At 37.1% G+C, this 144,179-nt stretch overlaps 2 protein-coding genes across 3 annotated transcripts in view; both read left to right on the forward strand.

Annotated features, from left to right (window-relative positions):
* The first annotated feature begins 25,907 nt into the window (after window positions 1–25,907).
* Window positions 25,908–83,978, forward strand: Abca6 (ATP binding cassette subfamily A member 6). The gene is made up of 39 exons (XM_047546032.1): window positions 25,908–26,081; window positions 27,111–27,211; window positions 28,551–28,755; window positions 29,750–29,908; window positions 31,223–31,326; window positions 32,238–32,464; window positions 36,313–36,454; window positions 37,006–37,191; window positions 37,741–37,888; window positions 39,046–39,214; window positions 42,709–42,767; window positions 44,839–44,949; window positions 45,548–45,723; window positions 45,898–46,017; window positions 46,263–46,401; window positions 46,917–47,007; window positions 47,846–47,985; window positions 51,437–51,553; window positions 58,700–58,883; window positions 59,277–59,443; window positions 61,801–61,934; window positions 63,390–63,527; window positions 65,943–66,050; window positions 67,056–67,229; window positions 67,456–67,569; window positions 70,359–70,478; window positions 71,741–71,818; window positions 72,996–73,087; window positions 74,015–74,135; window positions 74,723–74,840; window positions 75,884–75,975; window positions 76,405–76,589; window positions 77,066–77,141; window positions 77,218–77,312; window positions 79,047–79,166; window positions 79,323–79,463; window positions 80,608–80,687; window positions 82,818–82,873; window positions 83,000–83,978. The coding sequence occupies exons 2-39, from the start codon at window positions 27,116–27,118 to the stop codon at window positions 83,099–83,101; spliced, it is 4,884 nt and encodes a 1,627-aa protein (XP_047401988.1). The 5' UTR covers window positions 25,908–26,081; window positions 27,111–27,115; the 3' UTR covers window positions 83,102–83,978.
* Window positions 83,979–99,699: 15,721 nt separating this feature from the next.
* The window catches only part of Abca9 (ATP binding cassette subfamily A member 9), a 59,981-nt gene continuing 15,501 nt past the window's right edge, over window positions 99,700–144,179 (forward strand). Inside the window, exons 1-25 of one of the 2 annotated variants that reach the window (XM_047546818.1) lie at window positions 99,700–99,934; window positions 101,967–102,068; window positions 104,061–104,274; window positions 108,258–108,422; window positions 108,989–109,092; window positions 109,827–110,053; window positions 112,410–112,551; window positions 113,412–113,597; window positions 114,437–114,584; window positions 117,808–117,976; window positions 120,521–120,579; window positions 121,306–121,416; window positions 121,817–121,992; window positions 122,581–122,700; window positions 122,907–123,045; window positions 123,540–123,630; window positions 125,873–126,012; window positions 128,001–128,120; window positions 129,770–129,959; window positions 132,720–132,886; window positions 133,619–133,752; window positions 134,957–135,094; window positions 136,327–136,434; window positions 139,948–140,121; window positions 140,300–140,413. In XM_047546818.1, the coding sequence (XP_047402774.1) occupies window positions 101,973–102,068; window positions 104,061–104,274; window positions 108,258–108,422; window positions 108,989–109,092; window positions 109,827–110,053; window positions 112,410–112,551; window positions 113,412–113,597; window positions 114,437–114,584; window positions 117,808–117,976; window positions 120,521–120,579; window positions 121,306–121,416; window positions 121,817–121,992; window positions 122,581–122,700; window positions 122,907–123,045; window positions 123,540–123,630; window positions 125,873–126,012; window positions 128,001–128,120; window positions 129,770–129,959; window positions 132,720–132,886; window positions 133,619–133,752; window positions 134,957–135,094; window positions 136,327–136,434; window positions 139,948–140,121; window positions 140,300–140,413 (3,432 nt within the window). In that variant the 5' untranslated portion in view covers window positions 99,700–99,934; window positions 101,967–101,972. The remainder of the gene's footprint in view (window positions 99,935–101,966; window positions 102,069–104,060; window positions 104,275–108,257; window positions 108,423–108,988; window positions 109,093–109,826; window positions 110,054–112,409; window positions 112,552–113,411; window positions 113,598–114,436; window positions 114,585–117,807; window positions 117,977–120,520; window positions 120,580–121,305; window positions 121,417–121,816; window positions 121,993–122,580; window positions 122,701–122,906; window positions 123,046–123,539; window positions 123,631–125,872; window positions 126,013–128,000; window positions 128,121–129,769; window positions 129,960–132,719; window positions 132,887–133,618; window positions 133,753–134,956; window positions 135,095–136,326; window positions 136,435–139,947; window positions 140,122–140,299; window positions 140,414–144,179) is intronic. The other variant, XM_047546820.1, reaches the window with a different exon arrangement.

Consider the following 144,179-nt stretch of genomic DNA (forward strand, 5'->3'; position numbering starts at 1 on the left):
TTTCCTCCCCCTTAGGAAAAAAAAATAGTTGGACACGGTGGCACACACCATTAATCCCAGCTGCTCAGGAGGTTGCAGCAGGAGGATCACCAAGTTCTAGACCAGCATCTGTAACCTAGCAAGACCCTGTGTCAAAATACAAAATCAAAAGGTCTGGGAACGTAGGCCAGTGGTAGAGAACCCCTGGGTCCAGTCCCCAGTACTGCAAAGACAATACAATAAAAACAGAACTATCATATTGTCCAGCTATACCACCCCTGTGTTTAACCCAAGAGAATTAAAATTAATACCCACGCTTATTGCAGCACTATTCACAAAAGTCAAGTTCAGCCTAGATGTCCATTAATTGGATGAATGGATAAGTGGTACATATACGCAGTGGAATATTATTCATTCATAAAGAAGAATGTGATTTGCAGGAAAGTGGAGGGAACTGGAGGTCATCATGTTAAGGGAGATAAGCCAGACTCAGACAAGTATCACATGTTTTCACTCATGGGGAATCTAGAAAATAAAGAACATGAATGTAAAAGGGAGACTACTAAGGAAGCGGAAAGAGGCATAAGGGCAATAAGGAGGGTGAATACCATCAAAGTGTGATATGAGCATTATGAAAATGCTGCAAAGGAATATTTCTTTGTACAGTTAACATGTGCTAATAAATATTATAAAAGTCCTTTTTTCGAGCTTTTACAAGTGTAAAATGCATTATTGTTATCTGTGGTCACCCTAATATGCAATAGCACACCAGCGCTTCTTGCTCCTATTTAACTGAACTCAGTACTTGTTGGTCCACCTGTCCCCACCTCTCCCTTCCCTCTCCTCTTCCCAGCCTATGGTAAGCGTCATTCCACCTTCAGCATCTATAAGATCAACATATTTAGATTCCACACATGAGTGAGATAATGTGAAACTTGTCTTTCTGTGCCTGGCTTGTTGGCTTGTTTCTATCTACTGTTTTAAAATAGTTTCTTAATGAGGTTCCCAATTTGGGAATACTCACTTTTGGTGGGAGTGATCACTGTTTACAAGTCTACATTATGAACAGTACAAGTAGGTGCCCAAGATGAACACGAACTGTTCATAAACTGTGTGGCGGATCTGTGTGCATACAACTTCCTTACACTTTGAAGTTCACAGAAAGAACCTGTTAAAAATCCTACTTGTACTATTTGAGTTATAGCTATTAGAATAACACATATTGTTATTGGAAGATGCAAATCCAGAATCTTAGCCCTCATGGACATTCCTATGCTGCTGAGGATACAAAGCATCCTGGCAGACCACTGAGAGAAAAGTTGAGAACCGAATTGTGTAGAAAACCACTGGAAGTATTTTGGTCTTCTTATCTATTTATGACTCAAAAGAATTTACAACAAAATTTACAATTTAAAATCAGAGTGGTGCTGGGGGGGGAATTAATCTCACATTGGAAAAGTGGTAATGACAAGGCTATTTATTTCAAAATATTTTATTTCTAACTTACACTTAAAGTCTACTCCCCCCACCCCCATACCCCCACTAAGGTCTCAGAAGCCTGGAGACAAGTTTCTAATCCTATCTGGTGAAGCAGCTAAGCTTCAGGTGCCTACTGTGCCCTAGGAGAGCCAGGGCAGACAAGCGTGTGAAACGCTTTGGCCACCAGATGGCAGCAGAGGGCGGTGTAAAAGGGGCGCCTTGCTAGTCCCGACCTGATGAAGGGTAAGGGTGGGGATTCGGCTGCCTGAGCAATGGGCAAAGCCAGTGAGGCAGTCCGGGAAAGTAGAGCTTGAACTCCTCCCAGCTAAAGGGCCACCCAAGTGCTAGTTCACTTGGGAAATAGGAAGTGACGGGGTTCAGGAGCATTCTCAATGTTCCAGGAACAAGAAATGTAGGGTGGGGCAAAAAACAGCCCCAGGCATTCATCAATGGGCAAGAGCCAGGCCCGCTTCTAAACCATCTTGTCTTGAATCCCTCCTTTGGTCCCTTTAAGGAGAAACGGAATTTGAAACTTCTCAACACTCTGAATGGCAGGCAGGCAGAGAATCCTGTTAGCTGTTATGGGCTCTTCTCCCCAAAACAAATGTTATTGATAATTGAAATAACTGGGCAGGGATGGGCAGAGATGGTGAAAGGACCCCCTCACCCCTACCTGGCACCAAAAGGTGATGCTGCATAGCATCTTTATTAACTAAGGTATAGCCACATTCTCCAACCTTTCTTTTTTCCTCACTTCTTTTGCTTCAAATAATGAAACTAGTAGAACTGACAGAGATAATTCAGTCCTTTCTGCATATAAATCATAATTTAAGGATTTCATTGCTAATTCCCCCTGGAAGTGTCAAGATAAAACAAAAGTGTCATTTTATTGGAATATTTGAAAACTAAAACAATTCCTTGCACTTCTAGAAGAGACTTAATGTGCAACATTCATCGTGCAAGGCAGTGTTCCATCACTCCATGCAATTTTTGTATACTAGCAGTTCACCAACCAGAAGCAACAAAATGAACTGAGCATTTGTTAAAAGTGCAAATTCTCAGCTCTCCCCAGATCTACCAGATCAGAAACTCCAAGGGCTGGATGTGGTCCAGCCCTCTGCATTTTAACAAATCTTCCTGGTGATTCTTGTGTATGTTGAAATTTGAGAACCACTGGTATTGACAATTGCATTTAATCCTTATAACAACCCTAAAAAAATAAGAATTTTTCTTTTTCCACCTTTTACTTTAGAGCTGGAGAATCAGAGACCTGCAAGGTTAAATGACTACCTGGAAACACCAAGTTCCTAAGTGACAGAGCTAGGATATGAACCCAGGTAATATTATGTAATTTATAGCCTATATTGCTGACCATTTCATCTCACAGAGTACCACTTAGCTTTTTGTGGCATTTGACTTCTGTCCTATGGTACTTGTTAAATATTGAATACATTAGTTAAGTGCAGCATGTATGGTGGGGTAGCTTTCTGAGGATGCATGTGCCTCCCATATACATAGGAGAGGTACATTGCCAAAGGTGCCTGGAGGTAGCTATCTGTTATTTGTCTTGTCAAGTGATCAGCTGGGAAGCGAATGGAAAAATGAGAATCAGCATTAGTGAGAGAGGTGATTTTTCAAATGCAACCAGCCAACAGAATTGCCTGGTCTAAGAAGACATTGCAGAGAAGGCTGAGCCCTCCCAGCAGAAGCTGTGTGTGGCCCAAGGATTGGAATGTTTCCTCAGGAACAGGCTTTGGAGTACTCAGCGTCATTTCCAGAAGGTTTCCTGAAAATGAAATTCAGTTTAGAAAGGACATTTGGTAAGACCCCATAATTAGAAGCCAATTTTATTGTGTTAAGGAAATTTTAAATTCTGAAATAGGGTGTACGGGAGTGCTGTGGAAGTGAGCTCAGTGGACAGCACTGCACCCACACTGGGCTGGGCTTCCTCACATACTCAGTAAGTCAGACTTTCGTGGTTAAGTCAACATTTTCTTTCTTTGTCTCTTTCTTTCTCTCTCTTTGTTTTTTAAATTCCTACATTGTGTTAAACACTAGGTTAGGAGCCAAGGAGTCAAAGGTAAACAATATCGAGTCTTGATTTTAAATGGCTTATCGTATATTGGAGGACACCAAAAAAAAAAAAAAAAAAGGTGTATTATTTATCTATTGTTGCAAACCAATCATCCCCAAACTTTTGCATCTTAAAATAGATTAATTGCCTCACATTTTGTGTGGATCAGAAATCTGAGCATAGCTTAGCTGTGTGCTTTTAAAAGTAATGACAAGCCAGGTGTTAAATCCCATGCCTGTAGTCCCAGCTACTTAGGAGGCTGAGGCAGGAGAATCTCTTGAGCCCAGGAGTTTGGGGTCAACCTGGGCTACATAGTGAGACAGTATCTCTTAAAAAGAATAAGAAGAAAAGACAAAAAATAAAATAGAAATTTTGGAAACACTAATAATAAAGCTATCATTATTTATAAATGAATTTATTTTAAAAAGTTCAAATAGAATTAATGAGAGTTTAGTAAAATTCAAATTGATGTAAAATTATACTGCTCCTATATACAAGCAAAAATTCATTAGGAAATATGTTAAAAAGAGATCCTATTTAGTTAGTAATAGAAACTCAAAGGTATCTAGAAATAAATCTTGCAAAAGTCATGGGAGACTTTCAGGGTAAAATATAAACATTTTATTGAAGGATATAAAAATGGCTCAAATAAATGAAGTTTTATCCTATTAATGGAGAGAAAATTCAATATATAAAGATGTGAACTCTCAAATTATAAATGTAAAACAATTCACATTTCATAATACAATTTTCAAAATTTTAACAATTCTTATAATGGAAAGTATTTGCAAGATCTTAGGGAAATGGGACCTCTCTTATGTTGTTGCTTAAAGCTACACGAAAACAGTTTTGGACAGCAGGTTGACAACAATAACAAAACTAAAGAAGCACACGTCCAAACCCTCACACGTGTGTGCCGTTCCTTGTACGAAATATCTTTTCATTCCACGCACTAAGTATTAGTCAATCAGCATTTTTGGTGAAAAAGAAATGTAGAGACGTTCTCATCTTTCCTTCTGCCCCTTAATGAATGCTCTAGGCATCCTTTCTGCACCCTGATGGCCACCAAGGTAGAGGAGATCGCACACACGTGTGTAAGGAAACGGGTGGGGATGGTGCGACAGCTGGTGTGTCAGAGTGGAAAACTGTCTGCAGCCTCAGTGGCCCATTAAACGCCCTGTGACTCCCACACGGATATTAGTCATGGAGCTGTGACCCCAGAGATGCCCAGGATGGCCAGCAACCACCGGGAGCCTGGAGAGAGAGGGGATGGTTCTATATGCAGTTCAGTTTTGGACCCGTGACCTCTGGGACTGTGAGAGTAAATTTCTGTTGTTTGAAGGTGTCCAGTTTGCGGCTCTTTGTTATAAAGCCCTAGGAAACGAATGCAGTGGTGTCTTGTGCAGTGAATGTGAAAGGAGCTAGTCATAAGGTAGTTTAGGAAGGGTGGTGGTGACAAATACGTCCCCACGGGTAATTACTAGGCATGTCTGGAAAAGGCAGGAGGAGAGGAGAGATTATGTTAGAAGTTAATAAAATTAAGTGGGATAACAGGGAGAGGCAGATTTTAGCTTGGGTGATGGGATCTGATGGAAGGGTTGAGCTCTGGGGTTTAGGTTAGAAAACAATGGCCCCGTTTTTTCTGGGAAATGAGGATGAGGCAGGGATATGGTGAGGAAAGACCCACCAAGTGGTCTCAGAGTTTTCATTAATGTAGTACTTTTATCTGCTGAAAGCAGAAGTGCTGAAGTGGGGTCAAGGACTCACAGAGAATAATTAGAATTTAAGGGGCTGGGTTAACATAATCTGGCTTGGATGTGTGTAATTCCAACTCTGGAGAATTTCAGCACTCTGATCCTGTAATAGAACAGCACAATTATCAAGGTACAGAGGCTTCGATTTGATAAGGTCCACACTATTAGCAACGAGGCACAGAGATACAGCCAATGAGTGACAGGTCTGCAATGTGGGTCTCAGACTTCTAAGGGTATCATACTGGAGACTGAAATCCTTAAAATTGTAGAAATAGAATATGATTATTTAAATTTAGTTCTAAAAAGAGTGTATGTCTGTGTTATATGATTTTACTTGTTTTTTCCATCCATTAACTAATACCTGGGATTAAGCCAGATTAAATCTTTAGGATTTTCCAGTACATGGATTTTTTTTAAAACTATGATTTTAGCACAACGGAACAATGAATGTCAACAACAACAAAAGAAAGAATACAATCAAAATGCCAAATTAGAATAAATAAAAATAATTTAAAAATAGTTAAAGGACCAGACTTCTTTACCAAAACTCCTAAAGTGCAAGAAATGAAAGCAAGGATCAATAAATGGAATGGATTCAAACTAAAAAGCTTATTCTCAGCAAAGGAAACAATCAACAATGTGAAGAGAGAGTCTATAGAGTGGGAGAAAATCTTTACCCACATGCACTTCAGATAGAGCGCTAATCTCCAAAATTTATAAAGAACTTAAAAAACTTTATACCAAAAATACAAAGAACCCAATCAATAAATGGACTGTGAAAATGAGCAGACACTTCATAGAAGAAGCTATACAGGCAATTAACAAATATATGAAAAAGTGTTCAACATCTCTAGTAATCAGAGAAATGCAAATTAAAACCACCCTAAGATTTCATCTCACCCCAATTAGAATGGCTATTATCAAAAACACATGCAATAATAGGTGTTGGCATGGATGTGGGGAAAAAGGCACACTTGTACATTGCTGGTGGAGTTGCAAATTAGTGCAACCACTCTGGAAAGCAGTATGGAGATTCCTCAGAAAACTTGGAATGGACCCACCTTTTGACTCAGTTATCCCACTCCTTGGTTTATACCCAAAGGACTTAAAATCAGTGTACTATAGTAAAGTATCCACATCAATGTTTATAGCAGCTCAATTCACAATAGCTAGATTGTGGAACCAACCTAGATGCCCTTCAATAGATGAATGGATAAAGGAACTGTGGTATATATACACAATGGAATATTATTCAGTCATGAAGAAGAATAAAATTATGGCATCTGTAGGTAAATGGATGGAATTGGAGAATATCATGCTAAGTGAAATAAGCCGATCCCAAAAAACTAAAGGCTGAATGTTTTCTCTGATAAGTGGATGATGATATATAACGGTGGCGGGGAAGTGGGGGAGGAAAGAAAAATGGAGGAAATTTATGTAGAGGGAAATGAGAGGGAGGAGAGGGCAGGGGTATGAAAGATGGTGGAATGAGACAGACATCATTACCCTATGTACATGTACGATTACACAAATGGTACGAATATACATCGTGCACAACCATATCAATGAAAAGTTGGACCCCATTTGTGTACAAATGAATCAAAATGCAGTCTGTAAAAATAATTTTAAAAATAGTCAAAGGAAATGTTTACTCCATATGCTTGAAGAAAATGGTAATTATTTGAATAGTCTGAGTCCTTTACCCATCCTTGGTCCTTCACTTTCATGAATGGATATCAACTTCTATATGTATTCCCAGAAATGTGTTGATTATAGTTAAAATAATATGAGTTTTTAAGTGTTGATAAAAGGTAGTTGTTTATAATTTTGAGAACATCCAATGTAGTTGGAGCTGAAAAAAGTGACACAATCATTAAAGCTGTGCCCATCTACTGTAAACTATTAAACGTTTAAAATGGTTATTAGACATGATGGTTTTGATGGGCATGGTTTTTGCAGTGGTAGGATTGAGAGGGCTTGGAGTCCAGACCCTGTTCTGCCCTGACGATGACTTTGCCTATAAGTCTCATCTTTCAAATCTGTAAAATGCCGTAAATACAGTACCAGTTACACTGGTTTACTTTGAGCATCAAAAAGGAAAGTTTATATTTAACCCTCTGGATACTTTTTAACACACAGGAATCAATCAGTACAAGGAGCCATTTAACTGCAGAGCAGGTAGCTGAAACTTTCTCCTATGAATCATTCTGACCTCTGAGATGTATGAACCTCATTTTTTCCTCCCTTTGTTCATTCAACTTTCTTTTTAATCTACTCTTTGACTGGGCTGTCAAATTTTTTATTATTGAAAGCTGATGTGTAACTCTCCAGGTCTGTGGGTTTTTCTTTTTTTAATTTGATTGTTTTGTTGCCTTTGTTGTTGTTGTTTATGTCAGAAAGAAAGAACAGCAAACAAACACCACATGACATGATCAACCAATCACCTATTCCACTCTCTGAAGAGCTAATCGAACAAGAAGAAGGACATGGGGAAAACCCAAACTGAGCAACTTACCAAGTGAAGAATGTGAGGTAGGCTTTCCATGCACAGACTGTTATGGGGCGCAACTTAAGAACAGACCAATCACCACTGAGAAGTCCAAATTCCAGAGTCTTCATTAAGCCGGCCGACCGACTGTCTCACACAATACCCCAAAAAATGTCTATTGGGAGAGCAGCTCCGACCATAGGGTTGTAGGGGTTCTTATACCCAAAATCACATCAATCATAAGTGTCTGTTGCTATGATTCGAAATTACACATTAACATCATGAGATCATCAACAGAGGGGGAAGTGGGTCAGAATGACCCTTACCTAGGTACAAACTAAAGAATGGTTACTAACATCCACACAACCACTGTTCTCATGGTATATTGTTTAGGAGCAATAAGAATCAAAAAAGAGCAATTTTTCTTTACATAGGAATTGTCATTCTGTATTGTTAAATGTGTCACACTAAGTAACTGATGATGGGTACAGAGGCGGGATGTCCCCATGGGAGAAGCTTATTTCTTACATAACATGGAGTCTCAGAGAAAAATGGAGTCTGTTTAGTCTTATAACATTCTCATGGAGCCAGATCTGTCAGCCCATCACACAGACCACAGCTTCTTCAGAACCAAACTGAGTAAACACAGGTTTAAAGAAAGTAAACATTTGTAGCAGAATCCTTGAAGAATTCTTAGTTACACTCTTGGAGAAAAAGACCAGTGAATCAAAGGTCCTTCTCAGCACATCTTATTTTCTTATAGTAGATCACAAGTTGATTCAGATTTTCTAGATTATTCTATGTTTTAAGTTGTAGTCCTAATAAGTGATTTAATTTTTGAAACTCAGTTGTATCATATTTGAGTGTGTCAATAAAATTAAAGATGAGTAGACTCAGAAATGTGCTGTTAATATTATTAATTTATTTGTCAAACTGGCACTTTTTTGCATATCCTTTTGAGAATTTGCAAGGTTTTACTTCTTGTGAATGAATAAGCATGAGGAAACAAGTTGCTTTTCCCTGTGGTTTTTTTCTTTTAAAATGTCTGTGGTTTGCTTACAGAACTCTTCCAATAGACCTCTGTGTCCATTCAGTGAAGATAGGTGCTGCTTCTTTTCTACTTTCTCAAAATAGAAGTCAGATACTGTTTTTAAATTTGCTGGCTTTTGAAACTGCCTTTTTAGTTTATTAAAAAAAAGGAAATATAGCCAAGTTCTCTAAACATTGTAATTTGTACAAAATATCACCACTTATTCAAATGAATTTATCCATAGTTGTGATTCTAATTGATTATCTCAGGATTTCAAAGAAGGATCCCGTTTACAAACCAATTACTCTACAGCTAACAGATATTTTTGGTTTTCATCTTTATGTATCTTCCCTACTTACTTCATAAATGGGAACCTATGAATGTTAAAAAAAAAAAAGTTAGCTTTCAGGCAGTCTAAGAAAGACTATAATGTACAACTTTGCTTTTCTTAGTGGTTACCTGGATAGTAAGTGTGCCAAAGTGTGCCATTTAGTTGGGGGATTCAGAAACAGCCTTCTCATCCTTGAGATCTGTACTCTGGTGACTCATTACTATCATGAAAGTGAGGCTTAATCCACTTCAGAAAGTATGATCAAGGTAGGGAAAACAAGACTGGGTCCTGATGAAAGTTAATTTTCCTTGTCCCAAAGTTAACTTTTAAAAAATACTCTTCGGGTTAGCATTCTTTTTTTTTTTTTTTAAATACACAAATGGGGTACATCTTTTCATTTCTATGGTTGTGCACGATGTAGATTCATACCATTTGTGTAATCATACATGTATGTAGGGTAACGATGTCTGTCTCATTCCACCATTTTTCATACGCCCCCTCATTTCCCTCTACATAATCTAAAGTTCCTCCATTCTTCTCTCACCTCACAACCCTCACCCCCATTATACAGGTTAGCATTCTATAATTAAGGAGTTTTATCATTTTTAAGGGTTGAATCGTCTTCAATTTAGGTAATAGTTGGGGACTGTAGACAAATGGTGTTTAAATTCAAAGTCAAGCTCAGTAATGACATTGAAAAACCATCGCCATCGAGCATTTAAAAAATTATTAAAATGTATAACTCAGAATATGTAAGATGCACATGCCATCAAACCAGAAGTTGGTTACTGAACGTTGACAAATTCAGGGCCCTTGATTGTAAAGTAGTAAGTTTTTTTCTTTTTTAACTTCCGAAACTCTCTCTGTATTAGCTTAACATAGGTATCTTATTTAAAAAAATAGAAATACCTGAGTCACAGCTTCTGTGTGAACCCTCAGGCTACATTCTTAATGTCCATGGGGTGCTCTTCCTGGTTGTCGGTCCTAGGCTGTGGCTGCTCTGGACAGGTCAGATAGCAGGGCAGTATCCCTTACCTCAGTTCTCTCAGCTCACAAATTGTCCTTGTTGTTGGACCTCGTTCTCTCAAAGTCTGAATGTTGGTCATTTCATCCTTTTGTACATTTTAGTCTCTTAGAATCTCAGTCCTGATCTCTATATTCTCCTGTCTTTGTGAATCGTTCCTTTAGTTTCTTGGTGTCTGAATTTCTATTTCCAGGATTGCTCCGAGTTCTGAATTCTAATTACTGTGTGCCTACAAGGGCTAGTACTCTGTGCCCAACCTCACCAAGCTTTAGGATGGGCAGTTTAATTCCTGGCCTCATAGTCTGTGTTAGTCAGCTTTTTCACCTCTGTGATCCAAAGACTTGACAAGAACAATTTTAGATGAAGAAAAGTTTATTTGGGACTCATGGTTTCAGAGGTCTTGGTCCACAGACAGTTGGCTCCTTTGCTCTGGGCCCAAGGTGAGGTGCAACATCACGGTAGAAGAGGAAAGCAGCTCAGGACATGGCCATCAGAAAGCAGAGAAAGCTCCTCTCAACAAGGACACAATACACACTCTGAAGGCAGGCTGCCCCCAGTGACCCACCTCATTCAGCTACACCCTACCTGCCTGTAGTTACCACCTAGTTAATCCCATTCAAGTGGATTATACTCTGATTAGGTTAAGGTTCTCATAACTTGATCATTTCACCTCTGAAGGTTCTTGTATTGTCTCACATATGAGCTTTTGGGGGCCACCTCATGTCTAAACCATAACACATTCTCAGAGAAAACAGAAGCATGCCGGTCATAATGGTGCACGCCTATAATCCCTGCAGCTCGGAAAGCTGAGGCAGGAGGATATCGAATTCAAAGCCGGCCTCAGCAACAGTGAGGCACCAAGCAACTCAGTGAGACCCTGTTCCTCAATTTAAAAATAAAAACAAAAATGGGTTGGCGATGTGGCTCAGTGGTTGAGTGCCCCTGAGTTCAACCCCAGTACCCCCTGCAAAAAAAAAAAAGAAAAAGAAAAAGAAAAAAGGAATAAAAGAAAGCAGAAGCTATCCGAAGGTCATGTCCTCCAACTTCACACTGCAAACCCTGTGACACCGCAGACCTGCCCATCACAACCCCGATCCTTTTCCTTCTCTGGCCTTATTGCCAATGTCCTTCCTCAACTCACAGGCTGGATCCCATCCCTCCCAGTCCCATCAGAATGTTGCATTGTGGGCTTTTCCTCTTTCTCCTGTTTCTTCAACCCCTCCCTTTCTTCTAGATTCTTCAAGATTTAAAATCTTCACTCAGTATCAAGACCTTCCCTCATCTCCACTACCTTCTCAGCCACCCACTCATATCTCCCTTCCCTTAACTGCTAGGCTTCTAGATATTGTCTTCATTTAGCTCAGCTCAACTAATGCAATTTCTGTCTCTATCATACTGACAAAATGTTTCTTCCTAAGGATAGTAACAATAGCCATGTCAAGTAGCCACTGACCTTTTTATTTTATTTCATTCCATGTTTTACTTGATCTTTCCATCAAATCCATAACCTAGGATTCACTTGATTTCCTTATACTTTTCCAGTCATTCCTTCTTAGTCTTCTTGCCAGCTTACCTAACTATACCTTCCCGCTTTTTTTTTTTTTTTTTTAATCTGTAGTTCAGCAAGTTTCTATTCTGGCTGACTCTTTCAATCTCATACACTTTCCCCAAACATTCACATTCATTTTCATAATTTTAGTTATAATTTATGTGCTGATGACTCTAATAACCCTACTTCAAGTAGTAAACCAGCAACTTTTTTTTTTTTTTTTTATTGTGAACAAATGGGATACATGTTCTTTCTCTTTTTGTACATAGAGTAAAGGCATACCATTTGTGTAATCATACGTTTACATAGGGTGATGTTGGTTGATTCATTCTGTTATTTTTTTCCCCTTCCCCCACCCCTCCCATCCCTCTTTTCCCTCTATACAGTCCTTCCTTCCCCCATTCTTGCCCCCCTCCCTAACCCTCACTCTAACCCTAAAACTAACCCCTCCCACGCCCCATTATGTATCATCATCCACTTATCAGCGAGATCATTCTTCCTTTGGATTTTTGAGATTGGCTTATCTCACTTAGCATGATATTGTCCAATTTCGTCCATTTGCTTGCAAATGCCATAATTTTATCATTCTTTATGGCTGAGTAATATTCCATTGTATATATATGCCACAGTTTCTTTATCCATTCATCAACTGAAGGGCATCTAGGTTGGTTCCACAATCTGGCTATGGTGAATTGAGCAGCAATGAACATTGATGTGGCTGTATCTCTGTAGTATGCTGATCTTAAGTCCTTTGGGTATAGGCCAAGGAGTGGGATAGCTGGGTCAAATGGTAGTTCCATTCCAAGTTTTTTAAGGAATCTCCATACTGCCTTCCAGAGTGGTTGCACTAATTTGCAACCCCACCAGCAATGTATGAGTGTACCTTTTTCCCCACATCCTCGCTAACACCTGTTGTTGCTTGTGTTCTTGATAATCGCCATTCTGATTGGGGTGAGATGGAATCTTAGGGTGGTTTTGATTTGCATTTCTTTTATTACTAGAGATGTTGAACATTTTTCCATATGTTTGTTGATTGTTTGTAGGTCTTCTTCTGTGAAGTGTCTGTTCATTTCCTTAGACCATTTGTCGATTGGATTATTTGTAGTCTTGGTGTTGAGTTTTTTGAGTTCTTTATAGATTCTGGAGATTAGTGCTCTATCTGAAGTATGATTGGCAAAGATTTTCTCCCACTCTGTAGGCGCTTTCTTCACATTGCTGATAGTTTCCTTTGCTGAGAGAAAGCTTTTTAGTTTGAATCTATCCCAGTTGTTGATTCTTGCTTTTATTTCTTGTGCTATGGGAGTCCTGTTGAGAAAGTCTGGTCCTAAGCCGACATGTTGAAGATCTGGACCTACTTTTTCTTCTATAAGATGCAGGGTCTCTGGTCTGATTCCGAGGTCCTTAATCCATTCTGAGTTTAGTTTTGTGCACGGTGAGAGATATGGGTTTATTTTCATTTTGTTGCATATGGATTTCCAGTTTTCCCAGCACCATTTATTGAAGAGGCTATCTTTTCTCCATTGCATATTTTTGGCCCCTTTGTCTAGTATGAGGAAATTATATTTGTTTGGGTTTGTGTCCGTGTCCTCTATTCTGTACCATTGATCTACCTGTCTATATTGGTACCAATACCATGCCGTTTTTGTTACTATTGCTTTGTAGTACAGTTGAAGTTCAGGTATTGCAATACCCCCTGCTTCATTTTTCCTGCGAAGGATTGCTTTAGCAATTCTGGGTTTCTTATTCTTCCAGATGAATTTCATGATTGCTTGTTCTACTTCTGTAAGGTACATCGTTGGGATTTTAATTGGAATTGCATTGAATCTGTATAGCACTTTAGGTAGTATGGCCATTTTGACAATATTAATTCTGCCTATCCAGGAACATGGGAGATCTTTCCATCTTCTAAGGTGTTCTTTAATTTCTTTCTTTAGTGTTCTGTAGTTCTCATTGTAGAGGTCTTTCACCTCTTTTGTGAGATTGATTCCCAAGTATTTTATTTTTTTCGAGGCTATTGTGAATGGGGTAGTTTTCCTAATTTCTCTTTCTGAAGATTCATCACTTATGTATAAAAATGCATTGGATTTATGAGCATTCATCTTGTATCCTGCTACTTTACTGAATTCACTTATGAGTTCTAAGAGTTTTCTGGTGGAATTTCCTGGTTCCTCTAAGTATATAATCATATCATCAGCAAATAGGGATAGTTTGAGTTCTTCTTTTCCAATTTGTATCCCTTTAATTTCTTTGGTCTGTCTAATTGCTCTGGCTAGAGTTTCAAGGACGATATTGAATAGGAGTGGTGAGAGAGGGTATCCATGCCTTGTTCCAGATTTTAGGGGGAATGCTTTCAGTTTTTCACCATTAAGAATAATATTAGCCATGGGCTTAGCATAGATGGCCTTTACAATGTTAAGGAACGTTCCCACTATCCCTATTTTTTCTAGTGTTTTGAGCATGAAGGGGTGCTGTATTTTATCAAATGCTTTTTCTGCATCTATTGAAATAATCATGTGATTCTTGACTTTAAGTCTGTTGATATGGTGAATTACATTTATTGATTTCCTGATGTTGAACCAACCTTGCATCCCTGGGATGAAACCCACTTGATCATGATGCACTATCTTTTTAATACATTTTTGTATGTGATTTGCTAAAATTTTGTTGAGAATTTTTGCGTCGATGTTCATTAAGGAAATTGGCCTGAAATTTTCTTTCCTCTATGTGTCTCTGTCTGGTTTAGGTATCAGGGTGATATTGGCTTCGTAGAATGAGTTTGGGAGGGTTCCCTCCTCTTCTATTTCATGGAATACTTTGAAAAGTATTGGAATGAGCTCTTCTTTAAAGGTTTTGTAGAACTTGGCTGAGAAACCATCAGGTCCTGGACTTTTCTTTGTTGGTAGGCTTTTGATGACTTCTTCTATTTCATTACTTGAAATTGGTCTATTTAAATTGTGTATGTCCTTCTCGTTTAGTTTAGGCAATTCATAGGTCTCTAGAAACTTGTTGATATCTTTGAAATTTTCTATTTTTTTGGAATATAGATTTTCAAAATAGCTTCTAATTATGTTTTGTATTTCACTCGTGTCTGTTGTGATATTTCCTTGTTCCTTCCGAATTTTGGTGATTTGGGTTTTCTCTCATCTTCTCTTTGTTAGTGTGGCTAAAGGTTTATCAATTTTGTTTATTTTTTCGAAGAACCAACTATTTATTTTGTCAATTTTTTGTATTGTTTCTTTCGTTTCAATTTCGTTGATTTCAGCTCTGAGTTTAACTATTTCCTGTCTTCTACTACTTTTGGTGTTGGTCTGTTCTTCTTTTTCTAGGGCTTTGAGCTGTAGTGTTAGGTCATTTATTTTTTGAGTTTTACTTCTTTTATTAAATGCGCTCCATGAAATAAATCTTCCTCTAAGTACCGCTTTCATAGTGTCCCAGAGATTTTGATATGATGTTTCTTTGTTCTCGTTTACCTCTAAGAATTTTTTAATTTCCTTCCTAATATCTTCTGTTATCCATTCCTCATATAATAGCATATTGTTTAATCTCCAGGTGTTGGAGTAATTTCTGTTTTTTGCTCTTTCATTTATTTCTAGTTTCAATCCATTATGGTCTGATAAAATACAAGGAAGTGTCTCTATCTTCTTGTATTTGCTAACATTAGCTTTGTGGCATAATATATGGTCTATTTTAGAGAAGGATCCATGTGCTGCTGAGAAGAAAGTGTATTCACTCTTCGTTGGATGATTCTATAAATGTCTGTTAAGTCTAAATTATTGATTGTGTTATTGAGATCTAAGGTTTCTTTGTTCAATTTTTGTTTGGAAGATCTGTCCAGTGGTGAGAGAGGCGTGTTAAAATCACCTAATATTATTGTATTGTGGTCTATTTGGTTTCTGAGATTGAGAAGGATTTGTTTGACATACATGGGTGAGCCACTGTTTGGGGCATAGATATTTATGATTGTTATATCTTGCTGATTTATGGTTCCCTTAAGCATTATGAAATGTCCTTCTTTATCCCTTCTGATTAACTTTGGCTTGAAGTCCACTTTATCTGAAATGAGGATGGATACCCCAGCTTTTTTGCTGGGTCCATGTGCATGGTAAGTTTTTTCCCATCCTTTCACCTTTAGTCTATGGGTATCTCTTTCTAAGAGATGAGTCTCTTGCAGGCAAAATATTGTTGGATCTTTCTTTTTTATCCAATCTGCCAGTCTATGTCTTTTGATTGATGAATTCAGGCCGTTAATATTCAGGGTTATTATTGAGATATGATTTGTATTCCCGGTCATTTGACTCATTTTATTCATTTATTTGTTTTTGACACGACTTGGTTCCTCTTTATTTGAGAGTTCCTTTAGGATATCTCCTCCCTTTGCTGATTTGCTTCTTTGTTTTTCATCTCTTCTTCATGGAATATTTTGCTGAGAATGTTCTGTAATGCTGGCTTTCTTTTTGTATATTCTTTTAGCTTTTGTTTATCATGGAAGGATTTTATTTCGTCGTCAAATCTGAAGGTAAGTTTTGCTGGGTATAAGATTCTTGGTTGGCATCCATTTTCTTTTAGGGCTTGAAAAATGTTATTCCAGGCCCTTCTAGCTTTTAGGGTCTGGATTGAAAAATCTGCTGATATCCGTATTGGCTTCCCCCTGAATGTAATTTGGTTCTTTTCTCTCACAGCCTTTAAGATTCTGTCTTTATTTTGTATGTTAGGTATTTTCATTATAATGTGCCTTGGTGCGGGTCTGTTGTAATTTTGTGTATTTGGAGTCCTAATAAGCCTCTTGGACTTGATTTTCCCTTTCATTCTTCAGATTTGGGAAATTTTCTGAAATTATCTCATTGAATAGGTTGTTCATTCCTTTGGTTTGTTTCTCTAAGCCTTCCTCAATCCCAATAATTCTCAAATTTGGCCTTTTCATGATATCCCATAGTTCTTGGAGATTCTGTTCATGATTTCTTACCATCTTCTCTGTTTGTTCGACTTTGTTTTCGAGGTTAAATATTTTGTCTTCAATATCTGAGGTTCTGTCTTCCAGGTATTCTATCCTATTGGTTGTGCTTTCTATGGAGTTCTTAATTTGGTTTATTGTTTCCTTCATTTCAAGGATTTCTGTTTGGTTTTTTTTCAATATCTCTAACTCTTTATTGAAATGGTCTTTTGCTTCCTGTATTTGCTCTTTTAAGTGTCTATTGGTGCGTTCATTCAATGCCTGCATTTGCTCTTTCATTTCATCGTTTGCTTCCCTTATCATGTTGATTATGTACATTCTGAACTCCCTTTCTGACATTTCTTCTGCCATGCTGTCATTGGATTTTATTGATATAACATCCAGATTTGTTTGAGGCATTTTCTTCCCTTGTTTTCTCATATTGTTCAGGTATCAGTGGACTGCAGAGATGTTGCAGATTTCCTCTATTGACTTATAATGTCCCTGAAGATTGCTAGTGTATCCCCTCTTATCCTTCAGTAGCCTGAAGTCTTAGAGGAAGTTGATACTTCGGTGTTCCCCTAGGTAGCTGCCTCTCTAGGGGTGGTGGTCTTCAGGTGGGGTATATTCCTTGCTAGAGGGCAGAGGTGCCTCTACTTGTTGACCAATGGTCATCCAAAGGGGAACTAGACTGCGGGCTGAGGCAATGCCTGTTTGGGCCTGTGTCTCTGGTTTTACCATCTTTGTGGGAAAACCTCACTCGGCGGGGAAGACCCACCCGGTGGGGAGGTCTCGCTAGTCCGTTCCCCTCCTAGAGGTTCCCCTCAGTCCACAACTACTGCCTGGGCAGGTCAGCCTTCCCAAGCAATGTTTCCAGGGGCCTGGACCTACCTCCTGGGCTTGGGAGCCCTGCCCTTCGCAGACGAGTCTCCTTAGGTGGCCCCTCCTCAGAGAAGCTGCCCGCAGTCCTGGAACCTTCGCTCCACCCCTCAGCTGGTCTCTGTGTAGCTCCTTCAAGAAAAGGTGCTTAGATCCCCGGCTCGGACCGTGCTTTGCACCTAATCGCCTAGCTATGCGACCCCTCCTCTGAAGAGTCACTTGGAGCCTCGTACATATGCTCCAAGCCCCAGTGACCCATCACTTGTCTCTTCCTCCAGGCAGCCACCCAGTGTTCTGTGTGGGCGCTTGGAGACCAAGCCACTCACTGCGCACCTCCACCTCCTCAGGACAGCCCCCTCCCCATTGTTCAGGCGGTTGCTGAATCCAAATAGTTCGCCACCCAACTCTTTCTCTGGCAGCCCCTGGAGCCCTGGCAGATTGCTCCAAAAAACCAAAAAACCAAGCGGTGTGCTGCTTGGCCTGCTCTGCAAGGTTCCCCACTTTCCGAGCTCACTGTTCCAACGGGGGTAGGTGTGTCTTGCTGCCTGGGCAGGGCAGCCTTCCCAAGGGCCCAGACCTACCTCCTGGGCCTGGGAGCCTCACCCTTCGTAGACGAGTCTCCTTAGGTTGTCCCTTCTTAGAGAAGCTGCCCACAGTCCTGGAACCTTCACTCCGCCCCTCAGCTTGTCTCTGTGTAGTTCATTCAAGAAAAGGTGCCTAGGTCCCTGGACCGGAGCTTGCTATGCACCTAATCGCCTGGCTATGCGACCTGCCCTCTGAGCAGTCACTTGGAGCCTCGTACATATGCTCCAAGCCCCAGTGACCCGTCGCTCGTCTCTTCCTCCAGGCAGCCACCTGGTGCTCTGTGTGGGCGCTTGGAGACCAAGCCACTCACTGCGTACCTCCACCTCCTCAGGACAGCCCCCTCCCCGTTGCTCAGGCGGTTGCTGGATCCAAACAACTCGCCGCTCCACTCTTTCTCTGGCAGCCGCTGGAGCCCTGGCAGATCGCTTCAAAACCAAGCGGTGTGTCGCACAACCTCCTTTGCAAAGTTCCCCGCTTTCTGAGTTCGCTGCTCCAGCGGGGGAGGTGTTTCTTGCCGCCAGGGCAGGGCAGCCTTCGCAGGCAACGTTCCCAGGGGCCCGGACCTCCCTCCTGGGCTTGGGAGCCTCACCCTTCGCAGACGAGTCTCCTTAGGTTAGAGAATCTGCCCGCGGTCCTGGAAACTTCACTCCGCCATTTTTCGCTCCGCTTCGCTGTCGGTGTTTACCGCTCCAGCGGGGGAGGGGTGACCCGCTGAGTCACTCTACTTCACAAAGTTCCCTGCGTTCAGGGGCTACTGCCCCATCCTGGACGCCTCCCCTATGGGAGAAACTCACCCGGCGGCTTTGAGTTGGTCCCAAGTCACTATCTCCTCTTTTGAATCTTGAGTCCTGGAGCAACACGAAATGCAGCCGCCCTCTAGTCTGCCATCTTGAACCTCTCCCAGCAACTTTTTTCTATAAAGGACCAACAGTAAAGATTTTATGCTCAATCCTCACATTTACTCTATCATCTAGCCTCTTAATTGTAAGTTCAAATCTGTATACTTCTCTTTAGCTCGGTCAACAAATCTAGTCCACGCCGTCATCATCTCTTGCCTGAACTGTGGAAGGGGTCTAGTTCTCCAGCCCCAGCTGCACTCTATTTATTTGCCTCTTCTTCAAGGAACTCTTTCCTCTTCTCCAATGTACTATGCTCTTTCTTTGCATATGCTGTTACCTCTGCTCACAATTTTCTTCATCTTCAACCTTCCCCATGCAATTTTTATTTAGGAAAGATCACAGCCTTCAGCTCTCAGGATAAATGTCACTTTTTCAGAGAACCCTCTCCTGATTTTTCTCTGCTCTTCCTTTAGCACAGTTTCCCAATTGTAATTAAAGTATTGATTATGCAATGATTTGTTTAATGTCTCTCCTGTGTCCTGCTTCTCTACAAAATATAAAGGTCCATGAGAGTGAGGAGTTTTTCAGGCTGGATGACTGCTATTTTGCCATCAGTTAACATGATAGACAGTCATTAGTTTCTCAAGTGACTCTTATAATAATGTCAGTTAATACCACAAGTCATCAAAATTGTTTTGGTGATCTCAATAGCTCACCATATTTCAAAATGATGCAAATATGTACATATTGAAAATGAAAGGAAACACAGGGTTTATGGTTCTCGAATGCATTTTTCTCTACAGTTAACATAATAAATTTGTTAAAATCCCAATTTAGCTCACAAAAATTATTCCATGGTGGAGAAACTAACATCACTTATTGGAATAAACATGAGGATACCGACATTTCATTTCTAAGGGAGAAATTATAAAGCAATAGTCTGTTTTTATTTGTCTAGCTTGTTTATCTTATTTTTTAAACTTTGTATCATTAAATGTTACAGGGAAAGAGAAAATTTTAAGAGACCGATGACAGTGATGGGTATTTGAGAGTCAACATTCTGGTAAGTTAAGTGACTGATGTACCACATCATACATTAATCAATAGAGAAACTCACTAGATTATAAAAGAAAGTGGATGTATTTATGTGTTTTTCTTTCATGTACTCAAATTGCCTGTAACAGGTTTTAAGATAATGTCAATAGAAAGAAGTAAAGATGGTACTTATGGTTTCCTGGGTGTAATTAAAAAAATAATGCTTATATCAGTGAATTATTGCCAGAAAAGTGCTGTATTAAAAAAAAAACAACACTCCAAAATCCAGTGATCTCAAGTAATTATCATTTATTCTAATTTGTCAATGGCATGGCCAGAGTTCAACAGATCTGTCTGGGGCTTGGCTGGGCTTAGATTCAACCTGCAAGTTGGATCCAGACCTGCTTGCTATGACTGTCATCCTTGGTTCAGTAGGCTGGCTGAACTTGTTCTTTTTCAATCTCAAGTGCACAAAAGGGCAAGCCCTCCACACCAGCACATTTCAATTCCTGATCATGTCTGGTAAATGCCTTTCTTTTCATCCTGTCTTTTTTACATGCTTCTAGACTTTGAGATGTGCTCTTTGCTTAGTTCCTTGTTATCTGCCCTTGTTGTTTCTTGCCTTATGTTGCTTCCTGGATTATCTTAAATTCTAATACTTCTAGTTCCTTACTTGCAGGTAAGAAATAACTACTGAGCTATTGAGTATCTCCAGTGTGACAAACACCATACTATTATCTTATCTTACATTATTTTATTTAATTCTCACTAATGCTTTTTGACATTGATATCACATCCAGGTTGCAAATAAAAATATCAAGGTACATACCAGGACATTCCCAAATTAATAAGTCCCACTAGTCAAATCCTCATCAGTGGGATTCCAACACCTATATTCAAACTCAGCAATGATTTCAATGGTTAGTTCTGACCTTCTGTGTATCTAGACCCCTTGATTTTTCCTACCATGTTTTCAGATTCCAGTGCCATTCAAGGATCCGAAGTCAACAAAAGGGTCTAGACAAGAATTCAGTAAGAAAAATAAACAAAAAAGGAAAAATCCAGATGGCAAAGAATAGTGGTTTTTTAAAATATTTTTTTCATTGTCAGTGGACCTTTATTTATTTTTATGTGGTGCTGAGGATCGAACCCAGGTCTCACGCGTGCTAGGCAAACACTCTGCCACTGAGCCACAACCCCAGCCCCCAAGAATAGTGATTTTTAATAACAGATTAAAAAAAAAAAAAGAGAGAGAGAAATGTATTTAAGAAGACTCTTTGTTGTAGCTTAAGGAATTGAAAAAAAAATCACAATGCTACTGCGAGGAGCACAAGGTTGATAAAAGAAGCTTTGGTATTAGTTTTGGATTCAGTACTAAGTGAAGGAGGGGTTACACTCAAATAAGTGCTTTCTTTAGAATATTTAAAAAGTAAGAAAAGAGCTCAGAGAAGTAGAGGGAGATGATGCAAACTTCGAGAGTCATCAGGATGGAGCTGAGACCCGGGAGGAGACAGAGGGGAGAGCAAAGGAGAGCAGAGGTTTAGAAGAGCAAGTTAAGAAGTGAAGGCACAGGAGGAGGGAAAAATTATCTACTTAAATAGAACCAGTGAAGAAAGAGAGAGAATAACTGATGTGCATCAGCAGTTATCACATTTGTATCAGGTCACAGAATAAACCAGAGAAGTAACACCCCTTCCCAAGGGTTGAGGCTAGAAAACAGAAAACAGGCATGGAGACTCAAGTATTACCCTTTCGGTACACTGATGACTGATTCATTCAGCCCCTGGCAATCTGGTTTTCCTATATCTTAACTGATACTTTTAGAACATATTTTCTACTGCTTTATTTCTGCCCTCCTGCTTCTACCCAAATTCTTCCCCCTTCCACACACACACCTGATCTCTTCTGCAATCCTTTTCTCCAGTCTGTTATGTTAGAAGTAAATTATCCTGTCTGGAAAACAACTTAGATTTGTAATAAGACCTCTCAGTGCCTTAATGGAGTTTCTGTAAGCAAAGGAAACAATCAATCAAGCAGAGATAATCTGCATCTGAGAATGGGAGAAAATATGTGAAAATTATTATTTATCTAACAGAGGATTAATATTCAGGATATATAAGGAACTCATAAAACTTAACAAAAAATCAGACAATCAATTTAAAAAGTGGGTAAGTTATCTGAATAGACATTTCTGTAATGAAGAAATTAAAAAGTCCAACAAATATATGAAAAAATGCTCAGTATCATTAGTCATCAGGGAAATGCACAACGAAACCAGGAGATAGCTCATTCCAGGAAGAATGGCTATTGTCAAAAAAACAAATAAAAAATGCTGGCTAAGGATATGGAGAAAAGGGAACTTTTATGCACCATCTGTGGGGATGTAAATAATATAGCCATTATGGAAAACAGTCTAGAACTTTCTCAAAAAGCTATAAATAGTTCTACCATATGAATCACCTATTTCACTTGTAGATATATATCTGAAGGTAATGAAATCCACATCCCAAAGAGATACCTGCAACCCCATGTTTACTGCAGTGCTATTCCAAGCAGCCAAGATAAGGAATAAGCCTAGGTGCCCATCAGCAGATAATAGATAAAGAAAATGTGGCATATATGTATCACTTTTTCATGATATTATTTAGCCAATTTGGAATACTATTAAAACAGAGTATTATTTAACTGTAAAGAAGAATGAGCCGGGTATGGTGGTGCTTGCCTGTAATCCAGCATCTTGGGAGGCTGGCAGGAGGATCACAAGTTTAAAGCCAGTCTCAGCAACTTAGTGAGGTCCTAAGCAACTTATAAAGACTCTGTCTCGAATTTTAAAAAATAAAGAAGGACTGGAGATGTTGCTCAGTGGTTAAGTGCCTCTGAGTTTAATCCCCAGTACTAAATTAAAAGAGAAAGAATGAAATTCTGTCATTTGTAACAAAATGGATGTAACTGAAGGCCATAATGTTGAGTTAAATAAGCCAGACACAGTAAAGCAAATACCACATGTTCTCTCTCATATGTGGAACTTAAAAAAAATAAAAAAAGTTGATCTGAAGGTAGAATAGTAGTTACTAGAGACTGGGAAGGGTGAGGGGGTTGGGAGACAGAGGAAGAATGAATTGCGTGTATCAAAACATAAAGAATAAGTTCTAAGTGTTCAACAGCACAGTTTGGGACTGTAGTTCATAGTAATCTATTATATAGTTTATGAAGGACTAGAGGAGTTCTCTTCCACTCTGTCTAATCTGCTGTAAAATTTATCCATTGATTTTAATCTTAACTATTATTACTCTTTAAGTATTTGTGTATTCTGTATTCTAGCCAGGCATGGTGACACATGCCTGTAATCCCAGTGGTTTGGGGAGGCTGAGGCAGGCAGATCTCAAGTTGAAAGCCAGTCTCAGTAACTCAGCAAGACTCTGAGCAACTTAGCAACTGTCTCAAAAAAAAATTATACACACACACACACACACACACACACACACATATATGCATATATATACTTATATTCTAATAGCTGATTTTCCTGTTTTAGCTAATTTCACTATTTCTTTAATACTTGAGATATATATGTTATAGGCTCTCATAGTACCTATTGTCTTTAGTTCTTGAGTTTTCTAATAGTTCCATTCGTTTGGTCCACTGGGGGATGTGTGTGTGTGTGTGTGTGTTTCAGTGACTAGTGAATCATGAGATTCACTTCTGGAAGGAATACTTTATAAAGTTGTGTTACTTTGGGCCCTGGATTCTGGACATACAATTTTTTGTCTTCCAGGTGGGGCTCTGGAGTAGCCGCAGTGGTGGTAGTAGGAGGAGGAGTATTAACAATTTTAAATCACATTGTTTTGAGCTTTTAGAATTTCCCATAAATTGTTGTATGTTCTATACTTACATTAATGAATTAATCCCCATAGAGGTCTTCTGTATAATAAACACTCCATTTCCCAATTTTTGTGGGTGAAAAAACCGAGAGGGAAAGAAAAGATTGCATAAGGACTTTCAGCCAGGGCATGGTAGAGCCAGGACTAGAACCCCAGTCTGGCTTCAGCGTGCATATGCTGACTGCGGTGATACCCTTCCTGTTGTGAAGCAGAGAGACCCCACTCCTGCTTCCTTTACCTGGCATGCATACTCGGGGTCTCACATTCCATCTTCCACAGAGACTTGGCAACAAATATGTCCTTACTCTCCCTGGAGTAGTAGCAAAATTTTCTGGTGTATTTTTAGTACTGAACAGTCTTGCAAAGCTGCTGGATTCAAGCAGGGATGTGGATTCCCACTTCCCAACCTGCCAAGAATCCAGTCTGGGTCCCTGTGGACAGTATACACTGAGACCTGGATCTTAGTCCAATATATCCTTGGCCCGTTCAAGTGCCCATAAAGCACTCATGGTTCAAGGGAATTTCAATTTCTCTTTTCATTTTTAGCATCTGGGTATATGCATTCTTCTCTTTCTTTGTTTCTTAGTCTTCATTACTCCCTCCTCTTCTTCCTTGGTTGAAGTTTGGCTGTGGATCTGAACTTTTGTTTGGGTGTTTATTCTAGTCCCCATTTCACTGTTTCACCATCCTTCTAGTCGGAAACTGGAGCTTTGTGTTATATGAGGTCAATGTTTGTGGGGAAATCTTCACATTTAAATGAACACATTCATCTTCCAAAAATGAGAATAAGCCGGAATAAAAAGGTCAAGAAAGAGAGAGCACCTACAAAACAGTAAGAAAACTAGAAAATATATTTAACCTAAGCAATTATTGCTATTATAGATGTAATAATATTACTCATATGATTGTAAGGAAGACAGAGTAAAAATGATTCCTAAATTGGAGTACAAAGCACTTAGAGTAACTATAACAATAAAAAAAAAATTAGAAAACTGAATTGTGTTCCAATTGACTTAAACTGAATTTTTGTTCTATTTTTGATTCAAAATTCTATGTGCGTGATCTTCCCCAGAGTCCAGGAGACCTTTAAAACACCTCTATCACCTTTGCTTTTGCCAGTTTTCAATGTAAAAGACTTACTCTTTCACTGTTGACTACTTTTGAACTAATTTCCAAGGAGAGGAATATAAGCAGAATATTATGGCTTTAATTATCATTCTCTTTTTTTTTTAAATTATCTCCCTTTACCCCAGAACATCTCTCAGCTTTATGATTATTAACATCTGTGGATTGGGAGCCATGTCAAATATTTGAGATTTCCCAATTCATGGACTTTGGTTTCCTGTTTTGCCATTTACTGTGGCAGGTCAAGAAAAGTTTGCAATTCTTTTCAGAGAGATAGACTTTGAAATGAGAATTGAATATGTTTCTGTTTTTTCTAGTATTCTTGCTCAGAAATTCTCCTGAATCTTATAAGATTTTTAGTCCTTGGCAATGCATTCACTGTTAGTTTGTTCACAGGTCTTACCATTCCTTCATCTATTATAAACAGAATGGAAGAAAGAAATGTGTTCCTAATTCTTCATTTGTCCATCTTAAGAGTTCCTCCAGGCAGAATAGTCATTTCTTGTACCGCTTTATTAGAAAAATAAATAAAGGAAAGAAAACAATCAAAAAAATTTCAGATTCATTATGTTTTGCACACTTAGTCTGAATTGGTCAAGTTTATAATTGACAGTTATGTTTAACCATCAGTAATGGAGGGAAAAAAAAGATAAAGATTTCTCAAATTTAACTTTGCTTGGTTAGTATTTTTTTTACTCTTCTCTTACTCTTTCCTTCATCTTGGTCTCATGATGTCTGATGATGAACTAGTACCATTTTCCTTATTTACCATTTCTCTCCTATCTCTGGAGTTGAAAGACTAGATGAACAAACATAGAGTCTGTTTTATTCTCAGCCAATCACAGAACAGTCATTTCCCTGCAGAATAATTGGTTTAGGGGTAAAAAGGACAGAGAACAAAACAAGTTCATCATGTGCCGCTTGACTTGCCTACACCCCTTTGCAGAAGCCAGTCTGAGTAAGAACTGCTGGGAATAGCTACCTACTTAAGGAATAAATGAAGAAGCAGCAATCCATTTAAAATTTTTAATTGTTACACTAGGTACAAGGAGAAGTGTGCTTTGCTGTTTCCAGGGCACTTTTTCTAGTTTTCCTGACAGTAAGTAAAGCTTTTTTTTTTTTTTTTTTTTTTTTCCTGTAGTGTGCCAAATATGTGGGTAGACAGTGCTAAAATCTAATTTTCAGATGTTTTCAAATGCTTATATGTTTTTATGTTGAAGATTTAATGACTAAATTTTTCTACCTTTTTCCCAACCAACTTTTATCCTGTAAATATAACAGTAAAATATAGGAAAATAGTAAAATTTACTTCTGTTCTCACCAACAGAGGACTACATAAATATTTTGATATGCAAATTTGAAAGAATAATAATTAAATTTGGAGATTATAAAAACTGAAAAACAAGACTTCTGTTTGTTTGAGAACATTTGGGTAAAATTACTTTTCCATTTAATTTGTTCTTCTTCTTTTTAAAACTTATTTCATAGTTTGTTTCCTGAGTTATTCTGGGGCTAAATTCAGAAAATTAGAAAAAATTGTTTTATTCTTCCTGTGTCTCAGAATCCAATTTCATGTACTTTGAGTCTGGATAGTGATCTCACAGCCTAATTCTTTTGTTAAAAATTGTTCACTGCATTGTGAAGGTAAATACTACAAGAAAATATTTCATTGGGGTCATATTGAATGAACGTTACTTACCATTCACATAACTTTACGTAATCTGAATATTGATATTAATTTGATTAGCTTTGAGATTTTCATCAAAGTGCAAGGAGTAAGAGTAGGAGGAGATATAATTTAGTTATTCACATTATTGAATTCTGTTATAAAAGATCAAAAAAGTGAAATTATAAGTTCTGATCTCTCATGATAGTTTTTCCATTGTAGTATTCTGTTACTGAAAAATGTGAAAATAACCATGCCACCTTTCTACCACCTCCCACTCCCCCAGGTAAAAAGCAAATATTTGTGAGGTGAAACTTTACTCATGAATTATTATAATACAATTTTAAATTCCTTTTGTACAGTTTTTAGAAGTAATAAATATTTTATTCAAAAATAGTCATGATTTTTATTATTATGCTTATTTTTTTCTGGTTTATTTCTCTTTGTTCATTTGATGAACAGGCAAAATGAGGATAAAACAGATAAGTGTCTATCAGCAAACTCAAGCTCTTCTGTGTAAAAATTTTCTTAAGAAATGGAGGATGAAAAGAGAGAGTGCTTTGGTATGTCTGACAGTTTTTTTTTTCCCCAGTTTTATTCTACTGCCTAATGATTTAAAATGTTGTGCTTTAATTAGCAGACCAGATATATTGATTTTGAGGTTGTCTCTAGTTGTATTTGCTTAATTGAGAAACTCATAATAGTCCTCAAACAATAACCTGGAATTGTAAAGACTAAAATATTACTCATATTTTTAAAAAGAAATTAAGTACACATTTAATTAAGTGGTAAATTGTAGGAACATTAAAGCTACCACAGATAGCTACCACAGTCAAGAAATTTTTAAAAATTGAGTTAGCATAAATTGAGAAATATTAATTCATGGTCTCATATTTAAGACAGTTAATTGTCTACCTACAGATTAGTTCTGAGAATTATGATCAAGTCACACCACTGTGGGTTTGCATCAGGCAGTGGGCTAACTGCAGGTGGCTAGCCCAGATCTCAGTGGGTTAGCACAATGAAGGTTTAATGTTTCACTCTTGCTGCAATCTGAAAGTTGTAGTAGAGAACTGGGTTGGGTAGGTGGTAGAATCGTCTCCACACAGTCATTCAGAGACCAGACTTCTTCAACTAGAGACCTGTCATCTTTCTGGGGTTTACAGACCTACACTGGGTCCTCTGCATGCAGTCAGAAGATCAGGAAAAGGAAGAATTGAGACAGTATGGATGGTTGCGTGAAGGTTCCTGAGCCAGGTCGGGAAGTAGCATGTTACCACTTCTGTCCACATCCCATTGGCCCATAACTCACCCATTTGGTCCCATTTAATTTTGGGAGGTGGGGAATGTAGTCTAACATGATGTAAAGGAGGAAGAGGTTATTGATGTTGTTGATCCCCTAGAGTCTTTACCACCCAGTTCCTTCTTATTTTTATTTTTTTATTTTAGTTTTTGATACAAGGATATGACAACTGACAAAAACATTGTTATTTGCCCCCTGAATCCTATCTAGAATACCTTATAAAGTCTTGAATTGACTGCCTAGGTATATAGAGATGTCTTGTTAGTTTCTAATGGCTTCTGAAGTAATTCATGAATTAATGCAAAAGTTTAGTTCTAGCATCTGAGAAGGATATATGTGGCTAGTAACTTAGTATTTATCTTTTACTGGGTTCTCCACAGTTCATCTCCACGGAAGAGTGGAGAATGGAGACAGGTCAACTACATGGAAAAACTGAAATTTGTCTTCAACGGTTCTTTGATGTTGACTGACTTTAAGGGGAAATGATCTAAGTTAATGTGTTTCTTCCTCCCCCTCCTCCTCCACTTCCTCCCCCCCTCCTCTTCTCCCTCCTTCTCCTCCTCCTCCCCTCGCTCCTTCTTCTTTTTAATATTTTATAGGAATGGGGCCTCCCAATACTGCTAGGATTGTATGTGGCTCTGCTTTCAGAATTCAGAGAAAATATCCATATTCCTGAAATGCCTCCTCAAGATCTGGGAAGGGTAGACAAATTTAATATCTCTTCTATAAAGATTGTATATACACCAATCTCTAATATAACCCAGCAGATAATGAATACAACATCATTTGCTCTCTTAATGAAAGGTAGGTGTACTCATGGCAAGAAAGCATTACTGATATCAGTATATAGTTTTTGATAAGATGTATGTGTTAATTTGAAGTTACAGTGATACATTCTGCCAGCAAATTAAGCATCAAGATAGCATACAATTTCGTTAGATATTTTTTTGTGTGTGTCATAATGATTAGTCTTAATGGGGGTTTGATTTAGAGAGGCCTGCATTCCAATTGGAATGTAATGAAACAACAGATTTATAATTTCAGATTTGCAGAGAAGTGAATAGGAGAAGTATAACCATTGGTGGATATGTAGCTCACAAACAAACAACTGAGTAAAAGATTAGGTCTTGGTTATAGGACAGTAATTTCATAACTATGAAAAGATAGATAATCTGAAGTTCTTTTCTGCACATAGTATAATCAGTATAATCTGAAGGTTGTTCTTTTCTGAATATAGTATAATTCATAAACATCTTTAGAGGTATTTATTCTAAATCGTATCATTATGTAACCAAGATGAACAAACTGTATTTTATTCATGAGTAAGCTGGGTGTAGTCTATTTACCCTTTAATATTTAATTTCTAGCAAGTGAAATTTCTGGTTGTTATATATAGAGTTGCTTGTTATTTTGGTTTCTGCATAGGGAAAAGGTCATGTATTTTTTTTTTCTTCAGTGAATCTGAAATCTGGAATACTCAGTAGTATAGTCACTACAATTACCTCTAATTTTTTATATCTTCATTCTCTTATGCTAACTAATCCCAGCATAATATTTTTGCTATACCTAAAACCTGCTCTGATGCCTGTCATGTTAAAAAGAAAACACTTAATTATCATGCATGTCTCCTGACTCTGGAGTCTAAAATAAAAACTTCTGCCTTAACTTTTAGTTCATTTGATTTAAATGGAAAGTGATAAGTCTAATAAAAATATGTGATGACAGTTGAATATCACATTTCATTTTGGGGAAACCCAGTTATAATTTTCTATGTCTATTTTTACCTTGTAATTCACAGGAACAGAAGTCATTGGGGTACCAGATAGAAAAGACATGGATGAAATACTTTTACAGAATTTGCCAGATGTGGTGGGAATCATCTTTAGTGACACTTTCTCTTACAAGTTAAAATTTTTTCAAGGATATACTATTCCATTTTTGAGAGAAGATTTAGCAGGTGACTTTTCATATAAAATTTAATTATGTCTGTCTTCATGTTTTCAATATAGGAACAGGTGGAGATGGGCAATGGAGATTTTTTCCATGGCACATGAAAAAAATAGAGTAATATTTTATTGTTGAACTTATTCTGAGATAAACTCAATAAACTAGCCTCCCACTAGAGTCTGATTCTCAAAAAAAAAATACTGTAGAATAATTCAACCTGTATCTATTGAGCATGCAGGTATCTGATTTGAAGGATACATGTGTGATCAAGACTGACAGGTCTGCTGATGGGTCCAATGTTAGGTGAGATTCCAGGTTAGCAGGAAAGACAGATGTGGAAGAATTAAGGACAGGTGCAAGGAAAGATTCTTGTGGGGACTTAGACTGGTATTTCTAATGAACTGTGGGAGGAGGGAAAATGATGTTTAAACCAAGACCAGGAAGCATTGCTTTTCAGATGACGGAAGAGGAAAGGCAAATGGGAAGGTTCTCGGGGGAGAGAGGGAACCTCTTACTAGATCTCAAAGAATGTGAAGAGGGATATGATGGGCGGAGGCAGCTTTAGTGGCTCAAGCTGGATCCCACGGCATCCTGTAGACCTCAAGCACTGGATAGCCCTTGAAGTACTTCAGTCAAAGCAAGGCTGTGACTAGGTTTCCAAGACCAAGAGAGCATTTCCAATGCGGCCAGGGAGCAGACTGTAAAGGACTCAGGGAGAAGGTAATGAACCCTGCCAGTGGGTTGACAGGTGGCCGAGCTGACACTGGAGGCAGCTGAAAGGAAGAGAGGCCAAAGAATTAGAAGACCCTTTAGGAAGAGGAACCAGTGGGACTAGTGGAACCAGTTCTTTCCTACTCATGCTAATCAGAGACAGGACGAGAGAAAAATCATACCCACCGCAAAGTAAAAGAAAGCAAGATTATAAGATAAAGAATGCAAGAGATGTTTTAGATATTAATAGTGATCAGGAAAGGCCTCTATGATGAAGTTCCTTTAGAGAGGAGATCAAGATGAAAGGAAGGAGTGAGCCATACATCCATCTAGAGGGAGAACATTTGAGTGCAAAGAAAGTTGTAGGGCTGGGATGTTTTTGACACTTTGAGAAATAGCAGGGAGCACAGTGTTTGCTTTTATTTATTTTTTATTTTCTAAGAATTTCTGTGCATTCTGTGGTCTTCATGAATAAAATTACCTTATTAAACTTTCATGTGCTTCTTTCTTCTATGTAGTTAAATATTCTGACTGGTTGTTTTCTCTTAGATTATGGTTTCTTAATGTCCAACTGTCCTTGTCCCACACTGGAGGTGATTCTTTGTGCTTACAGGGCATTGTGGGATAAAGTATGATGGATATTCATGTATATTGTCCAAATACTGGAACAGAGGCTTTGTGACTTTGCAGACTGTCATTAATGCTGCTATTATAGAAGTAAGTACTCAATTGAGAAGTTTTCATGTTCAATGTAAACTAATCCCAGGGGTTTCACGATTGTTATGGAAGTTGATGCTCTTAAGCAATTTATGCTATGATAACAAACTATCTGGGGCTGGGTAGCTTATAAAGAACATAAATTTGTTTCTTACAGTTCTGTAGTCTGTAAGAAGGCTGCTGGAAAGCTGCTAGTCTATGTTCCTCACAGATGTCACCATCTAAATGTCCTCAGGTGGTGAAAGACCAGAAAGACAAAAAGGACCTTAGTTGGCTCTCCACTACCCTTGATAAGGCACTAATTCATTCATGAGGATAGTACCACACTCATGAGGAGAGTGACTTAATCACTTCCCAAAAAGGTCTACCTCTTATTATATCACCACAGTGATGGAGTTGCAATGTGAATTTTAGAAGTGTCACATTCAAACCAAAGCAATGATAAATACTCAGGTTTTCATATGTTTATATAATGAAGCAGATGTTTAGACAAGAGAACACTGCCTATTTTCAAACACATTTTTTGGTACAAGAGACTGAACCCAAGGGTGCTTTACCACTGAGCCACATCCCCAGACTGTTCTATTTGTTTTTTGTTTTTGTTTTTGTTTTTGTTTTGAGACAGTTGCAGAGCCTGGTTTTAAACTCATGATCCTCCTGCCTGAGCCTCTGGAGTATTTTCAAACCTTTAGTTTTGAAGTAGTTCTAGAATCACAGGAAGCTGCAAGGAGAATTTACAGGGAGGTCCATTTTACCATTCCCTCAGTTTCACCTAATGTAAAATCTTGTAGAACAATAGTACACTATTAAAGCCAGGAAACTGATATAAGTACAAACTGCAACATTGATTGTAAATTCACTAATTTCTGTTCCTCAAATAATGATTCATATTTGTTTAAATCCTTCTTTAGATCACAACAAATCACTCTGTGATGGATGAGTTGATGTCAGTCACTGCTATAACTATGAAGACATTACCCTTTATTTCTAAAGACATTCTTCAAAGTGAGATGTTTATTTTATACTGCTTGCTTTATTTTTCCCCATTTATATATTTTCTAACACTCAGTGTTACAAAAGAGAGGAAAAAGTGTAAGGATTTGATGAAAATGATGGGTCTACAAGATTCAGCTTTCTGGTGAGTGATTAATTCAAGTAGTGCTAATTAATAAATGGAAACTATGAAACAGAAAAAAATGTTATTATTTCAGAATACCATGGTTTAAACTTGATACAGTAACTACATTTTCTTTTGCTCTAACTTATTATTTTTTTATTTTTACTGACTGTATTTTGATTCTCTGTACACAAATGGGGTACAACTTTTTCTTTATATGGTTGTGCAAGATGTAGATTCACACATTTGTGTAATCATACATGTACACAGGGTAATGATGTCTGTCTCATTCTACTGTCTTTCATACCCCCACCCCCTACCCCCTCTCATTTCCCTCTATGTAATCCAAAGTTCCTCCATTCTTCTCTTATCCCCCACTCCCCCACCCCCATTATGTATCATCATCTGCTTATCAGAGAAAACATTTGGCCTTTGGTTTTTGGGGATTGGCTTACTTCACTTAGCATGATATTCTCCAATTCTATCCCTCAGAAAACTTGGAATGAACCTAACTTTTGACCCAGTAATGCAGTCATATCAATGTTTATAGCAGGTCAATTCATAATAGCTAGATTATGGAACCAACCATATTGATGCCTTTCAATAGATTATGGATAAAGAAACTGTGGTATATATACACAATGGAATATTATTCAGCCAAAAAGAATAAAATTATGGCATTTGTTCTAACTTCTTGATTTAGTCTTTGTTAAATTTTGCCATGGAAAATAATGATTACAATTTGCTGAGCATTTTTTTCTGTGCCATGAATGTCTTAAGCTAACTCTGTGATAAAGGAACTCTCTTTCAATTTGTAAACAAAGAAAGTTAAAATGAAAGAGCATTGCCCAGCTTCAGGTAGATAAAGAGTGCCGGAGATGACACCTTTACTGATGGATCTACCCACAGCTATCAGCTGATTTCTCCACGCTTCCTCATGTTGAAGAAAGTACAATCCTATGAAGGCTAAGTTGTGTTCAGGGGCTGGGACCAAGCATATATTTTTTGGAGCAAGGAAATAACATATGTTAGTGTTAAATGAAGTAGCATATGGAATGTGTCCAGGAAATACAACATCTAGTCTGGCAGGTTGGAAGGCTTAATAAGAGCATTTTCTTCATGTAGTAGTATTTACATCTTGCCCCATTCCACACATAATATAAAGTACTTTGAGATATATATGTATGAATATAAACACATATATGCACACACATATGTGGATGTATATATTTATGTATTTATATCATAGTGAAACAAATACTTGCATAGAAACAAAAATAGCCAAAGCATTAATAGAGATTAGTAGATAGAAATGAAAATCATACAAGCCCTAAACTCCCAAGAAGTCAAACAGAATTTTGTAAGACTGTCAGTGACAAAAGTCATACTGCATAGAAGGAGAAAAGGAAAAATAATGTATTTACTTTACCCCAAAAGAAATATAACATTTTAAATTTTGAATCTCTATATAGTTTTCATAACAAGAAAATATTCTTTATGCATATGGAACTACTCTGAATGGATGAATAATTCTTTACTTGAACAATTCTTTGAAAGCTATGTGTTCCCTGAAATTAAATTATGGTCTAGAAAAGTTTTCTTTTCTATAAAATATATTTACTAACAGTGACTTTTTAAATATTTCTGATTATTCTATCCTTAGAAAAGAGAATTTTTAAAAAAATTTTTTTATTAGGTGTTGTTGAAGCTTTATTTATTTATTTATTTATTTGCATGTGGTGCTGAGAATCGAACCAGTGCCTCACACAGTGATTTTTAATTCTAATATAATATATAATTGTGAAATAGAAAAAGAGGGAGCCATGTCTTAAGAGAGAGAGAATGATTTCTTTTGCAGTGGGACATTTGGAAACACATATAGCCAATCACAAATCTGTTAGGAAGGAAGAGAGAGGGAAACCCTGTAAAAGGGGCCTCCTTTATGTCCCAGGCATGTCCTATGGAACAGAATGACAGCAGTCACCTGAGATCAGGGAGGTACCAGTCGATCCCATAATAAAGTTAGAAAAGTATTGTACATGTGGATGTGGATTCATTCTCAGGATGCTCCTTGGTATGCATCAAACCTAAAACTTAGCAAAATGATTCTCTCTATATTTATGTGTATATGTACATATTTATACACAAACACACATATATGTATATAACACACATATATGTATATATATACACACATGTATGTATTTATACATCCTTAAAACAAAGACAGAAAAAGATTCTGAAATGTTTCTACTAAGTTCCAGATGTGTCTATTGGAAACAAATTGTATGACACTTTTTTTACTTATGTCATAAATGCAATAAGTAATCACTATTTATTCTTTAAGTACGTTGCTTAAATTGCTTTATTTTTCAGCAAGAGGTCTTTAGTAGGTTTAACATCTCTCCTGAATTCCTTCTTTCTCTCCTGTAACTAGTTCTTTTTTTAGGTAATGTTATAATTTCTTTCCCTTGTAATTCTCCTACATCGTGGTTTTCGGTTCCTACTCAAAGTAGTTCCCTTCTGTACTCAGGAAGTGGATTCTGCAGAATGTGTTATGTTTTTCAAAAATGCTGATACTTCTAGCACAAGTTGAATCATTGTAATGACCTGAAATTTAAAAAGTCAAATAAGCAGTAAATCTAGCATATACATGTTCTACTGGGACATATTGAATCTAGGTCCTGGTTTTAATATTTTTGTTATATTCTTGAGTTGTTATATTCTTAATTAAGCAGTTTTAAGTAGAGGAAAGAACTCTAGAGAGAGCTACATATGTGCCTTGTTTCTGGTTTACTTTGTGACCCTGAGTAAGGCCATTAACCAATAAAAGGATTGCAGCTTTCTTATTTGTAAAATGAAGCACTTGGGCTAAGGCACACTGTAGTCTTGTTAGAACTAAGATCTGATACTATTTCTGAATATATACTTCATAAAAAATGGGAACACTGGCACATCTGAAGCAAAGCATCATGAAAATATAAAGGTGTACCATAATTCATACCAGTTTTAGTAAATAAATCATCGAGTATGAATAGATGGGCTTAGTGAAGTTATGGAATTTCAATTTTCTACTCTTAAGGAGAGTGGAGGTGCTGCCTATGGAGATCCTCAAGAATTATCATGTATCCCTGATGTTAGTAGGGTTATTTGACCAGCAACTGTTAAATTTCCTTCCAATTCTATACTTAGGACAACTTGATAATATCTAATAAAGCTGAAGATACCAAATACTTATCTTTTTAAATTCAACAATTTCATCTTAGAAATGTTCTTATACATTTTCCCAGAAAAGATAAATATAAGAATGTTCTGAGCAAAGTTGTAATAGAAAACAAATGGAAGAAATCTAAATGTCCATGGGCAGGAGAACACTAAGATATATTCAAACAATAAACTATTATATAGTAGCATAAAATATTGCCAATGTCAATTGATAAGTTACAGGAGAACATGGTACTGCTTAGACAAGTACATATTCTTATTATTTGTACCGTGCATGCGTACAGAGCTAATACCTAACCTGTAGGCATCAGCAAGGCCTTGCTGTCACTTAACTGGTTGGGGCATCCTTTCCCATTGGCTGGAGCCTGTACCGATGTTCAGTATCTGTCCTCTCTCTGTGATAAAGGCAATCAGAATGCGTGGGAATTATGAAGAGCACATTTAGAGAGCTGATTACCTTCATGGGAGAATCATGATCAGGAAATGGGTGCACAGCACAGTGAGCTTCTGTCGTGATAGTATCGCTATTAACCCAGGTGGCAGGTATAAAGGGAGTCATCGTTATTCTTTAGATGCTGTCGAATGTTCAAAATATTTCTTAATGAAATGAAAATAATTTAAATAACTTTTTTGTCTTTGCTTAGGTTGTCCTGGGGTTTAATCTATACTGCCTTCATCTTCATAATTTCCATATTCATTGCAATTATCATAACATCTGCCCAAGTTATCCTCATGACCGGCTTTATGGTCATATTTACACTCTTATTCTTGTATGGCTTGTCTTTGGTAAGTTCATATGTTTGTCTACACTGTCTCCACTTTACTTCTTAGCGATAAGTAGTGAGTATTAGTGTCCCTGTAGATTAGTGTAGTCCCTTCTTTCAGTCCAGTGTGTGTGCAATGGTAACCATTCCTAGTTATCTCTTCTCTTTCTAATATTCTATTTTGTTCCCTCTTTCTTCTCTGATAAGAGCCTCTAATTTCTTCTATCTGCCAGGATGTTTCCTGCAGAAGTTGTGTAGATAGATACCCTTACTTAGCATCTTAATTTATTTTAATTTTTCTAAGTCTGCCTTTGTACCATATCCTCAGGTCTTCCAGCTTCCCCCACCCTTTCCTCTGAGTAAGGCCAGGATCTGAGTAAGGCCAATATGGATCCTCTTTAAAAAAAGAAAAGAAAAAGAAAAAAAGAATCGTGAGCAGAACAGAATCATCATGCCTTAGTATTTATCGTTCTCACTGACAAGTATTCGTCATGCTATAGAGACCCTTATTTTATACCAGTGATTCTCAGTGAACTAAATGTCTGCCAGAGCTAAGCGTCTTCTCTCTTTCAGCTAGCTTTATCATTCCTGATGAGCGTGCTGTTACAGAAAGCGGCCCTCACGAATTTGGTTGTGTTTGTCTTCACCCTCTTTTGGGAGTGTGTGGGATTCACTGACTTCTTTAAACAACTTCCTTCATCTGTGAAATGGATTTTGAGTATTTGTAGCCCTTTCGCCTTTAGAACTGGAATGGCTCAGGTAAAAGCATTGCTAATTAATTATTGAACTTTGAAAAGAACTTGATGTTTCATGATCGATTATAATCAACACTGTCTTCAGCCAGGAGCCTGTAAGCATTTTTTCTACTTTAAAACCAACTTGGAAAATGTTCTCCTATCACTGTCCTAATTAGATGCTTCAGAAGTTTCTCACGTTCTTTCTAAGATCTGATTCATTTCTCACATTGAAGACAGTTTGTGGTACTGAAGTGACTTTATAAAAACAAGCACGAGTCCTAATTGAAATTTCTATACTTAAAACATTCTATTTTTTTAAACTGGTGTTTCCTTCTAATATTCTTTTGGTCACTCTAAAATGAATGTGTTTTTACTAATTGTTTTATTTGCTTATTTACACATTTGACTAGTAGGTTATTGAAAAAAACTAGTTAGTAATAATAATTGTAGTTCTAATAATAATGATAATAGTAATTCTAATAATTCTGAAAGTGATTATTCTAATAATTTTTGATACAACTTATGTATTTATGAATTTAAAGATATATTATGACTTTTGGTTGAATCTTAGATTCTCCACCTGGATTATAACTTGAATGGAGTAGTTTTCCCTGATTCTTCAGGAGAATCATATACAATGCTAGCAACATTTTCTGTGTTGGCTCTTGATGGTCTTCTCTACTTGATGCTGGCACTGTACTTTGACAAAATCTTACCCTGTAAGTAATGGTGATTTCTTCCTCCGACATCTACAGTTAATGATTGCATCAAATAGTTTTTCTTAAATCTATTTTTAGAAGTGAAAAGAAAATATTTCTCATCTCAGAGCAAATGTACTCTTTATTTTTATTTCATAGTTTTAATGGCCCAAAGGAACTTTTACATAAAAACAATTATTTTTCTGACTTCAATATGATATTATAATAGCACAATAATGCTAATTATAAAACATTATGAATATGTAGTGATAAAATAATTTTAATTTTTTATGTATCCTTGAAAAGTGTTTTCAAAGAGTGATACTTAGGGTTTGTGTCAGAACAAACAGAAATTTCTTGAGGTGGTTTGACTAGTACAAACCCATTATACTGTGGAAGTACTTATTAGTAAATATTTGTTTAGCATTATTTTCAATATTTTCATATATTGTTTATATTTACAGAAGTATATTAATAACTGTCTTTATCTTGCAAACAACCCAAAATTTCAATAAGCCCAAGAATACCTGCACACTCACTAGACTCAATGCTTTCTCATGCATGATCTTATTCTTGTATATTCCTTCCATTTTGACTACAGTTCTTATCTTGCATATTTCCATGTTTTTACCTATATGTATCCCTGTATTTCTGTTACTTCTGTTTTATATCTGAAGGCCCTTAATAACAAATACTACTTCTTTTTTTTTAATCTGGAAAAAAATTGAAAACATGACCATATTTATCCTGAACAAATATAATTCCTCCATGTGTGGTTCATTTGTGTATCTACATGTGAATACATGGATTTCAGTATTTTGTTCAATTAATTGTATTGCTGTCGTCAAGTTGTTTAAGTTCATAAAGATGTTTATATTGAGATTTCACATTTTCCCAATATTTCATTTCATTCATTCTTCTAAATATCTTTAGGATCACATTTTACTCAAATCTTTAATTTATATTTTGTTAAAAGTTCTGCTATATGGTTAATTTTTGCAATGTTATTTCTTTTGAATTTTCATTGTTTATTATCAAGTTTTCTTCTGAATAATAGCAAGTTAGAAAGAAAATAATATTTCTAGGATGTTTAAAAGTTCATGGTATTCTAGATTATTCTGAGGAAACCTTATATTAATATTGCTGATCTGATATCATGTTGCCTCTTGATTAATTAGATGGGAATGAGCGCCGTTATTCTCCATTGTTTTTCTTGAGTTCATCATCTTGTTTCCGACATGGAAGGACTGATAATAAGGTCATTGAGAAAGATATAGATCCCAAGCATCCCTCTGATGGTGATTTTGAACCCATAGCTTCTGAATTCCAAGGAAAAGAAGCCATCAGGTAACCATACTTACCCAATGCATGTGTGCAGGGCTCAGGGATAGTTAACTAATAGCAATGAGGTGAACCTGAGGCCAAATATGGAAGGGGAAGGAACTGGTCAGCATCACCTGGCACTGTTCCACGGTCAGCCATCACCACCAGTTTCTCCTAACTGTACCTGAAAGGAAGATTTCCTCCGACCATCCCCATGTAATGTTACCTAGTCATGCTCCATGGGCCAGCTCTCCTGCTTCTGTCTCTTGTGCCCTACCTCTCTTCATACTTGCTATTTTCATCCTCTGAACCCCTCCTTCTATAGTGTTGTCTGGCTTATATGATATGATGGAAGAAGTAAGAAATTTGGAATCAGAAATTCTTAGATCCTAACATCACAATTGTTTCTCATTTGCTGTGAAAATAAGTTTCTCGGAGTCTCAGTGTCTGCTGTGAAACAAGAGTGATATCCCCTTCGCTGGATCGTTAAGAGGTTTGCGAGGTACCTGGATCATATGAGGAGGACTTAAAATATCTATTTTCTTGGACCTTCCCTCTTGAATTAGAATTACTTGAATTAGAATCACTGAACCCAAGTATCCATGGATTTTTAAAAACCCTATAGATTTTTTTTTCTACAAAGTTACAAAGTCAAAGAATTGGAGCTTTACTTAGCAGATCTTCATATAGTACTTATAGATCTTCATATAGTACTTCATATAGTACTACCAGACATGTACTTAATTCTTATTAAGAATTAAACTTGTAAGGCAGGTACTTTTATTTTCTCCATTTTACAAATGAGAAAAGTGAACTATTGAAAGGTTAAGTTCCTTGCTGAATACTTTTTATTGTATATATTATGTTCATTTGAAGTTTCCTTTCATCTCACTGTAACATTCTTGTCTTCCCTCTTTACACGGGGCAATGATGATGGATTTGGTATTGTCACTCCGTCCGTATTTTCATGTTGTAGTGTACACTGATAGCCCTACATGATACATGGTGTAATTCTCTGTGTTTTAAAAATAGTCTATAAATGGTATCATATTGCACTTATTTCCTGCATGCTGCTTTTACACCCAACATTATGCATTTTATTCTATCCATAGTGATAACTATGGTTAATGCACTGATTTTAACTTTTATATACTATTTTAGACCTGAGTCTCACAGCTTTCATTTTACAAGGATACTTTATTTCTGATTTTTTACTTTTATAAGCAATACCACAATGAACAACCTTTTAAGAATAAGCAAGATAAAATGATGATTTTGTTCAAAGGTATTTTTGTGTATGTGAAGGTTGTGTATGCACATGCATATGGGGGTTATACATTTACACATCTAGCAGAAAAAAGAAACAGAGCTCTAAGCCTCATGCTGCATGTAACACGCCGTATACTGATTCTGACGCATAAAACGTGAGGCAAGAAATACTAAGAGATGTCACTGGAGAGACCTCAAGAGGCAGCTTCATGTCATATGTAAGAGTCTTGACTTTCCCTCTGAGGATCATGAGGAAATCCTGAGGAATGTTGAGGAATAATGAAGATGATGTTTTTAAAAAATCATCCTGTTTTCTGTTTAGAGCAAGAATTCTAAGGGGAATAACCTGAGAATAGGAAAAAAAATTAGAAGCAGTATACAGTAGGAGAACTGATAAAGGACTAAATGAGAATGATTATAATTAGTAAGGAGAAGAGAGACCCAACACTACAGCTATTTTCAAGTTAAATTTTACAAGAAATAGCAATTGGTTATATGGGTGACAGATGAGTCTGAGTAAGAATTACAAAGAAAATAACTGAATGTCCATGCTGCTAAGTAAGATCCGGAATGGTGGAGGGGTGGGTTTAGGAGGCAAAGGAAATGAGATCTGTTCTGGATCTGCAAGTGTAGAGCAGTTTTTTCTCAAACCTAGCTTCACATTAAAATCACTTGGGAGACTTTCATAGAATCCCAGTCTTCAGCCTTCACCCCAAATCAATATGAATCTAATGTGAATCTCTGAGCTGGTTCACAGGCATTGGTTGTCTTCGTATTGCAATGTACATTCAAGTTGAATAATCACTGATTTAGTTGTGTGTGTGTGTGTGTGTGTGTGTGTGTGTGTGTGTGAGAGAGAGAGAGAGAGAGAGAGAGAGAGAGAGAGAGACAGATATGCAGACAGAATCATACAGAGATGGAGGGAGGGAGGGAGGGAGAGGGTAGAGTCAAGATTAGGTTGTTGAAAGCGTAAGAATGATTGAGATAACAGTGTACCCAGAGGACCCTGAGGAGCACAGGGTGATGTTGGAATGTAGACACTGAACACAGAGAAGTCATTGACAGGGACTCATCATCTAGTGAACCAGGATGGGAAAACGGTTATTGGATTTGGTAATTAGGTTACCACTAATGATTTCATTAAAAAGCGATCCCTGGAGTGGGTGGTTGAGGTCTGAGTGAAAGCGAGGAGGAAAGGAAAGGCGAGGGAGCAGAGATGGCAAATTTACATTTTTATTTTGAGAATAATGTAAAATGAGGGGAGGAGAGAAACTGGATCATATCTAAATCAGAGTTAGAGTTCAAAGGCAAGCTATTTTTTATTTCTTTATTTTTTACAGACTGCATATTGATTCATTATACACAAATGGGGTACACCTTTTCATTTCTATGGTGTGCACAATGTAGATTCATACCATTTGTGTAATCATACATGTCCATAGAGTAATGATGTCTGTCTCATTCCACCATCTTTCATACCCCCACCCCCCCCTCTCATTTTCCTCTGTGTAATCCAAAGTTCCTCTATTCTTCTCTCACCCCCGACCCCGCCACTCCCATTATGCATCATCATCTGCTTATCAGAGGAAACATTCTGCCTTTGGTTTTTTGGGATTGGCTTATTTCACTTAGTATGATATTCTCCAATTCCATCCATTTATCTGCAAATACCATTATATTATTCTTCTTTATGGCTGAATAATATTCCATTGTGTATGTACCACAGTTTCTTTATTCATTCATCTGTTGAAGGGCATCTAGGTTGGTTCTACAATCTAGCTATTGTGAATTGAGTTGCTATGAACATTGATGTGGCTGCGTTACTGTAGTATGCTAATTTTTAACTCCTTTGGGTATAAACAGAGGAGTGGGATAACTGGGTCAAAAGGTGGGTTTAGAACACTCGAGAGGGTGTAAATGACAGAGGCTCTGACTGCTGAACAAGATCTGGAAGGGATGGGAGGTGATGGGTGAAATTAGAGGGAGAAAGTGAGAATGATTATAGAGTTTTCTACTTTTCTAAACAAATTATTAATAGTTTAATTTTGAATTTCTAGAAAGATTCTTTTATTTTCTGTGTCAGGGGAAATAGTTCATTGAAAGTTCCCGTCTTTCTGAATAGCCTGGCAGTACCATCTTTTATTTCACATAAGTGGCCAATGGCATCTGTTTCCGCAGCAGGCTTATTCGTGATCTGTGCTACTTTTACCTTTGTCTTGGCTAAGTAAGCATCCCTTTTGTTGTTTCAGAATCAGAAATGTTAGAAAAGAATATAAATCAAAGTCTGGAAAAGTGGAAGCTTTGAAAGGTAAAGAAAAACATTTCATTTTTTCATTGTTATTAGAAGAAATGGGTAAAATTGAAAGTGTAAGATTTAAAAATATAAACAAAAAAAGAAACAAGAAAAGAAAAAAGTACAAACAATCCAATTCAACTCTACCATTAGGACATTAATCATGATTAAAATTGTGCTGTAAAATTCTACATATTTCATGGATCTCTTAACTAACAAAAATGGAATATAAAATGAAATATGTCATTTTTTTTTGTTTTTTAGATTACTATGTTGTAGAAAATATTTTAAATTTGATCAGACTTAAAATCTGATAAAAATTTTTATCTTGTCAGGGAATTTACAGAGTTTATGTACCGGTGCAGTAGTTAACTAAAATAAGATGGGTAAAACCATTGATAGTGAATTAAATTTGCAAGTCAATATCCTGGAACAAACAGTTTATAACTTTGATCAAATATATTTTGATACTCTATATTCTAAAAAAAATAGTATGTGTAAGTATTAAATTTAGCAGGTAGTTTTCGTAGAGGACAACTTTCTTTTATTAAAAATGATCCTTAGGAAAAATAGAAATGATATTTACAAAAGATGAAAACCTTTAAAGATAGAGAAGAGCAACAAGCCCCCTATAAGGCTGAGGACTGTCTGCCCATTGTGTTTATATTGTGCTTCTTTTCTAACAAATGCAATGTCCTGTAACCTGATCTGATTTATTCCTTTGAGATTAGTTCTTTACTTTGAGAAATCAATGTATTTTGTGAGCAAGTTTATTCTTCGCTCTAGGCCCTCTAGGCTTTCCTCATCAAATACCATTTAAATCTGTTAATTTTGGCTAACAGCATATTGGAGTCATTTATATGTATAATTTAAATTTCCAGAACAGATTATAAAACACTTGAACTCATGAAATAACCATCACTTCCTTTTATTTTTAAACATCTTCCACTTCCTTAAGAATTTCTCCCATGTTTAGCAGTACCTTAGCAAATTAAAAACAATTGGAGATCAGTACATCAAAATACATGTACAAACAGGAGCCAGGTGGAGTTTCTCTTCTGGGAGTAAGTGAGGAGCATTCTCTCAGTTTTCTTCTCGGCATGCAGGAGTCCCTGTGGCAATTCTGGAGCACATTTGGGAATACGCTGTGCGTTCCCTTATCTACAGCCTGTTTTTCAGTGGCTAAATAACATTCTGTGGTATGGATACCATAATTAACTTATCAACACACCACTGTGTAAAATTCAGTTTTCACTCTTACAAAAACACTGGTATGACTACCTTTGTTCAGTCTTTATAAAGGTCTTTATAACCTGAGGATAAGTTTCTAGAGGCAGAATGCTTCAAAGAAACCATTATTTTCAAGATTCTTGATTGATCACTTCCCTTGACTATTGTAGGAATTTATACTCTCACAAATCATACATAATTACTAATAACAAGAACCACAGTAAGGATAGCAGTAAACTCCTAAGGGTCATTGAGGACTCAGTATGTACCGGGAATTTAACTTTAGAAAATCATGTGGATGTTTCCCTTACTTTGCAGATGAGGACTCTGAGGATTGCATTTTATTTTTGCAGTGATGTGGGTCAGTTCCAGGAGAGCCAACGTCATTTTCTGTTTACTCTTGAAAACACTGGGTACTTTCCATTTAAGAACAGCATGCATAAAATTCGTTCATGTACTTGTGTAGTGTTTCAAAGTTGTTTATTAAATAATTTAACTTTCTGATGAATTTAAAAGATCAGTTTATTAATCTTTATGGTTATTGTTAATGTTTATTTTAGACTTCCTTTCCATTGGCCACTATTATCCTGATCATTAGTATCCTGTACCAATAGCGTTGTTTTAATCATGATGTGTATTTCACTGTTGGCATTGTATCAGTAACATATTATTTAAATTATTATAATTCTTCAGTGTAAGATTTTGACAAGTAGGAAAATATTGAATATTATGTGCTTTAAAGTATTAGAATGCTTGAGAAACATACCATTAAATTTGATTGTCTTGTTCTCTGTTTAGGATTCACATTGTCTAGTGCTCTCCTATTTATAATGTTAATATCTTATGCCAAAAACAGGCTTGCTATTTGACATACATGAAGGTCAGATCACAGCAATTTTGGGTCACAGCGGAGCTGGCAAATCTTCACTCCTAAACATCCTTAATGGATTGTCTGTTCCAACAGAAGGTGAGCACAAAGATGTTTCTCAAAGCAGCATGTCTGATAAGAGAACAAAGTCATAAGTTTGACTCTCTCACTTCAAATTTTAAATCTGATAGCTTGAAAGAAATGATGTTTATATAAAGTTGTTTCTCTGCTAGGCATGGTGGCTTATGCCTGTAATCCCAGTGGTTCTGGAGGTCGAAGCAAGAGGATCCCAAGTTCCAGACCAGCCTGAGAAACATAGTGATCCTCTGACTCAAAATGAAAAATAAAAAGGGTCAGGGAAGAAGCTTAGTGGTAGAACACCCTGGGTTTAATACCCAGTACTGAAACAAACAAAAAAACAAAAGTTGCTTCCCAAAACTGTATTGTTTTGAATATATTTTGTATTTCCCCAATTTTTGTGAAAATCTTCTCTATTTCAGTATGTGATATTTCAGGGGAAATATGCACTGCTGTAAACATATATTTATCTTACAAATGATTAGTAATTATTAATGTTATGAAGTCATTATTTCAGATATTTGTGAATATATGACAATATTTTCTTGAATAAGATCTCTAAAATTAATAAAATATATTATCTTGCCAACATGAAATTATTTTTAACTTCTGTTCTTAGGATCGGTTACCATCTATAATAAAAATCTCTCTGAAATGCAAGACTTGGAGGAAATCAGAAAGATAACTGGTGTTTGTCCTCAAAATAATGTTCAAATCGACCTGCTCACTGTGAAGGAAAACCTCAGCCTGTTTGCTAAGATAAAAGGGATTCGACCGAAAGAAGTAGATCAAGAGGTATACAGGCATGCTTAGATAATCACAGAATTCTTATCAGTGATTTCTCAGTCCTATTGTACATAAAATTTAGGCAAAGAGGTCCTATAAAAATATCTACTACTTTGATGGGCAATTAAAATTTTGTAGTGTGAATTATTTTTTATTTTAAGTTTTATGTGTTTTCTTGTATAGGTACAACAGATTTTATTGGAATTAGACATGCAAAATATTCAGGATAATCTTGCTATACATTTAAGTGAAGGACAGAAAAGAATGCTGACCTTTGGAATTGCCATTTTAGGAGATCCTCAAGTAAGTAAGATTATGCACAGGGAAGAAAGCAGATAGAAAGTCATAAAGAGCAAAGCTCTTTTGCCACTGAAGGTGGTAGAGCTTTCCTTGTAATGTATCAAAAGAGAATCTGCTAAATATAATGAATAAATCCATTGGCGACAAATGATTGACCAAATTATTGATTTTTATTATTTTCCATGCTATCATGTGGAAATAGTTACTGTGGAATAGAGAGATGTTTTGTATCTCTTTGTTCTGTGTAGATTCTGCTTTTAGATGAACCGACTGCTGGATTGGATCCCTTTTCAAGGCATCGAGTGTGGACTTTCCTGAAGGAACGTAGAGCAAATCGTGTGATCCTCTTCAGTACGCAGTCCATGGATGAGGCCGACATTCTAGCTGGTAATTGTTGGTTTTATCACAGTATCACAATGAAAAATTGGGGAAATTTAAGTGGAATGTTTATTCTCAGGGTAAAAGTCCTGTTGTCTTTACTGCCATGTGCTCACTTTCTACAGCAGCATGGAGAATGATAAGTCTAGTCCCACTGTGTAGTTCTTACTGGTTGTACATCTGCTAGGTTGTGACCACTAATGAAAATTTGAGAAATTTTTTTTCAGAGTAGCTATCAGTTCATTCAAACATCCAAATATTCTTTGATATATATTTGGTTGAAAAATAGCTACTTATCCTTTAGCATCCAAAGTAAAAGATACACCATATAATTTGTGGCATTTTCCCCCCAGAAAATATTGGAGGGTGCTGAAATAGATGTGTGTTTCAGTTTTAAAATATTCAGTGGATATCCTTGGGTCCCATACCACACTTCTCCTTTGGAATGCTGGGCTTTAATTTATCATCTATATTTTCTAGAGAGAAATGACTCCTATCCTTTCTTGCTTGCATTTTCTACTCAGATAGAAAAGTGATCATGTCCAATGGGGAATTGAAGTGTGCAGGATCTTCTGTCTTTTTCAAGAGAAAATGGGGTCTTGGATATCACTTAAGGTAAAGACTTTGGAAAAACCTGGATATGTATGCTTTCAGTTCTGGTATATCAAAAAGTAGGGAAGTTATGAAAATGAACTGCTCTCATGCTTCATTAAGGCTATGTGGTTTGAAGTGTGTTCTAAACGTTTTGCCTACTTTCCTGCCTCCTTGTGTGTTCTGGGCACAATTTCAACCTTATAAGCCAAGGCTGACTTTTTTTCATCAGGACTGCTTCATGTACCATAGTTAGCTGTTCTGTGCAGGCTAAATCTCTGCCTTCTTCCCACTCTCTGTTCTTCCCAGCTGATCCTTACATTCCTATAATATATTTTCATTCCTTCGTAGGACTCAATGGCAAATCTTTTGGGAAGCCATTTTCAACAGGGAATAAATCTAGTGTTAGAGAGTGGTAAGAACTGTATCTAACAAGAAACTGTATGTCTGGGCTAAAAGAATTTTAAAAGCCCAAACTAAAAACCCTATGGCCAAAACATGGATGTAGGCCATGTTTCTCTGTGAGCCACTAATTTCCGACAGTTACACTTTCAAGTGTAATAATTTTCCCTAAGGAGTCTCTTCTGTCTAATGTTTTTACCTCCCTCTGTTCATTTTTATACTTGGTATATGGTTTTAATTACAATAAGTTATGTGTTTGTATGTTTGTAATTGTTCTGAGTTTATACACCTTTATATAGAGATTTTCAAACTGATGGATTATTATTATTTACTCGTTTTTTTTTGTTTCATAAAGCCAAGTAAAATAGTACTCAGAGACTAAATATTCAATTTTTAAAAACCTCTTCTGTGGTAACAGTGTAGAAAATATTAATGATTTGTCTTTTCTTTTGAATATTAGTTTGTATAAGAGTGAAATATGTGATCCAGAACAAATAACATCTTTCATTAATCATCATATCCCTGATGCTAAATTAAAAATAGAAAACAAAGAAAAGCTTGTGTATACTTTGCCTTTGGAAAGGACAAGTAAATTTCCAGGTAACTTAAATATGATTACAATGGAATGAACTTTGGAAACAAATGTTCACATTGCTATAATAATTTTCATTATTTAATAGATTTGAATTTTGTCTTAGGTTAGATTATTTGAGAAGTAGCATTTGAGATGAAGATTTGAGTTCAATGAATTTTTTTGTAATCTTTCCCTGGAAGCACCAGCAAAGAATGGAGACATAAGAGAGGGAAGAGAAGAAAGCCAGGGAATTTGGCAGTATCAAGCAATTTAGCTTTGGTAGGCAGTTGAAGTGCAATGTCACGGTATGGGGAGAAGAGATTAAATATGTGGCTCAGAGTTGAGTCACTGTAGAGGTGAGGAAGTTGTGGTACTTAGGTACATCATTGGTTAAGGGTCAGAGTCAGAAACATTAACTGTCTGACTCTTCTGACTTGCTTGGAACATAAACTTAGTATAGTTCTAAGGCTAGGAAAAAAAAAAAGGTAGGTCAGTGTGTTTAATAAGCTGATTCACTGAGTCTAGGTGAGTGCGGAATAGGTGAGGGTGAGCCATAAAGGTCCCTGCTACAGGTTTCTTTTCATATTTTAATTTTAAATAAGCTCTTTTGGATGATTTGAACATGTATTTATTTTGCAAGGAAAAAAAACATAGCTTTTTTATTTTACAAAAGTGTTTAACAAGCCAGAAACAGTGGCACATGCCTGTAATCCCAGGGATTTGGGAGTCCGAGGCAGAAAGGTGGCTAGTTCAAGGCAAGGCTAGGGAAACTCAGTGAGATCTTATCTCAAAATAAAATTTAAAAGTCTGGAAAGTGACTCAGTAGTCCAGTGCCCCTGGGTTCAATCCCCAGTAGCAATGAGAAAAAAAAGGAAATGTTCAACATGGGTTCTCAACCTGCTGGGTAGAAATGGCAACCTAGGTTTTGATTGACAAGTAATCCTAACTTCCTACCGTGCGTACTACGTGTTGGGCACTGCTCTGAAAGTTTCTTATGTATCAATTCATTTAGTACTCACAAGTATTCTTGGAGGTGGGTGATATAATTTTCTCCATCTTATAAATGAAGGAATATATTTTACAATTTCTTGTGATTTAAACATCTTCATTTTGGTTTAAACATTTAGTTTATGAAGGTTTTAACTACAGGACTAATTTAAATAAGCTCTTTTCAGTGATTTAGTTCATTAGGCAAATACTCAGGAATTTAGATTTTAGCCCCACTCCCAAATATGGTAGCTCTCTCTGACCTTGAAGTAGCATGGGAGATGGTATTCTATACTATGTTGTGCTTTTCTTGTACTAAAACCCCATAAGGTGCATCTGACCCACCTTAATTTTTGGTCAGAGAAAGAGGTTGTCAGATGCTGGCACCACCACTGAAATGTGGCACGTAGCTGGAGTTTCTGCTGTTGATGTCCCAGAACACAGCAACCCCTTCATACAGACACCAGGTTGCTGCTGGTCTAATGCCATGCCTATGTCTATTATAGGATATGTGCCTGCAGGTCCCCTGAAGGCCACTGGTAGGCCATAGGAAATCACAGTGCTTGGTAGAGCCTCACCCATCTAGCTCCTTTCATTAAGGATGCTGGCCCATCACCCTACCATGCAGAAAGTGGAATGTGGGAGCCTTTTCCTAGAAGGTCACATTCTCATCCAAGTATCCCCATGAAAGAGATAAATAGTAAAGTCATTATATAAAAGACACTGCTTCAGGCACTAGAAGAATAGCAGTAAATAAAATGAGTCCCTACCCTCTTGGAGCTTACATTCAACTGGGTGGGCGAAAGTGGGAAAATAAATAATATAATAGTTGTATGACAAAATAGTAAATCTACATGAGTTAGAGTGACGGCTGGTGTCAAACTGGTGTTTATATAGAGTGGTCACTGAACAGACAGAAGAAGGAAATGGTCAGAGGTTCTCCAAGTAAAGGGAAGGGTATGACTAGAAGGCAGTGATGAGGGAGCAGACTGGATGGATAAGGTTGTGTGGTTAGATGGACAGTGGCTTTCCATCTCCAAGGAGCCAGAGAGACTTTAGTGTTGACATTGACTTTTAATCCACATTCATTGAGAAACCACTGAAAGACCTTAAACAGGGAATTGAGGTGATATGACTTTTATTTTCACTTTCTGGATAAAGAAGATCTCTGGATATAGAGAAACAGGAGTGGGCACTGGGAAACTAGTCGCGGGGCCATTTCAGAGGTAGAAGTAAAAGACGATGGTGACTTGGCTAGGAGAGATGGATGGAAGGGAGTGACTTTGAAATGTATTTGGAGGTAAAGCTGGAAAGTCTGGCTGATGTGTCTAGTACATGTGGAATGTGCAGAAAGGTGAGGAAAAATCAAGAGGGATATCTAGATTTTGGGCTTGGATCACTGGGTGAAAAATGGTGGCATTTATTGAAAAGTAATGATTGAAACAGTTTGATCAAATGGGGAAGGAAAAATCAATATTCTGTTTTACGAAGAGTAACCTGGAGATGCCTTTTGACTTCCTGATGGTCATATATATAGTTGGATCAGGGACACTAGAAATCAAAGACAAAGTGAGACTTGAATTTGGGAGTCTTCAGCATATAATGGATTAGGGACTGGATTTGAGTGAATGTAAAGAGAAGGTGGTACAGGTCTGAAACTTTGGAAGAAAGCAGAGTTTGAGAAGCCAGGAGGGATGTAAATTGAGAGTTCTGAATGAGTTAAAAGAATAAAAGAAAAATAAAGACTTATTCACTGAGTTTGAAGATGCAAAGTTATTGGTGATCTGAAAAAAGAATAGGTTTCTGTGGAAGGATCTGAATAGCATTTGGATTTGAGGGGGTTAAGTCTAACTAGAAGTGACAAATTAAAGGCAGACAATCTTTGGAGGCTTGCATGCACATGGAGAAGGATAAGAGGAAGCAATTGTGTTTTGTTGCTATTGTTTGTCTTTATTTAATGGGCACTATATCATTTTTGGTTGTTGTTTGGATAACCTAGAATATGTAGAATAAGTTGATGATGGAAGAGAGAGAGACAAGAGATCCCTTTGGAAAGTCCTTGAAATGCTGAGAGGGGAAGAGATTTGGGACATAGGTGAAACAGGGATACCCTTTGATAGCAGCTGCAAGTCTTCCACCCAAACAGAAGGAAGACCCAGGATACAGATGGAGGTATATGTGAATTTTTAGCATGAGGTGAAGAAATAACGGTCTTCCTGATTGCTCATATTTTTTCCAAGACATCTTCAAGAAATTTGTAAGCTCTGAGTTGAAGATTGGAATGAGACAGTTTGAAGAATAAGTCTGACATAGTCATTTCAGAGAGTGACAGAAAGCATTTCAATGAAATTTTATTTTTTTTTACTACAATAACCTAAAGGCATACATTCTGTGAATAATATTATATATATTTCAGATAAGTGCTAATTTACTAGGTTTAGTTACTAATGTTGTTTTCAAGTATGTATATTTTCCTTTCTGTTGCTTTAGACCTTTTCAGTGATATTGATAAGTGTTCTGGCCAGGGTGTGATGAGTTATGACATCTCCATGTCAACTCTGAATGAAGTCTTCATGAACATGGAACGAAAATCAACCATCAGACAAGGTAAGATCATTTGTACATTTCACAGAAAATCAATAACCAGGTGATCATGTGTCGATTTAGTATTTATAATATCTTATGCATGATTCACACTAAGGGATGTGAATCTTTCCAAATTTGGCTCTGCTGTTGAGATGGGATCCTGCTGTTTGCTCACATCATCAGTAGGACTAAACACAGAGCCTTTCTTGGCATCTACCAAATCCCCCTTTGGAAATAATCGACTTCTGTTTTAGTGGTTTTCTCTTATCCCCAGGTGCTCATTACTGCTTCAATGTTTTGAGGTTGTGAAAATTCTTAATTAAAGGAGAAGGTCAAAGAAGACATTTCTTATAAAAAATGTTCTTAGATTGTTAATGCAAATTTCATTTCAGTAAGGTCTAAATAGGGAGAATTCTCAGTTTCAACTCCTGAATATTAAATTGAGTGACAATAAAAGCTTTGATTTGGGGGGCTCCTGCTGTGCCAGATACTTCAATCAATGTGTGGATACATACACACAATGTGTGTATATACATACAATATTACTTACCACTGAGTGTCATTAACTTCATCTTACAGATGAGGAAATCAGACCTAAGAGCAGTTAAATTATCTTTTCCATTTTATCCAATTTTAAAGTCATGTTTGTGGTATTCAGATACAGGCTTGGTTGTTTCAGAGCTGATAATTTTTCCCCTAAAATCCTAGATTATTGATACTTTTCTAGTGAATATTGAAGTTTTAATAATTGCTCTTCCTATGGAGAAGGTTTTCTAAAGTTCTCAAATATTGTTACCTTTGAGATTGCCTTTTCAAAAAGCAGACATAGAAAAATCACCCCTTTCTTGAGTTCTTCTTTTGGTATGAATTTAGTATATTTCCCCACTGAGTTTACAGAATTTATATATTATTATATGTTTCTCACATTGTTTGCATTGTAAACACAAACATTCCAAAATATATTTTATTTAAAAAGGTTTAATATGCATAACCATTAGTAATTATAACTACAGAAAGGAGTGGGACATATAAACCTAATATGTAATTAGATTTATGTTCAAACTTGTTTAAATAATCATTTTGAATAAATCTTTTGAATATGACTATAATAATAAAACCAAATGTGAAATAATTTTACATTTTTTTATTGTAAACAAATGGGATACATGTTTTTTTCTCTATTTGTACATGGAGTCAAGGCATACCATTTGTGTAATCATAAATTTACATAGGATAATGTTGTTTGATTCATTCTGTTATTTTTTCCCTTCTGCCCCACCCCTCCCACCCCTCTTTTCCCTCTATACAGTCCTTCCTTCCTCCATTCTTACCACCCTCCTTATCCTTAACCCTAAACCTAACCCTAACACTAAACCTTCCCACCCTCCATTATATGTCCTCATCCGCTTATCAGCGAGATCGTTAGTCCTTTAGTTTTTTGAGATTGGCTTATCTCACTTAGCATGATATTCTCCAATTTCATCCATTTGCCTGCAAATACCATAATTTTATCATTCTTTATGGTGGAGTAATATTCCATTGTATATATATGCCACAGTTTCTTTATCCATTCATCAATTGAAGGACATCTAGGTTGGTTCCACAGTCTGGCTATGGTGAATTGAGCAGCTATGAACATTGATGTAGCTGTATCTCTGTAGTATGCTAATTTTAAGTCCTCTGGGTATAGGCCAAGGAGTGGGATAGCTGGGTCAAATGGTGGTTCCATTCCAAGCTTTCTGAGGAATCTCCATACTGCTTTCCAGAGTGGCTGCACTAATTTGCAACCCCACCAGCAATGTATGAGTGTTCCTTTTTCCCCACATCCTTGCCAACACCTATTGTTGCTTGTGTTCTTGATAATCGCCATTCTAATTGGGGTGAGATGGAATCTTAGGGTAGTTTTGATTTGCATTTCTCTTATTACTAGAGATGTTGAACATTTTTTTTATATATCTGTTGATTGCTTGTACATCTTCTTCTGTGAAGTGTCTGTTCATTTCCTTAGCCCATTGGTTGATTGGATTGTTTGTATTCTTGGTGTAGAGTTTTTTGAGTTCTTTATATATTCTGGAAATTAGCGCTCTATCTGAAGTATGAGTGGCAAAGATATTCTCCCACTCTGTAGGCTCTCTCTTCACATTACTGATAATTTCCTTTGCTGAGAGAAAGCTTTTTAGTTTGAATCTATCCCAGTTGTTGATTCTTGCTTTTATTTCTTATGTTATGGGAGTCCTGTTAAGGAAGTCTGATCCTAAGCCAACAAGTTGAAGATTTGGACCTACTTTTTTTTCTATAAGATGCAGGGTCTCTGGTCTGATTCCGAGGTCCTTGATCCATTTTGAGTTGAGTTTTGTGCAGGGTGAGAGATAGGGGTTTAATTTCATTCTGTTGCATATGGTTTTCCAGTTTTCCCAGCACCATTTGTTGAAGAGGCTATCTTTTCTCCATTGCATATTTTTGGCCCCTTTGTCTAGTATGAGAAAATTGTATTTATTTGGGTTTGTGTCCATGTCCTCTATTCTGTACCATTGATCTACCTGTCTATTTTGGTACCAATACCATGCTGTTTTTGTTACTATTGCTTTGTAATAGTGTTGAAGATCTGGTATTGCGATACCCCCTGCTTCGCTCTTTCTGCTGAGGATTGCTTTAGCTATTCTGGGTTTTTTATTCTTCCAGATGAATTTCATAATTGCTTACTCTATTTCTGTAAGGTACATCATTGGGATTTTAATTGGAATTGCATTGAATCTCTATAGCACTTTTGGAAGTATGGCCATTTTGACGATATTAATTCTGCCTATCCAAGAATATGGGAGATCTTTCCATCTTCTAAGGTTTTCTTTAATTTCTTTCTTTAGTGTTCTGTAGTTCTCATTGTAGAGGTCTTTCACCTCTTTTGTGAGATTGATTCCCAAGTATTTTATTTTTTTTGATGCTATTGTGAATGGGGTAGTTTTCCTAACTTCTCTTTCTGAAGATTCATCACTTATGTATAAAAATGCATTGGATTTATGAGCATTGATCTTGTAACCTGCTAATTTACTGAATTCACTTATGAGTTCTAAAAGTTTTCTGGTGGAATTTCCAGGTTCCTCTAAATATATAATCATGTCATCAGCAAACAGGGATAGTTTGATTTCTTCTTTTCCTATTCGTATCCCTTTAATTTCTTTGGTTTGTCTAATTGCTCTGGCTAGAGTTTCAAGGACGATGTTGAATAGAAGTGGTGAAAGAGGGCATCCCTGCCTTGTTCCAGTTTTCAGGGGGAGCGCTTTCAGTTTTTCACCATTTAGAATGATATTGGCCATGGGCTTAGTGTAGATGGCCTTTACAATGTTAAGGAATGTTCCCATTACCCCAATTTTTTCTAGTGTTTTGAGTATGAAGGGATGCTGTATTTTACCAAATGCTTTTTCTGCATCTATTGAAATAATCATGTGATTCTTAACTTTAAGTCTGTTGATATGGTGAATGACATTTATTGATTTCCGGATGTTGAACCAACCTTGCATCCCTGGGATAAAACCTACTTGGTCATGGTGCACTATCTTTTTAATATATTTTTGTATGTGATTTGCTAAAATTTTGTTGAGAATTTTTGCGTCGATGTTCATTAAGCATATTGGTGTGAAATTTTCTTTCCTCGATGTGTCTCTGTCTGGTTTAGGTATCAGGGTGATATTGGCTTCATAGAATGAGTTTGGGAGGGTTCCCTCCTCTTCTATTTCATGGAATTCTTTGAGGAGTATTGGAATGAGCTCTTCTTTAAAGGTTTTGTAGAACTCAGCTGAGAACCCATCTAGTCCCGGACTTTTCTTTGTTGGTAGGCTTTTGATGACCTCTTCTATTTCATTGCTTGAAATTGATTTATTTAAGTTGTGTATATCCTCCTTGTTCAGTTTAGGTAATTCATATGTCTCTAGAAACTTGTTGATGTCTTCGAGGTTTTCTGTTTTGTTGGAGTATAGATTTTCAAAATAGCTTCTAATCATGTTTTGTATTTCACTCGTGTCTGTTGTGATATTTCCTTGTTCATTCCGAATTTTAGTAATTTGAGTTTTCTCCCTCTTTCTCTTTGTTAGTGTTGGCTAAGGGTTTATCTATTTTGTTTATTTTTTCAAAGAACCAACTATTTATTTTGTTAATTTTTCCGATTGTTTCTTTTGTTTCAATTTCGTTGATTTCGGCTCTGATTTTAACTATTTTCTGTCTTCTATTACTTTTGGTGTTGGTCTGCTCCTCTTTTTCTAGGGCTTTGAGCTGTAGTGTTAGGTCGTTTATTTGTTGATTTCTACTCCTTTTGTTGAATGCGCCCCATGAAATAAATCTTCCTCTAAGTACTGCTTTCATAGTGTCCCAGAGATTTTGATATGATGTGTCTTTGTTCTCGTTTACTTCTAAGAATTTTTTTATTTCCCTCCTGATGTCTTCTGTTATCCATTCATCATATAATAGTGTATTATTTAATCTCCAGGTATTGGAGAAGTTTCTGTTTTTTATTCTGTCATTTATTTCTAATTTCAATCCATTATGATCCGATAGAGTACAAAGTAGTATCTCTATCTTCTTGTATTTGCTAACAGTAGCTTTGTGGCATAAAATATGATCTATTTTAGAGAAGGATCCATGTGCTGCTGAGAAGAAAGTGTATTCGTTCTTTGTTGGATGGTATATTCTATATATGTTGGTTAAGTCTAAATTTTTGATTATGTTATTGAGATCTATGGTTTCTTTATTCAATTTTTGTTTGGAATATCTATCCAGTGGTGAGAGAGGTGTGTTAAAATTGCCTAGTATTATTGTGTTGTGGTCCATTTGATTTCTGGAATTGAGAAGGATTTGTTTGACATACATGGATGAGCCAATATTCGGGGCATAGATATTTATGATTGTTATGTCTTGCTGATTTATGCTTCCCTTAAGCATTATGTAATGTCCTTCTTTATCCCTTCTGACTAGTTTTGTCTTGAAGTCCACATTATCTGAAATGAGGATGGATACTCCAGCTTTTTTGCTGTGTTCGTGTGCATGGTATGTTTTTTCCCATCCTTTCACCTTTATTCTATGGGTATCTCTTTCTATGAGATGAGTCTCTTGAAGGCAGCATATTGTTGGATTTTTCTTTTTAATCCAATCTGCCAGTGTATGTTTTTTTATTGATGAGTTCAGGCCATTAACATTCAGGGTTATTATTGTGATATGATTTGTGTTCCCAGTCATTTGACTCATTTTTGTTTTTTGACATGATTTGGTTTCTCCTTTATTTGGCTATTCCTTTAGGCTAGTTCTTCCTGTTGCTGATTTGCATCGTTGTTTTTCATCTCTTCCTCATGGAATATTTTGCTAAGAATGTTCTGTAATGCGGGCTTTCTTTTTGTAAATTCCTTTAGCTTTTGTTTATTATGGAAGGATCTTATTTCGTCGTCCAATCTGAAAGTAAGTTTTGCTGGGTATAAGATTCTTGGTTGACATCCGTTTTCTTTCAGGGCTTGGTAAATGTTGTTCCAGGCCCTTCTATCTTTTAGGGTCTGGATTGAAAAATCTGCTGATATTTTTATTGGTTTCCCCCTGAATGTAATTTGATTCTTTTCTCTCGCGGCCTTTAAAATTCTGTCTTTATTTTGTATGTTAGGTATTTTCATAATAATGTGCCTTGGTGTGGTTCTGTTGTAATTTTGTATATTTGGAGTCCTATAAGCCTCTTGTACTTGGTTTTCCATTTCGTTCTTCAGATTTGGGAAATTTTCTGATATTATTTCATTGAATAGATTGTTCATTCCTTTGGTTTGTTTCTCTAAGCCTTCTTCAATCCCAATAATTCTTAAATTTGGCCTTTTAATGATATTTCATAATTCTTGTAGATTCTGTTCATGATTTCTCTGTTTGGTCAACTTTGTTTCAAGATTAAATATTTTGTCTTCAATGTCTGAGGTTCTGTCTTCCAGGTATTCTATCCTATTGGTTATGCTTTCTATGGAGTTTTTAACTTGGTTTATTGTTTCCTTCATTTCAAGGAATTCTGTTTGTTTTTTTTTCAGTATCTCTAACTCTTTATTAAAATGATCTCTTGCTTCCCGTATTTGCTCTTTTAACTGTTGATTGGTACGATCATTTAATGCCTGCATTTGCTCTTTCATCTCCTCCTTCAATGCCTGCATTTGCTCTTTCATCTCCTCATTTGCTTCCCTGATTTTTTAAATTATGTACATTCTGAACTCCCTTTCTGACATTTCTTCTACTGTGCTGTCATTGGGTTTTATTGATGTAGTATCTAGGTTTGTTGGGGACATTTTCTTCCCTTGTTTTCTCATATTGGTCAGATGTCAGTGGGACTCTGAGATATTGCAGGTTTCCTCTATTGGCTTATAGTGTCCCTGTAGATTTCCAGTGTATCACCTCCCAGCCTTCAGTAGCCTGCAGTCTTGGAGGAACTTGATAATGCAGTGCTTCTGAAGAAAGCTGCCCCTAGCCCCCTACTGGTTTCAGGGCTTGGAGCTGGCTCTGTGCAGAAAGGTTCTCACTGGGGGGCCTACACCGCGCAGCTGGCCGTGTGGGAGGAGCCCATCGCTGGAGTGTGCAAGGCTACCTGGGGAAGACACTAGCTGCCCTGCCCTGCTCTGATAAGCCATCCCTATCTGTGCCTGCTGCCCAGGCCGAGCTTCGCCCAGTGGGGGAGTCTCACCCCATGACTCTATTTTAGTCCAAGTCTCTCAATGCCTCCCCTTCTTGAGTCTTGGGTTCTGGAGCGACTGGAGATGCAGTCACCCTCTAGTCCACCATCTTGGATCGCCCCATAGAAAGAGCCTGTGGCCGGAGGGGGCAGGGCCGCCTGGAGAAGTCTCTGGCTGCCCGCCCTGGTCCTAGAGGCTGCCTGCGGGCTGGAGCTCTCTGCTGGCTCTGGGACTTCTGGCTTGGTCTGTGTAGAAAGGCTCTCACTGGGCGGTCTGCTCTGAGAAGCTAGCCTTGAAAGGCGCCTGCTGCCGGAGGGAGCAGGGCTGCTTGGGGAAGTCCCTGGCTGCCCTGTCCTGGTCCCTGAAGCTGCCTGTGGACCTGAGCTGGGCGCTGGCTCTGGGACTTGGAGCTCAATTTTACATATTTTTAAGAAGAAAATGACTATGGTACCCCAGAATAGCATTCATAAATATGTGTGTGTACCTATAGATTTTGAACAAACGGAAATGATAGGAGACTCGGAAAGTCTCAGTGAAATGGAGCCAGCTGGCTCTTCTCTTCCTGAAGTGCAGAAGACCGTGAGTGACATGGGACTCTGGAGAATGCAGGTCTGTGCGATGGCACGGCTCCGTTTCTTAAAGTTAAAACGCGAAAGGAAAACGCTTTTGACCCTGTGAGTATCATAGCATTATGATTTTTGTTACACAAGGAGTTTCAAAAGAGGCTGAGACCAGAAGAGAATTTAAAACTAGAACACAATGCCCAGCATTCCTACTGGGGAAAAGGTAAATGTCACGTTGGATTTTGCTGTCAGTGGGAATGCCTGTAGTTTAGCTCTTGATCAGGTTCATAAATACAAGTGCATTTAGGTTTCATAGTTGGATAACCCACTGTTCATAGAGCAATGCCTTTTCAGTCCTGTGTAACATGGTGAGACAAGACTCAGAATGTTCACACCTGGAGGAATGGTGGTTGTAGATTTGGCACCCAACACGTGGTTGTGGGACGTTTTACTGAGGAAATATAATTGCTATAGATTCATATGGTGATTTTCTTTATTGTTTAGGCTATTGATGTTTGGAATTGCACTGTTCCCTTGGATTATAGAAAGTGTAGCTTATTCTATGATAGAGCAAAATGTCGACTGGGAGTTTAAAACAGAATTGTATTTCCTCTCTTCTGGACAACTTCCTCAGGAACCCCGTACCAGCCTCTTGATCATCAATAACACAGGTGAACAGAAAAACTAAATTTAAATCCGGAAATAAGTTATTTCTGTTGTTAAATAGCACATGTGTTAGAGGAAACAAATCATAAGAGAGGAAAATAGTTTATAAAGAACAGTGCATATTTGCTTTGATTTTAGAGATGACAGAATGACGGGGATGAGAGAGAAGGGACCTGGTCACTATACAATCTGATAGAGTAATTTATCCACTTGATAACCTTAAGCTATTTCATTAGAGAGAAATAAACTTTTATCTTGTGGAACCACTCCTTTTTCAGATCTTTTGTTACAGCAGCCAAACCTATACCATAAGTATGATACATGCTGAAACGGCATGTCTACACCCCACACCCCTCTATGAAGTTAAACAGGAATCAGGAAGATTACTTATTTTATTATTGCAAAGACTGGGTAGTTGGTTGTTTTCTAAGTGTTCAATTAACTTGAAAGGAAGTTTTTATGTTTCTACTTAAGATGTTAAAAATAAATACGGGGTCAGAGTTCTCTCTTAATGAGTTCCTTGCCCATTCCAGTTTCACATGTATTCGTAATTCAGGGTTGTAGATATTTCCTCTTTAAACAAACATGGTCTTTTCATTTCTGTTTCTCATTCTTCTTCTTGTTTTCCACTTGGGTTTGGGAACACAAATTTTCTCACTGCCTTAGAATGGAATCTTGCTAATGGTACATTAATTTCTAAGATCTAGAAATTTTTTTAGCCTATGAACATGGTATTATCTCATGATGTTTTTCCTCTCCAGTCACCCTGAAGACAGTGTACTTCACTTATTTATTTTTCTTATCTGTACTCACTTGTTAGGTATTTGAAGACTTAAGTTCGGGACTTCTGTGCCATTGTGTCCCTCTTTTCTTAAAATCTGGTGATTATTGGTAGCATGTTCATCTTTTCCTGTGCCCCTGTTTGGTTGGATCCTACTGTGGAGATGGTGTGGCATATGTGACTGTCCCAGGGTTCAAGGAAAGCTTATTTTCCATGGATATGTGCTGTCCCACATGGGGAAAATTGAATTTGTGTGAAGTTTGGCCCTGTTTGCCCATTACCAGAGCCTCCTCTATGCATCCTAGTATGAACTCCCATTTCAAAGGCTGAATGACAGCAAGTGAGCTCCTTTTCCTTTTTTCCATTCCATCTTTCCCTGATCGTGGTTTGGAATTACTTCAAGTCTTGCCTGACTGGGTAAGAGATAATGTCTCTTAGAAAGTAAACACAGGGGGCTGGGGAGATAGCTCACTTGGTAGAGTGCTTGCCTTGCAAGCACAAGGCCCCGGGTTCCATCCCCAGCACCCCCCCCCCCCAAAAAAAAGAAAGAAAGTAAACACAGGACTCCTACCTGGAGACAGGTACAACACCACCTGCTGTGTGTGCGACATGAACTGGGGCCTGACTGGTCAGCTTGCTCCAGCTGTTGCTAACTGGTTAAGGACGCTGACTGCGGCTTCCATGCCAACTTTGTCCCTTTCCTCTCTTCTCCTCTGACCTTTGATATCCTGGAAGCTGATTTTACCTTGGCAGCTATTTGTTCCTGTGTGCTCCAGGCTGTGTGTTTTCTAAGCTCTTTTTTCTCTTTCAAATAATAACATTTGCTGCCTTCTCTAGGAATACATTAAAAATTTTGGTCTGAGGGTAGCACCTTTTTATTTTCCATTTCCTAAGAAAAAATATATATCCACACAATATACCTGAGTGTAATATATATGCAAATATGTTAAATAAAGTGAAAATATTTTTTTATCATACATATACATTTATATATTTACTTTTCTATTACTTCAAAGAATAAGGGCAAGAAAAGTGCATTATCTAAAGTACTCCTATAATAACCATATCTCCTCAAATGATCAGTTCAAATGTATTTTTAAAAATAAAAGCCACAAAACAGAACTACTTTAATGATCACACATCAGTTGGCATTAAAGAGAATTGAAAAGCTAATTCATCATAGCATAAGATTTGCTAAATAGAAGATGGTAGAGTGAGTGATTTTTTTTTATGTGGGCCAATATTATCATTGTGATGCCTATAGAGACAGTGTGCTATAAAATTCAACTTTATGGTGCAGTCTAAACAATGATGTTCTTGGGGGTCAGGAAATTTTTTCCATAAAGGGCCAGAGTTAGGATTGAGGGTTGTCATGATTCCTGTTGCAACCACTCAAGACTTTGAAGGCCAAAGGCAGTCGTAAACAAAACAGGTGTGTCTATGTTCCAATAAAACTTTATTTGTGAGCACTAAAAAAAAAAAAAAAAAAGAAATCAACTTTATGTATGGGGTTCACTAGAAAAACATCTGTCATCTATTTTCTCACTTTTATGTGGCCTTTTGTTACTGATTTCCTACTAGAATCAAATATTGAAGATTTTATACAGTCATTGAAGCATCAAAATATACTTTTGGAAGTAGATGACTTTGAAAACAGAAATGGCACTGAAGGCCTTTCATACAATGGCGCTATCATAGTTTCTGGGAAAAAAAAGGTACGTCTGTCTCTTTGGTTTTGCTTTTATGACTGTACACAAATGCGCAGAAAGTGCTACATTTTAACTCTTAAAAACTGCAGAAAAGAAACCCAGCTAGGATACAGTTACTTGACTCAGAAAAAACATTTTTAGTCCATATTGAATAAACTGTGATATTTAAATGGGTATTTGTAAAACATTTTTCTTGTCTTGAATTAGATAATTTTTTTTACATATGAAAGAAACTAAATTTAATCATATTGTTGAAACTCAATAAAATATTGCATCTTAAAATTATTAACCCAGGGCTGGGGTTGTGGCTCAGTGGTAGAGTGCTTGCCTGGCATGTGTGAGGCACAGGGTTCAATTCTCAGTATCACATACAAATAAATAAAAATAAAGGTTCATCAACAGCTAATAAAATTTTTTAAAAATTATTAACCAATATAATTGTAAATTTAGGGAATCTATTTAATAGCTAACTAACTGTATGATATGTTAAAAATATACTATACTAAAAAATACTACGCTATATTATACTAATATAGTATACTATACTATACTATATTATACAATACTAAAAATATTATAATATCCACACAGACTCTCTGAGAGAAAAGCGTTCTCTACATGCTATTTAGGTAAAGGTACATGAGCCATAGAATTCCATCAAGGAACAAGACATGAAAATACATCCTAATTATAAGTAGAACTTTTTAGTCTGTAGTAAAAGCAAGGGGCCAAAATAAATACAGTTATCTCTTTATTTCTTGCTATAAGGGAAATACAAACAAAAACTTTTGAAAATATGTCACTGAACTCTATTCTACCTAAACTAAATGAATTATGAAAAATGTAGTCACTCTGTGCCAACTCTGGGAAACTACTTTGGCAGCTGCTTTATCCTAAATACTGCATGAACTTTGCTAATGTTTAAACAACAGTAAACCTCTTGATGAATACATGAACATTTGCATCAACATGAAGTACATTAACCTTGTCTTAGAAAGGGTGGAAATGCTTCACTGGCAGTGTAACCATGAATGTTTTATAAACTCCATGTTTATCTTCCACCGAGATACAATTCCTTTTCTTGGTCATCATAAACTGGCAGTGAGACCCCTTGTCAGGGCAACTTTTAAACTCCACTAACTGAAATCTCTTCATCAACAAAATGGGGACAAAATTATAGGCATTCAGTAAAACTAAACAAATATTTGCAAGAAGTGGATGCTGACTCTGTACTATCTACTGTGCTAGGGCCTCATATATATAATCTCATTAAATCATGTAATGACCCATTTAGTGTCCTCTTTCACACATGAGGAAAGCTGTGCTCAGGGAAGTCAGTTAACCTGAAGATGGATACACAGTGGGAATCTGGCACTTTTGCTTCTTATACATAAAAACTATACCTTTGTTCTTCAAGGACTTACAATTAATCTTGTTTACATTGTTTTTGTTTGTTTTAAGGATTATGGATTTTCAGTTGTGTGTAATACCAAGAGGCTGCACTGTTTTCCTATCCTCATGAATATTATCAGCAATGGGCTCCTTCGGATGTTTAATCATACACAGTACATTCGAATTGAGAGAAGTCCATTTTCATTGGTAAATATTGGATTTACTGATTCTGAAATTAAGAATTTGATAAGTAACCTATGTTTGCCCTCTCTAAGGTTTAAATATTCATAATTAACTATTCACCCTAAAATCATTATTGTATCCAAACATTTTAAACATATTATATCCAATAAAATGTGTGTGTTTTTTTTTTTTTCTTGCTAAGCTATCATCAGAGAAATTTCATGGGTGACTACTTCCCAATATTATGTCATAGTCTCCTGGGAGGATGTTCTGAAAAGTTGTAGAGAAGTGCCTGGAAGGGTATTAAAGAGAGGACAGAGACAGAAAACACTGAATTAGAAATCAGGAGCATTTGTCATACAGCTTTAATTTTATAAACTTAATATAATTTGCTAATGGAAACTCCATTGACTAAGTGAGTAGATTGACTAACATGGAGGAGAATTTGCCCATCCTGGGTTGTAATGCTTCCTGACTCAGCCCTTCACCTACCTGTATGTTGCAAGTGTGTCTAACCCCTACAAGCTGCATCTCCAGGAATTGGGGTACTGTCTGTCTTCAGACAGTTGAGGAAGCAGTGGTTGTAGATAGAAGAGCAGAGGGCCCTCCACACTGGGCTCCAGTCATATCACTCCCTTCCTTTGTCCTTGCAACCCACAAGTGACAGAGACTTCCCATTGCATCATCCTTCTTGGATGGTGATTCCCCCATGTAACCACTTCATGATTATTTTCTAAGTATTTAAGATGGTTATAGCTTTCTGATTGATACCAAAAGAGATCTCTCAAAACTGAATCCAAATGTTTTACGCCAGAAGTTTGGAAGAGCAATCAGCAGGATTAGAAATGGACCAGTTAAAAGGAAATTCCACTTTATGACAAAGGTGTTGAGTTCCATTTTGGTTCTATTGCATCAGTGGTGCTGGGAGTACACTCAAGTGCAGATTTTCTGTAGGTAATGGAGAAAATGGGGTGAGTGATGTATGTATACATCGGTGAGTTGAATGTGATCATAGACAGCACAGGACAGTTCAGCACAAACGTGCCTGAAGGGAACTCTTTTGAAAGTGGAACCAGTGGATAGCAGAAAAAGACAATTACTCTCTTTTGGTTTTTCAGTTTTCTCATGTCTTTGCCTGTTTGCTCAGGATCAAAATGGACCTGAATTTCATGTTTACTCTCGTAAGCACCGCTCACCCTCAATTGCACACACCTTCTTCCTATGAGAACAATGAAGCATTTTTTCCACCTGGAGAAAAATTGGAATTTATAGACACAGACTCCAAAATCTTTAAATTTGAGAACTGAAGAACTATTCTGAGACAGGCTTGTGTTGCTCCCCTCTAGTTTTATCCATGCTGTTTGGGCATACGCCCAGCCTCAGTTAGACACTGATTCGGGGGTTGTGATTCAGATTTTATCTCCTCAAAGATACATTCTTTGGCACCAGCTTTCCTTTTTGGCTCTGTGCTAGAGAATACGTCCTCCCAATTGCTAAGGACTTCACAGATCCATCTCTGGTTTGCTGAGAAAGACATGTTGCCTAGGCTTGAGTTATCTGTTAAACAGGGGTTACAATTCATGGACTGGGGTTGCAGTTCAGTGGTAGAGCTCTTGCCTAGCATGCATGATGCACTGGGTTTGATTCCCAGTACCACATGTAAATAAAATAAAGATCTATTGACAAGTAAACAAATATTTTTAAAAAGGGTTACAATTCATGAATTATTACTATTTTTTATCATGGTAAAAACACATAGTATTGACCCTAATAACCATTTTTAAGCATAGAGTTCAGTAGTATTAGATATATTCACATTGTTATGAAATAAAGTTTCAGAACTTTTACATCTGATAGAACTAAAATCTCTATTCATCAACAACTCCTTTTCCTGTCCCCTTCCCCTGCTCCTGGGGAGAAACCACCGTCCTATGTTCTGTTTCCATGAATTTGACTAATTTAGATACCTCCATATTTATCTCTTCCTGACTGATTAATTTCATCTAGCATAATGTTCATGTTCATCCATGTTGTAGCATGTGACAGGACTTTATTCCTTTTTAGAGCTGGATAATATTTTATTGTATGTATATATACCATATTTTATTTATCCATAGATCCACTGGCGGACATTTGGGTTGGTTCCACCTCTTAACTATTGGAAGTAATTGTGCTATCAACATGGTGTGCAGATACCTCTTAAAAACCCTGCTTTGGTTTCTCTTGGATCTATATCCCAAAATGGGTCCTAAGTCATTTCTGACTTGTCTTTGTTTGGAGTTGAAGCCTTACATCAAGGGATAAGAAATCACTTTTCCTCCCTTGGACGTCTGTGAACTAGACCTAGATTTTGACTTCTCAATATTTCAAAAAGCACATTATCTATGATTATTAGTGTGTATTTCATGAAATAATTTACTAATACCTGTTTGCTTCCAGAACAATATATACATCTGGACTGGGTTGCCAGAAAGTTCCGGGTTCATACTTTTTGTTGCATGCTGCCTTTCTCCTTACATCGCCATGAGCAGTATTAGTGATCACAAAGTAAGACAAAGTGGGGAACTTCAAGGATTTCAGTAATTGTGTTTTTAAATGCTATGTGCTCAAAATGTTTTACTGTGAGAAAAACACCTAACTATATTTTAATTCAGATAACATTGTTAATCATTATTTTCAGCAAGCCAGAAAACTTACTTTTAAAAATGCAAAACATGGAGCTGGATTTGTAGCTCAGTGGTAGATCGCTCACCTAGCACGTGTGAGGCCCTGGGTTCGATCCTTGGCACCACATAAAAATAAAGAACTGGCATTGTGTCCAACTTAAAAAAAAACTTTTTTAAAATGCAAAACACTTTTTACTTCAAAGTTACAGCATAAGTACAATAATTTTTCAGACTGAGTCTAAACCTTCAAAGGGAAATATTATTAAAAAAAACTTTTATTACATTAGTTCCTAACTCAGGAGGAAATCATTGATGTTGACCAAATTTAAGACTTGGGTTCCCTTTGCATCCTGTAAATGCAACTTATGTTATATTTGTGTTTAGTTATGCCCAATGTCCAGACAAAACATGAAAATCAGATTTAGATAAGTCTGCTTTTATCATTCTTGAGCCAATAACTCTACAGAAAGATGTATGCACAAAGGAAATTTTATGTCCTTCAGGTTACAAAATATTTCTTTGGAAGGAGCTTAATGCTTTGATGAAATATATGAATAATGAATAAGAAAGTGATATTACAAATCAAACCTACCAAATAAAACAAAGTACATTTTTTTTAAATGGCCACCTTTTTGTAACTGTTTCTGTAGACCTCAGTTTCCTGAACAATATATAAACTGTAAACACACAGTATACAAACAGTAACACACTCACACATATATATATATATATACACACATATAGTATAATAATTTTATATATATATAGTACATATTATTTTTTGAATATTAGAAGAATAGATTAAACATCTTAAAAATTCTTCCAGCATATTTCCTTTGTATTTGCATTTTACTTGAACTTTGTATATCCTCTGTTCTCTCATCAGAAGAAAGCTAGTTCTCAGCTATGGATTTCAGGCCTCTTCCCCTCTGCTTACTGGTTTGGGCAGGCAGTAGTGGATATTAACCTCTTCAATTTAATTCTCCTTTCAATGTATTTAATCATCTACTTAACAAACAGAATGGACATTTATATTACAAGTCAAGCTATATTTGCTCTGGTAAGTAACATATTACATAGATCAAATTTTAATAAGGTAGTTAATAATGAATTTTAACATTAATATTTTCTATAATAATGATAATTTCATCTTTATTTTACTGCAAACCAAAAAAAATCTCTTGCAAAGTTCATGTGCAACTAAATATGTTTAAAATATATTTGTAATGTGATTTTTTTCCCAGATATTTCATTTTTTGATCATGATATTATTTGTATTTCTTCAGGTTGTTGTTTCACTTGGTTATTCAGCTTCTCTTATCTTCTTGACATATGTGATATCATTTATTTTTCGTAAGAGGAGAAAAAATAGTGGCCTCTGGTCATTTTGCTTCTATATTGTAAGTACCCATATACATTTTTATGCATAAACAGTAGAGTTATTTCTAGACTGCCATTGTAATGTCCCATATAGTCACATTTGTTTTAAGCAACTTGTCTGAACAATACAAGTTGAATCTCAAAATGCAAATGCTCCACACCCAAACATTTCTGGTCCCAACCATTTCAGGTAAGGGATACTTAACTGTGTACTTTAAAACTGCACTATGGAAAGGACGGCAAAAGGTAACTTATGTTAGGAGTTAGTGATGTTCCTAAATAATTCAATTACAACCCTTTCAACAGAGTTCAAGAAGACCTGAAATATGAAATATGCTATTGAGTGTATAGATATAGGAAATTGGTTCTATTCCCAGTTGTTTCTAAATGAAAATGTAAACATAAGACTAAGAAATTAAAATTTAGGAAAACTACACATAGAGTTTGGAATTCCAGTTTTCCATTTGCTGTCTGGGTTATTTTTATTTATTTTTATTTATTTATTTATTTTTACAGACTACATTTTGATTCATTGTACACAAATATAGTACAACTTTTCGTTTCTATGATTGTGCATGATGTAGATTCATACCATTCGTGTAATCATACATGTACATAGGGTAATGATGTCTGTCTCATTCCACCATCTTTCATACGCCTGGCCTCTCCTCCCTCTCATTTCCCTCTATGTAAAGTGTGTCCATTCTTCTCTCAACCCCCACTCCCCCACCACCATTATATATCATCATCCACTTATCAGGGAAAACATTCGGCCTTTGGTTTTTTTCAGATTGACTTATTTCACTTAGCATGATATTCTCCAGTTTCATTCATTTATCTGCAAATACCGTAATATTATTATTCTTTATGGCTGAATAATATTCCATTGTGCATATATACCACAGTTTCTTTAACATTTCTTAGCATATGAATATCTTTAACATCTGTGAACCCTAGATTTCTCATTTATAATTAGAAGAATAACAGTTACTACATTACAGAGTTATTGTAAGGATTAAAGTAAGTAATTCAGACTTTCTTAATTCCTGGTATTTATATAATATTTAGTGAACCTCACAATTATACTTCTTAGAATTTTTATTCTAACAAGTACATTACTAGATCTAGCAGAGGTTTGATTTAATGCTAATACATACTTGTTGACTGATAAATTGATGTTTAAAACAGAAAAATTAAAAAATATTATCTTTACCATTTACCATTTTCTAAAAGAAAATGAGTCTGTTGCTGTGAAAATGCAAAATCTTAGGAAAAACACGTGAACTGGGAGGAATGGAGTAGACAGGACGATTACAAAGTTTTGTGATAGCCTAGGTGAGCAGCAAAATAGTAATATGGATTTTTAAAATAACTGCCCAGCTTCTACAGGATTTTACACATTAATAGTGGTGTTACCTTAGCTTTAAAAAGCTCATTCCTCTTTTTAATCCTAGTAACTTGGATTGAATTTAATAATGCATGGTCAGGAAGTCTATTTGGTTGCTTTAGCTTTCACCTTAATCTCCAGTCTCTTTACCTACTAGGAATTTTCTTTTTTAGATTAATAGTTGGCAAATATTTTCTCCCATTCTGTAGGGCATCTTTTCACTTTGTTGATTGTTCCCTTTGTGGTGCAGAAGTTTCTTTATTTGTTTTTTATGTTTTTAGGGTCATGGAAAAATAGACAAAGAATTAATATCCAGAATATATAAGGAACTAAAAAATTTCACAACAAAATAACAAGTAATCCAATTAAAAATGGTCAAATGATATGAATATACACTTCTCAAAAGGATACAAATATGTATTTAAAAAAAACTCATTACCTATCAGGGAAATGCAAGTCAAAACTACTTATAACTAGGCTCAGTGGCACGTGGTTGTAATACAAGTGGCTCAGGAGGTGGAGGCAGGAGAATCTCAAATTCAAAGCCAGCTTGAGGAATTTAGCAAGGCCCTAAGCAAATTATAGAGACTCTGTCTCTCAAAATAAAAAAGGGATGGAGACAGAGGCTTGGTATTTAAGAACCCCTGGGTTCAATTCCTGATACCAAAAAATAAAAAGTAATGAAATTTTGTTATTTGCAGCAAAAAGGTTGAATCTAGAAGACAAAATGTTTAGTAAAATAAGTCAGGCACAGAAAAACAAATGCTGTATGCTCTCTCCCATATGCAGAAGCTAACAAATAGTTGCTTTGAATGTAGATTAGTGATTACTGGTAGTTGGGAAGGATGAGAATGGGAGTTTGAAAACAGGGACCAAAACAGAATAGCTTCTGGTGTTCCATAGCTCAGTGGGTTGACTAAAGTTCCACCAACAGCCTATTATGTATTTCATGAATATCTAGAAGAGATGAGTTCAGATGCCCCAAACATAAGTGATAATTCCCCTGATTAGACAGTACATGCCATACTCATGTGTTGAAAGACCACTAGGGCTGGGACTGCCAGTGTGGCCTAGTAGTAGAGCACATACTTAGCACAAGTGAGACCCTGGGTCCTGCAGGACCGAAAAAATAAATAAGAAGGAAAAGAAACTGAACACATTACTATGTGTACTTAATACTTGTTAACAAAAAATAAAATTACAAACTTTTCTGTTGGGAAGCTAAAAGTCATGTATATTCTCATTAACAAAAGTTCCTCCTCCTCTTCTCTCTCTGGAAGGGGACAGAGTGATGGCATGTAAGTATATTTGCATATGGAAAAATTAAGATATATGTGATAAGAACATCTACACAGTAAATGATTTTTCAAGTGAGTATGGGCTGAATGTGTCTGATGTAATACATGTGGTCTTTCCTCATAGGTCTTGACCATCGTGCTTAACATCATTTTAATCAATGACTTCAACTTAACTCTGATTATTGTCAGCATGGTATTACTTCCATCATCTACTTTGACTGTATTTCTAATCTTCTTGGTAATGGTAAGAAGTATTATGGTCTGTGCCCTTAATAATGTATATGTAGCCTATGGAAATACTTTATCCAGATCTGCAAGGATAGAAAGTGGATTAGTTTGAATTGGGAATGATAGCAAATGAGCGTGAGGGATTTCTTTGGGATGATTAAATTGTTCTAAAGTTGAAGTATGATTCCCCCCAGCTTTGTAAACTTACAAAACATCCTGAAATTGTGCACCTAAAATGGGTAAATATTATGCCATGAAAATCAAACCTCAGCAAAGATGTTAGAAAAGCTTTGTCCTATGCACTTTGCAAAAATATAGGCCTCAATAAATACTATTGAAATTGAATGTCAGATTGAAAAGAGCTCTCTCTGGGTCAGTGGGCATTCATTATCCACTCTGATGATAAATTCATGCACAATACCATCTAGTTATTCAAAACATGTATCAAACACTATTCTGTGCCAGTCATTGTGCTAATAATTAGGACACTTGATGAATAAGAGTGCATAGTCCTTCCTTTCACAGAACTTAGAGACAGAGATCAACTTCAAGCAAGTGAACACAAGGAGCAGTGATGTTTAAGTACATTCTTAAAGGAAGAGCTCAAGAGCTAATCTGTCGGGGAGTGAGGCAGGGAGTACGTATGTTTTGCAGAGGGAAGCAAAGGCATCAAACCAAAAATACTTCACCGACTGAGGGATGTTTGGAATTCTTGACTATGAACTCAGCTCTTTGCTTAAAGCATTTTGCTTTTAGAATATAAGTAGACTGGCAAGGTGAAATCCATTAATCTAGATCTGTCACATATGAGGAGAAATGATCTATCACATACTAGGAGAATGAATTGACTGATGAAGAAAGAATAACGTGATAGCACTACTTATTATGATGGGAAATGGTCACCACGGGGGGAGAAGGGACCCTGTGCACAGGCTTCTGTGGGGCAGTCAGGACAGGTATTTCAACTCCTGGAATTTTTCACAATGCCTGCACCTCTCTCTGCGTTGCTTTCAGTGGACTTTCAGCAATGTTTGGTTTTACACCAAGAGATTTTTTTTTTTTTAAATTGGAAGACAGGAGGTTACTGCTCATTGAGAAACAACAGGTCTTGAGTAGGAGTCTCCCTTGTTTCTTTGTGGGGAATTTGTCACCGATGTACATCAAGGAACCGAGCTTAATGAGGAAAAGAGTCAGCCTGTGAAATTTCATATTATTTAAGTGCAAATTGTAAAGCTGATGAATTTTCATTTACACCCTGCCCCCCTTTGGCCTTTTCAGGAATCACAGGAGTACTATGAAGAATTTCAAGAATTCAAATATTACCTGAGTGCTGTTGATCTTCTAGTATGCCTGATAGTAAGAGGACCTTATTACCTCACCACGCATTCTTTTGAATCCCTGTCATTTACTATGACTCTTTGATCTTGTCTGGGATATGCCAGCTCTGAAAGTGCTAAATATACTCTTAGATCAGTCAATTACATTTGAATATGCTCTTAAATCTTAGCATTACTTCTCATATGCCTGACTAGAGTATATAAGACAGAATGCAATGTAAAATTATTTTTTGTTTATCCTGTTTACTGCCCCCACTAAATTTGAGAAAGTTGGTAAAAAAAAAAAATACAGATATAAAGTAAATTAAATCTTCTGAATTACAGGTGAAAAGACAAAAGTTGAATGAGAGTGAAAGGGAAAAATGATTACATTGGCAAATTTAGGCTGAGAAAGACTACTGTCTTTAAATACTCTGCCAGTACTTCTCTAGGCATAAATGAAAACAGAGACATCCCTGTTCTCAGAGACCTTATATTCTGATGGAAGTTGACAGGTGATAAGCTAATTAAATTACTGTGTTAGATGGGTGACCAGGAAGGGCTTGGAGAAGGACATTCCACGGTGAGATGGCAGGAGTGACCTTTGCTTGTCCCAGGGTCATCCGGGAGGCCAGTGTGGTTTTGGCAGAGCGAGCAAGGGGAAGAGTCAGAGGAGAGATCGGAGTCACTGAAGCAGTGGCGTGTGGCGTTGGGAGAAGGGGCCACGTGGAGTGCGGGGTCTGGGCCACTCCAAGGACACCAACACTACTTTGAGTGGTGGAGTAGCCTGGAGGGTATTAGGCAATGTGATACAATCAGACTTAAATATTGAAGAATAACTGGTGACTGTGGAGAGAAGGGAAGTGCAGGGCAAGAGGAGCTGAGGAGACCAGGTGGGAACCTGTTGTGATAATCCAGGTGAGAAGTAACAATGACCTGGGTAGGAATAACACAGTAGGGGTGAGAAGTAGTTGAGTTATGGATAATTTTGAAGATGAAGCAGGCAAAATTTACTGACAGACTGAATGTGGGGTGTGAGCAGAAGGAAGGAGACAGGTTCAGCTAAGATGGATTGTGACTGAATGACTAGGTTTTTCCCCTGACTTACAAGTATTCCCAGCAATGTTACCTGACAGACCCCACCAATTTCACTTTCTAAATGTTTAAATTGCATTTCTGAACTTAGGTTAAATAAGACTGTTTTTCTTTGCTCCCAGCCTTACCTCCAGGCTTTGCTATTGATGTTTGTTCTAAGATGCATGGAACTAAAATGTGGACAGAAAGTCATACGAAAAGATCCCGTTTTCAGGTTGGGAAAATTTTAAATTTCATATTTAATATCATACTTTAATATTCCTAGACAGTGGCTGTACTGTCACCTTGTGAATATGCATTTATATGTACAGTCTAAGCAGTACTATATCTGGCATTATGATCAATGGATTTCTGGTTTACTGCCCAGAAACAGGAGTCCTGGGAGAGCTCAGCCACAAAGCTGCTGAGGGAGACTAGTTTCTCAAAAACGTGATGAGTCGCCAAACACACCATACTCCCATTCAAGGCAGTGTACGTTCCTGAACAGAAGAGACAGGAGGGATTGATTTAGCAACACAGTGCAGAGTATTTCACAAGGGGGAGGGACTCCGGAAGGAGTGAACAGAAAAGATGTCGAGACCATGGGTGTGATGAAGATGACTCAGAGCCAGCAGAGAAGTGATGCTGACTTGCACTGTCAAGAGGAAGGAGCAGTACTTGCTGATGAGTTTGAAAGGTCAAAGCTGCTTACTGGAAGAGAGGGATTCTGGCTAGTGGGGTGGTAGTTCTCAGCAAAAAGCAGAAGCAACACCAGCAGTTATAATCACCACCACTCTATTGAAAGAAAGGACTCCTTGGGACATTGGGACACTTACTTTTTCTTCTTTCATTTCCCTCTCTCTCTTTCTCTCTCTCGCTCTCCCCCTTTTTTGGGGGGAGGTACCAGAGATTGAACCCAGGGGTGATTAACCACTGAACCACATCCCCAGCCCATTTTTATATTTTATCTAGAGACAGGGTCTCACTGAGTCACATAAGACCTCCATAAGTTGCTAAGGCTGACTTTGAACTCGCAATTCTTCTGCCTCGGCCACCTGAGCTGCTGGCATTATGCATGTGCTACTGCACCTGGCTGGACACTGACTTTTGATACATCCTTGACAACTGGAAAACCACATGTAACATTTCAATTTTTCCCCAGAATTTCCCCACAAATTCAACGTGTTCAGCCAAATCCAGAAGTACCTGTGGATGAAGATGAAGATGTTCAAGCAGAAAGAATGAGAGCATCAACTGCCCTGACCACTTCAAACTTAGATGAGGTAGAAAAGCAAGAAATAAAGCACATGTTACTGGAAACGTCCAAGAATTGTCCAACATAGAGTTCCAAATGCTGGTTTCCATTTTGAAAGTTTGGAGTTCGGTGCATTTTTAATACTTAAATATGCAGACACTTTGGAAGTGAAAAGAACATGAAACATAATGATTTTATTCTTCTTTTGAGAACATGAGTTTTGATAATTAGTGCTTGCATTTTAAAACGAAGCAAGACTTCATGAGTTGTAAAATGTATGTGAGATTTGTTTTAAAATACGAGTTAGAGATTGAGATTTTGAGGTTTAGTCTTTTATTCCATGACGTAGAGGTCATGATGTTTCTATGAGCTTAGCCACTTCTATTTTGGCAAGGTCATGAGCTGGCTTCCATGAAACTGCTATTTCTTCAGTCTATTTAGAAATAGGACACTGTCCATGCTAATGAGTGCATATTATATTTGTAACAAACATTATGGATTACTCTTCAAAATATGATCTTGTCTATGATCTAAGTCATGAAAGGTCCAACAGGGAGAACTTGGCATCACAGAGTCTGAAATTTAGTAGGAAAATCATGCTGTCATCTTTCCTAGAAACCAGTCATAATTGCCAGCTGTCTACACAAAGAGTATGCAGGCCAGAGGAAAAGTTGCTTTTCAAAGAGGAAGAAGAAAATAGCAGCAAGAAATATCTCTTTCTGTGTTAAAAAAGGTTTGTAGTAACCACTTGAATTGACCATTGTATTTAGAAATACCCACTGAGAATCTGTGCTGTCAGGAGGCCTTCATTCACTCATTTATCTGACACATTTTTTTGAGTGTTTCAGGGATCATTTTAGGATCTGGAAATATAATTATGAAGAAAGTAGGCAAATTCTCTCTCCTAGCAAGTTTTACATCCTAGGAGAGGATCCATAAATAAAAATAACAAGAAAAGTATCAGGTACCAAGTAAGTTCATGTGGAAAATTAAAATATTTGAAATGACATGAATGCCTTGGAGCAGTGTTTGATTAGGGTTAAGGAAGACTTTTTTGGGCAGTGACATTAAAGCCCAGATCTGGTGATAAGAAGGGGCTAACCATGTAAGCATTAAGAGATAAGAGCATCCAGGTAGAGGAAATGACAGGGGCAGGGACTCCTATCAACACAGCAGGAGCATTTGAATTTCAAAGAGGCCAATAATACACCTGAGAACAGAAGGGATGAACTCAAATGATGGGTGGGGCTGGGTGGGGTCAGGTTTTAGAATAGTTAGAAGTTCATATTTCATTCCAAGTTAGTGGATTGCCATTGGGGGGATTTTAGCAGGCCTATGTCATTGCTTAATTTATATTTTGAGAATCCACATGCTGGCTACTATTTGTTCCTGAATTTGGGTATGGGGCAATTTATATCAGCTTGGATGAAAGGTCGCAGTAGTTTGGGCATGTATTTGGGGTGAGGTGTCCTTGACTTCCCAGGTATAGGAATCACTTATGTCTGTACAACTATAGAAAACAATTTGGGTACATTATTAACGGAAACAGGAAGTCTTGGGGAATGAAGATAAATATATTGATATCAAATTCATAAACTTTTTGCTAATATTTTATATAATCATAAGAATTAAAGAATGTTTTGGTGACATGGATCACATATACATACAAATTTAAAAATGACACAGACGGTACATAGATCCGATTTCATTGAAGAAACAGGTCTATATAAATTGGGATTTCACTTCCACTATTGACAATCTGATTCCTTCCTGCAGGTGAAGTTTTGGGATTGCTAGGACCCAATGGTGCTGGTAAAAGTTCCTCTATTAGGATGATAGCTGGGATCACAAAGCCAACAGCTGGACAGGTAGTGGAAAGCAAAGAAATGCCTTCTGTCCCCAGCATAGAAATTTCCTGATAAATATAGATTATGTCATTGTAAGTCTGTATTATTTTGTATTTTGGATAATTTTATTTCTCCTCTTTTATTACCTTTACCGGGCATTTAAAAGTTTATAAAAGAAGTTGGGATGTCACCAGAAACCAAGTACCTTTTCTTCATCACAATACCTTGGAAACCCCTGAGGCTTATCATATCTCCAGTCCCCCACACGTCAGAGTGTAATTTTGTGTTAATAGACTGCATTGCTTTCTCTAATAAATATGAAGCAATTTTCTAGGGTATTTCTTTGACCATCTGACAGTTTAGGTATTTATTAACTATGTGTCCGTTTTTTGATTACTTGTGCCATTGGAGAAAAGGCTACATGTTTCTAAAGCTGTTTTACTTTTGCAGGTGGAACTGAAAGTTGGGGAATGCAAGTCAGTTTGGGGTCACCAGGGAGATGACATGATCAAGTTCCTGGGGTACTGTCCTCAGGAGAACGTACTGTGGCCCATCCTGACAGTACAGGAACACCTGGAGGTGTACGCCGCCGTGAAAGGGCTACAGAAAGGGGATGCTGCCATGGTCATTTCCCGGTACAGAGGGGTCCTGTGATTCCTTTTTGCCAAGAGACAGGGGAGGCTGTATCATTAATAATGAATTCACTAACAAAGAGTGGAGGGTGGGGAGGTGTTTACACCTTTTCAGAGCATTGGTGGTAGAACAGGGCTGGGGGACAAGACCTGGTTTCCTGCATCCCTGAATGAGGGAATTTAAAACAAGGATTTTTTTTAAAAAATTGTCAAGGAATAAGTGAATGAATAATTGTGAATAATCATTCATTTCAGTTTTCTAATAAAAAACTGGGAATGGAATAGCCATCCATTTTCAGTTTGTCATTTAGAATTCTAGTTTTTCTTGAGAACTTTTCATGAGGTGAAAAATATTATGTTCCAAAATAAATGTTTTTTTTTCTTTACCATGACTTAAGACTTAGCTTTTCCAGAGTAGTACTACCAAGTGTTCCTTCAATTCTTGCTTGACTTCATATTCTTATCCTCTTTTCTATCAGACTAGTGAAGGCTTTCAACTTGCATGAACAACTAAATGTTCCAGTGCAGAAATTAGCAGCAGGAACCTCTAGAAAGGTACGTGAGATGTTTGATGCTTTTCTGAGGGCTGCCATGGCCTGGAAGCAAACAGGACTGTTTCTCTGCATTGCAGCTATGTTTTGTGCTGAGCATCCTGGGAAATTCACCTATCTTGCTTCTGGATGAACCATCCACAGGCATAGATCCAACAGGGCAGCAACAGATTTGGTGAGCATTACCATAAGCCTCAGAGCCACCAGTGTAAATGTTGTATAAAGTTGTGCTTTTAAACTGATCTTGGAAATCAACCCTCAAATCTACTGGTTTCTGCTTCAGTGGAGACTGTGCTAATCAGCTGCTATAGTTTGGATCTTGAATGTCCCTCAAAGACTCATGAAGGCTTGGTCCCCAACCTGTGATGTTATTGAGAGGAGGTGGAAACTTTAAGAGGTAGGATCTAGTGGAAGGAGGTTGGTCATTGGGGACATGCCCTTGAAGCAGGTAGTAAGGCCCTGACCACTCCTGTCTCTTTTTGCCTCCTGGTCACCATGAGATGATCAGCTTTGCTCCATCACATGCTCCCTGCCATTGTGTTCCACCTTGCCACAGGCCCCAAAGCAACAGAGTTAACTGATCATGGACTGAAACTTCTCAAACTGTGAGCCAAAATAAACTTTTCCTCCTTTTAAGTTTATTCTCCTTGGTGTTTTATCATAGTAATGGAAAGATGATGTGTTAGTCATTCATCAGCTAGCATTATAGTAAATACCCGAGAGAAGCAACTTATAAAGAGAAAAGATTTACTTAGCTCATTGCTTTGGAGGATCAGTGCATGATCACTTGGCCCCACTGCTTTGTGCCTGTGGCAAGTCAGCATATCATAGTAGAAACGTGTGACAGAGCAAAACTGGTCACCTCACAAGCCAGAGCAAAGAGAGCAAGAAGGGAGCTGAGTTTGCACAGTCTCCTTAGAAAGGCGTGCCCCCAATGACATAAAGACCTTCCACTAGGCCCTACTTCCTAAAGGTTCCACCGCCCCCCATAGTGCTGCCCTAGGGATCAAACCTGGGCGTTTGGGGACATTCAAGTTTCAAATCATAGCAGAGAGAATTCATATTATTAAGCAAACAAATATTTTACAAATACGCAATCCTAATTTGCATCATATTCTTACAGTATTTAGGCTTAATAAAGAGCCTACATAGTTTGTTGGAGTCTTGGAGTTTTGGGTATATTAATTTGGAATGTGTTTTTGATTTTGTCTTTTAATTATTGATATATTTATAACTGTTTCCTTTATCTCCTTCTGCTCTGTTTTCCTAGAGACTGTTAATTCACTGACGTAAATTCCCAATTTCCTTTCTTCCCCTTTTAAGTGATCAAATTGCTTATGCAAATTTTACAGTTTTTTTTTTTCCTCTTCCTACTTTATTTTCTATGAGTTACTCTTTGGATTAATAAAATCTCCAGTCCAGTTTCATATTTGTGATAATCCAATATTTTTCCAACTTTAAAAAATCCTGTTATGGAAATTTTATGCAAATGTACAAAGAATGATTTACAAATCTATTGTGTCCATCACTCAGTTTCAACAGTTCTCAATATCAGGCCAAACTTTCACTTACACCTTTACCTACTTCTTTTCCCCACTCTCCAATTATTCTGAAAGAAATACAAGGCAGCATATCCTTTTATTTACAAATATTTCAGTTACTATCTTCAAAAGAGTATTCTTTAAAAAAAAACCTTAAGTATCTAAAAATATTAAAAACTTTCCTTCAGGTTATCAAAGCATAGTTTACACTTTTCCCTGGTATTTTTGAATTAGGATCTGAACAGGATTATAAACTTACCTATAAAATTTCTCCTCCATTTCTCTTTCTCTCTCTCTCATTGGCATTCTGTATCTTTTTTTTTTTTTTTTTTTTTTTTTAATGCTGTGTCTTTCTTGGCTCCCTTCAGGCAGGCAATCCAGGCAGCTGTTAAGAGCACAGAGAGGGGTGTCCTCTTGACCACCCACTACCTGGCTGAGGCTGAGGCTCTGTGTGACCGTGTGGCCATCATGGTGTCTGGAAGGCTGAGGTGGGTATCTCTCCAGAGCCTAGAACAAGAATCCCTGTGGAAAGGACAGAATTGCTGTGAACAGCTGGAGCCTTTCCTTTCCCTTTCCACTACCTCTGAAATTTAAGAATTGCATCAAAATATTAATGGTAGTGTTTTTCTCCTTCTTACCCATAGATGCATTGGTTCCATCCAACACCTAAAAAGAAAATTTGGCAAGGATTACATTCTAGAACTCAAAGTAAAGGAACCTTCTCAAGTGTCTTTGGTCCACACCGAGATTCTGAATCTCTTCCCACAGGCTGCACAGCAGGAAAGGTAAAGGGGTTCTGACTATAGAGAAAGGTGTAGACTTTACCCTCTGTGGATTCCTTTTTGCTCTGTGAGAACTTCATTATGATTTGACTTCATAATCATAGTTAGGGGCCTCAAAAATGGATTTGTTGAGTCTTCCTTAGAAAAGGCTTGGGAGCTATTCCCTACCCCATACCAATATGAAAGAAACTGCAATCAAGATAATGTATCTCCCTTTGAGGGAATTTTCATGCTTGCCTATGACGGAAAAGAATGGAGTGTGTGTGTGTGTGTGTGTGTGTGTGTGTGTGTGCGCGTGGGTGTGTGTGTGTGTGTGTATTATTACTGGGAAAGGACAAGAAGGTTGAGCAGGAGTTGAATTTCAGACAACAGGATATAAAAATTGCTATTTTTATTTTGGCACAGTGAAAATGTAAAGTATCTCACATGAAAATGAAGCATCTAAGGTATGATTGAGGGCATGTAACTCAGTCCTATTCTTAGACTTTTGGTGTCATGGATCAGACAAGAGGCTTTGATATACATGGGAAGACCATGAATGGTAAGATGGAAGGAGCAGGGACTAGTCTATAGAGATCCTGTCCTGGAGGTGTGGTCAGCCTTTGGGCCACCTGGGAGCACCAAAGTCTTATTTGGGGAAGAATTGAGAAGAGGACATGAGATCATGCAACCAGAAGTAGTACAAGGAAACAAGAAGTCTCAAATCAATTCTGACTGTTCTTTAGAGGCCAGCAAAGTCTCCAGGTCTTTTATGTCCCTCCCTCCCAGCTTCACATCTCTCTTTACAAGTTAGCTTTCTGGTGCAAAGGCTCAACTTTCATTTGAGATTAGTTACCAATATAATTTGAACTCATCAAAGGGAAAAGTTTAGAATATTTCTTTGCAACAAGTTTGCATAAAGTCAGCATAATATGTATCTATGCCAGGTCACTACTAGAAAAGTCTACAATAGCAAGGTACCAAAAATAATTAAAAAATTTTTTCCATTAACAAATGATAAATGATTTTGATTTGCATCACTTTTATTTTAAAAAGCAAATTGTTCTTTTAAAAAAGGAAATGGATGATAATATCAATCTTTATTTTGTTGCTTGTCTTGTCCCTCAAGGGAGATTCTGAGTTGAATATGACATTTTCCTGTTCCCAGGTTTTCTTCCTTGTTGACCTATAAGCTGCCAGTGGCAGATGTTTACCCTCTATCCCAGGCCTTTCACAAATTAGAAGCAGGTAAGAATGACCATATTTAAAGAAAACTTTTGAAGGATCAGCTCATACTTGGACAATAATTTAGTGGCAGATATTTGTGTGGTATACTTTTTAACAGGACTGGCAGGGCATGATTTTTAAGAATGCTAATTGTAGTTGATGATGGCCGTGACCAAAATACCTGACAATAACAATTTAGGGGAGGGAAATTTCAATTCTGAGCTCACAGTTTCAGAGGTTCAGTTCATGATGGGCCAACTCCATTGCTCTGGGCCTACAGTGAGGCAGAACATCATGGGGGAAGGGCTTGATGGAAGAGGCTGTTAGCTTGTGGCAACCTGGAAGCAAAGAGAGAAAGCAAGCAGCTGGGGATGGGAGGTAATCTCCAAGGACACACCCTAGTGACCTACTTCCTGTAGCCACATCCTACCTGCCTTCAGTTACCACCCAACAATCCATTCAAATTAATAATCCATCAAATGGATTAAGCCACTAAGTTCATAGCTCTTATAGTCATTTTACCTCTGAATATTTCTGCATTACCACATGAATTTTTCAGGGAATACCTCACATCCAAATCATACCAATAGTTATTCCAGCTCTCTGGAAAGAGGTTAATCTCCAGTGCAGGAAGAGAAACTGCATGAAAATACAGCCATGCTTGACTGTTCTTACTGTGCATCCACGGCATTAACCTCTGAAAGTCCTTTGGTGTGGCCTGCTTTGCCCATGTATACATAATCCTTCACACCAAGTGTCCTAAATGATTACTTCACGACGACTCCTCTCCTTACATATCTTCCACCTTCCCACTTTCCTCCCTCAGTTGATGTCCTTGCTTTATATTTCACTAATAAAATAAAAGCAATAGAGAAACCTTCCTTTTGTCCATCAACCTCCTCATATCTGTGCTGGTGTACTTCCTGTTGCTTTGAATTTCTCTTGCTACTTGAGATTGTCCATTCTTTCTCTTCTGTCATCATCTTTTTTTTTTTTTTTTTTTTTTTTTTTTGCTTTCAGGTGAGTCATTCTCAGCAGCAGACCAGTGTGGTCTCAGCACAGTGTAGTGGTGAAGAGTTCAGACTCCAGAGTTAGCCTTATTGGTTCCCATGTCACTGCTGTTGCTTACTACCCAAGAGACATTGGGTAAAAATTGCTTAATACTTGTCTAGATGGCTTATCTCTACAGTGAGGGATAATATTAGTGCTCTCTTTGCCAGAGCATTCAAGAAGTTAATTTCAAGTACCTAGAACTGTGCCTGGCTCATTGTACTTGAGATAATAGTAATCTCTGCTATGCTCCTTTCACTTGAGACAACTGACTTTCTGACTCTTCCTAAATGTTGCCAGACATAGTACTCTTGCCTCAGGACTTTATATTCTGGAATTCTTCCTAAATATCCAAACTCTTTCTCCACTTTTTCTGGTTTCTGTTCAACTATCCCCTTATTACTGTGACCTTCCTGAACATCCTATGGAAAAGGAGTGCCTGGCACACATTAGTTTATTTATCTGCTTTCTTTTTCTCTAGAGCTACTATAACCATTTACTTTATTGTATACTTAAGTGTTCATGAATTTAATGCCCATATTTTTCCATTAAGATGCAATACAAAGGCAGAGGTTTTTTGCCTGTTTCTCTGTTGTTCTATTCCTGGCATCTGAGAGTGCCTTTCAGGTAGGAGATTCTTGGGCTGTACGTGGTAAACCATGAACATGTGAATATGTGAATCCAGTGACAAGTGTCATTCAGACTTTGTGGTGGAGAAGACCAGCAGAGACCTGGTGTGGCAGGTGAACCTACTAAGGGATCACCCATAAGATGGGTATGAGACACGACTGAAATCTTCCTCATGCATTAAGGATATATCAGTGATGTGGTTCCTAAAGGAACATGTATAGTTCTCCAAACACATATGCTAAATAAAACAACACATATTATCAGACACAGTATAAAAAATCCTAATCTCAAGATGAATTTAGTGTGCATTTATGCTTTTTATGATGTTCATTATTTCATCCTTCTGCAAAGTATTTGTCTATTTGGTTTGCCTATTTATATTAATAATTTGCAGATTTAGTTTATATGACTTGGAAAAAATCTTGTAATAACCTGTCAGCATCTAAACCTAGTTCTTTTTTTCCCCCCCAGTGAAACATAACTTTAACCTGGAGGAATATAGCCTCTCTCAGTGCACTCTGGAAAAGGTGAGTCTACCATTTGACTTTCTATCATTTCTGTAAATTTCACATGCAAGCCATATGCATTTTTCCTGTTTATTTGGAAGACAGTCCATGACCTGGTTATTCCTTTCTCTTCTTGACTTCTCTTAGGTATTCCTGGAACTTTTTAAGAAGCCGGAGCTGGGAAATGTTGATGAAGAATTTGATACAACCATGAGATGGAAACTCCTTCCTTATTCAGATGAACCCTAAGACCTCAAACCCAATGTGCTATGAACATTCATTTTGTGTAATAATTAGTAGTATGATTTAAAAGATCACTTGATATCAGAATCAGGTATAGGTTGTATGTGTAGTCAGTAAATGAATAAATTTAAAAATTATTCCTCTCCTTAGACTTAGGGGTGGTTGAAAGTCGTGAGAAAGGCAATACAAAATACTGGTAAAATCCCCCCAAGAACCAAACACTGGGTATTGGGAAATAAAACTACAAGCTTAGAACATTTTCAAACATGACTTTTTTTTTTTTTTTTTTCCATTTGCCAAAGATTCTGTAGTTGAAGTAGGTGAGGATGTGTGCAATAGCAGGAAGCTGTGTAACAGTTTCATGCTGGTTTGGTACATCAGGTTTATGATTTTTTAAAATATACAAGTGCAACTCAAGTTCTTTTCCTGAAACCTTTCAGAAATTATTTTTACCTCCACAGGGACTAAACAACCCTTCAATTAAAAAATGAAAAAACATGCACATTAGAAAAGAAGTTTAAGTATACCTTTTGAAAACAAGGGGAGTCATAGTAATATTTGTTCAGATTTTTAAAATTTTGAATCCTAATGTTATGTTCTTATGATTACCCTCATTTCCCCATCAATAGTTTTCTGTGTATTTCCTACTCTTGTAAGGTCATTTCCCCTTATTTTTGCATATGTGCATATAGTATATCTATATACACATGTCTTCTGTATGTCAGCTTCACATATTTTCATACCTAAAAAATAACTATGTCTTTCTGAAAATCACCAGAAAACTTTTTGAAAACTTAAAAAAAAATTTTTCCTGCTTTATTTTTCTGGTGATGTATCATATAACTTAAAAATATTTTTATGCTCAGCAAAGAAAATTGGTATAATGGAAAATAATATAAAAATTAAATAAAATTGAATAAAAGAATTATCACAATTTTTCCATACAAAATCTAACTATTTCCTTCTATCTTTAGGACATTTTTTACATAGTTGTAACCATACAGTATACATAATTTCCTAAAAAGATATACATACTTATTTACATAGCATTGCAATTATTTTAATTTAATTTCAAATTTATGGTAAGGTTGCAGTTTTTTATGTATTCATTCAGTTTTGTGTTATTTGTATTTCTTGTTCATTTATTTTGCCTAGCCAGGCTTTTCCTTATCCGTGTCATAAGCTTTTTATATAATTAAATATTTTACCTATATATTTTATAATGTAGGGTCAAACACCCCAAATCTGAAAACTTGAAATTTGAAATGTTCCAGAATCCAAGACGTGTTGAACACCTACACGGTGACACCAGTGGAAAATCCCCCACCTGGCCTCAAGTGTAGGTCATAGTCAAAATTCTCAGGCACACTGAAAGTACAAAATTGCTTCCAGGCTATGTGCGTGAGGTGTATATAAAACATAAGTGAATTTTGTGCTTAGACTTGAGTCTCATCTCCAAGATATTTCATGTATTTGCAAATATTTTTTTAAAAATCTGAAAAAAAAAAACAAACCCTGAAATCTGAAACCCTCTGGTTCCCAGCATTTCTAATAAGGGATAACCAACCTGTGCCATCCTTACCTCTGAAGAGTTATATTTCTAAAGCTATTATAAATGATATATAGTTTGCTGTTTCTTCAGGAGTTGTTAGTGCCTTATACTAACAACTCCTGAAGGTTTGGCTCATCTAAGAAGAAGCCCAAGAGATGGAAGGGTGGAAGATGAAAGAGGTCAGAGTATTTCTTCCCTCTTCTCCCTACCTTGTTGCTAGATCTCTAGAAGTAGAACCTTCTAGGCCTATATCTTTGACCCTCTCTGGTCACACCCTAGCACTCTTGGCTTCCTAAGACTATTGAACTCAGAAATACAAATGATCAGCCTTCAGAAGTTCACCAAAATTACCATTTAAGTTGTTATTCCTAACAATTTATGACTCTAGTGTCTTCTGTTCCAGGTAAGCTGATCTTGTCCATAATTCTTTGCATTCACTTGTTTTTATGATTTCAGGGTTATGATTGACCCCGAAGCCTCAGTCTTGATAGGTCTGAGAAACATCAATTTTCAATTTTCTTAGATTTTTTTTTTCTTGTAAGGAAAGAAATGATGACTTCCAAGCTGTTTACATGTCAGAGCTAAAGGAACTGGATTTTACATATTAGGGCTTTTTAATTAACTTAAATTTAAATTTAGATCCCCACCTGGGGTTAGTGTCTACCATATTGGATAGTGCTGTTCTAAAATTCATTAGGATCTCTGTCCTCATCTTTAACTGTTTTCTAGGGAACTCAGTTCAGATCATGTCTCTCCCTGTTATAATTGCTTTTTTTTATATCATAGATATCCACTGTCCTCAACACCCACCCTAAGAAAAATTAGTCATTGCCATCTTTATTCCATGCAGTAAATATTTATTTAGTTTAGAAATATTTATTAGTTTCTAGTATCCAACTGTCTCCTGCTGGGTTTGAGTTCTTTCTTCTTGAAGGGTTTCTTATTAGTAGTTCTTTGATAGCCATAAAAAAACTATCTCATACTTTTTATGGAAAGAAGTGTCTGTCTTATATAATGAATTATGTTTAATTACTTATGATAATAATATATTTAATATAATTTAAATGACATATTCATCAACCTTTCCCATACCACCCCAAAACTCACAGTCTTAAAATAGCAATCTTCTTTTAGCTTTGTTTTCTTTCATTGTTCTTTTTCTTTTCTTTTGGTGGTACTGGGAATTGAACCCAGGGGTGCTCTTCCACCGAGTTACATCCTAACCCTTTATTTTGAGACAGGGCTTCCCTCAGTTGCCCAGGTTGGTCTCGAGCTTGCGTGCCTCCTGCCTCAGCCCCCTGAGTGGCTGGGAATACAGGTGTGCACCGTCACACTCAGTTAGCTGTGTTTTCTCGTTTTGTTTCTGGCATCTGCACTATTTACTTTTTCCTTGAATTCAATTTCCGTTTTCGTTATATCTTATCCATTTTATTCATATCTTTATGTTGATGTGAATGCTTTCTTCATAATCTGACAATCCACAGAAATTTTTTCTATTCTAAAATCAGACTATGTGTTATTTACATGCAAATAATAGATTTAAGGTAACTGGCACTATATCTTCTTCAACTTTCTAAGTTTTATACCAAGTACACTAGGAAACTTGCAAAAGGTGCTCATCAGGTGGGTTCACAAGATTAATGATTGTGTATTGTAAACAATTTATTTTTATTTTTTTTTATGGAGTGAGTTTTTTTTAATTTGTTCTAATTAGTTATACATGACAGTAGAATGCATTTTGACTCATCATTCATAAATGGAGTACAGCTTCTCATTTGCCTGGTTGTACATGATGTAGAGTTACAAAGGTCATGAAATCATATGTGCACATAGGGTAATAATGTCTGATTCATTCTACTATCATTCCTATCCTTATGCCCCTGCCCTTCCCTTCACTCCCCCCTGTCTAGTCCAAAATACCTCTATTCTTACCCCCCTCTTACTGTGAATTAGCATCTGCAGATCGAGAAAACATTCAGCCTTTGGTTCTTTGGAATTGGCTTATCTTGCTTAGCATGATATTCTCCAGTTCCATCCATTTACCAGTAAATGCCATAATTTCATTCTTTTTTAAGGCTGAGTAATATTCCACTGTGTATATATACCACAGTTTCTTTATCTATTCATCTGTTGAAGAGCACCTAGGTTGGTTCCATGATTTAGCTATTGTGAATTGAGCTGCTATAAACACTGATGTGACTGTGTCACTGTAGTATGCTGATTTTAAGTTCTTTGGGTATAATCGAGGAGTGGGATCACTGAGTCAAAAGGTGGTCCATTCCAAGTGTTCTGAGGAATCTCCATACTGCTTTCCAGAGTGTTTGCACCAATTTGCAGTCCTACCACCAATGTATGAGTGAACCTTTTTCTCCACATCCTCACCAACATTTATCATTACTTATATTCTTGATGATTTGCCACTCTGGAGTAAGATGGACTCTCAGTGTAAACAATTCTTTTAGGTGACTAAATACATTTTAGTTTGCAGTTCCCATTGAATGTTTAAAAAATGACTGAGCACCTGAGCTGCTTATGTTAATAATCAGTAAATGATTTCTCTGAAGGATAAGAAAAGTCACAAAATTTAACATACATTAACTGGAACATCTGAAAAAAATATGTAATAGAAAGGATTAAAGATCGGAAGTATTGCAGAGCAAGGCTTGGATTTCCTGGTCTCGAAGAGGGAAGAGCTGAGATTTCCCAGGGTTTCCATTTAGGCTTTCTTCTCAGGGAATAGCATCACTATCACATATCAACTCCAGCAAAAGATGAGAAGAAATTCAATGGCAGGAAAATTGAGTTCTTTCAAACACAATGAGTCGTGTGTGGCTTTGAGAACCCTCACCTATATCCTGTGATGACATGTAATTATGATTGATGGTGATGTTCAGGGAGCTCCAGTCTTAAAAGCTAGGCTTATATAAGGCCAAAGTAAGAGATTATCATATGCCTACATAATGGCTTTTATAAATTCAAACTTTGTGAATATTAATAATAATAAATCATATTTGTGCACTGAGCAGATTACCATTAGTAGAAAGAATGAAATAAATATCAAAGATATGAAATTTAACAATGGGTGTGTCAGTTTATATGCTATTTTGCATTAGCATTTGTGGGTGGGTTGAATTTAAGTAACTCAGCTTGTTTGATAACTAGGTTTTCTTTCCTTACTCATTTCAAGCCTTTTTTGGTTAAGTCTTTACATCTCATTATTTATCAGTTTCATTGCCATTAATGCCTTTATTGATCCATCAATGATTTCAATTAATGATTGAAATTTTTTGAAATGTAGTTTTTTTTTCCCTGATAAATATAGATGCTAGTATTCTTTTCTTTTTCATTATTGTATACAAATGGGATACATGTTGTTTCTCTATTTGTACATGGAGTCAAGGCATACCATTTGTGTAATCATACATTTACATAGGGCAATGATGTTTGATTCATTATTTTTTCCCTTCCCCCCCACCCCTCCCACCCCTCTTTTTCCTCTATACAGTCCTTCCTTCCTCCATTCTTACCACCCTCCTTATCCCTAACCCTAAACCTAACCCCAACCCTAACACTAACCCCTCCCACCCCCCATTATGTGTCATTATCTGCTTATCAGCGAGATCATTCGTCCTTTGGTTTTTTGAGATTGGCTTATCTCACTTAGCATGATATTCTCCAATTTCATCCATTTGCCTGCAAATACCATAATTTTATCATTCTTTATGGTGGAGTAATATTCCATTGTATATATATGCCACAGTTTCTTTATCCATTCATCAATTGAAGGACATCTAGGTTGGTTCCACAATCTGGCTGTGGTGAATTGAGCAGCAATGAACATTGATGTGGCTGTATCTCTGTAGTATGCTGATTTTAAGTCCTTTGGGTATAGGCCAAGGAGTGGGATAGCTGGGTCAAATGGTGGTTCCATTCTAAGCTTTCTGAGGAATCTCCATACTGCTTTCCAGAGTGGCTGCACTAATTTGCAACCCCACCAGCAATGTATGAGTGTTCCTTTTTCCCCACATCCTCGCCAACACCTATTGTTGCGAAGTGTCTGTTCATTTCCTTAGCCCATTGGTTGATTGGATTATTTGTATTCTTGGTGTAGAGTTTTTTGAGTTCTTTATATATTCTGGAAATTAGCGCTCTATCTGAAGTATGAGTGGCAAAGATATTCTCCCACTCTGTAGGCTCTCTCTTCACATTACTGATAATTTCCTTTGCTGAGAGAAAGCTTTTTAGTTTGAATCTATCCCAGTTGTTGATTCTTGCTTTTATTTCTTGTGCTATGGGAGTCCTGTTAAGGAAATCTGATCCTAAGCCAACAAGTTGAAGATTTGGACCTACTTTTTTTTCTATAAGATGCAGGGTCTCTGGTCTGATTCTGAGCTCCTTGATCCATTTTGACTTGAGTTTTGTGTAGGGTGAGAGGTAGGGGTTTAATTTCATTCTGTTGCATATGGTTTTCCAGTTTTCCCAGCACCATTTGTTGAAGAGGCTATCTTTTCTCCATTGCATATTTTTGGCCCCTTTGTCTAGTATGAGAAAATTGTATTTATTTGGGTTTGTGTCCATGTCCTCTATTCTGTACCATTGATCTACCTGTCTATTTTGGTACCAATACGATGCCGTTTTTGTTACTATTGCTTTGTAGTAGAGTTGAAGTTCTGGTATTGCGATACCCCCTGCTTCGGTCTTTCTACTGAGGATTGTTTTAGCTATTCTGGGTTTTTTATTCTTCCAGATGAATTTCATAATTGCTTGCTCTATTTCTGCAAGGTACATCATTGGGATTTTAATTGGAATTGCATTGAATCTGTATCGCACTTTAGGTAGTATGGCCATTTTGCCAATATTAATTCTGCCTATCCAAGAACATGGGAGATCTTTCCATCTTCTAAGGTTTTCTTTAATTTCTTTCTTTAGTGTTCTGTAGTTCTCATTGTAGAGGTCTTTCACCTCTTTTGTGAGATTGATTCCCAAGTATTTTATTTTTTTCAATACTATTGTGAATGGGGTAGTTTTCCTAATTTCTCTTTCTGAAGATTCATCACTTATGTATAAAAATGCATTGGATTTATGAGCATTGACCTTGTAACCTGCTACTTTACTGAATTCACTTATGAGTTCTAAAAGTTTTCAGGTGGAATTTCCAGGTTCCTCTAAATATATAATCATGTCATCAGCAAACAGGGATAGTTTGATTTCTTCTTTTCCAATTTGTATCCCTTTAATTTCTTTGGTTTGTCTAATTGCTCTGGCTAGAGTTTCAAGGACGATGTTGAATAGAAGTGGTGAAAGAGGGCATCCCTGCCTTGTTCCAGTTTTTAGGGGGAACACTTTCAGTTTTTCACCATTTAGAATGATATTGGCCATGGGCTTAGCATAGATGGCCTTTATAATGTTAAGGAATGTTCCCATTACCCCAATTTTTTCTAGTGTTTTGAGCATGAAGGGATGCTGTATTTTATCGAATGCTTTTTCTGCATCTATTGAAATAATCATGTGATTCTTGACTTTAAGTCTATTGATATGGTGAATGACATTTATTGATTTCTGGATGTTGAACCAACCTTGCATCCCTGGGATAAAACCTACTTGGTCGTGGTGCACTATCTTTTTAATATATTTTTGTATGTGATTTGCTAAAATTTTGTTGAGAATTTTTGCGTCGATGTTCATTAAGCATATTGGTGTGAAATTTTCTTTCCTCGATGTGTCTCTGTCTGGTTTAGATATCAGGGTGATATTGGCTTCATAGAATGAGTTTGGGAGGGTTCCCTCCTCTTCTATTTCATGGAATACTTTGAGGAGTATTGGAATGAGCTCTTCTTTAAAGGTTTTGTAGAACTCAGCTGAGAACCTATCTGGTCCCGGTTTCTTTGTTGGTAGGCTTTTGATGACCTCTTCTATTTCATTGCTTGAAATTGATTTATTTAAGTTGTGTATGCCCTCCTCGTTCAGTTTAGGTAATTCATATGTCTCTAGAAACTTGTTGATGTCTTCGAGGTTTTCTGTTTTGTTGGAGTATAGATTTTCAAAATAGCTTCTAATTATGTTTTGTATTTCAATCGTGTCTGTTGTGATATTTCCTCGTTCATTCCGAATTTTAGTAATTTGAGTTTTCTCCCTCTTTCTCTTTGTTAGTGTTGGCTAAGGGTTTATCTATTTTGTTTATTTTTTCAAAGAACCAACTATTTATTTTGTTAATTTTTCCAATTGTTTCTTTTGTTTCGATTTCGTTGATTTCAGCTCTGATTTTAACTATTTCCTGTCTTCTACTACTTTTGGTATTGGTCTGCTCTTCTTTTTCTAGGGCTTTGAGCTGTAGCGTTAAGTCGTTTATTTGTTGATTTCTACTTCTTTTGTTGAATGCGCCCCATGAAATAAATCTTCCTCTAAGTACTGCTTTCATAGTGTCCCAGAGATTTTGATATGATGTGTCTTTGTTCTCGTTTACTTCTAAGAATTTTTTTATTTCCCTCCTGATGTCTTCTGTTATCCATTCATCATATAATAGTGTATTATTTAATGTCCAGGTATTGGAGAAGTTTCTGTTTTTTATTCTGTCATTTATTTCTAATTTCAATCCATTATGATCTGATAGAGTACAAGGTAGTATCTCTATCTTCTTGTATTTGCTAACAGTAGCTTTGTGGCATAAAATATGGTCTATTTTAGAGAAGGATCCATGTGCTGCTGAAAAGAAAGTGTATTCATTCTTTGTTGGATGGTATATTCTATATATGTTGGTTAAGTCTAAATTTTTGATTGTGTTATTGAGATCTATGGTTTCTTTATTCAATTTTTGTTTGGAATATCTATCCAGTGGTGAGAGAGGTGTTTTAAAATCGCCTAGTATTATTGTGTTGTGGTCTATTTGATTTCTGGAATTGAGAAGGATTTGTTTGACGTACGTTCGGGGCATAGATATTTATGATTGTTATGTCTTGCTGATTTATGCTTCCCTTAAGCAGCATGTAATGTCCCTTCTGACTAGTTTTGTCTTGAAGTCCACATTATCTGAAATGAGGATGGATACTCCAGCTTTTTTGCTGTGTCCGTGTGCATGTATGTTTTTCCCCATCCTTTCACCTTTAGTCCATGGGTATCTCTTTCTATGAGATGAGTCTCTTGCAGGCAGCATATTGTTTGATTTTTTCTCTTTAATCCAATCTGCCAGTGTATGTCTTTTTATTGATGAGTTCAGGCCATTAACATTCAGGGTTATTATTGTGATATGATTTGTATTCCCAGTCATTTGATTCATTTTTGTTTTTTGACATGATTTGGTTTCTCCTTTATTTGGCTATTCCTTTAGGCTAGTTCCTCCCTTTGCTGATTTGCATCGTTGTTTTTCATCTCTTCCTCATGGAATATTTTGCTGAGAATGTTCTGTAATGCTGGCTTTCTTTTTGTAAATTCCTTTAGCTTTTGTTTATCATGGAAGGATCTTATTTCATCGTCCAATCTGAAAGTAAGTTTTGCTGGGTATAAGATTCTTGGTTGGCATCCATTTTCTTTCAGGGCTTGGTAAATGTTGTTCCAGGCCCTTCCAACTTTTAGGGTCTGGATTGAAAAATCTGCTGATATCTTATTGGTTTCCCTCTGAATGTAATTTGATTCTTTTCTCTCGTGGCCTTTAAAATTCTGTCTTTATTTTGTATGTTAGGTATTTTCATTATAATGTGCCTTGGTGTGGGTCTGTTGTAATTTTGTGTATTTGGAGTCCTATAAGCCTCTTGTACTTGGTTTTCCATTTCGTTCTTCAGATTTGGGAAATTTTCTGATATTATTTCATTGAATAGATTGTTCATTCCTTTGGTTTGTTTCTCTAAGCCTTCTTAATCCCAATAATTCTTAAATTTGGTTTGTTTCTCTAAGCCTTCTTAATCCCAATAATTCTTAAATTTGGCCTTTTAATGATATTTCATAATTCTTGTAGATTCTGTTCATGATTTCTCTGTTTGGTCAACTTTGTTTCAAGATTAAATATGTTGTCCTCAATGTCTGAGGTTCTGTCTTCCAGGTGTTCTATCATATTGGTTATGCTTTCTATGGAGTTTTTAACTTGGTTTATTGTTTCCTTCATTTCAAGGATTTCAGTTTTTTTTTTTTTTTTCAGTATCTCTAACTCTTTATTGAAATGATCTCTTGCTTCCCGTATTTGGTCTTTTAACTGTTGATTGGTGTGATCATTTAATGCCTGCATTTGCTCTTTCATCTCCTCCTTCAATGCCTGCATTTGCTCTTTCATCTCCTCATTTGCTTCCCTGATTGTTTTAATTACGTACATTCTGAACTCCCTTTCTGACATTTCTTCTGCTGTGCTGTCATTGGGTTTTATTGATGTAGTATCTAGGTTTGTTGGGGACATTTTCTTCCCTTGTTTTCTCATATTGGTCAGATGTCAGTGGGACTCTGAGATATTGCAGATTTCCTCTATTGGCTTATAGTGTTCCAGTAGATTTCCAGAGTATCACCTCCCAGCCTTCAGTAACCTGCAGTCTTGGAGGAACTTGATAATGCAATGGTTCCGGAGAAAGCTGCCCCTAGCCCCCTACTGGTTCCAGGGCTTGGAGCTGGCTCTGTGCGGAAAGGTTCTCACTGGGGGGCCTACACCGCGCAGCTGGCCGTGTGGGAGGAGCCCACCGCTGGAGTGTGCAAGGCTACCTGGGGAAGACACTCCTGCCCTGCCCTGCTCTGATAAGCCATCCCTATCTGTGCCTGCTGCCCAGGCCGAGCTCCGCCCAGTGGGGGAGTCTCACCCCATGACTCTATTTTAGTCCAAGTGTCTCCCTTCTTGAGTCTTGGGTTCTGGAGCAACTGGAGATGCAGTCACCCTCTAGTCCACCATCTTGGATCGCCCCATAGAAAGAGCCTGTGGCCGGAGGGGGCAGGGTCGCCTGGAGAAGTCTCTGGCTGCCCTGCCCTGATCTCAGAGGCTGCTTGCGGATTGAAGCTCTCTGTTGGCTTGGGGACTTGTGGCTGGCTCTGTGTAGACAGGCTTTCACTGGGCGGTCTGCTCCGAGAAGCTAGCCTTGAAAGGCACCTCCCGCCGCAGGGGGCCGGGGTGCTTGGGGAAGTCCCTGGCTGCCCTGTCCTGGTCCCTGTAGCCGCTTGTGGGCCGGAGCACGCTGCGCTGGCTCCGGGACTTGGGGCTCTCACTGGGGGGCCTACTCCGAGAAGCTGGAGAAGCTGGCCGTGTGGGAGGGGCCCACGGCCAGAGTCTGAAATGTAGTTTTGAGCTATCAATTCAGAGACAAATTTCACGAATATTCCTAATTTTAAGTAGCACTACCTACATCAGCAGGACTTTGAGCAGGACGCACACACAGTTCCTAACATGGCTAGGGTGATCTTCCATTCTCTTTGATACCTATTTCTAGAATCCAAATGCTATCTTCAAATTGCTCAGCACACCTGAATTGATCTATTAACATTTGCTCCCTTCTTCACAGAAAAATATTTTGACTCTCAAGCTTGAAATCTTTGCTTCATATCGTCCTATTTAGACATTCTCTCAGCTTTCCCTGGCACTTCCTTGTGACTGAGAACAAAGTAGCCCTTCTCCTTTTTCAATGTTATGCTCTCATCTTGCTTCTGACCCAATCCCTTCTTATCCACACCCTGTTCAAAAAAGTAGCTCTCCATCTGTTACTTGATTTCGCCTTTGTTTTCAGTATTTTCCCTTTTACTTCCCCTTCTAAATTTCATCTAAAAAAGAACAAAAACCTTCCCTTGACCAAAGCAACTCATTTTGGCTACCATCCAAACTTTCTTTCATAATCAAGATTCTAGAGAAAAATAAATGACATATATATATATATATTTTTTTTTTTCTTCCTTATTTCACATCCAGTATTGCACCTCTTAAACTCAGGACCTACGTATTGAGCAACTTTCATGTTCCAGCTCTGTGAGGAGTACAGCAGAGGGGATTCTTCATTATTCATTATTTGCAGTATGCAGTGGGAGAGAGAGAATATCGTTAGTTTAAAACGAAGTGAGGTGCATTCTATAAATGCACAGCCATAGAATGTGTGGAAGCACCGGGCGCCAGTGTGTGACCCATGTGGAATGCGGACAGGCAAGGAGATTTCCGAGCTAAAGTGTGAAGCACACGTAGGAGTTGGCAGAGGGATGTCTTCGTCAGGGGAAGGACCGTGGGGAGTGGGGGCTTGTTCTAGGAGAGCAAAGAGATGTAAGAACTTGGTTCCTTCACTGAAAGTAATCATGTGGGATCTGGAGAAGGGGACTTGACCAGGAGGGCGGAGAGAGGAGCAAGGACAAGCTGCTAAAAAGTTCTGGTATTTTCAAGATAAGCAGGACACTGTCAAGGCAGCAATGAAAGTGATTTAGTAGAAATTTATGTCAGGGTGACTATACCGTGGTGTGAAAAAGGATTGCTTTCTCGTTTCAAATGACAGATAGGCCAAAGGTGGAGATTTGGCATATTTCAAATATATAGTGCCCTTCCAGGAACAAAAGAAAGTAGAAGGGAGCAATCTTTGACAAAAGTATTGACGGAAATCCCAAAACTTTAAAAAGACCCAAATTCTTGATTGTAAATTATTACAATGTACGATGCAAGACACACATACACACACACACCCAAAAAAAGAAGAAACACATACATACACAAAATCTAAGCACACTGTTGTGAAATTTCATACACTTGTGGTGAATATTCTGGTGAGAAAAATAAAATGCCTCGGATTAATGAATGCCAAAGTTATATAAGCATTGCTATCTGTAGAAGTCGATGTGAGACAAGGCAATAACGTTATTTTTAAAGTGAATACTACAAGTCAGGATCAAACATTTAAAAAGGAAAACAATGCTGGAATACTGAATAGCAAAATATATATATAGGTGGAGAAAAAGGACAGATGTATTCAGGCAAAGAGTGAAATGAACATTATTACCTAGTGTACATTTATGACTGCGTGACTAATGTGATCCTACAATATGTATAAACAGAAAAATGAGAAATTACTTTTCATTGACGTATGATCTATCGAAATGTATAAATGCATTCTACTGCTGTCATGTACAACGCATTAGAACAAATACAAAAATTAATGAAATTTAAAAAAAAAATGTTTGGAAACCTGGGTGCAAACCTGTTGTCCAGCTACTTGAGACGCTGAGTCCAGAGATCACTTTAGTTCAAGAATTCAGGGCCAGCCTGGGCAGGATGGTGAAACCCCATCTCAAGTATATACACATTCATACTTGAGATTGGGTTTCACCATGCTGCACATATATATATTCTCCATATATATGTATATTTATTATAGTCCAAAAATTTACAAATGATAAAAAATTATATTAAAATATGCTTGATATCACAAGAAATCTAATTTGTTGTCAAGATGATATATTTTTAACAATCACATTATTGAAATTTAAAAATACCTACAATGTCCAGCTAGCATTTATTGCATAAGCCCTCACAGCTAGGTACTGAAACTTTTTATTGCTATTATTCCCCTATCCCTCAAATCCTAAATTTTTAGATTCTAAAATGACTGTTGTTTGGATACCAGAGACTTGTTGGATGCCATCATATGCTCTGGGTCTCACAGATGAGGAATCTAAGGGTCCCAGGGTAGCCCCTTGCCCGGCATTGCACAGTTATCGAGCAGCAGAGCTAAGGTTTCAAGTTCAGATCTGCTAAACACTTATCTCTGGGGGACTGAAAGGCTGAAGAGAAAGTTTCCTAGTACAGACTGATTTCCTACATTGATAGAGTAATATAGATTCAAATATGCTTGTTAACAGTTAAGGGTGATCACTAGTAGACTAAAATACAGGTCCCGAACTTTCTAGACTAGAGGTGGGATAAAGAGGAACCTGAAATAAGGAACAGAGAAAACATGCTCAGTGGAGAAATGGAGAAATGGAAAACCACAGAAAAGTTTAAAGAGCTTATAAGATGTCAGGAGGAAATGGATTAATCATCTTAAGGACTTACCTTCCCGCTGTAGAAAGTAAAACAATTGCAGACTAAATCAAAAGAAAAATACAGTTACAGCGTTTTGAGACGCATCTTGTTGGCATCTAATAGAGATTGGTCAAAAGGTACCTGGGAAATGCAAACATAGAAGTGAAGGGTCAGAATAAAAGATGTTTCAAGGCATAAATGCATAAAACAGGACCAAATAGAATTTATTTATTTATACTATTATTATGAAAAAAGAGAAATTTTGGGAGGGTACCTGACTAAACTCATGGCTAGGGAGTATAGCCAGGTCTGAGAAAGAATGAAAAAAAAAAAAAAAAAAAAAAAAAAGAATATAAAAGCCCCTGGGAAACAAACAGATGTTCTCAGCATCTATGAGGCAGCTGGACCGCTTCTCTTCTTTCTTGGCAAATGGAGTGTTTCAGCTCTCGTAGGACAGTGTTAAGAGGAGCAGCACACAGGTCCCAGGGAGACAAGTACTCTGCATCTGCAGTGAGTGTATACAGGCGGGATCCTCGAAGGCAGGCAGTCCTACACGGAGCGCATGCTTATTTAAGGATCCCGAAAGAGTGTTGCAGCATGCTACCAAGAACATCACATGAAATTTATGACATCTGGCACAGGAAAATATTTCCGCAAAGCGCCATGAAAACTATAAAGTGTGTGCACCTAAATGAGGATAAGCCAGTGAACAGAGACATATGCAAATGAGACAGGAAGCATAGCATTCATGACAAGCTCATAGATTCTGGAAATGGTCTGGCTTTCAATGCAGGTTCTGACACTCATTAAGCATGTGAATTGCCGTGTTGTTTGAACTCTAAGGCCTCGCCCTTTCCATTTACAAAGCAGGGTACATTATAATAGTGCCTACCTCATGGGACTACCATTGGATCAAATGTGTTAATATTTAAGTGCGAGGGTGGGGGTTTAGCTCACTGGTAGAACATGTGCGTAACATGTGTGGGGCTCTGGGTTTGCTCCACAGCACTGAAAAAAATTGTGTGTGTGTATCTGTGTGTGTGTGTGTGTAGTACATACATATGTATAGTGCATATATATTTAAGTTTTTCTTATACATAATGGATGCTAGAAATAATTGTGAAATAAATACATTATGTGATTAAAATCAGTGGTGCCCAATTTTTGAAATCCTATGTGTTTTTGTTTGGTTTTCGTACTCCGGTTTGAATCCAGGAGCACTCCATTGAGCCACATTCCCCTTTTAGTCTTTTTTATTTAGAAACAGGACCTCCCTACATTGTTTAGGTCCTTTCTAAGTTGCTAAGGCTGATCTTGAACTTGTGATCCTCTTGCCTCAGATGCCCATCACTGAGTCACGGGGATTACAGACCCACGCCAACTTGTCTTTCTCTTCTTCTTTGTCCTCCTCCTCCTCCTCCTCTTCCTCTTCTCCTTCACTCCTCCCCACTCTCCCCCTCTTCCTCTTCTTCCTCCCTTGCACAGTGCTGGCAAATGGAATCCAGAACTTTGCAAGTGCTATGCCACTAAAGCTATATCTCCAGCCCTAAGATTTGTTTTAATTAGTAAGTCAATTCTAAAGCTCATTTAGAAGACGAATTACATGTGATTGAAACAAGCAAATGTTGAAAAGAAGATTATCAAATGTTGAAAAGAAGATTATCAAAGGTGAGTTCCATGAAGATCACACAATAAGGTGCTTATGAAGAAAGAAGCCAACACATTGAAGAAACAGAAAAGAGCTCAGAACAGAAAGTGGACAAGGACCAGAACTTATAACCTTTAACTTAGACACAAAGTTCTTCTAGGAAACATAAAATTGCCTAAATTATATTCTCTGTGCACAAAATGTTAGCAATGTTAATGTATGTGATAGTTTTGTACCTCTTCAGATGACAGTTGACATACTGAAACAATCAAAGGTTGTTTATTAGTGTATCATGAATTGATGAGTTCAGTATGCCTCTACAGATTTGATTGCTGAGAAATTCTCATAATTAACAGAAGAGTAAATATAATTGAACAAACATTGAAAGAATGGCGAATAGGTAATGGGGCACAGATGAGGGTCTGTTTTAAGAATTGTATGCCTTTACTGTCCCCCTTTGGTTGTGTGCTTAGGAAGTAATTTTAGTACACAAGAATTTAACAGACACTGGCTATAGGCAAAAAGATAATCAACCTTTTTCATCTTTCTTTTCAGTCAGACAAACTCCATGAATTTCAAGAAATTTCAGGATAATCTTGTCTTCTGCTCTCATGAGAAGCTCAAAAAAGATTGACAGCCATCAACTGTTTAAATGTTTTTCTAACCAGACTGGAAATAGGATATACTAAAAACCACTAGTGCCTATGGAGACAGGAGTTTGTTTTCTGGGAACTATTACAGAAATAACAGGTCTGTAGGCTTTGGGAATGCAGGTATTTTTTTCATATGACATTGCTCCCAAAAATGCTCCAATTTTTTACCCCAAGGAAGATGCAATGAGACTGAGATAGGATGAAAATTCAGAGTTTACTTTGCTGCCTGAAAAAAATAAACAGTTTCATTGCCATACTCCTAGATTCATTTTTCAAGAATCTGTGGGAGGTTTTGAGGTATTTCTGACCCAATTTGTGTATTTATACTTGTCATTAAAAATAAATTCCTTTCCAGTTTGCTATGCTCTGCCTTCTCTGAACTTTTTATTTATCGTTGTTCTAAAGATTGTGTTGGGGGTTAACTCTCTCCCATTAGGGCCCAATATGAAGAGAGAGAGAGAGAGAGAGAGAGAGAGAGAGAGAGAGAGAGAGAGAGAGAGGGGGGGGGGGGGGAAGGTGGGGGGGGAGGGCGAGAGAGAAAGAGAGGGAGAGAGAAGGAAAGAGGGAGAGAGAGAGAGGGAGAGAGAAGGAAAGAGGGAGAGAGAGAGAGAGGGAGAGAGAGAGAGAGAGAGGGAGAGAGAGAGAGAGAGAGAGAGGGAGAGAGAGAGAGAGAGAGAGAGGGAGGGAGAGAGAGAGCGGGAGAGAAAGGCTGGATTCTCCTTTGCTGATAGTTTCTAATGTTTGGAAATGCAGCCAACCATCTGCAACTGTGAACTCCCTGCAGAGGAACTGGCAGGAGACAAAGAAATGAAAAACAGCACAGGAGTCACTATGTGAGCATAGAGTTTTTGGCAGTCTGGTTGCATTGAGACCATAATCCTCTTCGGAACTCAGTCTAAAACGGAACAATTTACAATTAAACATGAAATTAAAACCACGATGTAGTAGTGACCCAAAGGAATGTGAATTCTCCAGGACACAGAGACCCGGGGATGAACTGTGTTTCTAGATTTTTGCTTCGGCTTTCCTAAGAGTAAGTTAATGCTAAATTGTGCTTATTTTGCATTTAGAAATAGAAAGTAAGACTAGAAAGAGAGATGCCAAGCATTTGGGAGGGAATCATTAAATGCAGTAAATTATTTTTCAAATCATCTGAGTATTTTATACTGTGTGGCTAAATAATCAGTTATTTAAACTAAGATTTTCCATTTTGCCCTATGATTAAAATACATTTGGACAAGTAGCACATATAGTAGAATCTTCTGTTGGATAAATTGAAAGGAATATTACTTTATGTTGCCTCTTTGCAAGTCTGAGCTATTTCCAAAGGTATTTGAATTACTCTCTTTTTGTTGATTTTCAGTTTCACTGCCAGAGGAATGTTAAATGCTGGAGGATAGGAGATTTTCTGAGTTTTGCACTGTTTTTAACTAACTTGAGAATATTTTCATCAAGAAAACTTAGGGAAATACTTTTGTTGACCTTGTTTATCATGCTACACGTAAAAGAATTTTTATCACTTTTGCTGTGCAAATGTGAATAACAAGAATTCTGACCGAGAAATTACTGGCTTGTTAGAACCAATTTATTATTTGTATATTATGCAATTTCCTAGTCAGAGCAACTTAGGTTAACTTGATGTTCTGTGCATGATTGTGAGTGGTATTTTTATTTCCTGATATTCCCATCAAGATGTGCAGTGGAGAAAATAAATCTTAATCAGAAACAACCACACTTGCAACAATTAGATGATGCAATTGTTATTCATAAATATTTCCTTGCACATGTATTAACTTGCAGGAAGAAAGAAGAGCAGTTGCTTGGGCAATATGTTTAATACTGTCAAACACCAAGACTTGCCAAAGGATCACTTTCTTAACTGGAAATGCTGCAGTTTGGTACTAGTGGAGGTTTCCTGCTATTGCAGCGTCTGAATGGCATCATTAGTGGGAGCTCATCTACCTACCTGGCAAATTCAGTTCTCATTCTCTAAAACTTCCACCACATTTTCTATTGACTTGCCCTTGATTTTGATGCCGTTGGACTTGTGTTTTCCTGGTGGTTGTCTTGGGACTTCTTCGGATTTTAATTATCAAGGGTCAAGGAAAACTTGAGTTAATCGTGCTCTTGAGTACGGCGATACACAAAGAGCCTGTCTCATCTGGGTGATTTATTTCCTTTCAGTTCTATCTCCCATCTCACATCTGAGCTCCATTCTTACTTCCCACCACCCAAAGAAACCTTCCTATTATATTCAATGATGATCCGTAAGTTCCTGGATGTTTTTGGAAAATGTGTATTGCATATAGTATGAATTCATACAAACAATATTGTGATGTAACAATCATTTCTTTTCTCTTATTTTTGGGTTGGCACCATGTTTTAAAGATTTCTTGGGCTGGGGAGATAGCTCAGTTGGTAGAGTGCTTGACATGCAAGCACAAGGTCCTGGGTTCGATCCCCAGCACCGCGAAAAAGAAAAAAAAATTTCTTTATGTTGACGGGTAGATACCAATTCATTATTCCCCATTTCTACATAGTACTTTTTGGATAGTATCCATCAGCCTTTGTTTTATATTACCATGCCACAATCATCTCCTTATAATGAGAATCTATGTACAGGTCTCCTCACAAACCCATAAGAGAATTTCCTTGAGATAAATGCATAGGAGCAGAATTTGTTAGTGGTAGGATACAGCTAAGTAGTAATGAATTTGTAATGAATCACCTGACCAATTAAATCTACCCCATTAGCAGTACATAAAGTTTCTTTATCCCCATTAAATAGTTTATCAGATAAGTATTGTGGGGACAACAGCACTTGACACTATCAGCTCTCTGATTTGATTTCTACTGAAGAGTAAATGTTATCTCACAATTGTTTCCATTTTTATTCTTTTAATACGGAGTTTGAGCATCTCTTTAAAAAAAATCTTGGAACACTTCTTTAGGCATGCAATTGGAAACAGCTGTTATACTCTTTCTTTTTTTGTTTGATTGCACAATGTTTTCTATTTCAGACCTTCACATTTACTTCCTTTACTTCCTCTTTTTAAAATAAACAGGTCAAAATGAGCAAGAGACGTATAAGTGTGGGTCAGCAGATTTGGGCTCTTCTCTGCAAAAATTGTCTTAAAAAGTGGAGGATGAAAAGAGAGACCTCACTGGTATGATTCAGTCTACGTGTTCTCATATTTAAAAGAGGAAAAATATTTTCTCAGGCAACACACACACATCTTCATTATTTAATATTCTATTTATACTCTAATTTAGCAGACTAGAATTATTTTCCAAATACTGGACTTTGCTATTTTTTTTCAAATAAAATTTAAAATACAATTATTATATGTCTTACTACAGGTATTTTTAAAAGAACTCATATTTAGAAACTTCACGAAAAATGAAGCCATATCTTTATAACGCAAAGATAATTCTTAACATCTGAATTCATTTGAATCTCATTAAGGCACAGGCACAGAAGTTCAGGGTCAAACTGAGAAATAATTTAATCCAGAATTAACCCAAAGTTTAAAAAACAGTAAAAAGAATGGATTCACCATAAAGAAAAGATGGAAGTGTAACAGACATGCTAATTATCCTGAGTTGATCCCCTGCCCAATATATACAAAAATGAAAACATCATGTTAGCTCATAAATATGTGCAAATATTACGTGTTAATCAAATGAAAGAAAAAGGTAAACTGTAGTTCTTCTAAACTGTTGCACTACGGATGCAATGTCAATTTGAAATAATAGGAATATAGACAAACGGCAAAAGAAAAATGACATGTTTATCTTTCACTTCTATTAAAATAGTACTTTTAATTTTAACAATTAGATATGTGTTGAAAATCTTATAAATTCAGAAAAACATAAAGAATAAGGTAAAATCACTCATAAAATATCCATATTCAAGACACAGTATATTAATGATCTTATGAACATTGTGTGTGTGTGTGTGTGTGTGTGTGTGTGTGTGTGTGTTTATTCAGAAAATAGGTATTGAATGCCTGGATTCTCAGTGAAGAAAGCATAAAAAAATTCTACATAGGACAGGCATGGTGGCACACTCCTATAATCCCAGTGACTTGGTGGCACATCCTGTAATCCCAGTGACTTGGTGGCACATCCTGTAATCCCAGTGACGTGGTGGCACATCCTGTAATCCCAGGGACTAGGGAGACTGAGGCAAGAAGATTGCAAGTTTGAGGCCAGCCTTAGCAACTTAGGAAGACCCTGTCTCACTAATAAAAATAAATTAATAAAATAAAAAATAAAAAGGCCTGGAGATATAGTCAGCAGTAAGTGTCCCTAGATTTAATCCCTGGAACTGAAAAAAAAATCCACATGAGCAAAAATTATATAGATATGAATACACAATTTGGGCTGTCACTCTAAACAGATGTTTTATTCCTTTTTTTTTTTTTTTTTTTTTTTTTTGTGGTGATGGGGATTAAACATAAGGCCTTGTGCTTGACAGGCAAGCACTCTACCAACTGAGCTATATCCCCAGCCCCTTAACTGTTTTTACAATAAGCATTATATCTCTCTTTTCATTTATGTAGATAGATAATAGACATAGACATAGATCACGCATAGCTAATATAAGGTGTGATGAATGTGGCATATACCTCTTTGACAAGGTCTTGTGTTTAGAATTATAACTAAAATCATAAAGTGGGTTCTTATTACTGGGTTTTGAATGCATTCTCTTACAATTCCAATTCCAGAATATGATCAGAATGATGAAAGAATTTAAAAATTCTTTTTAGGAGCAATATTTCCACCGTGTTCCAAGTGCAGGCAGAAGAAGGTCAAAATAGGATCTTCCTCCTATTGAAGGAAACTGCATATCCATTCCAAGCCACCTGCCTTTTTCAACATGACTATAAGCCACTGGGCTTTCATGAAGCAATCCAACCTTTCATTGGGGAATGATAAACTGAGATTCTCAATCATAACTGGAATCTCTGTCTTGGTAGACAATGTGCATATTTCAAAATGTATAGCTTAAATAAAGGAAATCAAGACATTTAAAATGTCAGAGACAGAGACAGAGAACAAATGCAATGCAAACTGCATTACAAAACTAAGGGTTTTCTGTGGTTTGTGATAGGACACCTATTGATTTGCTTCTTTTTTCTCCCCTTGTTACATAGGAATGGTTTTTCTCATTTCTTCTACTACTGTTTGCATACCTCCTTTCTTCCAATTTACACCAAATTAATGACTCTCCTCAAAAGTCTGCGGTGGATCTGGATCTGGGACGTGTAGATAATTTTAATGACTCTAATTATGTTATTGCATTTGCACCAGAATCCAAAACTACCCAAGAGATAATGAACAAGGTGGCTTCAGCTCCATTCATGAAAGGTATGTTCTTTTGCAATTCATGATAATTTTCTTATTTGCAAAGTACACAAATTTGTTTTGTTGTTTTCTTGATAGATTGTTCAATGTTGAAATTTTTGCTGTTTATTAAAAACATTAATGTATATTCCTTTCCAATAACAAGGAGGTTTACTTACTCTGTTAACTAGTGTCCTATTTAGGAAATTCTATGTTAAAGGCTTATTACCCTTTACAGTACATATCAAAATGAGATAGTCCAGTGTTATTTAAATGTATTTTTTTTTAAAAGAAGATTCTGGAAAGATTGGATGAGAGTGGCAACATGACTTTTTGATCTATTCAAATACATAAAAATTGAGAAACTGTATCATAATGCCAAAACCGCATGGGCAATATTTAGGACAAAACTAGGTAACTAAGTGTTTCCTTGTTCCTCAAAATATAAGTGACAGAGGAAGAAGCTCTGACAGCTACAAGTTTGGCATGGTATCTCTCTCTGGGGGTAGCTGGAGAGCAAGGGGAAGCCATGGAAGAGGAGGCCCCTTTAAGAGTTACCAGGATGTACTGGAGAGAAGAGATGGCCAATTTGAGAACAGCAACTAAGACTACCTGGGTATTTAACACTGTTAGTGCAGTGTTGGAATGCTATTCTGAGGCTATTATACATGCAAAGTGGGACAGACTAACTAGGCAGTTATGGAATAGTCTAACTCTCTCACCTTGAGTCCTTGAAACCCAGGATATCAGTATGGGAGAAAAGGGATGCAGAGTTCTGGGACAGAAAATTTCCAGGGTAAGGAATCTTGTTATTCCAGATAGCTAGGAAGTCCTCAAAACTAGCAGGTTACGTCAAAAAGACTCAGTGGCCAACTCAGGGCAAGTTGTATTTCAAAAAATGCAATGATTCAAAACTCATCAAATAGTTAAATTCATGCTTTCAGAATGATATGAAAAGAAAATCCACCTGCTTAACATTATAGGATGATAATGAATGAGTTCTTGTGAAGATTTATAAATAAAAAGAAATACCATATTGTATTCTGGGTGAATAGTACTATTATACAAACCAAATAGATAAAGAAAAGGTACTCATTTAAAAATGTTTTCTAATATTTGAATAAAAGAAGTGGTAGATAGAAAACATCACCAATCTGAAACCCTCATTGAATTAATGTATCTAGACAGCTGCCAATATCTCAAAAGGGAGACAATCAGAAATTATGAGCTTCTGATAAGATGACATGCCACCACCCAAGGTGTGGTAAACAGGGTGAGATCTGAGTTTGATTAAGCCTCTGGATCCAGCTGCTGGATTGGAGGAAATACAGAGAAAGGAAGCATGTTGAATTTTTTTAAGAGTATACATCTCACAAAATTATGTGGGTTAAATGACTTGGGTTTCCAACATCATTCTAGGTAGAGAAAAATTGAAAGTATTCCCTCTAAAAACTGGAACAAGAGAGGGACACCCTCTTTCACCCCATCTATTCAACATAGTCCTTGAAACTCTAGCCAGAGCAATTAGACAGAAGAAATTAAAGGGATACACACAGGAAAAGAACTCAAATTATCCCTATTTGCTCATGACATGATTCTGTATTTAGAAGAGCCAACAAATTCCACCAGAAAATTTCTAGAACTCATAATTGAATTCAACAAAGTAGCAGGATATAATACTAACATCCTTAAATCAATTGCATTTCTATACATCAATGATGAATCAACTGGAAGAGAATTAGGGAAACTATCCCATTCATAGTAGCCTCAAAGAAAATAAAATATTTGGGAATCAATCTAACAAAAGAGGTGAAAGACCTCTACAATGAAAACTACAGAACACTAAAGAAAGAAATTGAAGACCTTAGGAGATGGAAAGATCACCCAGGTTCTTGGATAGGCAGAATTAATATTGTCAAAATGGCAAAACTTCCAAAAATGCTATACAGATTCAATGCAATTTTCATTGAAATTCCAATGACATCCTTCACAGAAATAGAAAAAGCAGTCTTGAAATTCATTTGGAAGAATAAGAGACCTAGGATAACCAATGCAATCCTCAGCAAGAAAAGTGAAGCAGGAGGCATCACAATACCAGACCTTAAATTATACTATAGAGCTATAATAACAAAACAGGCATGAAGACCAATGGAACAGAAGACAGACAAACCCACATAAATACAGTTACCTCATACTAGACAAAGGAACCAGAAACATACATTGTAGAAAAGATAGCCTCTTCAACAAATGGTGCTGGGAAAACTGGAAAATCATGTGTAACAAAATGAAATTAGACCACTATCTCTACCCTGCACAAAACTCAACTCAAAGTGGATCAAGGACATAGGACTTAGATCAGAGACTCCATGCCTACTAGAAGAAAATGTTGGCCCCAATCTGCATCATGTTGGCTTAGGACACAAATTCCTCAACAAGACTCCTAAAGTGCAAGAAGTAAAACCAACAATCAATAAATGGGATGGCATCAAGCTGAGAAGCTTCTTCACAGAATAGGAAACAATCAAGAATGTGAAGAGAGAGCCTATAGAATGGGAGAAAATTTTGCCACCTGCACCTCAGATAGAGCATTAATCTCTGGGATATATAAAGAACTCAAAAAACATAACATAAAAGAAAATACAAATAATCCAATTAATAAATGAACAAAGGAACTGAATGGGTACTTCACAGAAGAAGAAATATGAATGCTCAACAAATATATGAAAAAATGTTCAACATCACTAGCAATTAGAGAAATGCAAATTAAAACTACCCTGAGACTTCATCTCACTCCAGTTAGAATGGCAATTATCAAGAATATAAATAACAATAAATGTTGATGAGGATGTGGGGAAAAAGGTTCACTCATACATTGCTGGTGGAACTGCAAATTGGTGCAACCATTATGGAAAACAGTATGGAGAATCCTCAGAATACTTAGAATGAAACCACAATTTGACCTAGTTATCCTACTCCTCAGCATATCCCCAAAGGACTTAAAATCAGCAAATACTATAGTGATGCAGCCACATCAATGTTCACAGCAGCTCAATTCACAATAGCTAAACTATGGAACCAACACAAGTACCCTTCAATAGATGAATGGATAAAGAAAATGTGGTACATATACACAGTAGAATATTACTCAGCCATAAAGAAGATTGAAATTGTGGCATTTGCCAGTAAATGAATGGAACTGGAGTCTGTCATGCTAAGTGAAATAAGCCAATCCCAAAAAACCAAAGGCTGAATGTTTTCTCTGATATGCAGATGCATATACTGACTCACAAGAGGCTGGGGTTAGGGAGGAGTGGAGGTTCACTAGATTGGGAAAAGGGGAAATGGTGGGGAATGCAGTGGGGAATGGAAATGGAAAAGACAATGGAATGAATTGGACATAACTCTCCTATGTTCATATATGAATACATGACCAGTTCATGTACAACCACAAGAAGGGGAGTTATACTCCATGCATGAATGATATGTCAAAATTCTACTGTCATGTATAACTAAAAAGAACAAATAAAAAAAGATATCAGTAAAAAAAAAAATGACCTGAATTTGATTAGTAACAGCCTTTTACCTTCTGTATTTTAGAATTAATAGTCTAAAGAAACACTGCTAAATTTTAACAACTTTATGCTGTCTTTGGAAATTTGGCCCCAATGACACCACTGTGAAATGGAAATAGTATATACTTTGCTGTTAGGTCTGGTAGGCATAAATTTAAATGGAAGCTTTGGTACGCTATTATTTAAATACAATATACAGTAAATTATTGACTAGTTTGTTCGGAAAGGCAAATATATTTGCCATATGACCCTTCTGATTTTATCTAAAGCATTAGGGGCCCCCCACTTTCCCTTGAAGTGTGTCTCTTACTGAGGCTGAGCACTGTCTTTAAAGAAGAAACAGCTCTAACATAACTTAAATACAATCGAATCAGGCATGTTGTTTGGGGGCCACGTAGAAATCTTACTTAACTATTCCCTTTTGTCGCACCACAGGAAAAACCATCACTGGATGGCCTGATGAAAACAGCATGAACGAACTGGATTTAAATTATTCAGTCGATGCAGTAAGAGTCATCTTTAATGATATGTTCTCCTACCATTTGAAATTTTCTTGGGGACTTAGAATCCCTAAGATGAGAGAACACAAAGACCATTCAGGTAACCTTTCCGGTAGAAAAAAACAAAACATTTTTGCTCTTATGTCACTGACCACAAGGGGGCGCGAGTGATAGCAGAAGTGAAATGAACTACCCAAACCCACAGCTTGGATCTTGATTCTGTCAACCTAGAAGAGATTCGCTTATGAAATCAAGCCTATATTCTTAATGACATTATTTCATTAAGAATTTATATTTTCTATTACTTCAGTGTTACTTCTAGATAAAACCTCAAGAAAAGGCTCTTGTTCAATAAGTCCCATTTTTTTAAAAAGCTAGTGGTTGTTTGTTTGCTTTTATGCCACAAACAAGAGAAGAGCAATGTTGAACAAAAACAGTCCGAAATATTGAATGAAAAGCCACTGAGAGCTGGTCTTCAAAGCCATAATAAGGCAGCTCTGGCGTGTCCTCCTGGAGCGTGCTCCATCACCCTCAGCTGAGAGGTCTTTCCACACCGTGTGTGATTGTGGTTTCTGAATGCATTTTGGAATATTGGAAACTTTGATTTTTCCTATAACCAAGACTGTCCTATCTCATAATAACAAGTGTGTTCTGCTTTTCTTAAAGCTCATTGTCAAGCATTGGACAAAAAAATCACCTGTGAAAGTTCAATGTTCTGGGAGAAAGGCTTTGTGGCTTTTCAGGCTGCCATTAATGCTGCGATCATAGAAGTGAGTTCTAAGTCAAAGCAAACTGGATGCTTTGTGAATTAAATTCTGACAAGTGGAGATATAGCCTGTCTTATCATTTATTCAATTTGTTAATTAAGGATAATATAGCAAACAGCTTCTATATTCAAACCATTGTGCAACTACTAGAGATTGGAAAAGATATTACAGGGCACTTCTTCCAGAGATCCTGGTAACGAGGGACATGGGAAAGTGGATGCATAGGCATAATAAAGGTTTACATTTTATTATGGCATTTTTTTCTTTTATCTTGTAATTTCTTTTTTAACTTTCCCCCCCAGGTTTTTATTGGTGCATTAGAATTGTATGTAATAGTGGGATTCATTGTTACATATACAGATATGCTCACAATACTATTTGTACAGTACCATTCACCAATATTTCCTCTTTCTATCATGAGATTTTTAATATTGTGCTAGGCAAACAATGAAGTAGGAGCTGCTCTTAGAAACCATCGGGGAAGATTTTCTATGGAAGCATCATTTTAGCTAGTATGAAAACACAAGTAGAATTTTGTCCAGTGAGGATGGTAAATAGAGATGTCCTAAGGAGTCAGGATGAAATCCACATACTCCAGGAGCTACAAGGGACCAATTATGAAGGGCATCTATAGTCTGTATATTTAAACGTGAAATGTCCTTGATTCCTTGTGATCCAGAGCGTGAGGCTCTAGTTAGATTAATGGTAATGGTTTGTCCATTGATACCCTGCTTTAGGTCGCAGTGAATCATTCAGTGATGGACGAGCTGATGTCAATTACTGGATTAAACATGGAGATACTACCTTTTATTGCTCAAGGAGGAGTTGCAACTGATTTTTTCATTTTCTTCTGCATCATTTCTTTTTCTCCATTTATATATTACACCTCGGTCAACGTTGCCCAGGAGAGACAAAACATAAAGTCACTGATGACAATGATGGGACTTCGAGAGCCGGCATTCTGGTAAAGTGCATAACCGCAGTCCACCATGCAGCATAGGCAGAAGAGCCCAGCTGGCTGGACTCCCTAGACCCTTAGGTTGGACGTTTTCATGAAGTAGATGTGATTACACTTGAATGGGCATGAATGAGGTAGATGGACCTACTGGCTTGGAAGCCGGAACTTCTTTTTGATTTAAGGAAAGCCTGGTCCTATAGATAATCTGCTGAGACTCAGGGCACTGACCAAATAGAGGATGACCCTCCGTCCCTAGTTACCACATCTGGATGAACTAGAAGTTGAGGCACAGTGAATTCTGCATTCCAGATACTTTGTCGGTAGTGGTGAGTCCTTTTCATCCCACAATGAGTACCTGTCACTGAGAAAAGAAAGCCGATTTGCTTTTTCAACACCGTGCTTTCCTTAGTGGACGCAGTAGGGCAGAGTGGGAAGAACACAGGCCTGGTAGGTAGGTGAAATCATGGGTCATCTCCATCTCATCATTTGGTAGCTGCAACTTAAACTCTTTAAAACTCTGTTTTCTGTAGAACACTGATGATAATATCTACTTCCCATGGCTCCTGATGATTAAAGAAAGAACTGTATTTTTAGTGCTTAAGAAGGCGGACACTGAGTATTAGATAGCACCTGGTAGAATTCTGGGAAAGAGTATGTCCTGAGGGACCATAGCTGCAAGTCAGGGCATTAAGCTCTGAATAGGGAGTCGGCAGTGAAACTTTTTAATGAGTTTAGCCAACTGATGTATTAGACAGTAGGGGAGATAGCGGGTCAGGGGAGTCAGAAAGAATGGTGTGAGTCTTCAATTTCCCCTTTCCACGTTCTGGCGTAATTCTCAATGTCAAACAAAACATAGAATTCATGATTACCCAATCTTTAGATTCAACCCGATCTTTAGAGGAGAGACACTGTTGAGTAGGAATACTGCACATTTTTAATATTGCTGATATTTACCAAGTTTATTTATTTTTTCTAATGAAGTGTTCAATATACTAACTTAGAAGTAGAAAAGATGGATTGTTGGTTTGATCTACAATGGGAGTTTTTCTTGTTTTTTTTTTTTCTGTGTTAAAATGATATATCATGATATCAAAGGAGATTTGGTCACTGTATTTTAAAAGATGATGAAAATCTACCCAGAGAAAAGTAACCTATGAGATTGAAAAAAAAAAAAAATCAAATGAAGAAGGATTAAAAAGTCCTCCCATGAAAAAAGACTGTGACATTTTAATACCACATTTGAGTGAAATCGAAGAGAGGTTTAGAGAATGCAGGTAGATGAAAATTTCAGAAGAACAGAGTGTAAGATGAAAAGGGCATTGTTAAAATTGGGCATTAGAAACCAGACTTCCAAAACCATGACAGCATTTTCCACTTTGAAAGGACACTGACACTCCTACTGTCGGCCCAGTTACCACATTAAATCCATAAAACACCTGATTTTATTTAATTCTCTTACTGTTTTCTAGTAGAGGAAGCTTAAATTTAAAGAGATTAAAGAACTATTTCTCAGGATTATCTAGTTACAGTACAGCAGAGAAAATTTGAATCCAGGTCTGTGTGATTAGCACACTTATTCTTTCCCACTCTACAGAATTTTCTTCCTGTCTCTCTGGCATTGATAATAAGGAACGACACATCTCCATGTCCATCTGTTTATCTGTATCTATCTACATTTTCTGTCTATGTGTATATCTGCATCTGTATCTAATCATCTATACCAAGGCTTGGTCAGCGATGGCCTGTTTCTGTATCATCTGCAACTAGAAATGGCTTTTCCATTTTAAATGCTCAGAAAAAAATTTCAAACATAATAACCGTGTGGCACATGAAAATTTATAGGAAATTCAAATTTCATTTTCTGCAGGTACATTTTTCCTGGAACATAGCCACACATCTCTCACATATTTGTCTAGGATTATTTTTGTGCTACCAAGGCAGGATTGAGTAGTTGCCACATAGACCCATTTGGCCTACGAAGCCTTAAATATGTATTATCTGGTTCTTTGGAGGAAAAGTTTGCTCACCCCTGCTTCACTGTCTATTTTTTTGTCCGTGTTGTTTGTGAGTGACTTCGAGAAGGCGTCCAGAACTGACAGATCATCACAGCTGCCCTCCCTGAAAGCTTTGCCCATCTTGTTACCCATTTTCTGTCTGAATTTGCAACTGGCCATCTATTTTGCCCGTTTGCTTGCTTATTGCCTATGTTTCCCTGTAGAATATGAACTTCCCAGCAAGGAAGTTTTCTGATGTGTCTCCTTTTTATCCTTGATCAACGGTGAGCTTCACAAACCATTTGCTGAATAAATGAATGAATGGCGAGGTGACAGCACGCTGAATCCATGCTGTGTTTCTCTGGCAGGCTTTCCTGGGGCTTGATGTATGCCGGCTTCATCCTTATCATGGCCACTTTGATGGCTCTTATCATAAAATCTGCCCAAGTTGTCATCCTAACTGGTTTCGTGGTGGTCTTTACTCTGTTTCTCTTCTACGGCCTATCCTTGGTAAGTTGGTGAATTCTCATTCTCTCTCTCTCTCTCTCTCTCTCTCTCTCTCTCTCTCTCTCTCTCTCTCATGCCAATCATGTGTCACGTACTGTTTTCACCTCTTCTGTTCTGCTTGCTGTCTTTGCATGAGACAGTTTCTGGATGCTAATAAAAAAAAATTGGTGAAATTTTGTAATTTTGTGTTAGCTTTCCATCACTCTAACAAATGTCTGAGATAATCAACTTAAAAGAAGGAAAGGTTTATTTTGATTTTTTTGTTGTTGTTGCTGTTGTTGTTTTGTTTTGTTGTATAGGGGAGTAAAGCCAGAGGTGCTTAATCACTGAGTCACATCCCCAGCCTATCTTATATTTTGTTTAGAGACGGGGTTCTATTAAGATGCTTAGAGCCTTGCAAAGTTGCTGAGGCTGGTTTGAACTCATGATCCTCCTGCCTCAGCCTCCCAATCACTGGGATTACAGGTGTGTGCCACCATGGCTGGCATGGCTCACGTTTTGATGATGTCAGTCCATGGGTCAGTTGACCCTGTTGCTCTGGGGCCTGTGGTTGGAGAGCACATCATGGCAGCAATGCATGGTGGACCAAAGCTGCTCACCTCGTGGTGAGCAAAAATGATGCAAAAAAGAGAGGAAGAGGAAGGAGTTAGGGTTCCTCAATCCTCTTCCAGGGCACACCTGCAGTGACCAGAAGATTTCCCACTAGAATCTGCTTCTTAAAGGTTCTGTCACCTAGCAATGGCACCACGGGCCTGGGACCAAGCCTTTAACAGAAGGGCCTTGGGATCCGCCATCCAGATCATAGCAAACATGAAGTTCTTTTTACTCAGCATGATCCCACCTGAAGCTTTTTCTTTTCTCAGATAACTCTGGCTTTCCTGATGAGTGTGTTGATAAAGAGACCTTTCCTGACTGGTTTGGTGATCTTTCTCCTTATCATCTTTTGGGGGAGCCTAGGATTCACAGCATTGTACAGACATCTTCCTGTATTTTTAGAATGGACCTTCTGTCTTCTAAGTCCCTTTGCCTTCACTGCTGGAATGGCCCAGGTAAGAGTTAAGGTCACTCTTCTACTTTTTAGAGAACATTCTAAACAGATTCGAGTCACATGTACCAAGCATTGAACGTTACATTCAACCTTTGTCAAAATAAACACTTCAGGGACAGGTGTTTTTATTTTCATCTCTCAGCGTAATTGTTTATTTCCTAAGTCACTAAATATAGGATAGTGCTCTGTGGTTGCTATGGTTCAGTGTCTGCTTGTAACCGATTGTCCCAGTCAACATTTGTCTGGTTTAAATTCAGGAAACATGACCCTCAATGCTATTGAAGTATTTGAAAACCAAAAATTTGGAATAAATCTCTTTTTATTTTTAACTGGTCATTTCATTATGAAACTGAACTTCTTCAGAAAAGTTAATTCTGGTTATAACATTATAACTATAAAATGCTAACTGGAAGGTTACGTCCCATGTTAACTGATTGCACCTTACTATGGTACAATTGCTCTCCTGTTCAAACCTAGTATGTGCCATTCCCCCATGCTTTTGTTCTGGATTGGAGACTCCTCTCCAGCACACCCTCCTTATCTCCATCCTAAGCCTAATGAAGTCCGGCGTTGGGTCCTGCTGGAACATCACTTTGCTTGAGTGTGCAACTTCTAGGAGACCTCTGTGCTACCACCTGTGGTTTGCAGATAGATAGGTAGATTGCTTTGCATGCCAGTAGGTCTGAGCTCTGTAAAGATTCAAATTGTGTTTGATTCCTCTTTGCAATCCCAGTGTCTGACAGAAAAGAGAAAACAATAACTTTAATGATGTATTAATCATGTTTTTAAAAAATGTAATGCTATGCTAATCATTTTAAAATTCTACCTATCTTTTCCCAGCTTATACATTTGGACTACGACGTGAATTCTAATGTCCATTCGGATTCTTCAAACTACTCAAACCTAATAATAGCTACTCTCTTCATGTTGGTCTTTGATGCTCTTCTCTATTTGGTATTGACATTATATTTGGACAAAATTTTGCCCAGTAAGTAGAAGCATGATTTTAATTCAACACAATGTCATTAATCACATTTATTTAAAATAACTGTCTACAATGTACTATACATAAATTATCTAACTTTTTTTTTCAAAAGTTCTAAAATAAGATAATATTCGATACTATGTATGTAGAATTACTATCTAAGTCTTGGCTCTTGTTTAACTCTGTAGGCTGTTCCTTTTTTAAAAGAGGCATTTGCGAGAGATTATGGATACTTATACTGTTAATGCAAAAATTGTTAAAAAAAAGAAATGCATAGATCTCAGATTTGTTTGGTTGTAAAATCACAATGAACAGAAACAAATATACTTCAACAATGATTTATGTGCTTACTGTATAATAACCAAGTGGAATTTATTCCAGCAATAGAATTTATCTTAACAAATTAAAGAAAATGTCATTATCTTAATCCATACAAACTAAAATTTGATTAACATCCAATATTGATATATGCTAATAAAAAGATTTTTTCACCCTAAAAATAGAAGAGAACATATTTAGCCTGACCAAGATCAACAAAAATTTGAAATATATAAAAGCAATAATAAGTAGAAATTTAGAAATGAATGCAAAATATTTTAATAAAACAGGATGAAAAGTTTTAAAAGACAAAGTGAAAACAGGATAATAATACATATAATTCTGGCATATGAAAAAATTCTGCAAGTGAAATAATTTGGAAAATAAAAATTCGAAGACACTATAATTGCCCCATTAACTTTCGAAACATTGCTAACTTTAATAGTGCATTGTAGATTACATGGTGTGATAGAACATTGTAAGGATAAACTTTAGATAATTTGTGTAGGAAGGGAATACCCAGATGTTCAGTTACCCTAAATGAGGTTATTTTGCATTGACACATCTTAAGTTTTTTCTTTCTTTTTTTTTTTTACTTTTTTATTGTTGCATTATAATTATACACAATAGTGTAAGTCACTATTACATAATCGTATATACCCATTACAGGAATGTAATTTGATCAATTTTGTTTCACAGTACCTTCCCTTTCCCTTTCTTCCTCCTTCCTGCTGTTCCCCTTCTTCTCTTCTACTGATCTCCCTTCTATTTCCATGAGATCAACTCCCCCTCCACCTTTTGTCTCTTGCTTCCCCTTATGAGGTAAAATATACAATCCTTGATTTTCTGAGTTTGACTTATTTCGCTTAACATAATGCTTTCAAGTTCTATCTATTTTCCTGCATTCTTCTTTATGGCTGAATAAAACTCCATCAACCATTGACAGATCTTTAAAATTCAGGTTACTGTAAGTAACTGAAGGAGAGATTGCCAAACCACTTCCAGTAATTCTGAAGAAAACATGGTTTTCAAAAGAGGTATTGTGAGAGCCCATGGATGCCCTTCTTTTCCAAAGAGAAGGAAAGTATATTTTGCTAGCTATGACTTAATGAGTTTGAAAATCGTCTTGGGGAATATTTTTGTAGAAAGTAGAGATAGTTTGTAAACTCTATTGAGAGGGAAGTTTCAAGAAGTGGCATCTAACTTGAATTCATTGGAATAAAATTATTCCAGAAAACCTCATGTGGACTTCGACAAGGTTACTGAATTAAGTGATCAGAAAAAATAGAAGATGTGTTGCATCTGGACTTCATGAACGCATGTGACAGTAAAAGTCCTTTCTTTATCCTTAAAGTAGGAAGGATACATAGATGGTGTTTAGGTAACTTTATATTTTTAAAATAAAATTTAATACACCATCCTAGATGATAACATTCAAAGGTAACGGCAGAACCATTAGGTTGACCATCATGTTTTTAACAATAACTCCAAGAGTCAAATTGGAAACAATGGCTGTCATTTTACAACAGCTGCACTCTGTCTAAAAGAGAATTTAAGAACACCAAAAGACTGGGGAAATAAGGAGTTAATTCCAACTCAGTTTGAAGTGGTTGTTTCTTACCCTTGAGATCTCCATACCTTAAATCTCTGGCTTTTGGGGATGGTATATTTTCCATCCCTTGAAGCTATGACTCTCCTGTTGAAATTCATTCTGCACACACTGTTTTGTTCAGATTAATTCTGAATTCTCTTTCGGGTTGGAATTTCTAAAACTTTATAATAGACTGTGAAAATGAAGAAGGCTTGATATTGACGATTTCTTGAAAGATTTCATTACTCAGTAGGTAAATAAAGGAGACTGGTAATTTCACCATCACGATACTTAATCTGGATTCATACTTTATTGGTATGGAAAAAATGTATTTCAAAACCAGTCAGTATATTCTACCTCCTCCCCTTTAAAAGCAATGAAGCCAGCAAAATACAGGTGGTAGAATCAATTTGCAAAGCACATAAAAGTTAATTCACAAGTGTGCTTAACCAAATCATCCATCTTGTCCGTGAACACTTCCAGAACTCATTAAGTTCTTCTCTGTCCTTTATTAGCATTTCTTAGTTCTTTTCCTACTCTATTCCTGCCAAGACTAATGATGAGCAAAAGCTACTCTTATCTTGATGAGAATCACTACAAGGAAGCTCTTCATTTTTTTCATTCTTAATATACATTTGCTCCATTTGTTTTATTTTTAAAAAGTTGCACCTACTTCTGTTGTTTCCTCCAGGTTCTCTGAGATAGCTTATCTTGTAGATGTATCTGTCACTGACTTGACAAAATACCACTGGCATAATGACACAAGGTCTATATCTCTCCATAGCCAGGGACTCTGGCAAACACATTCTGTGTCTGCTAAATCCAAGGGGAAGTTGTTCTTTTTTTGCGGGCTGCGAGGAGTACCGGGGATTGAACTCAGGGGCACTTGACCACTGAGTCACATCCCCAGCCATATTTTGTATTTTATTTAGAGACAGGGTCTTAAATAAAAGTTGTTTAGCACCTCCCTTTTGCTGAGGCTAGTTTTGAACTCTGAATCCTCCTGCCTTAGTCTCCAGAGGAAGTTGTTCTTAACATCAGATTTAAATTTCTGGAAACATCTCACGCTACTATGAGGATCTTTGCTACATTCTTCTCGTACTTGAAACATTGTATCAGATAGTAACATTCCATTTAACTTTTCTTCATTGTTCTATATATGTCAGAAAGCAAATTTGCAACCATGATAGCCTAAGGTGATAATGTGGGTTCAGGTTTACTGTCAAAGGGGCCCAAGCACTGACGCTCTGTCCCAGGGGGACTGTGTTCTTTGATACAGTAACTGACCTGATATTAAATTGCATCCTGCCAATATAGACAGATATGGACATCGTCATTCTCCCTGGTTTTTCCTGAAGTCTTCGTTTTGGTTTCAACACCAAAGAGCTGATCACACGATCCTTGAGAATGAAACACCTTCTGACCCTTCATGGGATGACTCTTTCGAACCCGTGTCTCCAGAATTTCATGGGAAAGAAGCCATCAGGTAACAAATAAATCACATGTTGGAGCAATGGAGAACAGGTCAGAGACCAGGAATCTACTCGGCGACACAATGCCCCTTGTCCCGATCTACTCCAGCCGGCTGTGCTCCTGAAAGGCTGCTCTCACCCTTAAGAGCACTTTATTTCCTTGCATTCTCAGTCTTCATATTTACTAATATCTTACGGTATAGCAACAACTGCCACTGTCTCCTAGTCATATTTCTTCTGTCCTCTCGGCTGCTCTCTTTGTGATAGACAATGCCACCACCCCCCTTGTTAATCTCACCTCCTCTTATCCGTGATACACTTTGTCTTTTTCTTCTTCCCTTCCTAGCTGATAAGATGAAGGAAAGAAAAAAAGAAAAAAAACAAAAAAAAAAAAAAAAACAAACAAACAAACAAAAAAAGACAGGTCATACAGAAAAGGGGAGAGAGATTCCTGAGGGGTAGGGAGGGAATGTGAGAAGGGAGGTGACTAGCCCCAGGCACCCCTTGCCTTGGAGGCGATGCACATGCTTCATTCAGTGCTGGTTGCTTTGACTTCCAAACAGCTAGAAATCCTTAAGATCTGTACTCAAATTTTGTCCATCATTCAATGTTGCTTTCATCTCCTCAATAAAGCTTTTTTGATCTATGTCATCCACTAATCTATTTAAACTCGAAACCTTTATGAAACTTACAGTCCCTAAGTGTTTATTTTCTAAAACGGCAGGTCCAATATGACCAGACAGGAGAGGAGTGTCCCTTCACGCCTCACGAGGCGCTGCTCTGTTCTCAAGGGGATCTCCCTCTAAGCTGGAAGGCTGCTACCTCTGTCCTTTCTAGTGCCTGGGAAGAATCAGTCCTATCACAGCAGTAATAGAAACCCTTGATTACAGGAAAAAGGTGTTTTGATGTACTCAGAAGGCAAGAAAAAGGATAGTAAAGGCTTGTGAATTTTAGGTTTTCAAGTTTGCCCTCTGCTCTAAAAAAATCATCTTTAGCAATGGGTGGAGATATGGGAAGCAGAATCTCACATGGCTCGCTGACTGGATGGTCCAGGGGTTCTTGTCCACGGCAGGGAAACCCAAGGCTGCCTGTCCTGCTTTATTCCTGCAGTCTGCACTGCATCCAATAGATCAGTTCACAGCTCTCTGAACCTCCAGGTCCTTCTACCTCAGAGTCCAAGCCAGCAGGGCTCGCAATCAACTCTCAGAAGAGAAGGCAGAAGATTAAAATGACAATTAAAATGCATTATTATACCAACCACAGAGGAGCTTCTCTATCTAATCTAGAATCTACTACCTAAACACCAAGGTAAAATCCCATTAAAACTTATGGAAAGAGTCCAGCATTTGTATTGCTTAGATGAAACGAAGGAATAAACACAACTGATACTTATGATTCCCTGAAAAAAGAAAAGATGGGGAAAGAGAGGCTAGGAAAAAAAACCAAGCAACTTGCCTAAGACGTCACAGTTTGAATAAACCCTTGTGTGCCCAACTCAGAGTTATGGCAGCCACTGATCATCCTCTCCAGTCACCTCTGCATGGGACTGGATGTGAGTTGAATTGCAGAGGTGGAAACCCTGACCCCTGAAGTAGTGGTACTTGGAGATGGAGGCCTTCAGAACTAATCAGGTTTAGATGAGACCTAGAGGGAGGGGGCCTTCATTAAGGGATCAGCATATTTGCAAGAAAGAAACACAGAGAGGCACACACCCACCATGTGAGGTCACAACAAGAAAGCAGACTCCCGCAAAGAGTCCACCAGGAGCCAAGTCAATGGGTATGTCTGTCTCAGGCTTTCCAGACTCAGAGCTGTGAGAAGTGAATGTCTGATCTTTAAAGCACTCGCCTGTGGGGTTCTGTTATAGCAGACTGAGCAGACGAATACAACCCACCTGCTGGTTCACTGCGATGATACAGGACAATCGGGGGCTGGCTTATGGTACCCCTTCGACTCATCCCATAAATTTTCTATGTACTCTTTTAAAAAATCTGTCTTTGCTTTAAACTTTATTTCCTTGGCTTCTTCCTCCCTTCTCATGGAGGTGTACTCTGTCCCCAGCCTTGTGCATTCTGCATGTCCTATCTCATTTGTCCTACGAATCAGCCCTGTGTGATCGCTAACATTGTCAGCCCATCCTGCTGCTGCTGAATCCCGGAAGTCTAGGTGCACAGTGTCTGCAACGGAGCTCGTAAGTGACACAACGGGAACCTCACCCAGGATGTTTTGACCTTAAAGCCCGGATCTTTCTGTTATCATGCTCTGCTCTTTTCTTTTTCTAGGGCGATAGTATCTCCTAAATATTGATTTCACATCCGGCTCTCCTCAGCTCCAGTCTGTCACAACCCTCAGGGGGTCATATTTCCTTGTGATAGTGACCCCTGTCCAAGTTATGGTGATTGGGCTGCTGCTTCTAACAAGATGCTTTGGGTGTTTCTGGCAATACTCTGTGAAAGAAAAACCACCCCAGATTTTCTCACACACTCAAAGACTTGGTTTATCCAGCTGCTGTCCATCTATATAACTTCCTCAAAACATTTCCTTTTTTTTTTTTACAGAATCAAAAATCTTAAAAAAGAATATACAGGAAAACATGAAAAAGTAGAAGCCTTAAGAGGTAACAAAATAAAATTATGTTCAATGTGGCTGTTGGATGCAGGGACTGTGCCTCACTGCGTAGCACCTTGGTAGAAATTAAGGACAGATAATCTAGATATTATGATTCTCCTTCATTCCAACACATTATATTTCCTTTCAAGTAAATGAAAACCCTGTAACAATTTTAAAAAGGAAGATCGTATGGGAGTGAAAGATATATGATATCATCAAAAAATTCTTTATTTTCAACTCATTAAATGCTCTAGTCCTAAAGCTATTTTTAAAATTTTTAAATTTATTTATATTTTTCTATCAGAGATTGAACCTAGAGATGCTTAACCACTGAGCCACATGCCCAGACCTTTTGATATTTTATTTAGAGATAGGGTCTCACTAAGTTGCTTAGGGCCTTATTTGCTGAGCCTGGCTTTGAACTCTCCCACCTCAGCCTCCTGAGCCACTGGGATGGCTAAAGCTCTATTTAAATAGTTGGCCTCTCTTTAAGGATAAAAATGCTTTTATGCAAAAAATTGTCAAGTTCATAATGACTTATGATTGATGATGCTATGTTTGTGAAATGTTTATTAGAGGAGACATAATTTTTAAAAGAAGAACTTTAAGATTGATTTACTTTTGAATATTGGTAGTTGAATACATTTATGTTGAGAGAAAATGATATACAAATTTCAGAGACTGCAAAGGTACTATGCAGGCTTGGAGTGTAATGTTTCTGAAATCATGCCAGGTCTGGGATTGGACATATACGAAGGCCAGATCACTGCCCTCCTTGGTCACAGTGGAGCTGGGAAAACCACGCTGTTGAACATACTGAGTGGACTGTCAGCCCCAACGTCAGGTGAGAGGACAGTCATCCAAGGACAAGCTCAGGGGCAAGTGAACTACCTGAGCCTTTCACCAGCTAGCTTCAGTAGTTTTATTAACTACGTGTCACATCAGGTGTTTAAGAGAAAACTTTTAGAAGTTTCCCGAAACATTCCACAATGTATACATAAATCCAAACACTATATGGTAACCTTCTAATATGTGCATTTTAAATTAAGTAACTCTATGGTTATTCAGTTAGTAATTTCTGCTAGATCATATGTTATTCAGAACATTACCTTTCAATCAGACAACTGTGTAGTAATTATACATAAAATTATGTTTCACTGAATCTAGTAATTTGCATCCATTCTTTTCCATGGTAAAGTATTTTAAATGCAACATGATGGCAACTTTCTATCTTCTACTTACAGGTTCCGTCACCATCTATAACCACACACTTTCAGAAATGGCTGATTTTGAAACTGTCAGCAAACTCACTGGAGTTTGTCCACAATCCAATGTACAATTTGGCTTCCTCACTGTGAGAGAAAACCTCAGGCTGTTTGCTAAAATAAAAGGGATTCTGCCACATGAAGTGGAGCAAGAGGTATCTGAATATGTTGTCTGTCACGCAACCACCATGGAAACGAAATTGCTAGCCTAGAGAACTCTAAATGGGCTTGTGTTATTTGTTTTTTGCCTAAAGGTTAGGCAAAAGGGTTCTTTATAAAGACCAAAAAAGCTGGACATGATGGTGCATGCCTATAATTCCAGTGGCTCAGGAGACAGGTAGGAGTTCAAAGCCAGCCTCAGCAATTTAGCAGGGCCCTCAGCAACTTAGTGTATCTAAATAAATAAATAAAAATAAAAGAATAATAATAAAAGGCCAGGGGTGTGGCTCAGTGGCAATGCATGCTTAGGTTCATTCCAAGAAAGAAAGAAAGAAAGAAAGAAAGAGAGAGAGAGAGAGAGAGAGAGAGAGAGAGAGAGAGAGAAAGAAAGAAAGAAAGAAAGAAAGAAAGAAAGAAAGAAAGAAAGAAAGAAAGAAAGAAAGAAAGAGGGAGTAAGGGAGGGAGGGAGGGAGAGAGGGGGAGGGAGGGAAGGAAGGAAGGAAGGAAGGAAAGAAAGGATGGATGGATAATGTATTAAAAATAAACAGTTTGGGTTTTGGATTAAATATTCTTTATGTAATTAGGTACAACGAGTTTTACAGGCCTTAGAGATGGAAAATATTCAAGACATTCTTGCTCAAAATATAAGTGGTGGACAAAAAAGGAAACTGACTTTTGGAATTGCCATTTTAGGAGATCCACAGGTAAGTTGCTGGTGAAATGAGATTGAAGACTATGAAGTTATTGTCCTAGATCAAATGATTTGCAGATGACAAATATAAGGAATTTTTACAATGAAATATTAAACACTAGCGCAAATTTCCCCAATACTTTTGCAAGTATACAGTACTTTTTAGAAGATTCTTTTTTCCTAAAGGGGAAAATTATTGTAGTTTTGTTTACTGTCCAGGTTTTGCTATTGGATGAACCAACAGCTGGACTGGATCCTCTTTCAAGGCACCGCATGTGGACTCTCTTGAAAGAGAGGAAATCAGATAGAGTCATTGTCTTCAGCACCCAGTTCATGGATGAGGCTGATATTCTGGCTGGTAATTTTAACTTTTCTTTCATTCATCTTAGTGAGAATTTAGGGACATATGTGGAATATGAATAGATGCTCCTGGCTGTGTTTCACTGACCTGGGCCAAGACAGGGGAATTTGGCTGTCACTCATTTGTCTGTGTCCCAAAGTGCTTTGTCCCATGAAGGTATACTGATCCTGTTGCAGAGCAGCGGGACTTATAAAATATATGGTATATTCTCTAAGGTATTTTATGTTTTATTCAGTAAAATGCCAGTTGACTTGAAGCAAATTGTTTCAACACATAGTAGTAACTTTTTAACTATGCTAGAAAATAATTTACCATAATTTATCATTGCAGTTCTTGGATGATGACGTGGTTTACCTATGGCAGAATTAGAATGTATCTATTTTAGTATGCCATGCTTCTAAAATGCATTACTTGTTAATGGATTTACTCTTTTATGAAGTGTGAGGAAACAATGCCTTGATAAGATTTATGTTTTGGTTCTTTCTAACTAGACAGGAAGGTCTTTATATCCAATGGGAGGCTGAAGTGTGCGGGCTCTTCTCTCTTTCTGAAGAAGAGATGGGGCATTGGCTACCAATTAAGGTACTGCTCTTAATGGTGGGGACATGTGGAAAATGCTGGGGGCAGGTGCACTCAATATCACCATGTCAAAATAGGCTGCACAAGCCCTCTTCAGGAGAGCTCAGTTAGAACCAGGTCACGCTGCCCTCTTAGTTAGAATATAGGATATGTGTAGTTGTAGATACTAAGAATATAAGGATAGTTATTAGGTTTAAATAAAACACTTGAAAAATATTTTCATAACCTATCACTTGCTAAGAGTAATTTACTGGTGTTTCAACTCTTGATCTTATCATCTATCAGAAGTTGTTTTTATCTTGACAGTTTCAATACCCTTCTCTCAATTCTCCCTGACTTCATTTTCTCCACCTTTCTTTTCTGTCTGTCATGATTAAGTAATTCCTACCATTTATTAAACATTAGCTACATTTTAGGGATTGCTAAGAAACCTAAATAAAAAATACTTCTATTATCATACTTAACCTTCCAAATAACTCTAAAAAATGCTATGCTACTGCCATTCTTCTTTGATAAGTAAGAATGTCACACACTGAGAATTTTAATAACTCACCTGGCTTGCATGTTTATAATGGTGGATTCTTGGATCAAGATTATAAGTGTGGTGTGATTCATGTACTCTACTTCCCACTAAAGTATCAATATTTCTTTAAAAATCATTTCAAGCTTTTCATCTCCCAGGGTTAAACTACTCCCACCATTGCTTTAAGTGCTTACTTGATCAAAACTACCATTCCATTGCTATCATTTGTCACAACTGAGTTGACTCAGTACCTCCACCTGAAGGGGGCCACTCTCTCTCCTCCAGATATGTGCACAGTTGTCTTGCTTCTACTTGAGGGAGGACATCTTGGATAGATGTCCTCCTCCAACCCCTTTAACTATGTCCAAATCTTGTCCATTTCTGAAGGCTATTTCTGAATGTTTTCTCCTTCTTGAGTATCCTCTTTTCTGAAAACGTGAAAGTCCTGCTTTGAATTGTTGCTTTAGGTGATTTTTTAACTTCCTTGATCCTCAATAGCTTCATTTATAAAATAGCAGTACCAACACCTACTTTATAGTTAAGGCTAAGTGAGCACTTGACAAGGTGTGAAGTACTTACCTGTTCTCTCTTTCCTGTCTATAACACACTGCTTCATATTGCTGATCCATCCCAAGCTCCCTTAAGGAAGGTATTGTTCTTCTGACTTGGTATCCCTCATAATGTTAAGCACAGAATAGTGTTTTTTAATTGATATATTGGATTTATGTAATTGGTCTATTGCAATGTTTGCATCGCTCTATCTCCTCAGTACATTTCAGTGGATATGACTAATGGGGTTTCTAAAATTCAAAAATATAATAAGAAGTTTTATATGGTCTTATCAAAGGATATACCAACTTTCAATTTAGTCAATTTTGCACAAAATGATGAAATAACATGTATTGAGGGTTTACCAAGAAAGGCCCTGTGCTATCTCAAATGCAGTGTTTTCTTTTGTTTTTAGAAGTTCTTTTAGAAACTGAATGTTATTTCATTTCACAGATGAGAACTCTGATGCTCAGAGATGTTGAACACTTTCCTGGATGCAGATCTGGAACCTGCATTAGTATGACATTAGACCCATGTTCTTTTTATTGTACCAGAGATTGAACTTAGGGTTGCTTAACTACTGAGTCACATCCCCAGCCTGTTTTATTTTTTTTTATTTTGAGACATTTGAAACAGGGTCTTGCTAAGTTGCTGAGGCTAACTTTGAACTTGTTATCCTCCTACCTCGCCTTCTCAGCCACGGGGATTATAGGTGTGCCCCATGGTGCCCAGCTAGACCCATGTTCCTAGTGACTTTACAAATTACCTCCATTCTTTTTTTTTACTGTGTCCAAGTCCAGATGTCTGCAGAACTCATACCTTACTGTGAAGGCAGAATTCAATGTTGGATTTTTGAGTAGATGGAGACAAAATCAAACCTCACCACCCTGCACCCCAGCCCAGGCAGGATTTAGCTGAATCTCTCTTCCTCCAACGGACAGTCTTTGAGATATCTTATCTAACCCATCTTCCCCTTTCACTAGTTCCTCTGCCATGTTGTGTAGATTAAACAGTTTTGAATATGTCAGTATTATTATGTTTTTCCTCTTCTAGTAAATTTTACATTTTTGTCTCATAAATATTAATGAAGTAACAAGCACAAACTACATAGGAAGTGTTTTTAGAGATAGTGTTTGATAAAAATAACTCTAGCCCACTCTTTTTAAATATTAGTTTGCATCTCAATGAAATGTGTGATCCAGAGAGCATAACATCACTGGTTAAACAGCACATCCCTGATGCCAAATTAACAACACAAAGTGAAGAAAGACTTACCTATATTCTGCCTTTGGAAAGGACCAGCAAATTCCCAGGTAATAAAATGTAGAGACCACAGAATGATTTGGGAATGGTGTTACTGATAATAACTGGGCTGATAAAGAATGATGACTAGTTTTAAAGCTTGCTAAATATCTGTCACTATGCATTAACTTATTTAATATTTCCAGTCCCAAGTTCACTTCTGTCAGCCAATGAAATTATCCTTGTGTCATTTATGAGTAAACCAAGGCACATAGATAAATATGCTTCAAGTTGCACCATGTGCAATTAAGAGGAAAGCATCAAGCTAAAATTAGGATTTGGGGGGAAATTTGTTTTAGGAATGAATGAGAGTGGTCAGGGCAGGAAGGGAATCTGTGAAAACTGCAGTGGACTATTGAAGGTGCTAAAGGAATTTATACACAATGTTTAGCGTGTATGAACTCCACATCACAATGCAGTCCAAGGTATTGAACATGAGTATGGTCCACCTGATCATTCTAAAATTCACAACTTGGCTGCAAGTATAAAAGCCTGGATGACTATGCAGTTACCACTCTTTTATTGGCTGTCCCAATAAGCCGTTTTATTTCCCAAGAGTTCAAGGTAGATGACTTTTTTTTTTTTTAATTGTAGCCTATAAATATTTGTTTACCTTATTGAGTTCAGGGAATTTGCCAACACTGAAAAGGAAGATCCAGGGGCGATAGCTGTATGCTCGAACAAATAAGCTTGCCGTCATCACGACCGATAAAGAAACACAGCACCAGACAGTGGTCCTAATGACAGAGTTATAATCATCAACTGATTTAATAAACATATTGTTAAAATATGAAATTTAAGTAAAGCACCTGGATTGATATGTAGTGCCTCTGGCATTTCATCAGGTCTAAGATATACTTAACTAGGATTCACCTCTAAGAAAGAAATAAATGTACAATGCTACCAATTAAAATAATTTATGATCCATCCTCATTTCAGTTATGTTGGAAGGTAATGAAATATATTCATCTTAGAACCAGTGAGATAATGGTAGTCTCAGATGTACACAGCAATGTCTTTGAGATACTGATCATTATGAAAACAGAAGTCTTTATGAGGACCACATAGCGCAGTTTTATCTGATTGCTTATTAAATGTATTCCAAACATGATAAACAATTAGAGACAGACTGAAAAAGAAACCAAACTTAGGTAGGTTTAAAAACTCATTAGAAATCATAAATACATCTCTATTTTTCTTTATGCAACACACAAGATAGAAGCTTTTTTTTTCCAACATTTTTTTTTTTTGCAATCTTTCAAAAGGACCTGCTAATCCCTCATGAAGAATTACCCTATTTCGAGACTCCTGTGTAATTTTCATATCATGGTCAGAAGCTGAGAGAGAGAGAGGTGGGGGGGGGAGAATGAATCTGGGAGTGGCTTCTTTGAATTACATAGTACATACTTTGTCCTTTCCTTTAATTTATGCATTTTTAAAGTAGGAAAGATTCTGTGACAGTTACTTGTTTCCATAAACATTAATTCTTTTGCATTTGTTTTTAATTGTAGATGGATACAATACCTTTATTTTGTTTATTTATTTTATTTATTTATTTATTTATTTATTTATTTTATTTATTTTTTAATGTGGTGCCGGGATTGAACTCAGTGCCTCATGCAAGCTAGGTGAGCACTCTACCACTAAGCCACAACCCCAGCCCCTGGAAAATATTCTTTAGTTAATAGGATCCTAAAATTAAGCATTCCCTATAAGATAACAGAAATAAAGCTTTAAAAAGTACACCAAATAGAATATATTTATTTTTAAAAACTGTAGTTTTCAAAGAATAGAAAAATACATTTAGATTTGACTTTGGAACTCAAGAAGACATGCACTACATAGATATGTTTTTGAAATAAGGAACTTCTAAGTCAATTTTGTTTCTGGTGGAAGTGTATTTGGTCTATCATCAGTGCTTTTTCTTTTTGATAAATATAATTATCATCAATGTCATTATAAATTAGAATATTCTGATCTATTTTTTGTCTATTTTTAGACCTTTACAGGGATCTTGATAGATGTTCCAATGAAGGCATTGAGAATTATGGTGTTTCTATGACAACTTTGAATGAGGTGTTTCTGAAATTAGAAGGAAAATCAACTATTGATGAATCAGGTAAAAAAGTAAGAAAGAAAGGGGTGGGGGAAAAAGTAGAGAGGGAGGAAGAAAGGAAAGAAAGTTTAATATTATTTTCCTGTGTGATATTTTATCTTATAAATATGCTTTGAATGGAGAGATTATATGCATCTATTGGTACTGGTTAGGAAAGCTTAAAGCAGAGAAGAAATGTACCTCTGTGGAATAAAGTGATGTACCACACTAAGTCCTCATGAGATAAACAATAATATGCTGTATCATGTTATCTGAATGTAAGTACTATAGAGAAAAGAAAATTCAAATTTACGTTGATACCTGCTTATCTTGAGCTTTTAAAATATATCATTCTAGTGTTGCAGGATTCAGTTGTTTCATTAAAAGATCTGCTTTCAGTCTAATTGCCATTGCTTGCAAAGTATTGTCCTGTCTGATGACTTCTAAGACATTTTCTTGATTTTGGTTTACTGTCATGTCACCTTGTTTATTCTTTCTGTGCATTTTAATATTTTAAAAAGTTGACCTGCCATGACCTGTGCAGCATCAACAAAGGATTCTCAAGTAGGGGTGACTGAAGATAGAGAAAAACATAGAGACCAAAAAAACACAGAGACATTATCAAGTAACACTGGAGTCAGGTGGGACACTTCACTCTGATGGAGGAACAGTGACCCAGAGTTAGCTCCACAGGTTTATTATCTAGGGCTTCAGAATCAGGAAGTTAAACAGGGGCATTGTAAATTGTTTAAGGCTTGTGAGTTGTCTAAGTCTTCTTTGTGCAATTAAAAAATTATAGAGCTAGAAACATTTTTTGCAACTATCCTACTGTTGCAGTACTAGGAACATTCTGCCGCACCCAGGAAGCCCATTATCCTGGGATGTCTGATAAGTGTTAGCATCATAGCTAAGAGTCAAAGCTGATAACAACTTCACCTTTGGCAAGGAATATATCCCAGGCTTGGCTTTTGCTGATGCCACAGTATCAGTCAATGAGTGGGGGCTTATCTGCTCTTCACATTGACCAAGTATATTTTTAGTTCCCCCTTTTCTCTTTTTATTTCTTTTTGAAGTTATATGCTTGGTACATGTTTTTAGTGGATATAGGTAACATTTTTATGGTGCTGGGAGCCAAACCATGGCCTCATGTGCATGAGGCAAGTCTCCTGCCCTTGCAATGAACTGTTAATGTACATATTTTATAGCTTTCTAGAAGTCTATCAGTTTTCTCTAGGTTTCTCCTCAAAATAAGTGAACTGTTATTTAGTTCTTAACCATGGCTATATTAAAAATACTCTTAGCATTGTCTTTATGTTCTCGGAGGCAAGAGCAGAAGCTCTGGTAGGTACGTTTTTGCTTTGGTTGAAAGTAACAAATAGTTTATCTCTTGCAATGCAAATATTTACTTATGAGTTCATTTCAATTGATTTCCCTAGAAGAAGTCCTGCAAAGGATTTTTTTCAGAAGACACAAGATTTCCTTTTGTTATGTCAATATTTTTTGCTTCTCTCTCATTTACTCAACAGTTGCTCTAATAATACCATGAATTAGATGTCTTTTCCCGTAGCTCAGGAGTCTAAATCTGGCACCTTTGGTTGAGAAGATGATCATAGGAAAAGCTAAAAAAGTACAATTAATATGGCACCTTATACATGATTTATCTTACATTTTAGATATTGAAACATTGCAAGGTGATGGGGCAAAAGATATGGGAAACCTTGTTGAGCTGGAACAAGTTTTGTCTTCCCTCCATGAGACAAAGAAGACAGCAAGTGGCATGGCACTCTGGAGGCAGCAGCTCTGTGCAATAGCCAAAGTTCGCTTCCTCAAGTTAAAGAAAGAAAGAAAAAGCCTGTTAACCACGTGAGTATCTGAATATTTTAGATTTGTTTGAACTGTGCACTCAAAATATATATATATATATATATATATATATATATATATGAAAGCAAAACAGAAAGAAAAAAATGTACTCAAAATAAATTCCAATAACTGCAGAAGGTCTTTTAAACAACAACAACAACAAAAACACATTCTTAATTGCTTATGTGGATGTATAATCAAAACATACAAAGGTTGGGATTCTTGCAATTTCATAAATTTTGCTCATAAAAATGGGCTGAAATAGTTCTTTGCAAACATGTGGATGTTAGGACTTTGGTCCTGTCCTAAAGATGACAAAATTTTCATTTCTTAGCTGCTCCACAGAAATGGAATCAATAGAATGCATGTGCATTTATATGTATGTGTGTGTGCATGTGTCTGTGTGTGTACATATGTATATGTATATAAACATGTATATGCATGCATATATTTTAAGGAATTGTCCCCACTGCCAAAGGACTGGCAAGTGTAAATCCACAGGGCAGGCCAGCAGGCTGGAAACTCAATTAGAATTATGTTGCTGGACGGACCAGACTCTGTGTCAGAACTTCAGTGTTATAGTTTGGGGCACTGTGCATCACTGGTTTAGTGTCACAGCTGCATCTAAAGCCCACAGGAAGTTTTACACACATCCCTTTAGCTTTAGTCTCATCACTGAATACCACTCCCTTGCATAAGCCCAGCTCTATACTAAAATTTATAAATCCAAAATATTTATAAATACTCTCACACACTACTCTTATTAAATATTTGCACATATATTAAAATAAATAGGTCGTGAAAGTTGTATTAGACAGCTTTCCATCACTATAATGAAATACCAGACAATTTACAAAGAGGAAAATTTACTTTAGCTCACAGTTTTGGAGATTTCAGTCCAAGGGTGCCATGTCATGGTGGGAGGGAGGGTGTGGTGGAGCAAACCACCTCCATCTTGAGTCAGTAAGTGGAGAGGAAAAGGAAGAGACTGAGGTCCCACAATTCCCTTTCGGGTACTCTGTGGACCTAAGGACAGAGTATGAGGCCCCACCTCCTAAAGGTTCCCGCCTCCCAAGAGTGCTACCCTGGGTACCAAGCCTTTCACACATGGACCTTTGGGAGACATTTAGCTTCCAAACTGTTGTAATGACCTGCCATAGGGGTGGTTAGATAAACATTAAATATGAATAAATTAGACAAATTTGTGAACAATGCATTTAGTAGGAAATAGATTATGTTAAACTGGAGGCATCAAAGAAGGAGTTCAGGGAGAATTTAAACTTGGTGTGAGAGAATGGAACTTATTAAGTGAAGGGGAGAACAAAGGTTAGAAATTCAGGCAGGGAAAATGTACAGAGTATGAAAATTCATGCAGAATCTAAAGAAACTCTTAATTCTAAGTTCATTGAAGCATGGATATCTCAAAAATTAAAATAAGTTTTAGAATATATAGAACTAAAAAGTTTGGACTCTTCAGAAGCTATTAAGGATTTATTCATTTACTTATTGAATTTGATTGACAGAACAGAATGCCAAGGAACTGAATTGGGCAGTGATGCAAAATTGTTTGGAAATAGTTGACACTGGAAAAAATGAAAACAGTGGTTTAGGGTAACACTGATAGAAGTCAGAACACACAGATAATAAAGGCCCATCTTGAAAAGTTGAAGAGAGAAGGTGGTTTTGGAGGCAAGAAATAATGATGATACGACAGGCAGAAATTTTCAACCATTTGAAAAAGAGACTTCAGAGCTAGTGAGATAGCTCATGTTGGAGGGTGCTTGCCTAGGATGCACAGAGGCCCGGGTTCAAATCCCCAGGCCCTCAGTTGATGATGGGAGTCCAAAAAACTCTTTGAAAAAGAGACTTCAAGAAAAGAATGAGTGGGAAATGATTCAGCTTTGGAGCCCAGGAGAACGAGAAAATGTTGTAACTCTCAGAAATTGGAAATGGAATGAGAAAATTTCACAGTTAGAAGGTCTGATATGCCAAGTTGCTGGGCTGCAGGTAAAGGAAGAAAAGCAAGACTGAAATGCAGCAAAGAGGTGGGCACTGGAGAGAGCATTTAAACAATACCCAGAAGGTTTCCTAGGCTGAATGCAATGTCCAAGACATGACTAGGCAGAAAAGACCAAAGATAGTATATAGGAACATCTCACTTTAGAAGAAAAAGAGGAAAGAGCATGGTTCAAAGTTTATTAGTGGTAATAATTTATTTCTACTATTATAACCATGACCATCTCAAACCTGTTATGGTTTGGATATGAGGTGTCCCCCTCAAAGCTCCTGTGCCAATGCAGAAATGTTCAGAGGTGAAATGATCAGATTATGAGAGCCATAACCCAATCAGAGGATTAATCCAGTTCATAGATTGATAATTTGAAAGGACTACTGCACTGAGTGGTAACGTAGGCAGGTTGGTCATGACTGGAGGAGGTGGGTCAGTGGGAGCATACCAGGAAGGTTCATCTGCCCTGGAACCCCTCCCCCTTTTTCCCTCTGTTTCTCCATCCCCCTGAGCTAAGTAGCTTTCTTCCGTCAACCCTTTCCACCATGATTTTCTGCCTCTTCTTGGGTCCAGAGCAATGAACTCAGCCTACCATGGACTGAATCTCTGAAACCATGAATTAAAATAAACTTTTCCTCCTCTAAGTTGTTCGTGTCAGGTATTTTGGTCATAGTGACAAAAAAGCTGACTAACACATCTAATAACCTATAGAAATTGCTATTGATTATTCTTCTATGTTTTTCTTCATGTAGGTTATTCCTTTTTGGGATTAGCTTTATCCCTCAACTTTTAGAACATCTATTTTATGAGTTATATGATAAAAATTACTCCTGGGGACTGTCTCCAAATATGTACTTCCTTTCACCAGGACAACCACCACAAGATCCTCTGACTCTTTTGCTGGTCATCAATAAAACAGGTAAACACAGGGCTAACATGCAACTTGTAAATGTTGTTCTTGTTAAGAGCTTCACCAAAAAAAAAAAAAAATTTTTTAAACATGAAGAAAAAAACTGTATGTTTTAGAAAACACTTGTAAAACCAAATAGAAAATTAATTGAAAAATGAAAGGTACAAGAGTGGAGACTTTGTTTCAAAAACATGTTTTGAACTTAAATTCTAATGGCCATTTCATAGAGGAACCCAAGGGGATTTAGGAAGACAAATCACTGGCTGAACTTTGAAATATTTCTGTATCATTTTGTAAATCTTTGCATTGCTGGACTTTGGGGGGAAAGATCTGTTTCAAATTTGTAAGATGACAGAAGATTCATGGCTTCAAGGATTTTGGTGTTAGTAATTAGTATTTTGTGTGTGTGTGTGTGGTGCTTGAGATCAATCCCTGGGTCATACACATGCTAAGTAAGGATTTTACCACTGAGTCAGCTTCCCAGCCTAGTACTTAGTATTTTTACCCTAATATAAATTATAAGTAGCATTCTTAGGCATTAGGTAAAGAAACTTTCTTAGATCCATGATAGCAGAGTGGGTTTTAGTGCAGTAACCCCAATTCTGCTTTTAAGAAAATCCATAGACAGTCTCCATTGTGGTATGTTTTGAGTGGTAACATTTGCTTCTGTTTTCTTCTTTGTAGTGCTGAATTGTTGTTTTGTTTCATTTTTGTTTCCTTTGCTCTTTTCCTTCATGGTAGGGTCAAGCATTGATAAATTCATACATTCACTGAGACGACAGGACATAGCTTTGGAGGTGGATGCCCTCGGAATTAGAAATGGCACAGACGAGCCATCCTACAATGGTGTTATCATTGTGTCAGGTGATGAAAAGGTGAGTCGGGATCTGATTGCCTATTTTCACCAAAGATGGATTATGAGAATACAATGTGACTAATTCAAATGAACTTACTCGGAAGGTTAATTTGACATAAGTGTAATATATCTCATTTTCATACAAGTTGGGTGACAATTATCTGCTTGCAGCCTCCAATATAAAAATATTGTAATTAACTGTTAAAATAGTGATTTATCTAAATTTTACCAATTGAATTCCTTTCCAATCATTAATTTACATCTTATACTCAGTTGGAAAACAACTCCCCAATTTATACTTGGCCTTTATTCTGCAGTCTGCAAAACATCTGCATCCCTTTACTCATTATATATCACTTGCCTGGGCCCTGCAAGAGTTTGAGTTAGAGGTCCCAGTCAAGTCAAATGGGTGAATTACCTTCTGTCAGGTGTCACAAAATTTGACCATTTGTAACTTGTCATATTTAATTTTCAGGAGTAATTTTCATGCCAAGAATGAACTAAGTCACCTTCAATCAAACTAGTCCTTGATTGTTCTTAAGTTAGTTTCTAGGAATCTCAGAAAATCAGTTTTTTAAAAATGGCACTTACAATATCATAAATGTTGCTTTAGGCAATTAAGGTTAGATACAATATATTTTATTTAATTTTCATTGTAAAAACACATTATTAATGCTTGCCTGTATTTTGGGCAAATAAGTGATTAATTAATCACTTTCTTCGAGGAAGACATAATCACATCATCATATATACATATACATATGTGTAAATGTTATGTCATTTTAACAGAGATTTTACATGCAAGTTCAGTATTCATGAAGACTTATACTTTTAATGCAACTATCTGCCTGCCTCCTGTTTCCCAATTATCCACATATTTATGACTTGTAAAAACAATAAATTGCATTTGAACACAAAGTCTCTGGCCACTTTCAAGTGATGTTGCATTTCGGAGCTTTATAGTGTTGCTAAAACCCATTTGAGATATTTTTGTTTTGTGCAATTTTAGGCATAAATTGCCATATGGTTGATGTTACCCTGGGTAGAAACCAAAGTCACAGTTTTCTTTAAGTGTACGGGGAACTAATCAAATAACATAGTTGATGATGATATTAATCACAATCATGTTGTGACCTTACAACATTTTCAATAATTCCACCATATTAATTCATTAAATTTTGTATTTACACTTTAAGGACTTAGAAATATTCATTATATTTTAGGATCACAGATTTTCAATAGCATGTAATACCAAAAGGCTGAATTGTTTTCCTGTCCTCATGGATATTATTAGCAATGGGCTACTAGGAATCTTTAATTCTTCAGAACGAATTCAGACTGACAGAAGCACATTTTATGAAGTAAGTATAATATTATCTCACTGATACTGAACCATGAAAAGTTTTTAGGAAAGTACTTGAAATGCAGGAATAACATCATGTTAATTTTATGAACCTATTTTTAAATAAGTTTGTTTTATATATAAATCATTGTATATATATGTATGTATGTGTATGTGTATATATATATGTCAACACACTATTTGGTATTGATTATGAAACATTAAAATCTTATTCAGATGAGTTTGGATAAATGGAGCAATGAAAGTATGGCTAATTGGACAAAATGTATGATTTTGGGTCTTAGATCTTGTCACTATTTAGTTGGACATAGTTGACACAACTAATGTCTTAAACAACTTGACTCAAGTTATTTGAAGACCAATTGATAAAACATAAATGTATAAAACTATAGGTGCTTAATAAATTATTCTCATTCTTGCTATTAACATTATTTTCCTTTGGAAAGAAGTTTCTGGTAAAAAAAAAAAAACATACAGCTTTGACTAGATTAGGGGATGAGCTGAATTAGGGCAAGGTGCATAGAAACAGTTCTTGCTTCTTTTTTGTTTTTTATAGAAACTTTTTATTATGTCACGTTTCAAACATACACATAATAGAGTGCATGATAATGTAATGTACCTGTAAGTCAACCTCAATCATTTAAACATGGGTGCTGACTACTTTTCTCCAAGGTTCATTACTCTTCTAACATTCATGTCCTTGTTTATTGCTGCCAGATCCCCAAAGGCATTTGAATTTATTATTTCTGCATTATGCTGAACCAGGGGAATATCTTATTATAAATGTAATGTCTCACTGTAAATGTTGAACTGAGCTGATTGAACACCAATTTGTGAAAGTAGGAAAAATATCCCCTTCATTGATGATCTCCAATCTGTTTTCTGTTGAAACATCAGCCGTCATGTTTCAGTGTTTGTAATGCTATAATCATGCGTCAGTGAGCAGAAGTTGCATGCCTGTTTCACAAGTTACTATCTGTGGGACCTTATCCAATTCATATCATCTGGTTGAGCTTGCTTCTTCATAAGTACCTCAAGATACCTGTTCAAAATGTCCAAGTTACTGCAACACAGGACTGAAAATGGATGTGAATGAGAAGTTGCAAAGAGGACCTGGGGAAGTGTTTCAAGCAGTTAGCCCAATTTGGTTATTTGACTGATGGGGTTAAGACTGCACAAATGAACCTGAGGCCCAGTTACTATTGCTCACCATGATCTGCATGATTTCAGGAGCAGACGCCTTCTGAGTACCAGTACCTGAGTGGCGCCTTCTTCTGGTTACCAATGGTTGCGTGTTTCACTCCTTACATTGCGATGAGCAGCATCGGAGACTACAAAGTAAGAAGAGTCGACAAAGTCTTGGAATGTCTAGGGAATCCTCTTAGATCTTTATGATATACATAGATATACATAGAAGTGGTGCATCTAATTTATGTGCCGGATACAATGAGCACTCGAGCATTTCAATAATAGGTTGTCAAAGTAGGAAGAAAATTTTACTTTACTTAAACATGAGACCTCACAAAGAGCAGCTTAGGAAACATCACCAGCCTGCAGGGAGTGACACCTTTTAACTGTGTGTCACTTATGGTTTTATTGGTAGACACTGCCTCCTGACGTAATCATTTCCCCTCTCTCGGTGGTTTCCACTTTCCACTTGGTGGTAAAGTTACTGGGTTAAATAGCCCTGCCTGGCTCACCACAGCACTTTGACATTGTTGGAAAAAGATTGTGCTTTTCAAGTTTCATTTTTCTATGTTGCTTTTCTATAAAATTCAAGACGCCCTATGATGGTCTTTCTACCTCTCTTCTGAAAGAGCTGTTTCCCACCACCAGGCTCTTGGCCCCATTGCCTGGTGCTTGGCACTGAGCCTCGTTACTGTTCCGGAGATGCCTTTGATGGGCATGCATTTATTTTCATTTGTTCTGCTCCTAAATTGTCCCTATCTTTAGCACCTTGACTCTTGAGCAACACAAAATACTGTTCTATCTTCTCTTCATTCACCATTTTCTTCTACTGCTCTGGTCAATCTTTCTCACCCCCTAGCCTCCCTTTTTATTTCTTGAGTCTGGGTTCAGATTCTGATTCTTCCATTATTAAGCAGTGTGGATTTTGAAAGTTCCTTAGTCCTCACTCTCTGCCTTGGTTTATCGTTTATAAAATGCATAATTGTGACATCCATTTGAAATAGGTTTCTGTATGTGGTGAAATAAATCCTATGTGTCATTCAGAAGAATACCTAGCGCAGAGTAGCCTTCCCATAAGTGTTAATGCTTGATGTTCAAATGCTTAGGGTTTAGTTATGGGGCTCTTTCTAGTTATTTCCAGAATTCTCAACTTCTATATATAAAATAGCCTACTTGATAATTTCACATAGATAAATAATTGATATTTCAAGTATGGGTAAAAGAAAATTTTCATTTTCCTCACCAGATCTGCCCATCTCCTAACTTTCCTGTCTTAGTAACTGATACTCTTGTCTATAAGTGCTCTGGCATGAAATTTTGGAGTGATCTTTATTTCTCTTTGTCTTTTAACTCCTGATCCAATCCATCAGTGAATCCATTAAGTACCTCCTAAAATGTATTAAATCCACCATTTCTTTCTGTCTCCACGATTCAGCCTAGTTTAATTCATCATCATTCCCCTCTGGACCACTGCAGTAGCTACCCATTTGCAGTCAATTAATTTCACAGAGCGAGAGTGAGCATTCATGGGTTTAAACAAGATCATCTCATTATTTTGTTTTACAGCCTCCCATAGCTTCTCTTTGAAGCAAGAATCAAGCTCTAATTATTTACATTGTCCGGCAGAGCCCTGCATGGTCTCTCTCTTATCTGTTTCTCCACCTTCCTCACTGCGGTCTCCTCCTCTGCCTACTCCACCCTTTCTTCTGGTTCTCAGACATTCTTTCTAGCTCCATGCTTTCCCCCTTGTTTTTCTATAGGGGACTGCTTGTCACCCAGATCTCAACACAAACATTACTTTGGCTCAGACCCTTTCCCTCCTTAGTCAGTCTAAAATGGATACCCCATCACTTCCATATGAGCTCATTCTAAAAATCTGTGCATGGCATGCGATGGTATCTGAATCTTTTCTCATTTGCTTGATATCCTCCCCACTAGGAATACACATCGTCAAAACAGAAATAGTTTCCTCTAATTCCACATCCTCCATGGTTACTCATCTCCATAATTAATGGATTGCCTTCCATTCTTTTACTCTTGCCTGAAATCTAGGAGCTATTACTGCTAGGGTTGTCAGATTCAGCAAACAAAATTATAGTTATCCAGTTGAATTTCCAAAATCAGATAAATGATGGATAATTTCTTGCTGTACATATGTTCCCAATATTGCATGGGACATACTTATACTCAAAATGTCATTTATTTGAAATTTAGTTAACAACCCCGTGATATTGACACCTCTCCCCCCACAACCCCTATCTGTCTCTCTCCCTCATAGTCAGTCAATGATATTTACTTTCAGAAACTTATGTATAATCTAGAAGCATAACTTGGTTTAAGTTAATTTCCTGCCTGGGATCCCATCACTGTACTAAGGAGCAACAACAAAATCCTTGCCACCCCCTGTCCAGCCATGGTGATCTGGACCCAAGGACATCTTTCTACTCCAACCTAATGCCACTGTCACTTTGATAACTGGGCTCCAGCCATGTTGGCTTCTTTCTAGTTTTCCCCAAGATCAACCTTTGCCCACTGCAGGGCCTTTTCTCTGTCTGAAGTTCTTCCAACCTGTTACCTGGGTAACCCTAGGTTACCCCGACAGCACTCATGTATCACTTCACAAGGGAACCCTCTCTGACTTCACCCCATATTTTTTCTTAACACCTACACATTTTTAGCTATGTAGTTGTTGCTATACTAATTTGCTTATTGCCTTTATTCCCTTCTCCTCTGTAACTTACACTCCACAAGAGCCCCGTGACCGAGACAAAGCCAGCCACATGGTACAAACCCTATAAATGTGTATTAAGCAAATTAATGAATAGGAAACATCAGCTTTCCAACAACATGCCCTCCCCGTCATTTGATTTCCTGTCTCCTCCTTTCAGATGCACTGTCCTTCCCAGAATATTTACTTTTATTCCATGTTTTCCTAATAAATTTCATTATATGGACTCAATTTTAGATTTAAAATTTCAATGGTTTTTATGCTTTACTTTATAAATAGTCCAAGTTACATTTTTTAAGACTTGTATTTTGGACAATCACTGTAACCACGTGACTGGCAGTGGATCACGATATCAAAGTCCACTTACTAATTTTCACAATGTAATAATGAAAAATATGGTTTACTTAAAGACCATGAAGGCATTGTTTTAAAGGCAGTCTTGTTCATTGCCAACCCAAGGAGTCTTTTTTAAATGAAATTAACTACTTAGATGGCCATTTCTTAGACTGCAAATAAAGTGCCAATTATAAATGCATGGCTTATTTTCCAAATAAATTTTAAGAATCTTATAGGCAGTTGTAAACACACTTCTGTTGAACCTTGAGCAATTTGCAAATCTTCATGTCTAAGGAAAAAGTAGCTTTGGAAAGAAAGGAAGAGGCATCTTCTCACTGAGGCAAGGACTGCTTCTTAATGGAGGGTCAGCCGCTTGAGTTGGCGCCTGTTTCCTCCAGACTCTGAATCATAATGCAGTTGGCAGTACTATTCATACCTCCGAAGTCGGAGTGTGTGGTAAGTGGCAGTGCCATCTGCCAACCAGGATAATAGTTACCAAGACAACACAGCAAAATGAATCATTTCCTGACTGTACGTTTCCAATTTCCCTAGGCTCAGATTTTCTGTACCTGTTGACGATTCTTCTGTTTCTTTACCAGAAAAAAGTTCATTCCCAGCTATGGATTTCAGGCCTCTACCCTTCTGCTTACTGGTTTGGACAGGCACTTGTGGATATTCCCCTGTACTTCCTGATTCTCCTTATAATGCAAATCATGGATTATGTGTTCAGCCCAGAAGAGATTATGATTATAATTCAAAACCTATTGATTCAGGTAAGTGGCCAAAGAAATAGTTTTATTAGATTATTTTTTATGAATGTAGTAATGTTATTGATTTTAAACCAACAAACTTCAAATTATTTTTGCTATAGTTTTGGAAAGTTGAGGGATACCTATAAATATTTTCCTACATAGTATTTACCCTGCCCAACTTAAATATTTCTACTTTTAGATCCTGTGCAGTATTGGATATGTCTCATCTCTTGTTTTCTTGATATATGTGATCTCATTCATCTTTCGCAATGGCAGAAAAAATAGTGGTCTTTGGTCATTTTTCTTCTTAATTGTAAGTATGCAAATAGTTACAATTGCTTGATTTTTAAACGTTTTTAAATAACTCTAGCAGTATATATTTTAGTCTTTGTACTTAACCAGAATGGCAAAGTAATATTGCTCTCTACAAAATTCTAACTGCTCTAAGATAATCATAGACATATATAGAATGTGTTATATGTATGGGTATAGACCATCTGCAAACGATGACCCCCCAAACTTGTTTCCAGAGCTAGCGACTCCCCTGAGCGAGACTTCTTAGCCCTAACAGTTCACTTAATGTCACTTGAATATTTGCAAGGGAATTCAATGATCCTGTATCTGAAACATAATCATCTCCTCAATCCTATTTTTCCTTGCCTTCTAATAGGTCACATTATTGCTGAAAAATCCACCCCACAAATTGCTCATATCGAAGATCTGGAATCATCCTTATTTCCTGTCTGTCTTATCCCGCATTCCATCCATATGCACGTATCCCAGTCTGTTCAGTGGGTCCCATCCTTCCCACTGCATCCATTGTCCAAGCTTTCCTCATGTCTCACCTGGAGTATTGCAACAGGCTTGTAACTGGTCTGTTTCTACTCTTGCTTCCTGTAAATCATTCTCCACATATTAACCAAAGCGATCTTTTAAAAATAATTTTTAATTGAAAAGTACATCTTACATTCAGAAAAGCACACATATTTTAAGCACACGAAAATATTTAAAGTAAGCACTTCCATAAAACTACCAGACACATCAAGAAATAAAACATTACTAGGACCCTAGAAGCACCCATCCCTCATTCCAACTTTACTCTCTCTTTATTAAAAACTCCTTATTCATAGTTTTAATTCTATAGGTTAACCAGTTGCTTAACTTAATAAAAAAGGAATCATATAGAATGCATTAAGCATCTGCTCTTAATCCACAATGACTTTTAAAGTTGACCTGCTGATAATTACCATAATAATTTCTTTCCATGCTGCTGTATTCATGATGCATATGCTTTGACTTGTTTATTTATTATTGATGTATATTCAAGTTGCATCTTATTTAGACTGTTAGAACTAACACTGCTGTGAACTTTCTTATGTGTGTTTTTGTTCCCAGGCATACTTATATATTTATTTTGAGATATAAACCTAGTAGTAGAATTATTAAGTCTGCATTCATATGTTCAATTTTAGCTTTTTAAAGTGTTTGTATTACCAGAAGGGTATGGAAAATCCCATGGATGATATGCAGGATACTTCACGTTTGCCAATAACTGGAAGAAACCAAAAATAAAATACAATGTGTAAATACAAATTTTAGAATACAAAAAAAGTCAGTGATTTCTGGATTGGGTTAAAAAATAGAACACCCCTATATATTGCCTACAAAATTTCCAAGTCATGGGCAATGACTTAACGGACATTTATTTTTAATAGAGGAAATTAGAGATTGCTATGCAAATAACAGATACAGTAGAATTCAATATCAAAAGTTTTAAATAAGAAAAAAAGAATGTATTGACAGAATGGTAAAATTCAGGAAGAAGATGCAAGACTCATATTTTGTTTAGCAAATAGTACAGAATGACAAAACACCTAACCATCATCTCTAAAGATAGAAGTAGAATTTAGATCACCCGTTTCAGAACTGACAGATCTGGGGACAAAAGAAAAAAAAATGAGCCATTAGAGATGTTCACACTATACAAGTTGAAATTGATCAGATATGTAGACAAAGAATATCTCTGATAGTAGAGTAGGGACAAATAAGACAAACTGTGGTGGAAATGTGATGGCCAATGAAAGAAACCACTGGCGAGTGACTAACCCCACCCCAACCTCTACAAGCAATAATGATGAGGGCAAGTTAACTGATAAAATACTGATAGGTGTCTTTAGGTAAGGGGCTGAACTTGGAGCCCAAGCAGAGGTAAATAAAAACCCTTAGGAGAAGAACTCCTTACCTGGAGAGGCTAGATGTTGGGACTTGCTAATTTATAGGACTCTGACATGAATTTGGGTATGTCCCAAGGTTAACGGCGTGCTCACTCCCTGACAGTGAGATGCACTACCTACTGGTAAGTGAAAACTGATGCAAAACATGGACATGACTCACAGAAGAAAGTACAAAGACTGTGCAAGGCCACTCCTGAGCACACTGCATCCTTCCATGGCTGTGCAAGGCCCCTCCTGAGCACACTGCATCCATTCATGCCACCAGGCTTCAAAGATGTTGAGGGAAAGCAACACCCTGCATCACATTATTGCTCAGAGGGAAAGATAAGCAGGTGTTGACTGAGAAAGAAAAGTGTTCGGGAGAAATCACACTTTATGATGACCTGGATAGAGATGTATGCCCAAGCTAAAAAGAAGAAATTTCTAAGCTATATAAACATACTAACCATCAGTACAATTACAGAACTAAGTAAGAGTGCATTCTGAAAAAGGCTGACATCTAATTACAGATGAGGATTGAAATAATCACCATGATACAACAAAACAACAAGCCAGGCACCGTGGCACACACCTATAATCCCTATGGCTCGGCAGGCTGAGGCAGGAGGATCTCGAGTTCAAAGCCAGTGTCAGCAACTTAGCAAGGCACTTAGCAACTCGGAGAGACTCTGTCTCTAATAAAGTATTTTTTAAAAAGTGCTGGGGATGTGGCTCAGTGGTTAAGCACTCATGGGTTCAACCCCCAGTACCTCTGCCCGCAAAAAGATCACAACAAATAGAAGGAAAATACTGAAAAGTAGACACAAAGAAAAACCTAATCCAATAAAAGAATAATTTGGTTTTCATGTCATGAATTCATTAGGTATGTATATGTATCATTTTTAATGATGTAATTATATCTACATGAAGTTATAATAGTAGGAAATGTCCTCTAAACTAAGAAAAAACTGACATGATTGAATGATCAAATACTTATTAATATATGAACCTTCAAAGTAAAGGCATCCACAAAATAAAGGGAAGTTAACTAGAAAAAAAGAAAAAAAAATTCAAGCTACCCCCAGATTTTCCTCCCACAATTCTGTAGGTCAGTTTTCATGTATTTGAGGGGAAGTAAAGGATGTTCTTCTTCTCCAAATCAGATCCACCCAATTTGTAGTTCCAGGAAACATTTGACTGACACATTCAAATATGAACTCAAGGATTGAAGCTATTGAAGCTCCTAATAAGCTATTGTTTTAAAAAGAAGACCACACAAAAATCTGCACATATGTGTTTGTAGAAGCACTATTCATAGTTGCCAAGATACAGAAGCAATCAAGGCATCCAAGATGGTGAATGCATGAACTGTGGTCCATCCAGAAAACTCTAAAACACGTGGACTATCAAGTTATGAAAAGACTTGGGGAAACTTAAATGCATATCACTAGGTGAAAGAAGCCAATCTGAAAAAACTACATACTGTATGATTCCAAGTGCATGATATTCTGGAAAAGACAAAACCCTGGAGACAATGAAAAGATCACTGTTTGCCAAGAGTTAGAGGGGGAGGGAGGAACCAATTAGCAAAGCATGGAGGACTTTTAGGGCAGTGAAATTTTTGAATGATACTATAGTGGTGGATATGTGTTCTTATAAGTTTATCCAAACCCACAAAATGTACAAGAGTAAATTATAGTATAGAGTATGGACTCTGGGTTATAATGATGTGTCAGTGTAGATTCATCAGTCCTAACAAATACACCATTGTGGTGGGAGATGTTGGTAATGAAGGAGACATATGTGGGGGTGCAGAGCATTTTGAAAATCTCTATACCTCCCTCTCAATTCTTCTGTGAAGCTAAA

The sequence above is a fragment of the Sciurus carolinensis genome, chromosome 3 (genome assembly GCF_902686445.1).
Source record: "Sciurus carolinensis chromosome 3, mSciCar1.2, whole genome shotgun sequence".
Classification (NCBI taxonomy): Eukaryota; Metazoa; Chordata; class Mammalia; order Rodentia; family Sciuridae; genus Sciurus; species Sciurus carolinensis.

Excerpts from the sequence above, each read along its gene's own strand:
- Abca6 (XM_047546032.1), top strand. The coding sequence starts at position 27,116 with ATGAGGATAAAACAGATAAGTGTCTATCAGCAAACTCAAGCTCTTCTG. Across the intron at positions 70,479-71,740 it reads TTCTAATCTTCTTGGTAATG|GAATCACAGGAGTACTATGA; the intron begins GTAAGAAGTATT and ends TGGCCTTTTCAG. Across the intron at positions 82,874-82,999 it reads CTCAGTGCACTCTGGAAAAG|GTATTCCTGGAACTTTTTAA; the intron begins GTGAGTCTACCA and ends GACTTCTCTTAG.